The following is a 130,000-nucleotide window of genomic DNA, read 5'->3' as shown; positions in this document are numbered from 1 at the left end:
TAATATAACACGATTAAGTATATAAAAAATATTTATTTTATAAATTTGAGAAATAATCAAGAATCTTTTCTCAAAATAATTATAAAAAAGAACGAACATTGAAATTATGTTTAAGAGATGCATACTTAATAGCAAAAACTAACTTTACCTCACTTATTTCTATGGCAGAATTTTTATTTTCATAATAGCTATACTTATTTAACGCAGTTTACATTCGTTAATATGTGATACATAATAACGCAAATAAAAAAACAAATTTAAAGTTTGATATTTTGTCCCTTAATTTTAGAGCTTCAGTTTGTTCGACTCTTTTCGAAATTTTAAAAAAAAATTTCAGTTAAAGTTTTAACTATATCTAAAAATTGTAACTTTATAGCTAATAAAGAATTAATTCTTAAAGACCATCTTGTTGGGTTTAATTTTTTTAATTTTTTAATGTTTAATTTTTTTAATGTTTAATTTTTTTAATGTTTAATTTTTTTAATGTGTTCCGGCTCCCCGCTAAAATTTGATAACAAATCCCATCTTTTAATACTGTTGCCAAAAAAAGAGAAAATTTCTTGTAAAAAAATTGTTTACTTCTCTACAACCAGAAACAGCGTCATTTATAACCAGGTTTAAATTGGGACTCGCACAATGAACATATTGTGCAGATGGCTGAATATTATTTATTTTTTTCTGAATAAATGCCGATCATCACATTGGCTCCGTCATATCCTTGACCACGGCACTTTTTTAAATCTACTCCTTTATTTTTGAGCAATAATAACAATTGATTGGTCAAAATTACTGCCGAGTGATCTTTTATTTCATAAAATCCAAAAATGTTTCTTTAATCTCTATTTGACAAGGTTGAGTGTCCTGTTTGCGAATTATGTGAACGTATCGAAAAATTAAACTTAGTTGTTCTTTTCTAGATACGTCTTAAGTTGTGTCAACTATAATTGAAAAAAGCCAAATTCATTTATTTCCAATAAATAAAGTTTTTTCTAAATTTTGGCTTAAATATTGAATCACTTCATTTTGGATAGCTGGACTAAGATTTTTTATAGTGAGCCAAAATCGCTGTGTTCGACCAAATTTATATGCACAATAATAATAAATTGTGGGAAAATGTCTACAATTTTATGAAGGATCTTTTTTAAATGGTCCTTGTGGTTTACATCTTTCAGAGGAAATAATAAATCTTTTTGTCATCAAGAAATTTTCCTTTAAATATCCTATATCTGTTGTTAATGTATTTAATTACTGAAATATATTCGGTTCTGGATCTGTTTCTTCAACTTGCATTACAGTAGTAAGATTGTTAGGATTTGCAAAAATATCTGCATTACTTTTATAACGAGATTCATTATGATCTTTCGAAATTTCATTGAGTTCTAAGTTAATTGAAACAGATAACATTTTTTCTTGTTGGGTAACGACATATTTGATATTGAGTATTCGACATATCATGATATTTTTTATCTACAACTACTTCACTAGGTTTCTGTTCTACTGATGAAAAAAATAAGGATATCTTTTTATTGTTTTACGTAATCTATCATTAGTCTCCTTTTTTAATTTCCTTTTTACTGGCTCTACTCATAAAAGTTCTTTTTGAGTCCATGCTATTGTAAGAAAAATATTTTATTAGAACAATTATATCTATGTTTTAACCCTATAGATATAAATATATATCGCTAAATATTTTTGAATAAATAATAGACTTAATTTGTATTTATTCTTTAATTTGTATTTTGACTCCGCCCTTTTAATTTTATATCAGATATGTACACATAATTTGTGTTTCTTTGTTAATTCGTACTATCCTCGTATTATAACAAAACCTAGTGCGTACTCAACACAAAAACATTGTTCTACCTGTATCGCGTTTATATACATTTTTTAATTTAAAAATTTTAAAATGTAATTTTAAATCAAATATTAAATCGCTAGAATAAAATTGCAAGTTTTTTTTAACAAGCAGTTAAAAAATATTACCATATTATAAATATAACTAGTTTATTACCTATTAGCTAGACATTTTGATAACTTAACTTATTGTAATGAAAATTATAATTCTATGATTTTTACTGCTTTGCATGAATGCATATAAAAAGAAAAGCACTTACCTTCTAAATATAATAATATTTAATAATTTATACTTAATTTTCCACTTCAAAATCACCTAACTTTATCGACAAATACGAAAGTACTAAATTATATCAGAGGTATTTTTATAATAGACAACGTTAATATTCACTAATGTTCGCTAATATTCAATAGAAATACTATAATGGATTTGCTATTGAAATTAAATTATGTAACAGAATCTCTATTGAAATTTAATTCTCCAATAGTACTTCTGTTGAAACTAAATCTTTAATAGAATTTCTATTGAAATTAAATTCTAAAATAGAATTTCTATTGAAATTAAATTCTAAAATAGAGTTCCTATTATAGAAAAATAATCTGTTTTTCATTTAAGAATACGTGAAAAATCTCCGCGGGGCCCTCTAAGCTCCGGGGCCCTCCCGCCTTGCGTGGTTGTGCTCCTCCTAGTAACGCCACTAATATATATATATATATATATATATATATATATATATATATATATATATATATATGCATATATCCTGATGATCCAGCAATGGTGAAACTTAAAGTTGAAAAAAAAATTAGATGAGTGTTTTTTTACTAATTTATATATATATATATATATATATAATGTATATATATATATATATATATATATATATATATATATAATATATATATATATATATATATATATATATATATATATAATGTGTATATATATATATATATATATATATATATATATATATATATATATATATATATATATATATATATATATATATATATATATATATATATATATATATGTATAATATATAATATATATGTAATATATAATTTATATGTAATATATAAAACTTATATAATACATAACGTCTGTTCACAAAAAATCCGGAATGAAAAATTGTTCTTAATTGAATTCAAAATTAATCGATTTTTGACAAAAATTTTAACTAAAATGAGTGACTGGACATTGTTAACTATTTTATAACCGAAAGTGGTCCTAAATCAGCGGCTTTTCGAACTTTAGTTTTGACTCAATCCATTAGGTTGAAAAAGTAGTCTGGATCAAACTCTTTCAACTTTAATCGAATTCTATTCTTAAGGTGGTCAAGATTTTTCGCAGTAAATCCATTTCCATAAACTTTTGCTTTTAAATGTACCCAAAAATTTTCAATTGGCCTTAACTGCGGTACATTTGGGGGGTTATCTTTAGCGTCGACAAAGTTAATACCTAAAGTGTTGTAAGTTTCTAATGTGTGTTTTGCATAATGACACCTCGCTCCGTCAGGCCAAAATAAAATTTTCATGTTTTGATGCTTGGAATTTATAAATGGAAGAAGTCTTTTTGTAACACATTCTTTAGAATAAGTTTTTGCATCCAGTGCACAGTTTTTTACAGCAAAATAAGGCGATGAATGACCAAAACGACTGATTGCAATCCAAACGAGAACTTTCTCGTCAAACTTTTTTTTGAAGTTGAATTTAATGTTAGGATCAGTTTGAGAACTATCCTTTGTATAGTAGCCAGAGTTTTGTGAACAATTTGCACCATTTACACAGAAATAAGATTCATCGTCCATGATGATTTCAAACTCATTTGATGGCTTGAAAAAAGTTTTTGAAAGTTTTAATAAGTTTTTCTTTTGTTTAATTTCTTGCTTTTCTGTTGTTTTCGGTGCATTTTTTCTTTTGGTATACTTTAGTCCATGCATACTTAATAATCTATTTACGTATGAAACGCTTATCTTATATTTTAGTGCCAATTTTCTTTGCGAAATCCCGATTCTCTCTTCTGCTCTTTCAATCATGGACTCTCTCTTTTCTGGTGTAATTTTAAAAGGTTTTCTGCCGCAACCGATTTTTCTATTCATTGGCAAATTATTTTCAGACCTTTTAATTATGTCATAAATTGTAGATTTAGCGATTCCCATTTTCTTAAAATGATCCACTGTAAATTTCTTTCTACTGTTTATGTTTTGTTTATAAAAATTTCCAATCACATTTCTAACATCGTTCTTTTTTAGATGCTCCATGTTTATTTGAATTAATTATTTAAACTCAATTTTGCCACAAAATGAAACTGTTGTTGTTGACCGATTAAATTTAAAAATTTCGAATCGAAAATACGAAATTTAGAACAATTTGTGTACATTTGAAATCAGTCCGGATTTTTTGTGAACAGACGTTATATATATATATATATATATATAAATATATATATATATATATATATATATATATATATATATATATATATATATATATATATATATATATATATATATATATATATATACACAGGGTGACCAGAAAGTTCTGGCACATAGTAAAATTGCCATAAAAACGACTAAATTTAAAAAAGGCGAATAAGATTAAAAATAAACTTTATTCTAACAACTAACAATCACATTACAAAATTTGATTTCGAAATAACCGCCTTTAGCTTTGATACAGGCCCTAAGTCTCTTGGGGAAATCATTGACTGCGGCGCGCAGGTATTCTGGAGAAAGATTATTCCATTCCTTCTAAAGTGCTCGGCACAAAGAGTCCAAACTCCTATGAGGGATAGAACATGCCTTGGTCTTCAAAACTGACCAGAAAAATAATCCAACGGTTTGAGATCTGGCAAGTAGGGAGGCCGTTCCTGGGCGCAGATAAAATCTGTAAAATTGTTTTTGCAACACCCTAGAACGATTTTTGCCTTGTGGGCAGGAGCTAAATCCTGTTGAAATGTCCAGGGCTTTGTACCAAAGTGTGATTGGGACTATGGAAGTACTTCTTTTATAAGGACATCATTTAAATAGTTTTGACTGTTAATTTTAACTTCAGAATCCACAAAAACTAACGGAGTTTTGCCATCCAAAGTTATCCCTCGAAAAACCATAACGGATTGCGGATGTCCTAAACAAGAAGCGATTCTACCCTTCATGTTTGCATCACTGATACTTCTGGACAATATCCGATCATTTTGATGGTTTAAGAAAGCTTCAACATTGAATAAACATTCGTCAGTGAAAACAATTTCTGAGTAGCGCGTCGAAGAAAAAAGTTTGAGCAAAAGCTTGCATCTTTCCATTCTTACTTTCTTCATATTAGATGTAAGAAGATGAGCTTTTCGGATCTTGTATGGGATAAGTTTTAGCTTACCCTTGCATATTTTTCTCAGGGATTCACGAGCTATTTGCAAATCATTTACCATTTTTCTCATCGACCTCCTTGGATTTCGACAAATTCTATCACGCACTTTTTTGATAATAATTTTGCAAGAACTGTCTATAACAAATTGTTATAGACAGTTCTTCGAGGAATTTTAAGTCTTTTTGCTATCTCTGCTCCAGTGCATATAAAAACTCGATGGTCTTTTGTGACTTTCATACTAAAAATAAAATAGATTTAAATTAAAATGCCTGAATACGATTAAGAATTGACATAGGAATGAAATGGAAACAAAAATATTGACAAATAATACATTTTCTTAAGTCTAATGAACTAATAAAAATGAGTGCCAGAATTTTCTAGTCACCCTGTATATATACATACATCATATATTTATATATATATATATATATATATATATATATATATATATACATATATATATATATATATATATATATATATATATATATATATATATATATATATATATATATATATATATATATATATATATGTATATACATACATCATATATATATATATATATATATATGCATATATATATATATATATATATATATATATATATATATATATATATATACTCAGTAAACACGCTTTAAGTTTCACCATTGCTGGATCATCAGGAAGAGTTCTGCTGTTATAAAAAGGAAGACCCTGATCCAGCAATGGTGAAACTTCAAGTTGAAGAAAAAAGTTAGATAAGTGTTTTTTACTAATTTATTATTGCTCTGTTCTTTAAGAACATTGAGCACTCTATTTGTAAAATACACTAACATAATTTACTTAGGCAGTTCTCCAGATTTATCAACAAATGGTTGTTTTAATATTAACATACAATTCCAACATCAATCTTAATTTTACATCAACACACAAACCAAACATTAACCATATTACAATTAGTTTAGTAATTTACTTGTTCCTAAAATACTCGTTGCTTTTTCTTGTATCCCGAAACTCTTTTATACTTTAAGTGCTACAGCTTTTATGAGCGTTTGTGCAAGAATTTCTTTGTGCAAATTGTTCAAATGGAATTACTTTTATATCAATCATTAATAATATCTAGAGTGAAATATACCTATCTTTCATCATGAAATGATGAATTTTACCAACATTATTTAAAAAAAAAACTAAACAACCACTTTTTTTTAAAGTAGCAATGATGTACACAATGACGTACACTTTACTAATTTTAACGCTTTTTATACTTTTTGTTATTTTCGGATAATTTCTGCTTAAGTTTTTGTTTTTAAACAGGTTTTATAACAGTTTTTATAACTGAAAGTGTATATCTGGTATAAATATCAATTTAATAAATATATATATATATATATATATATATATATATATATATATATATATATATATATATATATATATATATATATATATATCTTATAGCCTGTTGCTACAAGGAAGTGTTGCTACATCGACTAAGGGTTTGGCATGGGGCAGCAATCTTTTTCCTTTTATTATTTCACTTAATATTCCTAATGTATAAGAAGCCTCCTCAGACGAGTGCGCAACTAGCGAAAAAATAAAATTATTTTAGGCCGCTTAACTGTAGAATTACCATATATATATATATATATATATATATATATATATATATATATATATATATATATATATATATATATATATATATATATATATATATATATATGTTTTTTACTAATTTATTATTTCTCTGTTCTTTAAGAACATTGAGCACTCTATTTGTAAAATACACTAACATAATTTACTTAAGCAGTATATATATATATATATATATATATATATATATATATATATATATATATATATATATATATATATATATATATATATATATATATATATATAATATATATATATATACTCAGTAAACACCCTTTAGTTGGTCCAACTGACGGGCCAGTATTGGTTTTAGCTGGCTAACTGTTGGCATTTCGTGCCAACCATTAACCGACTGTATACCGCGTGTTTTTGAATCGTAAAAGTTTCCCGTAAGTTTTAGAATAAAGGCGGGTCAAACCGATCATAATATTTTTTCGATAACTGATCGAAAAATTTAAATAAAACCGGAACTGATAGGAATATTTAAAAAATAAAAACACCAGAAGAAAGAGAATCATCTCCTCTATGCAAATATGTCAAAATAAAATCCAAGTCATTTTTCAGTCCTTTTATTTTTATAAAAGTTTAAAAAATTTTTTCTTTTATTTTCTATCGCAATAATTCGGGAACCATAATTCGTTTAAACATAATTTTACCTCTATCTTGTAGAAAATTTAATTTTAATACCGATTACATAATTTTTTTCGTTTTATAGTTAAAAATTAGACAAAAAAGTAAGAAAAATTAATATTAAATTTTTTCTGGTAAAACCGATCATTCACATATTTACTTTAAATTCCTTTATTAAGTAATATGTGAATTTTTAAATTAGATACCTAGGTGAATTAAATTATTGGATTTTCTCATGTGTTAGTTCCGGGTTCTTTCTATATAAAGTTATTTTACAAAAATGACTCAATGATATTTATTAATTATTCACTTTCAAGATGACAACAAGTAAAAAGTCATACAATGAAAAAGATATAGAAGCTGCGTTAAATGATATAAAAGAAAAAAATACTTCAATCAGAAAAGCTGCATTCAAATATGGCATTCCATTCTCAACTCTAATAGGTCGCAAAAACAACAACAAAGAAAGCTTCAAGGGATCAGGATCAACAACCGTACTCTCACAGCAAACAGAGTCAATTATGGTGCATGCGTTTAAGTTCCTATGTGATTGGAGTTATGGTTTAACACGAAATGATTTCATGGACTTCGTATGCTGTTACTTTCTTCGTACAAATCAATCAGGCCTATTTAAAAACGGCAGGTCTGACAAAGACTGTTTCTATGCACTTATAAACCAATGATCTAAAGAAATTTCAACAAAAAAAACTCGCACTTCAGTACCTGCCAGACCCGCTTCTTGTACGAAAGAAATAATCGATAATTATTTTGAAGTTGTCACTAAACAATATCAATTGTCTGGGATAACCTCTGGTTGTCACATTTGGAATTGCGATGAAACGGGTTTCTGTGGTGATCAAGGCAAAGCAACTGTAGTATGTCAAAAAGGTGCAAAGCGTGTTTTGAAATTCATTGGTAACAATGAAAAAATCCATTATACAGTGAACAATTGCTGTAATGCTGATGGATACTTTACACCGCCATTCGTGGTATACAAAGCAAAACGAAATTTTAGAGCTGAGTGGGCTTTAGGTAGCCGACTGGCACCAAATATAAAATATCTAAATCTGGTTGGATGGAGCATGACACATTTATTAAATGGTTGAAGGAAGTGTATATACCAGAATCTCAAGCTATTAGTGGTACTCATATTTTTTATCTTGATGGACATACGTCTCACGTCAGTTTAGCAGCTGTATTGCTATGTCGGGAAAACAATATAATTTTGATTTGTCTACCAGCCCACTCATTTCATATTCTTCAGAACGTTTCGGAGATAGCTAATTCCTGTTGATTGATTTTGTTTTTGTTAAGTGGAAATAAACCAGTATATTCAAAACCAGCAATAGCATGCAAACGTGTAAAACACTTACCACTCTCATACACCTGTTTGAGCAACATAGGAAAATTTTCTTTATCTAAGTTTTTGCTCTTTGTGTCTTTGTAATATTTGGTAAGAACTGCCTATTGGCAGTTTGGTAAGAACTGCCTATTGGCACTTTGTAATATTTGGTAAGAACTGCCTATTGGCAGTTCTTACCAAATATTACAAAGACACAAAATGCAAAAACTTAGATAAAGAAAATTTTGCAAAATGCAAAAACTTAGATAAAGAAAATTTTCCTATGTTGCTTAAACAGGTGTATGAGAGTGGTAAGTGTTTTACACGTTTGCTCGCTATGTGCTGGTTTTGAATATACTAGGTTATTTCCACTTAACAAAAACAAAATCAATCAACAGGCATTAGCTATCTCCGAAACGTTTAATCAACCGACGTCTTCAACGCCATTGCGAACAATAAAGTCTTTAGCATTATCTTCTGAACCAGCAACAGCAGCTTCGAGGTTCGACAAGTACAGAGCACTACATGAGAGAATGAAAATCGAAATGGAAAAAGAGTTTTTTTCAAGAAAAAAATCAGTCTCATGTAAAAAAAACGAAGCAACCTAATATTACAAAATTTGCTGGCCAATGTATTACAGAACACGGTGTTGCAGATCATCTCAAAAAAAGAGAAGAAGTTAAGCAACTCAGATTAGCTGAAAAGCAAGCTAAAAAGCGTAAAACCATCTGCAAACTCATAATGCCATTGCCGAACCCTGCAGAAAAAGAAGTAACTCAAAATATAGAACTGATTACAACACCTTCAGTCAAAAGAAGAAAAGTTATTAAATGTAGAAAGTGTAAAAAAGAATTACATTCGGACATAATGTCATGCGAGATTTTTTGCGAGAGACAAATTGCAATACTTGGCTCTGCAACAAAACATGTTTGCCAAAAAATTTTGTAATGGGTTCAGATTTTTTTTGTTGTAAAAATGTAAACCTTAAATCTTTTATCATTTCTGTATGCTATAACTAGTAAATCAAAACAAAACTCTTTTTTCAAATCCATGCTTTATGCAAGCAGAATTCTATTGGGCCTAGAAATTCTTTTTTTGTTATCTTTTGTAGAAGGAAAAATTACTGTTACGTTTTTAAATTTTTTTTTTATTAATTCAGTGTTCTTATGGGGAAATACAAATTAAATTTTTGTTAACTTAATTAACTTTTTTTGGTCAAATTTTTCCATTTCCTTGTATTGTCATCGAAAATGATTAAGTGTGCAAAATTTGAGCAAAATTGGTTGAGAAAAAAGCTTTCAAAAATTGATTTCAAATTTTGTGGCACACAAACATATATAGAAAGTAACCTTATATAAAGCATGGAAAAAAACTATACAAATAAGTTAATTTTAAAGCACGAAATAATTTTTATTTCAAATTTTTTCGTGCAAATGAAAGTTTGTTTTACAATGATTATGTCAAAAAATAATACGCAGTAAAACTCAATTGAAATTTAAATCAATTGCGTTTGATTTTTGATTTTGTACGCTTGATCATTAGTAAAAGTAAATATACCTTCCTTACAAATATAGGTAAACTAGATAATTTTTAATTTCATCTACCTCATCGTGACATAAAAATTCCTTACGGAATTATTTCAAAGTGAGTGATGAGAATGTTGGCAAGGCAATCTGCATACTTTGCAAGAAGATTCTGTCTTGAGGAAGTAAAGACGCACACAACATGTCAACAACAAATTTACAAAACTATCTGAAAAAAATGCATTACAATATTCATAGCATGATGCATTCTCAGACGAAGACTGTTAACCACAAATCTTCACCAGATCCAAATCAAAAGTCTGTAAAACAATTTTGCACTACTCAAACAATATGCTCAGATAAAACAAGCTCTGTTGAATCAGTGCAAATCATTACCAGCACAGCCACAGATGAAACGCAGGAATGCTCACATGTGTCTAATAACTCAAAACCTTCTTTTCAAAGAGCATCGATACAGGCAACTCAGATAACTGTAACTAAATTCATTTACTATTCCGAATTCAAGATGTTGTGACGGGATGGGGGCAAGTCTTGTCAAAATGAGGGGGGAATGATACATACTTCTATCACTTAGATCCGTCACTGGTCATTGTTAGTTGCTATATAATATTTTTCATTCGTTGAATTTGTTTCAGGTCTCTCTGCGGGTGATTTTGCAATGAAATGAATTGTGGCAACTTGACAATCCAAAGGCTCAAGTTATTACCAAGCTTATTAGAGAAATGATATGTTTAGACTTGCAACCATACTGCATTGTTGAAGATAAAGGTTTTGCCAGACTTTTAAAGAATTTAGCTCCAAAATATACAATACCTAGTCGAAAGCATTTCTCCACGAAAGTCATTCCGCTGATGTATGAAACCATAAACGCCAAAGTAAAATATGAGCTGGATCAAGCAGATTTTTTAAGTTTAACTAGTGATGGTTTGACCTGTCAGCACGCAATTCAATCGTATTACAGTTTAACTGCTTTTTTATATTACATCGTATTACAGTTTAACTGCTGATTTGTAACCCACGAATTTATAGTTAACCATGTCATCTAATAAGTAACACACTTCCCTGAGTCGCACACAGGGCACAATATAAGCAAATTCATAAATGAAGCGCTACAAACATGGGAAATTCCCCATGAAAAGATTTATGCAGTTTTAACTGATAATGCAGCCAATGTAATGGCTGCCATTAAAGAGTCAAATTTGGGCGATAAACATCTGCCGTGTCTGATACATACTTTACAACTTTGTATTCAGAAAAAGATCTTTAGAGAACAAGGAACAACAAGTGATGCAATTGCTGTTTTTCGAGCATTAGCAGGACATTTCCACCACTCATCCAGTGCTGTGACTAAACTAAAGGAAATTCAAAGTCAATTAAAATTGCCGATTACAAAATATTTCAAGATGTTTCCACAAAATGGAATTTAACATACTATATGCTTGAGAGGTTCATTGAGCAGAAAAAAGCTATTGCATTGATTTGCATTACCAGAACTCAAACAAATGCAAAGAATCCTACGGAAAATCAATGGCAACTTGCTGAAATGCTTGTATGCATATTAAAACACTTCGAAAGTGCTACAAAAGGAAATGAGTGAAGAAACTGCATGTGTAGCAAGAGGTAGTGGATCAGACTCAGAAGATCATTAAACTCATTTTCAGATTCTAAACTTCATGAGTCCGACTCAGATTTTGATGACCATGGTTCTCCATTAGAAAAAAAAAATTATGGGCATGGACATATATAGCTTCTTCCACCAATTTGGTGCAAATGAGTATGCCCTACAAAATTCAGAAAGTTCTGACGGACGGGGGAAAAGAAAAAGAAGCACTAGTTCAATGGGAAAAACTCAAACAGTCAAAGAAAAATGGTAAGAAAATCTGTTTATGATTTACGTGTTGTCTATACATTAAATATATAAGTTAAATGGAATTATATTTTAATTTTTATATTTCATGTTACTTTTTTTAATTTTTTGAAATATTTTTGATTGCCTATGTCCAAAATCACCCGATCCTAAGTAAAATTTGTCGATCTCATCGAAATAAAACGTCTCTGTGTATTCCGATCTCATCAACCATGTATTTGCAACACCGTCACATGTGTGCCAATATTTTTCGATGTCATCGAGTTATATATTAAATAACTAATAATAAATTACGTATTAAGTTATTTTTTACTTTTTTTAATCACCGAACTTGATACTAACATTACCATTGATTTTATGGTGTTCAGTTAGTGAAGTGATATAAAGCATAGTGAAGTGTGTTCAGTTTGTTAAGTGAAGCATATAAAGCATAGTGCTTTCTATATGTGGTTGGAAAGAGGTTGAGTAGCACTAATTGATGCAAAAAACCTTAATATTATTGCCTAACCATACAAAAAGGTATAAAAGAGTAAAGTTCATGAAAACTAATTTTTTTTTCAAACTTCAAATGATTTTCGTTAAGCCCTGGAATCTGTATATATATATATATATATATATATATATATATATATATATATATATATGTATATATATATATATATATATATATATATATATATATATATATATACATATGTATATCCAGATGAACCTGTCAACCATCATGTCTTCCTGATAAACCTGTCAAAGGAGAAGCAGCTTGTTGAAGATAGATTAGTGTTTTTTACTAATTTATTACTGCTCTCTTCTTTAAGAACATCGAGCACTCTATTCGTAAAAAAACTAACATAATTTACATGAATATATATATATATATATATATATATATATATATATAAAATATATATATATATTTATGATTACATATTATTTATGATTATATATATTACATATATATTATATATATAATATATATATATATATATATATATATATATATATATATATATATATATATATATATATATATATATACATATATAAAATATATATATATATATATTTATATATATAATCATAAATGTAAATAAACAACGAAAAATGTTAAAAATATAATAGTATTAAATATTAACATAATATGTTGATATACTGCCGCAGAATATTAAACGTCATTATGAGAAATATTTTTAATATTAAATTGTTCTGAACTCATAACTCGATGACATCGAAAAATCTTGGCACACGTGTGACGGTGTTGCGAATACATGGTTGATGAGATCGGAATACACAGAGACGTTTTATTTCGACGAGATCGACAAATTTTACTTAGGATCGGGTGCCAAAATTATTTATAATTTATCAATAAGCAATTTTTTTATCTCCGTTCTTTATACTTTATAGTTGAAAAGACAGATAAGAGTCTTCTTTTAATTTGTTTGGTTGTTTAAAGATTAATACTTTTAAAATATAAACCTAACATTATCACTTATATTTTATGTATCAGCACCCATGAAGTCAACTTCTACTTTAGCCTTCCAATACTGCCAAAGAATGAATGCCCTTATAAGTGGTTGGGTGCATACCGTAACACTTGCTCTGATAAAGATACTTACAGGTTGGATTTGTCAAAGTTTTCAAAGAAAGTTTTGTGCGCGCCTCCTTCATCCGTAAAAAGTGAACGCCTATTTAGCACAACTGGAAACATATTTGAAGCAAAAAGAAACAGACTATTACCAGAGCATGGAGAACAGATTGCATTTTTAAACTATAATATGCCTACTTCGATTGAATAAATTATTATTAAGTAAATAATAGACTTCGTAGTTCAACGGATTCATCTTTTTTTAACAAAATTTAAACACTCCACTATTTTTTATTTTTAAAATTAAGTAAAATAGCCTACATAAATAAGCAAAAGTTTGTTAAAAATAAACAGGAAAACAAACCTTAAAAATTTATGATTACTTTTTTCCCAGTGCGCTTCTTTACTTTACTTAAAAGCGTACAAAATATCGCTTAAGTTTAATGCAATTTAAAATTTAAAACAATTACTTTCTTCAATTACTAAGATATTTTACTTAAAAGCGTGCAAAATTTTTCTTAAAATAAACGTTAAATAAATGTTAAATAAAATTGTTGAGTTGATTGTTCGTTAAAGTTATTATTTATACTAATGAACAAGCGAGTCGGCAAGTTTTAAAAAACGAGTACCTTTTTTCTTTTAAAGTTGGCAAAATCGTATTGACACAACCCCTCCCCCCACGTGATACTTACTCGCGCTGGCCCTGTCTGTGTACTTAGGGGCTGTTCAAATAATACTTTTTTTGTCGTTTTTCTAACACCCCCCTCTATTTTTTTTGTCGTTTTTCTAACACCCTCCCCTATGTGACATTTTGTGGCATTTTGAAGAACCCCCACCCCCCCCACCCTGTGTGACGTGACAAAAAAATTTTTTTATAAGTTTATATTTTAATTGTAATAGTTTATTTTTATAAAAAATACAATTGGTAAATATCTGTCTAAAACCTAAATTTGTTCCCAAATCGGACTTTGACCTACAAGCATTGGAGTTCCATGTTCTTCAATAATTTTTGAAGGCCAGTTGAGGTCAGAGGTATCAACATCATAATGATCATACCACTCAATTGTTTCTTTGTCCGAATTTAAAAAGACACACATGAGGTCAGATAGACGTTGAGCAATAAAGGGTTGAGGTCTAACTTTTTGAATTTCATTCGAATATCCAATACTTGAGCAAACTGTTTTGTGTTGTTTCATTGATTTGATAGTTGCAAAATATAAACTGCAATTGGTACAAAATCTTTTTGGTAAGGAATTTTGAATGCTTGGACATGAGTAGTCGTATGGCAATCCATTGGGATACTTTTTTGTAACTGTCGTGGGCAAAATTATTTTGCAAAGTGATAAGTTTAAAAAGAGAGATGCAAAGTTGTTCTTTGTATTATATCATTCAAGACCATCTTCTCCTAAGAACAAAGAAATTAGTGGTGGAAGAAAACCAGTTGGAATAAGATGAAACAGTGAGCTGCGACGATGACCACAGCATTTTTGATCATTACATTTTACAATTTGAAGGAAGTATTGACTTTCTCTGACATGTTTAGCATCCCACTCTGCTCCAAAATGTTTTAACTGTACACATTTTTCACTGTTTGGTTTTATGTACTCGGCTTTAGTTTCAAATCCATCAATGACTGTGCTAGACCAAATTTGTGCAAGAACTTCACCTGCTTTGGTAAAGTTTGCCTTCTCCATAACTTTGTCTGTTGTTTCTCCTCTTGAATTAAGATGGCTTCCAAAATGATAAAATGGAAGTATAATTCCTGCTAGGTCATGGCTTAGGGGAGCCATTCTTCTCTCAACCCTGTTAAAGGCACTTCTTCAAGGAGCATTAGTGACCACAAACATTGCATCAAGATCATGCTCTTTGAAATAAGTCTTGGCACAATGAATTGTTTTTTCGTATCTTGGATTTTCATCTGGCCCACCATCAACAGTTATAATCATGATTGGTTTGCTAACTCCATCTTCAGTAAATAAGCTGCTTTTAAATGCAGGAAGATGGTTTATTCTGTTCATGTCTTCTAAGTGACTAACTGCTGTTGATGAATCATGTTTTGCACTTCTGATTGCTATGTATGTTGGGCCAGAGTATGTGACTGCTTGTTTTTTTCATGCAATCCTTTTAATTTCTATGACTGCAATTACTGAAGGAATAAGTTTGTGTTGAGGGGCAATTACAAAATCATGATCAGCTAAAGTTACCTTGTACTTAATAAGCATCATCATTGGTGCTTGTTTGCTTGCAGCTGTCAATCCAATTGGCACCCTAGCTTTATCATCCTGGGAGTGAAACGTCACTTTTTTAGGACCCAAGACTGCCGCAAGTTCTTCAAGGGCACTAATGGATGATTTGGCAAATTTTGTGTCTGCATGATATTTATGCTCAGAATTTTGTGCTCTTATTAACCGGACAGGTGCAGTTTTAACATGTCTTTTTCCTTCTGTGCTCAATGATCTGCTTGGAAGTAATCTTAAGTAAACTCCTGATCTCGAGAGTTTGTAACCATGATTTTTCAATTCTTTAACCAAGTCATTTAATGTTTTTACAGTTCGAACCATTTCAGTTCTTCTCCTATCATCAGAAGCAGACCCTTTTATGGCAATATCTACAATTGCTTTTATTAAACTGTCCTGATCACAGGCTAGCGGTCGACCTTTTGATACTGAATTTTTAATTCCCACAACTTTTTTCTAATATCTGGATCTAATGCTTCTATAGCTTTTTTTCTTTTTAGTCTGGTTGCTGTTTGGCGTTCAGTGGCTTTTTGACGAAGTACAAGATCTCGGTTTTTTTCTACCAAAAGTTTTTGCTTTTGCCCTAGTATTTGGTAGTCTTCTTGTGACAACAAGTTGCAATTTCTTTTTTCAGTGAGATATGCAATATCTTTTTGTAAAATAAAAATTTTATTTTTTAACTGATCTTGTTTCGGGGCTTGTTTTGTTACAACTTTTGAGAAATTGGAACTTTCTTTTTCACACTCTTCACTTGTTGTAATTGATGGGGTCGCGTCAGTCACGCCATCAAAAGTGATTTTAGATTCGACCGCACGCTTTTTTGGTGTATTCGGTACTTGGTTCGGTAATTTTGTCCAGTAAGATAAAATACCAACTTTATTTCGGAGTTCAATTTGTTTTAGCTCTTTTAACTTTTTTTCAACTTCTACATTTAATTCGGATAATGTTTTGCTCTTTGTTTTTCAATTTTTCAAAAATGAACGAAACATTTTTGAAAATTTAAAAAATTTTCAAAAATGTTTCGTTCACTCGGAATCTGGGCTTAAATTTTTGAGATTTTTTTAAAAATTTTTAGAAATTTAGTTTTTGCCACCTTTGAACCCATTTTTTTGGCAAGGCAAAAAGTTGCACATAGCTTTTGTAGTTAATATCAGACGTAACCCAAAAGCTCTCTCCAAAAAATATAAAAAAGTTGCGTGACACTGTGCGGTTGGCTAATTATCATAGTTCAAAAGTACAAAATCAATCACTTTTGTCAACTTTTAATCGGAGTTAATTCTAGCGGCGAAGTGTTGCACACAATTTTTCTTTTAGGATTTGAAATTATCAAAGGTATTGAGTCTAAAAATGCAAAGAAAGTTATGTGATACCTAAGGCCTATTAATATATTAAGGCTTGAAATTGGAAAAAAATGTTTTAGTATACTTACAAAATGAACCATTACGGCAGAGGCGCTTAGTTTTGTAAAAATGTAAACATATCCAACTGTCAATACAAAAAGGTCCTAACATAATAATAAAAAAAATTCGTGTGATCTTTAGATATTAAGTTAAAAATAAAGGTACAAATTGTTAAAAATGATTAAGTACGAAGAGATATTTTTTTGGACACACAGATGAGGTTTTCGCTCACAATAAAATTTCTATCATCCAAAATTAGCATTTAGCATTACACAAAACATTGCACGTAATGTTAAGAAAAAATTTAAGCGTTTCTGACTATGATATAGAAATCATAACAATTGAAATAAATAATAATAAAAAACAATACATGATCAGAAGTGAATTATTTAAATTTACGTCATAACCAAATAACTTGTGGTGATCGAATGGAAGAAGAATCGCTGATATCACGATTGTGGAGAAACAAGTTAGTGGGCGGTTGTTTACTTTACCATAAAAATGTCTTAACTTTATTTTAACGATCTTTAAAATTTGCATAAATAGAGTAGATATTTTATCATTGCTATTGAGAAATAGGTACTGCATAAATAGAACTTGTTTTTAGTTGAGTATGAAACAAAACAAATATTTTTATGAAAACTGTTGTTGCTTTTCAAAAGGAAATTGTGGATCATTCAAAAAACATAAAATTATAAACAAAATGTTCTACATTCATCAGCTGGGAGATGTTGATGTTAAGAAACACCTCATCAACTTAAAGGTAATTATGTATTTTAAATTTACGCAGACTGTAATATAATTTTTATAATTACATACTTTATAACTTCTCTGCAATAAGATTTTGAGACAAAGTTCTTTAAACAAAAAAAAATAGCTCTTTTAATTAATTCCTCACTCTTTTAATAAATAATCACTAAATTAATCACACTCTTGCAATGTTGTATTTTAATAATAACAACAATGTATTTCAAACTTGTAAACATTTTTCGTGAAGAGTCAGATTATAAACAATGCTTTAAATGACACACTTAATAATTGTTTAAAAAATTGTTTTTAGGTCATGCGATTAAACGATAATAATATTTGGGAAGAAAATGGACTTATTGCAAATAGACTTAAAAGAAATCTTGAAAAGGATGAACAAATATGTGCTTTTCACCGGTACACGTTTGGTATTGCATGGAGTCCTCCAAAAACATGCTTTCATCCTCACCATCTAAATATAAAAGGAAAAAAATCTTCCGCTTTAAGGGCGTCACCAATACATGTCGTCATATCAATGTCAAAGCGATACAATGAAGTATTTTCAGTTGGTGCAATGCTGTGTTTTACCCATTTAAAGCAAGAAACTGCTTTATCTAGAGTCAACGAAAACACCAATTTATGTACAGAAACACAAACACAACAAGAACAAACATATATGACACCTGCTACTCCAGATGAAGAATTTGATCCCGGTGAAAATAATGTTTCACAGGAGATTTTGGACGAATCTCTAAGAAGCCGTGAGAGTGTAACTGAGGTTCTTAATGCAAGTCCAATAAAATTTAGATTAAAAAGGAAGTTCGAATATCTGGAAGATACTACTAAAGATAAGTTAAAACGCAAGTATGTTCGCCTAGAAAACTTATTAAAGAAAAAATTTGCGGAAGCTGTTGCTCCTGGACAAGAGGAAAAACTTATAGATTTACTTAACAGTAAAAATGTTGATGAAATAAATAGCCCTCTCCCAATTGAAATTATTCGTGCTCAGAAAGTATATAAGCAAAGTGATTCCATGGGAAAGTTAGTTATCCTCTCATTATTAGACCATACCAAGTATACCAAAAAGTTTATAATGAACACATTTGAGTGTACCAAACATCGTATAGAAACAGCAAGAAAATGGCATGCATCTCATAAAGGGTTGGCATTTCCAGAGAAGAAAGTATTCGTCCGATCTAGTCTTGATCAAACAAAGTGTGAACATTTCTTAGACTTTATATTTACAAGCGGTATTTTGCATGATGTTGCTTATGGAATAACCAAATTAAAATACGACAGCGGTGAAGAACAAAAGATAGTGCATGCAATACTGACGACAAAATATAGCCACGCTATCATGTTCTATCGAAAAAGTTGTAGTGAAAACAATTATATACCATTATCTGATTCAAGTTTGTGGAAAGTATTGCATGCAATAAAACCTTCAAGTCGAAAAAGCTTAGCTGGATTAGATGATATTACTGCTTCAGGCATGAATGGTTTTCAAACATTACAAAAATTGGCACAAAGATTTAGTTCTAAATCTCTCGAAGCTGCCCTTGAAAAAGGAAAAAGGTATTTGAAAACAAGTTATCAAACCAATTGTAATGTCAATGACTAAAACATTTCTTCTCATAGCTCAAAACATGCCTTATCAGATCCATCTGAAAAAAATCTTCAATCCAACACAGAGATATCAGAAGTGGTATGTGCCGATTGCTATGATTTGTGCAAAGCTATCGAGATGATCAAAGAACTAACAATTCAAAATTCTGACGATGCTGATTCTATTTATGATTTGGAAATTGATGTAAAGGATGTATTCAACTACATAAAACACCTGATGAGAGATTCTCAACAGAAAAAGGCAAAAATCGAAGCTTTTAAGCAATTAAACGATGAAACTGCTTTCTGGCTTAAAGATTTTTGTCAAAAAATTCTTCCGGTTCGATACAGAGAGGGCCAAAAAGAGTATTTTGGCAAGAAAGGAATGAGTTTACATGTGGATATATTCTTCATAAAAATAGCAGGAAAGTTATTCAAACGTGTTTACTTTACTTCAATGTATAGGTGTGATCAGGGAATAGGTGATGTTGTTTCGTTAGCCACTGAAGTTTTAGACCAATTCAGAATTGATCAACCGCATATCAAGAAAATGTTTACCAAATCTGATAATGCCGGCTGCTATCAGGGAAATCTTTCAGCTGAAGCAATCTACAATGTATGCAAAGAGAGAGATATAAAGTTGCTGAGATATGATTATAATGAACCCTGTTGTGGAAAAGATCAATGTGACAGGGAGAGTGCAGTTGTAAAGACAATTTTAAGGAGTTACGTTGACTCTGGTAATAATCTTTTGACTGCTGAAGATATACACAAGGCTATGCATTATAGTTTTGGCGCTAAAGATGCAAAAGTAGCAGTTGCTCAAACTAGCAATGATAAAACTGTAATTACTGGACCAAAGATTATGAACATTAGCAACTATCACTCATTTGAGTTTGGTGAGAAAAGTATGAAGATGTGGCGTTATTTCAATATCGGTGAGGGAATTGAACAAGAGTATGGAAATCTTAAAATTCAACCCTCGATTAAGTTGTTGTTGCCATATAGCAAAACAGATAATTCAATTAAGCGTAACAAGTCACTTAAGGAAAAACAGAAAAGAAGTGACAGGCAATTATATTCATTAAGATTTTGCACTGAAATGAATTGTACTTTATCATTTGAAAGCGATGCTGAGTTAGAAGAACACATGCTATCCGGTCTTCATACAGTTCCGAAATCATTAACATCATTGGATAAAGTTCGCAACTCGTTTGTTCATAAGATGAAAATTACTTCACAACTAAATATGCCAATTTCTTCATCCTCTAACAGTGCTTCCGTAAAAGACAAACCACATTGCATGAACATTTTTCTATTGCAAGGTTGGGCATTACCAGTTCGAAGTTCTTTTAGATTTTCAAATCAGCAGAAAGAACTGTTGTATAAATACTTTATTCGTGGAGAAGAATCAGGTAATAAAATGAGCCCTGAGCAGGTTCACATGCAGCTGAGGAGAGAACTTCCGCCTGATCAATATGTAACTAGCCAACAGATAAGATCTTTATTTTCAAGGTAGGCATTGTTGCTATCAAAACTTTTGCAAATTAGATTATGTTTCTGACTGTTAAATAGTTCTTTTACAAATATGAAATTAAAATTTAGGTGAAAGTTATAATTTTGTGTGTTTGTTTACATATGTTTAAAAATATGTACAATTGATATAGATTTAAAAATATGTACAATTGATATAGATTTAGTAACCTGAAAAGAAAAGGTAAGCTGGTAGAACCGACAACAGAAAATAATGAAAATAGTCAGGTTAACGATAACAAAGAAGTTTATGGCGAAAATGATGACTTTAATCTGGCAGGAGACAATGAAGATGATAATAAATATGAGGAAGACATCGCCAATCTTGCAAAAGAAATTTGTCTTGTATGGAAAGTGAATGATTGGGTTGCTGTCGCATATGAAAAACAATGGAATATTGGATATATTGTGGAGGTAATATTATTCAAAGTATATATTAGTTTCAAGTTTTTATTTTGTTTTACAAAACAGTGCTCTAAAATAAAAGGAATATAAATAAAATGTAAAAATAATTTCAGAATGACATTATATAAGACTTTACAAGTTTTATTGAATGTAAGCAAAATTAAACAAATCATAAACTCTTTATTATATTATTTTAAATGTTGCGCTAATACTTTTAGGTATCTATAATTGGGATCAGAGTTAATTGTATGATTAACGGGCAAGAGAAGAATACTTTTCGCTGGCCAGTTACTACCGAGGAGATAAATAACCAAACTGATAAAATTATCTGTTTAGTAAATGCTCCTTTTCTAATCAGTGGTTGTGGCGATTATTCATTATCCGAAGAAGACTATAATACAGTCATATCATTATTCTTAGAGAAACTTACTGCAGCAGAGTAGAAATTATGTGTGATGTGGTGGATAATGTGTGTAAATGACTCTATTAATAAATGAAAAACTAATTTTTAAATGGAAAAACATTTAAATGTTTGATTTATGTTTTATTTAATTAGCAATATAGTTATCTTGATGTTAGATTTTTGTTCAGTTTTTAATTCATGTTATATCATGCGTGTGACAAAATCACACGAATTTTTTTTATTATTATGTTAGGACCTTTTTGTATTGACAGTTGAATATGTTTACATTTTTACAAAACTAAGCGCCTCTGCCGTAATGGTTCATTTTGTAAGTATACTAAAACATTTTTTTCCAATTTCAAGCCTTAATATATTAATAGGCCTTAGGTATCACATAACTTTCTTTGCATTTTTAGACTCAATACCTTTGATAATTTCAAATCCTAAAAGAAAAATTGTGTGCAACACTTCGCCGCTAGAATTAACTCCGATTAAAAGTTGACAAAAGTGATTGATTTTGTACTTTTGAACTATGATAATTAGCCAACCGCACAGTGTCACGCAACTTTTTTATATTTTTTGGAGAGAGCTTTTGGGTTACGTCTGATATTAACTACAAAAGCTATGTGCAACTTTTTGCCTTGCCAAAAAAATGGGTTCAAAGGTAGCAAAAACTAAATTTCTAAAAATTTTTTAAAAAATCTCAAAAATTTAAGCCCAGATTCCGAGTGAACGAAACATTTTTGAAATTTTTTTTTTTCCCCAACAGGTTTTTTCTATATTCTGATCAATATATAAAAAATTCAAGCAATTTGGAGGAGGTCACTTCCACAGTTTCAGGAATTTGCCTGATTCTTAGAAAAAAGGGCTCTTAAACAATAAACGCTAGCTTGTGAAGTCGTTGCATAGCATTTTTCTTGAAAATTTTCGTATTGTATATAATTATCTCGGAGTTCGCAATTTTAAAAAATTACGCAGTGATAAAAAATTTGATTTAAAAAGGTATTTATCACGTCACACTGTAGCAACCCCCCCTCCCCCATGTGATATTTTGTGACACTTTCCAATACCCGCTCCCCCCTCCCCCCTAAGACTGTCACGTATTATTTGAACAGCCCCTTAAAGCAAAAACAACAGAAATAAGTATTTTCAGATCATTTAAATTTTGGAAACTTAATTAGTAGATAATTTTGGCTTGATGAGGAAATATTACTTTAGCAGAAGCAATAATTTGACAGAACCAAATAATTTAAAAACAACAGTTCTAACGGGTGACAACTAAAAAACGAGGCTGGATTTAAAGACACATATCTCTTTAAAGGAATAAGATTTTAAAAATAAGAAAACTGTTTTAGAAAATTTTTTTCTTTCTAGTTTTTAAATATTTAATGTGTTTTTATTTTTTATAGAAAAATGAATAAAAAAATAAATTCAAAACAAGAAGAGATTAGAAAACGTGTGGATGAATTTTATTTAAATTTCAAAAATGCTGGTAAAAAGTTCACTTATGACCACTTTAAAGTTGAGAATATACCTAAAAGTACTATCTACAAGATAATTAAACGTACTGAAAGTGAATCTGGGTACCAAAGAGTTCAAGGAAGTGGAGTAAAAGCTAAAAAAATGACCAGGACAAACATTGAAGGGCTTAAACTCGTGTTTGACCATAAAGACGGAGTTTCTCAATGACAAGCAGCTAAAAAGTTCAACTGTACTCAGCAAAACATTAGTAGAACATTAAAAAAAAAAAGAACAAATATTAAATCAAGAAAAAAAATGACGATTCCAAAACGATCTGACCAGCAAAAAGCAGCAGCTAGAACTAAGTGCAGTCGATTGTGTCAGAAATTCAAAAATCGTAAACAAATCATTTTTGATGAGTCTTATTTCACGTTAAATTACTCCAGTATCAATGAAAATGATATATTTTATACTAGTGGTGTAAAATCTACTCCATCTACAGTTAAAAACCAAACAAAACAAAAGTTTCAAAAGAAATTACTTCTATGGATTGCTTTTTCAGAAAATGGAATTTCTCAACCTTATTTCGTACCAAGTGAACTGGCTGTAAATCAAAAAATCTATTTAAACAAATGTATTAAGAAGAGACTTATTCCATTCATCAATAAATATCATTCAGATGGTGCATATGTATTCTGGCCAGATTTAGCATCATCTCACTATGCAAAAACAGTAACCATGTACCTAAACACGGAAAACGTGCATTATGTTGAGAAAGCGGATAACCCTGCAAACTTGCCAGAATATCGTCCTATCAAAAATTTTTGGAGTATTTTAAAAGGCCTTGTCTACAAGAATAATTGGCACGCAAAAATTCTTAAAAAATAACGTTCTAGAATCAAGTATTGCCTTAATAAAATTGATATTGAGCTCATACGGAGCCTAGCTCAGTCTATACGAGGCCTAGTTGATAAAGTCAGAAGAAATGGTTTAATTGAGAACAACTGATTATATATTTAAAAACTAGAATAAAAATACTTTCTAGAACATTTTTCCCTTTTGTTTTATCTTACTTCTTTAAAGAAATATGTGTCTTTAAATCCAGTCTCGTTTTTTAGTTGTCACCCGTTATTGTATACATTTAAATCAATATATATGACTATATTGGCAAAGATATAAGTGGGAATAGCTCGTCATTTTGTCGGTAAAAGTTGCTGCTGATCCATAAAAATAAATATTTGTTTGTATTTAATTACTTACATAAGGTGGATCATAATGGGCATTGTACGCTTATAGAAGCAAAGGAAAAAAATAGATCTATTGAAACGGCAGTTGTTAAGGAAGCTAAAGTTACATTTGACAATTTTAAAACAATATCTTTGTGATAATATGGAGGGAATTATAAATTGGTAATGGGACTATTGCGACCCTTAAAAATATTTAAAAAAAGACAATTTCTTGAGCTTGAAGTAATTTTATTGCATAGAACATACATAGGGTGTGTGAGGTGACATCTTTTTAAAATGTAGTTTTAACCCGATATTTAGACGTGACAGCACTTAACATTTTTGAACTCACCAAATACATTAATTAAATTTTGATTTATAAAGACAATTTTCTAATTTATATTATTCATAATATCTACTTTTCAAAGCACGGTACTTCCTTAACATAAACAATGCTTCAAGTTCTTTTATAACATACTCTGCACGTTGAATTAATTTCTCTAGTTCAACTTGATTTGTGACATGCTTATTCTTCATAAATGCATTTTTAAGTTTTGGTTTGAAATAATCAAAACCCAAGGGATAGTCTTTTCCATAGTAAAGCAACTAAAAAAATAATAATAATAAATATATTATTATTATTATTTTTATGTATGTTTATATGTATGTATATATATATGTATATATATGTATATATATATATATATATATATATATATATATATATATATATATATATATATATATGTATATGTATATGTAAATGTATATATATATATATATATATATATATATATATATATATATATATATATATATATATATATATATATATATATATATATATATATAATAATAATAATAATAATAATAATAATAACAATAATAATATAATACTCTATAAAAACATCTAATTAGATAATAATATTATTTATTTAGATGTTTTTACAGACTATATGAGAGTATTATTTGGAACTTATACAAGTCGATAAAATGAAAGCAATTGTAGGTATATGTCTGTTTTGCCATAATAACATCTGTGTTTTTGTAAGAAAATATTATTTTATTTGCTGAAACCAATTCAAATAAAATAAGAAAAAAATAGTTAGCATGATTTAAATCGAACCTGATTGCCAAAATTGAATAAAAAAACGTTTAACATTTTGTTTTGTCACAAACTTCCAAAACTGGCTTCCAAAAAAAACACATGATACCATTTTTATTATTAAACATACTTGATATTAAGGTTATAATAAATAAGATATAACCTCTTCGCAAAATCTTGTTACGAGTAAACAGAAAAATATCAAATCAAATCACTTACATAATCGAGCTTTAAAAGATTATGTTGTAGTGGTATAATCGAGCTTTAAAAGATTATGTTGTATTTAAAAGATTATGCGGTAGTGGTGTAGTGGTAGAGCACTCTCTTTATATGCGAGAGATTCCGAGTTCGATCCCACCACGTCCCTGGTAGTACCGCGCTCAACTTGTTTCTCCGCGCAGCGGCCTTGTTTGTCAAGTTTCATGTTTCAGAGTTATAGAGTTGAGAGAGAGAGTTATAACCACAATTAAGTAGCCTCCTCGTCTGTAGTGGCCTTCTCGGCCTTGGGGAGGTGAATTAACAAAACAAAAAAATTGTTGTAATATAAAAAATTTGGTGTTTTATACTATCTATCTTGGACTAAACGAGGATAGGTTGAGTGGTGGTGTATAAATACATACATACATACACACATACATATTTTTTTTTTCATGATTGGACCACTCCATAACTTCCCTTGGCATTTTTTTTTTAATCTTTGTTGTTGTTTGAAACCGAACGAAAGAAACATAAATACAATAAGTATAATTTGTTACATTATTTGAGCAGTAAAAATCAAAAGAATAATTTAAAAAAAAAATTTAGTTTTTTTGTACTATAATTGTATTCAATTTAGTAAAACACTTATGCTAAAAAATTAAAAAAACCATATAATTAATTTCTGAAAATATTAGTTAAGTTTAAAAATTATTATTTTGTAAAAAAGGAGTTCTTTACCTAATCAGATTTTTTTTCTAAATTATCCGTTCTTTTATTTGTTCAATACGAGAAAGAAAATAACTTAGTCTTTATATTTGTTCTATACTTTGACTTTTTCTCCTTATTGCGTGATTTATTGATCAATTCCTATTAAGAAACATTTATTTAAATGTAGTAACCTTGTGAAATAAATTGAGATTTGTAACAAAATACAGCATTACGAACATTGAAAACGTATACTTAAACTAGTTTTATAGCCCTCCTACTGCAATTGTTTACTTCTTGAAGTTTATTCACAAACTGCAACAAATGGTTAGTGAGATTTCATTTAACCTTTTCTATAAGATATAGGTCCGCTTTATCTCAAGAAAAAGATAAGCTTCATCTAATCTTTTGATGGCATTTTAATACATTATAACTTTTTTTTTAGTTAATTAGTTACTGAAAAAATATTAAAATAAAAATTTAAAAATCAAACTTTATCACATTTATATAGAAAGTAAAATAATAAAAGTTTTCGTATACAATTAAAAAAATTAATAATTATTTATAAAAATGAACTGCATGTACATGCATGTCTCTTTATATATTTTTATCTTTAAACATGTGTATATACTTTTATGTATGTGTATGTAAGACATGACATAAAATACATAAAATATGACAAATGTTACAACGATAGGAATGTGGTTTAAAATCTGCTTTTTTTTTTTTTTTTGAATTTTTTTATCTTCATCACTTAATAATGAAAAAAAAATAATGAAAAAAATTACGCTTAACATTATATTTATATTTAAATAAATTTAATGTTAAGCATAACATTATATTTATATTTAAATAAATTTAATGTTAAGCATAACATTATATTTATATTTAACATTATATTTATATTTAAATAAATTTAATGTTAAGCATAACATTATATTTATATTTAACATTATATTTATATTTAAATAAATTTAATGTTAAGCATAACCTCTACTAGATCAAACAACAAAAATTAAACAAAAAAAAATTGCATAATGGATGCTGCCTTCAATTTATTCTAAAAAAGGCAAAAAAATGAGGTTTGAACTCATTGAGCGAAGTCATGGAATGGTTTAAACAAATATAAGTCCGTTCATTTAAAATCATCAACTTATAAAAACCTTTAATGTTGAACTTCCTATAAAAGTTTAAAAAAAAAGTAATAAAAATTTTTACAAAAAAAAAAACTATTATAAACAATCATATGGTAGAACTTGATTCTTATGGAAAACAAAAAAGTGAAATGAGAAAATAATTGTTCTTTATGTTCATCGTGTCACGCCCCTATTATAACAAGTGAGCTTCATATATAATAAATAATTTCTTATCAGATTTAATATAAAAATAACTTGAAAAATTCATTTTTATGGCATTTGTAGGTATGTGAAAATTAGTTTTAAATCTTAGATTAATAATTCTTCCAATGAACTATAAATAGGAGTAAACTATAAACAATGAAGCTGTTGTTTTTTCATCACATACATTAGATAATAGAAAACAAACATTATTAAAATTACACAACATCGATGTTTTAATGTTCCGTATTTTTCCGGATGATGTGGTAAATTGGTCGACAAACTGAAGAAACATAGCGCATAACTTTAAAACCTTACATTCATCATTTAAGGTTTTAAAACATTTTAAAACCTTACATTCATCATTTATGAAAGCTGGTTCTCTATTAAAACTTGATGTACTAATGGTTCTCAAAATATTTTAGGTCGGCTCAGTGATAAAACATAAAGGTGTTTTCAAAAACTGATTTAAAACTATTGTCGAAAATAATTTCATAATCCAGTTAAACTACTTATCAAATTGAAAAAAAAATATTTGGAAATTTTTTAATTACATTTTGTAATTAAAAAATAGGAATAATTAAAAACAAAAAAAATAGGGCACTTTACTAAAGTAAAAAGTATATTATCCTTAAGTTAGCTTAAGTTTTCAAATTTTTAAACTCACACGGCTATTTATAAACAGACACACATTAGTAAATTGTGTAAACAAATATTAAGAATAAAACCTTCATACCTGCCTGTATAGCTGCAAAACTTTTGCTTTAGTAGGATTGATCATTTTCCTTAATCGAACATCACATATATTGTATTCATTTTATATATGAACTGAAAAAAATGAAAACCCACATATCATTTGCTAACGTAAAGAAAGTCAAGCAACTGCAAAAATTGAGATTTATCATAATTTGATTCACAATTTATTGAGTATTTTTATATTTATTTAGCATATTATTACAATTAAAAAATTTCTTGAGTATTTATTAAAGTTAAAAAAACTATTGAGTATATTATTACAATTAAAAAATTTCTTGAGTATATTATTAAAATTAAAATACTGCAAAAAAAAAATTAAATACCTTAATTAAAAATATGAAATTCAAAATAGAAAAAAATATACAATTAAAATATCAAAATAAAAAATAGAAAAAATATACAATCAAAATATCAAAATAAAAATAGAAAAATATATACAACTAAAACATCAAAATAAAAATAGAAAAAAATTTACAGTTAAAGCATCAAAATAAAAAATTAAAATAATAATAAAAACCTAGGAATTCAAGAAAAAAAAAAGAATGAAATATTTTTTAGATAATACTTTCTATATTTACTTTTCTAAAGTAACATGGAAAAGTGTTTAAAAGTATAGTAACATGGAAAAGTGTTTAAAAGTATAGTAACATGGAAAAGTTTTTAGAACAATAAGCAAAATAAAATATTAAATATTTTATTTAGTTTGTTGTTTTTTACAAAACAATATTTTAAAACAAAATATTGCACTTTTAGGCAAATCTTTTTAAAATTCAGTTTATCTGACATTAAAAATTTTTTTTTTTTAAATATCTGATTTTGTGCTGCAAAATGTTTTATTTTTAATCAATCTCTTTAATTTTTGATCTATAAATGTTGCGACAGATTTTAACAAAACATAAAATACAAAAGTACAGTCTCATTCATTTTTTTATAAAAACGTGATAGATTATTGAGAGCTAGATTAGGATCTGTTGACTTTATTTTGCATATGTACATTTTCATTTCTTTTTTTTTTGAACATTAAATTAAATAAGTTTCTTTTTGAAGTAAAATATTGTTTTAAAATACAATTATCATTTTTAGAAAAATGCCATATATATATATATATATATATATATATATATATATATATATATATATATATATATACACATACAACTATAAATGCGCACTTAGATAACATTCCTGACCTCACAATAGCCTGCTGTCTGTTTTAAAATTCCTAAAAAAATATTTACAATTAAAAATTTTTTTTTTTTATCAAATCAATCATTATTATTTTGTTTAAATAAAAAAATATTTATAGACTAAAATAAAAACTTAGTAAACAAAATTAAAATAAAATGTACTAGAGAAACAAACAATAAATATTTAGAACTTAAAACCTATCCACTGATTAGCAAACAAATAAAAATTTTCAACATAATAACATCGAAACAGTATTAAACCAATAAAATTTGAGATTGATAGCAAACATAAACGAAGAGCCTATAAAAAAAGAACCTTTATAACTTATAAGTCACCGTAATGGTGTTAAGAAAAGATAATCAATATAATCAGGTTTAAATATCATTTTAATCTATTTTTTTCTAAGAAAGGTAATTTTTAGCAAGAGCTAAATCTCATTTTAATCACCAGTAGTTTTGCTTAACCAACTTTTATGCAGATGAAGTCAAGCAATTCTTTAGCATCACAACATTGTATACTAGCAACAGTAATGTAGAAAATCACCAACATATTGATATTGTAATTTAACGCTCTTTTATGTAGTAAAATAAAATCATTTATTACTAATCACTATGACAACTTACCAAATACTAGGATTTAATTACTACCCTAACAAACACATAGCATTATAAATCTAAATTATTGGTTTTGTCTAGAACAAATCAATTTAGTTCATAGCTAAGATTTTAGACACCTAGGAGTACTGAAAATTTTTGAAAAATTTTTAGAAACCTTAGTGTACTAAAAGACTTATAAATCTGCATAAAACGTTTTTAAAAAATCTATCAGTATTTTCATATTCAAGAAAAGGGCAAGGGATTTTTACCTTGGCCCAGATGTAGATACTAATATCCACAAACAATAAAAAGCTAATCAACTGTAAAAAACCACAGCATAGCAATTGCAAACTTAAAAAAAGAAGAAGAGAATAACATAATTTTTTGATTAAAAAACATATAACTATATACAACTTAAATAAATTAAGACACATTTCCATTAGTTTTAAGGACCATCTGAGAATAGTTTGAAGGTCTTTCTGACATTAGTTATAAAGAAAGAAATATTAACTTTCCGAACTGACTTGAATAATCTTTTCTAAGATTTCTTCAATAATTTTATCATCAATATCTTTGAGATCATTCGGAACTTTAAAATCATTCAATAAAGCTTTAAAACAGTTATAAACTTTTTTTTTAAGATTACGAAGTCTTTGGCTTCTTGTGGCTAATGTTACTCCAAGACTTTCGATACTTTGAGATTTCATATCTTCAATGATGTCTTCATCAATGCCTTCAAGCAATTTTTCAGGTATTTGAAATAATCTTTTTTTTAGTTGTTCATCTACAGAATTTTTGCATACAATCTTTGTGGGGTGGGGAGCGGTATCATCGTCACTATCTGAAAGTGCTATCGGCATTCTTTTTGTTCCTATACTGTAATAGAAAATAAAATCGAATAAATAACTTGAATAAATTAATGATTTAGAATTTAAAAAAAAATTGCATTAATAAATTACAGCTCACCTTTCAAATAGATTTTCAAATAAAGGAGAATATTTGAAGAAATATTAAAAAAACCTTCTGAATTAATAAAAATTCATATTAAAGTAAAGTTTTATGTAAATTTTTTAATTTGAAAAAAAAAAATGTTTTAAAATTTATCTTAAAAACATTTTTTTTTCATAAATAAATTTTTATTTATATAATAATAAAATTATGTTTCAGTCAATATCAATTTAACGTAGAAGTGATAATAGCAGATAACTAGATTGAATATTCCAATAACACAAAATGTTTTTATATATTTATAAATCACCTAAGTATCATGTATGGTTAGCAGTTTTAATTTAAACTTTTTTCAAAAAGTATTTCAGAGACATAAAATCTTTTTGTTTTTTTTATTCTTCAGCAATTTTCAACTAACCTGTTTTAAAAGTAACTCACAGCTAGTACAGAAGAAATGTTGCATACGTATACTGCAATATATCAAGATACACAAAAATGCCTGTATTTGATATGTCAAGAGCAATAGTCTTTGGCTTAGCACATTCATATAATGCACAATAGAACCTTTCTATTATTATGGTTAAAAAATTAGAAGAAGAATGAGAAGATCAAAATCAATCTTATTGATTGTCAGAAAGTAAATTTTTCAACTCAAGATAAAATATTTATACTATTATGTTAATTGAAAAAAGTGCTTGCTAATCATACTAGAATCTAATTCAGAAGATTAGATGGGTCAGAGCTTCAAAGTTTGGATTAAAAATTATAACGTTTATAAATACTCTGTGGTATAACAAACACCTTCAGCATTTTTGCATGCACCTTTGCGAAAATTAACAAAATATCTCAACCTTAGTTAAAATCACCTTAGAAATGATTCTTGTTTAACTTCTAAACCTTTCTCTTCTCGTTTGACATCATGCTATAAAATTGTTTAAAAATATTAAAAACCCTATACTTTAAATTTAAACTACTTTAAAATACTCAAGTAATAAAATTATTTCATTAAAATACTTAAGTATAAAATTTTAAACTAAAATGTACTATAAATATATTTAACTACATAATAATTTTTAAGTAATAAAAATATTAAATATTTAACTTTTAAACAAAATTCTTCATTTATTTAAGGAAAAAAAAAGACATACAGCTATAGATAAACCTTTTTGATTGGGTGAACCAACTAGAGAAGCTATAGAACAGATAATTGGAAGGTCATTTTTTAAAGAAGGATAAACCAAAGTTGTGTTCACCTTGGGAGGCTGCTGATTTATGTTAAAAGATGAAACAGTTGAACTTGGTAAATTTGATAAAGGTTTGCTCAATAAAGGTGCATAATTTTGAAGAATTTCATTTTGGGTACTTTGTTTTTTTCTTAGCAATTCATGGTCTTGATTTTTTTTTTGAAAATCTTCTTCACCTCCAACTCGTTCTTGAAATCGTTTTACTGTATCAGTTGTACTATATCTAAAATTAAATTATTTTAATTTAAAGACTAATACTAAAATGAAATAAGTGTAAAATTCAATACTAAAATTTTTGTTAAAACAAAACATTTGCTTGCATTAAAAAAAGAATCTGAAACTTTAAAAATAAGTTATATTAAAAATAAAAATAACAGAAACTCAATAGAGGTCTTTTTCTAAAAAAAATTTTTTGCATCTGCACTCAGCTTATTCTCATTCATCACAAGGCAGCTCTGACCTTGATTTAATTTTTCTTAAAATTATTTATCTATCTAGCACTTTTTAATCAAACCCATAATATTTCTTTTGACAATTAAAAGATATATTAGTCTTGTCATTTTACCAGTTTATTTTTAAGCTGCAATAACAAAAAAAAAAAAAAAAAAAAAAATTATATGTAGCAATATTAAAATTTAAAAAAAACAAATGAAAAAATTCTGGTCTCTTTTATGAGCTTATTTATACAATAAAGCAAAAATGAAAAAAATTCGGTCTCTTCTATGAGCTATATTCATATGATGTAGCAAGAATGAAAAAATTCTGTTCTCCTCTATGAGCTATATTCATACGGTGTACCAATAACAGTTTTTAAAAAATTAATAAATTACTTATTATCAATCAACCATTCATAATTTCTCCTTTGCAACGTCTTAACATCTACTTGCTGATAAGTTTTCAAAAACTAATAAATTTCAACTGTTATCAAAATAAAATTTTATACTCATATTCATAGTAATATACTTGTTAATTCCATTTCAAAATATCTGCTGTAAAAGTATACTTTATTTATATATATATATATATATTTATATATATATATATATATATATATATATATATATATATATATATATATATATGCATATATAAATTTGAATTTGTTCATAAATCAAAATTTAACAAGCAAAACTATCATGTAAAAATAAAGTTTTAGCTGTAAACTTTGATGAAGTGGTGCAGCACTAGGAATACCCATGCAGATAATGCTCTGATAGCGATACTTGCGCATATACTTGCAGAACTACAAGTCGACTTTTTCTATTCTGTTTGTAATTTTCCACTGCTGAATCAGGTCGCTCCTTTTTCATTGCTCTTCTAGAGTGGCAAGATTGAGTATCGCTCACTATCATTTGTGTAGATCTTTATATGATGCATCATGTTGTCTGGAAGGTCATTTATATTTATCAGAAACAGAAGTAGACCTAACACTGAACCTTGTGGAACTCAGCTAGTAACATTAACCCATTTAGACTTGCTATTGCTGATAACCACCCTCTGTTTTTGTTTTTTTTAAGCGAATTACCTTTATTTAGATCATCTATGCAGTCAGGTTCATTGGTGATTAAAAAACCTAGTGTGCTTGATGGTCTTTCTCTGTTTCCGCAGTGAGTGATGAAAGTAACCATTTGCATGAGAAAACTTTTGCTTAAACATTGCTGAAATTTAATGCTAGCTGGATGTTTGTTTTGTATAAGTGCAACCATTGCTGTGCCTCCATCAGTCTCAAGTACCTCTTATGTTGTATGGCTGAAGTTGAAATCACGGTAGATTAGAACAGAAGAGCAGCCTAGTGTTAATAAGCTTTGCTGAACCAACGGATTTAATGATTTGTTCTAGAACTCCCACGTTATTATCATATAATCGGTATATGCAGCCTTATAAGATAGATTCATTGCCTACCCTTATCACTTGCCATACTAGTTCGATATCTGTTGAGTTGATTCAATCACTGGGATATCATTTTTTACGTAGATGGCTACACCACCTCCTATGCTTCCACAGTTTTTGTTATGGAGTTGGTAGCCGGGAAGTAAAGCGTCTGAAAATAGATCAAACCAGGTCTCAGTGAAAAAAACCAAATGAGGTTTCTTGTTTGGCTTCATTTAGCGAACAAGAATTATTTGCACAAAAGTCAAGTTCTCTATGTGGATTATTGATTTTTAATTTTATTCGATTGCAAATGATTGAGTTAGCTTATGCTTAGGTAGTTTGATTTACAGACAGCCAGCAATGGTCTTCGTCAAAGTGATGGTAGTGATGTAGATAATGGTTTTGACAAGGAGTTAAGAATTATTTTTATTGATTCTTGTTGCTGCTGATTTAATTTGATTGTTCTTTGCTAATCCAAAACACTTCTTTTTATTGTCAGATTGGGCTGTGTCAATGCAGCACACAGATTGAGTCCATCTGCGGATGATCCATTGAAAGGGTTTGTTCAGGTTAGCTTTCATAAGGTCTTCATTCTTTCACTTCTTTTCATTATATAGTTTATTAAAAGCTTCTTGCTCAGCAGCTGTTTGGTCTTCTTGAGTGTATACTCTACTGAAATGCTTCCTCCTCGTGGAAGTTGCATTTTGCCAGAGCGCCTTGTTTTACATCTGTTGATTTTAACACAATTTGTATTATAACAATTGGGTTTTGGTTGCCCTGGTTCATGTTCTGGTGATTGCTAGGCAGATTGTTTCTTTTTTTGTAACAACAAACGTGAACAATTTCATTGTGGTTACTTCGATTGCTTCAAAAATCTTTTACAAGATCTTCATCACTTCTATTTTCAGACTTTTTAAAATCTATAACTACTATATTTGACTCTCTCTTTTCTAACTTTTATTTCAGCAGCTGCCAGGTTAACAAAAATGTTTTGTTTTGCTATATCGAGATAAGAATGATTGGCTGTTATCGGTTTAATGGTTACCCCATTGATTTGGTCTCTAAGATTATTGATCTCTTTGTAATGCTGCTGTTTAATTTGGATCATGACTGGCATTAATATAATTTTGATCACTTCAACGTTCTTTGTTTGTAATTTTTGGCTCACGCAACTTTATTAATAGTTACTCCTACTTTTGCCTGCTCTAGGGCCTCATTAATTATAACTTCTATAGATTTTTTTTCTATAGATTTATTTCACTCATATTTATGGGTTCTTGTAGATTTTTTAGTTAATTTGCAACTGTATACACCAATTCAAATTCTTTCATAGAAGTGCTACCACTCTACAGCAGTGGATATGCATATAATACATATATGCATATGTTATAAATTTATTATGGCCAGACATTTTCCAATGTATATAACAAGCAATCTAGTCAATTCTGCACCTATTAAAAGGTGCAAAGTTTATTCCAAACAAATAAACAGAAAAAACATTGCAAACAATACTGTACAGTGGTCCAGTGGTAAAAATAGACAAAAAAATGCTTTTTTGAAAAAGTCTAAAAAATTATTTATTCTGAAAACCAGATAAATTTGTGGATAAATTAAAAATACATTATATTTCTAGCTACTTTTTAAGTGATGACACTTAATTTGTAAGTTAGATTGTAAGAATGTTTATGTCAGAACTGCCTTTAAAATTTTTAAATTAATAATGAATTTATCACCATGAAAATCGCTACACAGCTTATATAAAAGTTGTTTTTAATTTCATTTTAAATATACTTTTGAATAAGTTATTTAAGTCAGTAAACTTAAAAAAAAAAATTTTTGAATTGTAGAACTAACTGGACACTTATGCGGAAAGTTGAGAAGTTGAATTTAAAGTTTGAATTAAAGTTGATGTTGGTTGAAGTTAAGGTTGAAGATAGACATGAGGCTGGTGTTGCAGAGTGGATTTGAGGCTGGTGTTTGTTGAGCATTGAGAATTAAGGCTGGTGTAGTGTGGAATGCAAGAAGCGAACTTATGTCAAGTTTGCTTCTTGCATTCCACCCTAAAACTATTTTTGGAATTAGCAGAAATTTTTAAACAAAACGGTCTTAATTATTGTTGAATTGCCTCTTTAAACCTTTTGTGCCGAAAAACTTATTTCCAAAAAAAGTTAAATTTTTAGGGTTTGCTTGAACTTAAGTTTCTTGTTAACTCTTTGACTGTTAAATCAAATTTAAAGATGTTTAGAAAAATTTGAATAAAAATAAAATTGAAAGATGTTTAGAAAAATTCAATTAAAAAACAGCAAAGGCAATCACTCATTTTCACAGCAAAACAAATATAAACAATATAAACAATATATCAAAAGAAAGAAAAAATTATGCACTTTTCAGTGAATAATTTTACCATATTACCATATATAAATTTCTAAAACCATTTATGTTTTATTAATTACTAAAACTATTTATATTTTATTAATTTCTAAAACCATTTATATTTTATTAATTTCTAAAACCATTTATATTTTATTAATTTCTAAAACCACTTATTTTTTGAGCTAAAGACAATAGTTTTGAAGATCACTATAAAAGCCACAATCATGACTCGCCACATTTAAAGGGTTAAAGCAATCATTATAAATCAATTTGTTTTGATATTTTATAACTTTCCACACACTTAAACACAATTAAAAACACTATTTTGAAATTAGCAAACATTTTTATTTTTAGTGAAGTTATTTATTTTTTAGATTAGTACCCAAACTTTGTTGTGAATTTTAACTTTTTATTATTAACAAAAAAGCCAGTTTTTGTCAAAAGTGCTCACTTGTTTTTACTGTGTCATACAATTTTAAAAATATTAAAATATATATAATATATTAATAATACTATATATATATATACTCAATAATATATAAATATATACATTATTGGACAAAAAGAAACGACAAAATTAAATTTATTAAATCAACTCTTTAAACTAATTGTTAAATAAGGATTAAAAATTAATAAACAAATATCTATTTCAATTGATTTTTATATAATGAATATAATTTTAAACATATGAATAAAAATAATATAAAACTAAAAGATATATTCATTATGTAGAGTGACAAAAAGAAGCAACTAAATATATTTTTTTAATTCTCTTACCCAAGCAAAATAAAACATTAAAAAACTTAATATTTTGTCCAATGCCCTTTAGTTTCAATAACCTTTGCATCTTTTCAGCATAGATGATATGAGAGTCAATTACTGTAATTGACTCTCATATCATAGATGATATGAGAATCAATTACAGTGACATCTATTGATTTCCACATATTCTCAATTTCTTCAATCAACTCTGCCGTATTTGTTTTGGATCCTATTTTCTTCTTAACTATTTATTCAGATTATGGGTTTGAAGTCTGGAGATTGGGCTGGCCATTTTAATACATTATTTTTTGGGTCGCAAACCAGTTCTTTAGAAGCTTTGAGGTGTGCTTGGGATCATTGTCTTGGTGAAAAATAAATCACAACGCCATGTTCCATTTCGCATATCGTAGTGCATAAGAATGTTGCTTCCTTTATGTATGATACTGTATATATAAAATAATAGAAAAAAAAATTTTTTTTTTGCCCTCATTTTGTATTTCAGCCAAAGTAAACTAAAAAAGTTATTATAATGGAAGGAGATGAATTTTCCTTATTTTTAACTGAATTTAATTTTTTCATACAATTTATTAAAGCTGACAAAGCTGTTAAGTCATTCTCAATAACGAATTCAGCTATCAAATATATACTTTTAAAGAACTTTGTTAAGGATCATTCCAGCTCAATTCAATTTATGGTCGGCACCATACCAATCAGATTTTATTAATTTTTGGTATACAAACTTAAATTAATGGAAAAAAACTTCACTCCAAATTTTAGTTTGACTCCTTCCGGTTTCAGAGATATTGATACTCAGCCCCAATCTCTTTTTTGATTATTTTTTCAGCGCCCTTTATTTTTTAAGCTAATTACATAACACAATTAGTTTTAACTTATGAAATACTTGCTCAATAGTGTTGAAAATTTATACCTAACCATTTTTTAGGAAGAGGAACTCAAAAATGATACCTAAAACACTAAAAAACAAAAGCTTCTGTATGAAAACTCAATTTCAAAATGGTGTAACACTTTTTATAAGTTTTTTGATGCCCCATACAAAAAGGAGTATATCTTAAGATGCCTAAAAGATATTGTTAGGAAAATTTTTCCTATGATTATATTTATAACAAACTCTTTATTACAAAAAAACAGCGGGGTTTTTTTTATGCGTACCTACCATCAAAATGGTAAGTTGATGATTAGTACAGTTGAATTATCAAAAGTTTATCATGAACTTATATGCTTGTTTGTAGTAGGAGTAACAAGATTTGCTTGATACATTGTTGCCCTTTGTGTCCAGAAGATTCTTTATTAAGACATTGTCTTGAAAATGAGTTGTACTCTCAAGAGGATATTGATGAAGATGATGGTTATTGTATAAATTACAAACAATAGAAGACGACAGACCAATCTAAGCTAGTAAGTCTAACAGAAATCACAAGTAGCTTCATTAATACTCTAATACATAAGTTACGAAAACTTACTGTTCATTCTTACATTGCAAAATATTCATACCTTGCTGATATTTTATAGAAATTAAATAATAATGTGGGGTTTAGAATTATAAAACTTTAAATGCAAATCAATTTGATTTAAAAAAGATTACCCTTGCAGTTTTTTGTTTTATGGCATTTGTTACAACATTAGGAAAAAATTTCATAATCTTTTCTTTCAGGCATCTCAAGACTAACATTTTTTGTGAAAGGCATCAAAAAGTATTACATTTTTTTGAAATTAAATTTTCATATAGAAGCTTTAATTTTTTTTAGTGTTTTAGCCATCATTTTTAAGTTCCTCTCTCTAAAATAATGTTGTAAATAGAAAATCCTTTATTGAATTTGTATAAACTGAAGATCTTCAATGTGAAATGCAAACAAGTTTATATATTAGAACTGTACTTAAGATTCTAAAATCTTTTCAAAAAAATACAAAAAAAATATAAATATAATTTTTTTTTTTCATTATTAAATAACAATTTTTATTAATTTTTTTATAAAACTTTCAATGCAAATAAATCAGATTCAAAAAAGAAAACCCCTGCAGTTTTTTTGTAATAAGGAGTTTGTTATATATAGAAAAAACTTATATAAAATGTTACGCTATTTTAAAATTGAATTTTCATAGAGAAGTTTTAATTTTTTAGTGTTTCAGGTACCACTTTGGAGTTCCTCTTCCTAAAAAAATTTTTTTAGCAAGGAACTCAAACGCAACTTTACAAATTTTCAACACTATTGAGCAAGTATTTCATAAGTTGAAGCTAATTGTGTTACGTAATTAGCTTAAAAAATAAATGGGGCTGAAAAAAAATCAAAAAAGAGCTTGGGACTGAGTATTGATATCTCTGAAACCGTAAGGAGTCAGACACTAAAATTTGGAGAGAAGTATTTTTCATTAATATAAACTTGTATTTTAAAAATCATCAAAATTTGAGATAGCATGGCGCCAAAAATTTTTTTTTGGATTGATTTGACATGGAATGACCCTTAAGTCAATCTCAGTAACAAATTCAGCTATCAAATATATACTTTTAAAGAACTTTGTTAAGTCAATCTCAGTAACAAATTCAGCTCTCAAATACTTTTAAAGAACTTTGACTATTATTGATTAAGAGTTTAAGAATGTGTATTTAAAAGCAGGGAAACGTTATAAATGCCCAAAAGAAAAATATTTCATAGAAAAATGTACTTATTTGTACTATATTATGGTTTGTTGGTATATTTGTAGTATATTTATAGATTATTCATAGGTATCTTAAATCTCAAACCCGTCCTTGTATGGAACACTGTTGCTATATCTGGAGCAGACCTTTGAATGATGCCCTTTCTCTTTTAGACAAGGTGCAAAAACGAATTGTAAACATAGTTAGACCTACTCTTGCAGCAAACCTTCAACCATTGTCACATTGTTGCAATGTTGCCTCTCTTTCTCTTTTCTATACATACTATAACAGACGCTGCTCTAAAGAGCTAGCATCTCTATGCCACCTACTAAAATTCATTCTTGTGTTACTCACCTTTCAATTAAGTCTCATCCTTTTATTGTGACTGTTCCTAAGTGCTTCAAAAATTCTTAATTATTTAATTTTTTTCTCCAACACCAATTCTTTGGAATTTGCTCTCTTTATCTTGTTTTCCTGATACATATAATTTGCAATCTTTTAAGTCGTCTGTTAATGGTTATCTTGCATTTTAAACTTCATCTTTTCTCTTCCAATAACTTCAAACTCTAATAGTAGTTGCTACATTCTAAACATTCTATTGGTGGTTTGTCAACAATAATGTTTTTAATACATCATAGATATAATTTGAATCAAATCCTCTGAAAATAAAATACCATCTAAATAGTAAAAATATGACATTATGACAAAATAACTCTCCAAATGCATCAGGATTGTTACCATGTTTTAATCTTTTTAAAAACTAATCAAGATTTAATAGACCTTAATGTCCCAATTGAACTAAATGTTGTCTATATAGCAAAAACTGTATTAGTGTTAAAATTTTGATTCAAGAGTTAGGTTTATGTAGAAGTTCTGTTGAGAAAGAAGGAACGTCTACAACAGAGTTACAAGGTCATAAATCTTTTTCTAAAAAATCAATTTTTACCATAAAAAATCTATGTACTACTCCTATTTACCAAGATAGCATTTACTATTATATTCTTAAATCAATGTAATATTTCACGTGGTTTTTAGTCAACATAAAATTGAAATTGACAAATTCAAAGAGTTGTGTTATTGTGGTAAATCGTGTTATTATGATTTATATCTTTACAAATATGCCATAAGACACAAAATAACAAATATTCTATAGGCACAAAATAACAAATATGTCATAAATAACATTAACCATTTTTAATAATGGTAACGGCCTTGGAAAACTATCTGAAGAAGGCCTTCAAATAAACAACAAAGATATAAGAAACTATTTTATCATATCAAGATTATTTAAATTTAAAATTTGACCAAATACAAACTTTTGAATACTAAACTAATACAACCCTCGGAATTAGGAAAAATGAGGTTGGCAATAATTTGCCACAATTTGGCATGCCCTAAGCTTGTAGCAGTTATAAAACCAAAATTTTTTATTCAATAAGCAACTTTTTTAACAAATAAACACAAAAATCAAAAGCTCTCCTAAGAAGCTGTTAAGAGGAGCAGCTTGCATGGCTCGCCATGTTTATTTTAGGAGAACTTTTCATCGCTTTCGCACTCCTGCCGAGGCCTGTATATATATATATATTTTTTATAGCTTAATTATTCATAAAAACTTCATTATTATTTCCTTTATTTAACTAAAAAATATTGTGCATATTAAGGAAACAAAATATCAACTACAACATTAATAAAAATGTTTTGAAAATAAAATGTACAAAACAAATTTTTTTTTCCCCAATAAAAATGTTTAACTAATAAAAACAATATTTTGAGTTCTATTGCACTATAGAAAAATGTTATATAGTGCAATAGAACTTAAATTAACATACATCCTTATCAATTGTTTTACATCACTCTTTTTGTATTATAAATTACATGCATATCCCTACATCTAATTTTATCAAAATTTAATACATATTATAACCTTTTGTGAAGCTTTTGATATGGTTTCACTGTTTCTTCAGAATTTTCTTCTTCTTCGGGTATAGAACATTTATTCCATTCTGGTGATGGGTGCATACTACAATACCACTTTTCTGGAAGATCTTCACTTTTGACATAGTCAGGAAGTTTTCTCCATTTTAAGCAATCTGGTTTCTCACATTGCACCCAAAGTTCATCAGGTAAGCTATAAAAAAAGAACCATGTAAAATAATCAGGTAAGTTATAAAAGAAAAACCATGCATAATAATCAAGGTTCAACAGGTATGCTATAAAAAAAGAACCATGCATAATAATCAAGGTTCATCAGGTAAACTATAAAAATAAAAGAGCCATGTATAATAATTAAAGTTCATCAGGTAAACTATGAAAAAAAAAGAGCCATGTATAATGACTAAGGTTTATCTGGTAAGCTATAAAAAAAAGAGCCATTATATTAATTAAGGTTCATCAGGTTAGCTATAAAAAAAGAATGCATAACAGTTAAAGTTTGCTTTTTTTTATCATTTAATTTTAAAAATTAATATCAATTTATTTTTATTTTTTTTAAATTTTAATTTAACAAAAAAAAAACTTAAATGTGCTTAAGTATAATATTTTATTATTTATCATATAATAATGGCATAATATTTTAGTATGTGTTTAGTATATATAAAGACCGCAGTAAAAAAACCAGTGTAGTTACATTTAAAAAGTTTTAGTAAAGTGTTACTCCACATTAATAAAAGCCTATATATATATATAACAAATTAAAAAACATATTTAAATAAAAATTATACAAATTTTATTTTATATTAAACTTGAAACAAATTAGTCAAAAAAAAATTTATTTTTTATTTACTTGTATTTATATTATATATATATACAGAGGTGGAAAAAGTAACAAAATTTTGTACTTAAGTAAAAGTACTTTTGCTTGTATACAATTTTACTTAAGTGCAAGTAAACATTACCGGTCGAAAAGTTTACTCAAGTACAAGTAAAAAGTAGCTCATTAAAAATGTACTCAGAGTAAACGTTACCATGTTACTTTTTTAACAGCCATTCTTAGGTAACAGACCTGTAGAATAAAAAACATAAACAACGTGGTCTATTCTTTTCAGTATATATTTCAATTATTATATTTAAGTAATATTTTTAGGTTTAATATAAACATGATATTAAAATTTATCATTATTTAACACTCACTTTATCAATTAAAACACGTTTTTTCTTTGTGTTAGCAAAAACACATAATTGTAAAATTTCTCATTATACTTTACGAAGGTGAGAGTGCTATGAATATGTGTAAAAAATGCTTTGAATAAATATCTTTTTTTATATATACTTTTTCAAGGAACATCTAAAAAGAAAAATTTTCAAAAAAAAAGCCAATAATTGTGTAACTAGGATATATAATTGATTAAAAACAACACATGTGTATTCATGTTTTTTCATAGTAATTCGTATAAAATGTAAACATTTTCATTTTAAATTTTCTTTTAAAATTCTATTTAAAATTTTCTTTTAAAATTCTAAAAGAAAGATTAAAATTCGAAACGTAAGCGAGGCATATTTTTGATGTCTTCGTAACTTCACTTAAACATTACTGAAAAATATATGAAAACAATTTTATAAAACTGACGATAATTTTTATCAACTAAAAAAATTAATTCTTTCTGTGAAATTAATTACTAATACACAATAAATTTTTTAATTTAGTAACGTATATGATTTAAAATGAAGTACAATACTTTAAAAAATATATACTTTAGCAAAAGTACGCATTTAAAATAATACTTAAAAAGTAAAAGCTAACAAAAAAAACTACTCAATTGCAGTAATGCAAGAAAATGTAATTCATTACTTTCCACCTCTGTATGTATGTATGCATGTATTTACAGGTCTTCCCAGGAGAGGCGTGCGGTCGGTCGCTTTGAGTGACCATGCATACATATATATATATATTTTTTTGAGAATTTGGCCATGATTCTTTAGCATATATTAAAAATGGCACATTTTTAAAAAGGCGCTGAAAAAACCTAACTAATTTGTCGTATTATTTTATTATTTTTATTCATAATTTATTCTTATTATTAATATAAAAATATGAACATAAAAATGATATATATATATTTATATTTATTTAAAATTTTTTTTTTCTTATTACAATTTTTTTTTTATGTCTAGTAAACATAAAAAAAAAAAGTATATTTATTTATATTTATTTTTTATTTATTTATATTATAATTATTTATAACATATTTTTAGGTGTTGATTTTTTCAGCAACAATATTTGAGACAAGTCGAAAAACGAAACAGAAAATGTGACCGAAAACTTTTTTAATCTATTTTCAAAATATATTTATATTATTGCAAATGTTACAAGTTATCAAAGTATTATATAGTTATTATTTTAACAAAGAAATTTAAAGTATTTTGCTGCATTTACTGTCAGTAGAACAACTTTCATCATCACTGCATTCTTCATCTGTTCCCGAGACGTCAGTGGAGCTACTTTCAGTTTCGCTAGATTTTGCATCTCGTTCATCTGGACACGATAGTTCATTGTCGGATGAACTTGTGTCACTTATCGGATGTGCAGTTATCGGTTTTTCATTTACATTTTCAGGATTTGGGGCAAAGTTAATACTTTTTTCGAGTGGAAATTTTTTTGTTCTGCGCTTTTGTAAATATTTACTTACGGGATCTTGCAATATCTCGTTTTTTTCTTCTACAGTCCATACATGGCTGTTTCCAAGGTGTTATGCTGCAGACCAAGTCTTTTATATGACAATATTGTTGTTAGTGTGCTGAAACATCTTTCGACGGCACTATTCGATGCTGAAAAACACAAACACAAATCAGCTATTAGCAAGATATTTGGAAAATCCAATTTATTGAGTGTAAATAATTTTTACCATATTTCATAACATGTTAATTTTAAATAACTTCTGTTTACTATTATTTGTAGTGCTTGCCATTCTTCGAGAATCTTAGCTTCTTGAATGTTTGCTGCTAAAAGTGATTCCCTAAAATATTGCACAATGTATAGTATACTTTGGTAGCCATTGTCCTGGTCGTTTCTCCAATTTTGTGGATCAAGCCACGCCATGGAGGTGAAAACTTCATTTTCCTTAAAGGACGAGAATCGACTTTGGATTAAAGGTATCAACAGGTTAATGCATTTTTTACATAGCACCAAAGCTCTTTCAACATCCGACTGTGTTGGGTGTAACATACCTTCAAGCTTGATGTAAAGGTATCCCTTGTTTTTCAATTTCTTCTTTTTGTGCCCTGCCATTAAGTACCCTGACTCAAGTGTAACAACACCTTCTTGTTCTCTTATAATAAATTTTTGCGTCCCGCTACAAATGGCATCATCAACTTCCTCTAATTTAAGTGCAGTCAAATTATTTATTGTCAGAACAACATTGGGGTAAACTTCGTGTGCCAACAAAATATTCTGTTCAAAAAAAAGTGACAAAGGACCCATTGCATCAAGCAAATCAAGGTATGCACCAATTTTGCAAAGAAAAGCATAGTTAGTTAATGTTTTAAGTATTCCTTGGATTTTAGCTCTTGTTTCATTCTGATAACCATGTTGGCTTGCAAGAGCATTAGGTAGTGCAACTAAATATAAGGGCCAGTTATGTAGAAGCTTCGTAAAACCTTTTTGTCTATGCGAGGCAAATCTAGTTCCAGTAATTTTACCAAGTGCATAATATTGTATTGATTGGCGGCTGCTGCTTCTCTGCAGGACTCCTTTAGCTTACCTGAGTTTCTTAAAAGATAAAAAAGAGTTGTATAAAAGTTGTCACATTTTGTAAATTCTTTAAACTGCTTCATAGCATCTTTAATGGCAAGTTCCAGCCGGTGATTAACGCAATGAATATTTACCAACCAAGGGTGTGTTTCTTTCAATTGAGTTAATGCCCCAGTATAAATGCCCATATTTACATTAGCTCTGTCTGCGGTGGCAGAAACCAACTTTGTACGATATTCGGTAATGGACAGAGGAATTTTACATTGCGTAATGTTATTTTTTAGAAATACACTGTCTAATGCTAATTTTAAAGAATCAGCATTACCTCCTCCGAAATCAGCCATGTTGCATAGCGCAACAAAGAAATAACATGGCACACCGGAATGCTGCACCCTAACTAACACTGCCTCTGTCACTGCCAGTTTTTCTAGCCTGGCTACCATCTGAAAGCAAAGCCATGAATGGCTTTTTCTCAATAATGGCCGCAATCTTCTCCGTAATTGTTTCAGCGATGCAATGTATAAATTTCCTGGCTAAAATAAAATATGGCTATTTTAAAATAAAAATAGTTTTTCTATTAGTCTATTGTTACATCATAGCCGCCGACACAGCTTTAAAGTTTGTGGGGGGAGGGGGAGCTCCCTAATTTTTTGAAAAAATCATCCATTTCTAAAAATAATTTCCATGTTTGTAAAAATAATCCTTCATTATATTATAATAATATAATTTTTGTGTACAGACTCAAAATATCGCAAATTTTTTACAATCTCCAGCACTAAAAAAAGTTGTCTACGGCCTTGTATATATATATATATATAGAATACCTGCGTTTTTGTTACTTTTGCCTTGCAATAATTTGACACCGTTGTCACGTTGAACTTTTATGAGCACTTCAAAATTGCTATGCGGCATAGCCGGATGCATAGCCAATTCGTAAGCGGTCCGCATTAACTTTAAATAAGCTTCATTGACATCTCGGCTTATTGATGAGATGTCGTTTGTTTGTTTTCGCTTCAAAGGAGATTTATCAAAATTTTCTAATCGTACTGCCTCTATATGCGATGCTGTTGACGAATGTCTCTTTACGTTGGATAGAAATTAAAAAAATAACACAACTTTTTATAGCATCCTAGTTCTAACATTCTTGTTACATCCTAGATTTCTACAATATAGACACCATGACTATTTTTTAAAGTAAACATATAAATCAATAAATTATACCTGATGATGTGTCACAACATTAGTTCCTTTTGAAAAAGCATTTAAAGAATTTTTGGCACACCCAAATGTGTCAGAGATATTCTCACGCTTAGAACATAGCTTACACCATACTTTGACGACTGTGTAAACACTATTGACAGTTATGACATCATAACCAAGGAAATCGTATTTCCAGGATAAAACAGTTTGTAAAGATTTTGTGATAGCTTTTGTACTCATTTCTCTCACCTGAAACCCTGATCTGTTTTTTTTCAATGATCGTCTTTTATTGCATTGCAAAAAAGTACTTAGGAAATGTTGTGGTATTTTCTATCAACTATTTCTTTTGTATTGTTTATTTTGTGATGAGAAAAAAATTTGTAATAAAAAAAAAATTTTTAAATTAGAAAAAAAAATATGTAAAATGAAAAAAAAAAAAATTTTGTTATAAGAAAAAAAAAAATTCAAAAAAAAAATAAAAAATATATATATACATATAATTTTTATGTTATTATTTCCTTATTAATGATAAGAACAAATTATTAATAAAAATAATAAAATAATACAACGAATTAGTTTGATTTTCTCAGCGCCTTTTTAAAAATGCGCCATTTTTAATATATGCTAAAAAAGCGTGGCCCAGTTATCCAAAAAAAAAATTATATCCATGTTCACTCAAGGCGTGCGACCGCATGCCTCTCCTGGGAAGGCTTGTATGTATGTATGTATATCAACCCTAAGGTGTATGTATATCAACCCTAATTGCCAACCTAACCCTAAGATGTATGTATATCAACCCTAATTGCCAACCTCAAACTATTACAATTCGGCATCAGGCCGACAAAAAAAATTTGACACAAAGAGGTTACCATAAAACATTGAAATGAGGTCTTAAACACTTTTAGGTTGGCAGTTAGATAGGCATTGCCAAATGCCAACCCTAATTCCGAGGGCTGATACATATATATACACACACACACATGCATCAAAACGAAGGCGAACTTATTACTGCAACTTAACTTATGTTACACAGAAAACAAAGTAAAAAAAATTGCTTTAACTTTTAGGTCAGATTTCTGATCAGTAAAGCGGTTTGTATTGGAAACTTTCACAAGATGTTGAGAATTCTATACCAATTTTAAAATATATAAAAATTTATCAGAGGTGACCGGCTAAGGAAAATAAATTTGTTTTTTTGATACTATACATTTAATTTACATTACATCACTTACGTTGCCGAGCAATTATTATTGAGGATTTTTTATATCTATTATTAAGAGTTAGATTCTTTAGAGTTATGTAACAAAAAATTACAAAAGTACTAAACTCATTCATCAAAAGTAATTAACAAAGGCAATTTATAACACTGGTGGCACTCTTCCTAAGTGATTTTTCATAATATTTATCAAAGTTGTCAAATCCAAAACAAGAGCAACTTTAAGAAATTACTTTAGTATGAGAAATTTATTAATACTTGTTAAGTCATTTAAATAAGAAAATCTTTTACTTAGTCGAAAGTTTTGCTTACACTTCTTATGTTTATGTGCATTGTCTTATTTTCATTAAGTTGAATTTTTTATATGTTGCAAAGTATTTACATTAAAATATTTTAAAATATTTTTGACATAAAAACTGCTATCACAGTTTAGGAGGGAGAAGGATTGCAGATATACGTGACAGTTAGTTACAGAAAGGAAGGGGTTAAAAATTGAAAAATATAGGGTGACATTTATGGACGATTCTCTTAACTGCATTTATAAATGATTTGTTTACTAAAACAAAAATATTAACCAAATACGAATTGGGTAAAAACCTGTTCATTTTGTAAACAACAAAACCTTTACGAAAAAGCACCAGAAAATATGTAGTTTTAATTTACGTTACACAAATTTAAAATTAACTAATTAAAACTAAAATGTGCTTTAACTAAGCATCATTATTCAAAACTTTAAATATAAAAAACCTAACACTTAATATTCTTTCACATATATTATTAAAAAAAAAAAGTTAAGTAATTAAATTTTAGAAAAAACAAAATTTTATCATGTTTTTGTTAACTTTTGTGAAATGAAAATAGCTAAACTTCTTTCGTAATTTTTTTGAAATATATATATTTCATAAAATATAAAATCTGATCAACAACAATTTGAACATGAAAAACCATAACTTTCGAAAGCATAAAAATGATTTTAATAAATTAATTTTAGAACTAAAGATATATTTTAAATAAACTTTCTTGTGCCCATCTCAATATTAATTTGCTAGAAGTTGACGAAAAAGAGAATAAAATTTGACTACTTTTTCATATCCTACTGTGGCATTGTCCATGTATGTATATACATATATATATATACATATATATATATATATATATATATATATATATATATATAATATATATATATATATATATATATATATATGTATATATATATATATATGATAAAGTTTGGCGTGCTGGTCTTCTCCATAAGCTTACTTCTTATGGTGTATCTGTAACATCTTTATGATTATTGAATCCTTCCTTTCCAATCGTAGTATAAAAGTTGTCCTTGATGGAAAGCACTCTTCTTCTTATTCTGTAACTTCAGGGGTTTTTTAAGGTTCAATCCTTGGCCCTATTCTTTTTTTAATTTACATTTATGATCTTCCAGATATTCTCACCTCTAAGGTGGCATTGTTCACTGATGATACTACCCTTTATTCTTGTCATGATAAGAAACCAGCACTCTCTAATTGCTTAGAGCTTACTTCTGCTACAGCATGGGGCTCACAGTGGCTGGTGAACTTTGATTCAGATAAAACTCAATTTTTTACAGCCAATCGTTACTGCAATAATTTAGATCTTCCTATATTTATGAACTGTAATGTACTTGATTAATCATTTACCCTTCATCTTCTAGGATTAACTCTTACTTCCGATCTTTCTTGGAAACCATATATCAAGTCCATTGCAAGATTAGTATCTGTCAAGGCTGCACCTCTTTATAGAGCTCTACACTTTCTTAATCGCGATTCTATTCACTATCACTATAAATCTCAAATCTGGCCTTGTATGGAATGTTGTTGCCATATTTGGGGTGGATCTTCTGATGATGTCCTTTCTCTTTTAGGCAAGGTGCAAAAACGTATTGTGAACATAGTTGGACCTGCTCTTGCAGCCAATCTCCAACCATTATCACATCATCGTAATGTTGCTTCTCTTTCTCTTTTCTACAAATACTACAATACTACTATTTTAAGTCGCCTGTCAATCGTTATCTTGCTCTACAATCTTCATCTTTTATCTTTCAGTAACTTCCAACTCTAATTAGTGGTTGTTTGCAGCATTGTTGGGAGCGAATATGTTGAAAAAACCCAAAAAAGATATATATATATACATGTATATGTATATATATATATATATATATATATATATATATATATATATATATATATATATATATATATATATATATATATATATATGTATACATGTATATATATATATATATATATATATATATATATATATATATATATATATATATATATATATATATATATATACATATACATATATATACATGCTTTTACTCAGTAATTGCTTAGCTTTACATTAATTAAAATTCAGAAATTTTAATGAAACTTTTATTTACATAAAGCTTAGCAATTACTTAGCATTTTTGGAGTTAAGTGCTCAGCTTTACTTGAATAAAAATTTAAGTGGCTTTGCTCTAAGTTATACTTATGTAAAGTTGAGCAATAACACCAAAAACCCTGAGTAAAAGCAATTTCTTTTTTTTTATTAACCCGGTGTTTGTGAATTTTAAATTTCTTTTGTTTTTTTAATTTTATAATTAATTTATATTTTAGAATGGATAATTAATTTTATATGTGATATTTAAATTTTATATTTGAAATTTATAATTAATATTTGTTTTGTAGTTTTATTTTAATTGTTTTATCAGAAATTTTTTTTAAAAAAAAGTTCCCAAAAAACAATTTTTTTTTCATAAAAAAGAAGCTTTTCAATAAATCAAGTTTCAATAGACAAATTTTAATAAAACAACTTTTTTTTTTTATTGTAATTTTAAAAGTTAAAAAAAAAAGTTTGTTTTGCTTTTTTATTGCAATTATTTTTTTTAGAATTTAAATAAAATATTCTTTTAGAATTTAAATAAAATATTCTTTTTCTGTTTTTATTTTAACAAGTTTATTTAGATTTTAAATAAAACATTTTTTAGTCTTTATATTAATTACTTTTTTTAGAATTTAAATAAAACTTTCGTTTTGCAAATATTAGGAGGTCAGCAAAAAGTTGCCAACAATGTCAGACACTGTCACCGACATCAGACACTGATGACAGTGAAGTCGGCAATGCTGAATGCCGATCCTAACTCTGAGGGTTTATATATATATATATATATATATATATATATATATATATATATATATATATATATATATATATATATATATATATATATATATATATATACATATATACATATATACATATATACATATATATATATATATATATATATATATATATATATATATATATATATATATATATATATATATATACCATACTTTTAAAAATTGATCTGTCCTTATTCTTAAAACTTTCTCTTGGTTCTCACAAGACACTTTATTAAATTTTTTCAAAATTGAATCAGATTTAGGGGGGCCACCTTAAGTCTGAAACTTGCAACAAGACCCTAAACAGAAGAAAAAAAAGTTTTTTAAATGTAAACTGCTGCTCACAGAAGTTAGGACAGTGGAGATTTTTTCGAAAAAGCAAAATTAATATATAATTACGTTATAAAATTTTTAATTTATAGTAATAAAAATTATATTTTTTATACATTTTCAATATAAAATATATTATTAGTCAGTTTTATGTAATAAAAATGTACAAAAACCATTGTAATAATTAAATTTTTTTCTTCGTCAAAAAAACCACACTTTGATTTAATAACTGCTTTAACTATTCTCGGCATTCTTTCAATTAATTTTCTAATTGTTTCTTTTTGAATATTATTCCATTCCTGCTCTATAATGTTCCATAAATGAGATTTTGATGTTGGACATACAGTTCTAATTTTTCTATCCAGTTCATCCCATAGTAACTCAATAGGGTTGAGGTCTGGGCTTTGGGGAGGCCAGGTCATTACACGTAATACATTTTCAGCTTTTTTTGATTCTAAATAATTTCTACATAATAATGCAGTATGTTTAGGGTCATTATCATGCATCAGAATAAAATTATCTCCAATTAATCGAAGTCCTGAAGGGATTGCACTTGTTTCCTGGATATCTCTATAATGTTCTGCTCTCATTATACCATCGATTTTATGCAAATATCCCACTCCATCCAGAGAAAAACAACCCCAAACTATCACAGAGCCTTCACCATGTTTTACTGTTGGAACCAGACATTGAGTTAGCATTTTTTCTTCAGCAGATCTTCTAACTCTTCGCTTATTTCCAAAAACTTCAAATTTTGACTCATCGGTCCAGAGTACTTGTTTCCATTCATCCATCGTCCAATTTTTGTGGAGCTGTGCCCAACGGAATCTCTTCTGTCGATTAACTTTTCGTAGATATGATTTTCGGATAGCAACACGACCATGCAAATTAGCTTTTTGCAATCTTCGTTTGATTGTACTGAAAGAAACTTTTTTTTCTCGATCACAGTTGAAAACAGCTGTTATTTGTGGAGCAGTTAACATTTGATTACGCTTACTGATGAATTTTATACATCGGTCATCAGTTTTTGTTGTTATACGAGAAGGACCTGGACGATTTCTGTCTTCCAAACTTCCAGATTCTCGATATCGACGAATCGTATAGCTAACTGTTGATTTACTCAGATTTAATTTTTCAGCTATTTTTTTAACTGTATAGCCTTCTTGAAGCAAAGTGAGTATTGCTGTCCTTTTTTCAACACTTATTGGCTTACCTTTAGGCATATTTTTTCCAATATTTTGAATTTACACTAAAAAAATAATTTTAATTTTACCTTTGAACTTCTGCACTTGAAATTTTTAAAACACTAACACAAAATACACAAAATATCTGCAAAAACACAGTAAACAATAGAAATACTTGTTAAATGACAAACTTAGAAGATTTGAGTTGATAATGTAAAATACAGGTTCATACATGACCTTTAATATGTTTCTGCGTTCTCTGTTTATTTATTTAAAATGATAAGAGTTTTACTTGTGAGTACAATTTATGTTATTTTAAATGTTAGTTATTTTAATATATTTACATTAAAATAACTTAATTTTATAAAAATTATTCATTTTTCTTTAAAAATTTCTTGAAAAAAATTTCGACAAAAACCATGAAAGGGTTTTTTTTATTTTTTGGTAAAAAATAATAATAATAAAACTTAAAATAATAATTACTGTGTAAATATTATTTTTGAAATTTTCATTAAATTTCGCTTCTTTTGAGACCCAACATGACATACATTTGAAAAACTTTTTTTTCTTCTGTTTAGGGTCTTGTTGCAAGTTTCAGACTTTAGGTGGCCCCCTTAAATCTTATTCAATTTTATAAAAATTTAACAGAGTGTCTTGTGAGAACCAATAGAAAGTTTTAAGAATAGGGACAGATCAATTTTTAAAAGTATGGGGCGTTTGATGCACCCTAACACACATATGTTAATATATATATATTGATATATATATATTGATATATATATATATATATATATATATATATATATATATATATATATATATATATATATATATGTATATATATATATATATATATATATATATATATATAAATATATATATATATATATATATTAATATATATATATTAATATATATATATATATATTAATATATATATATATATATATATATATATATATATATATATATATATATATATATATATATCAATATATATATATCAATATATATATATATATATTAATATATATATATATATATATATATATATATATATATATATATATATATATTATATATATATATATATATATATATATATATATATATATATATATATATATATATATATATATTAATATATATATATATATATATAATAATATATATAAAGAGGGGAGGGAAGTTGTACAATGTGTCTGTAATATATACAAAATATATTATGCTATAGGGATATATTATTTAGTTTTGTAGTATATCAATAATGAACCAGAATAATACAAATGCTATTTTATTATTTAAATGTTGTTTTTTATTTACACCAAACATAAGTAAGTAAATAGCGGGCAACTTGTCTTGTTTTAAGTTTGCTTATCTTTGAGCCTAAGCAAAACTTACACAAAGTTTTTTCCAAAATTGGTATGTCATTTAAAAAAATTATTTTACATCATATTAGTATCAAACTCAAAGTTTATGACACCCTAAAACTTTTTCTACTTTTCCAAAATATAAAAATAGGAATTTGTTTTCATATCAACTTGTATTTGATTTCACTTTTTATATTTAGCAAAATGGTCTCCTTGTTTGAAATAATTTTGTACTTTAGCTGATAATTTAAAAATAAATTTTATCAGAAAGTTAACAGTGATACAGTGCAAAATAAAGTCTTAAACAAATAACTCATTTTAAGGACTCCCAATAGTAGATAATATTTATATGGTCAATATCTTAAAGAGTATGTAAAGTATGCAAAACAAATATTTAACAGATACTCATCAAGTGCATAATAGCTTAATGGAACCTTAAAATAAAATTATTAGTCTCAATAACTAAAATTACTTTTCTGTTATCAAACTCTCAAGTCCATTTGTATTATTAAAACACTTTTCGTTCCAATACTCATTCAATTTAACACCAAGTGCAGCCATAGTAGATCGGTAAAGTTGTGTGTAATCAAAATCTTGCTTATTATGCGTTGGCTGCAACCAGCTGCATTCAATGACACCAATTACACCAACACCGGCTTTGTTAGCCTAAATGAAATATTTTTTAAGCACTTTATAATTGTTCACAATTAAAACATAAAAACAATGACAATCATTAAAAGTGTATAAACATTTTTTTATACAAAAATAATATAATGTATAGCCTTTGACTGTGCACATCTAGAGCACTTAAGGCTTCATTTTTTCCCTTGTTGATGCATTGTACTGCAAGCATTAACTTTATTTAAGTCAACTGAGTAACTATGATGCAATTTTTTAATAAAAAATTTTTGTAAACATTTAAATATACAGTTTCATGTTTCGAAATTTAATCAACAATTTGGACCAACTAGAGACCAATAGGAGACAAAAAAGAAGATATAACAACTGATAACATCATCATGTAGACAAAAAAGAAGAAGATATAACAACTGATGACAATTACAATCTAACACTGGTTAAACCTCCTGAAACAAACTTAAAACACATCGTAATCAAAGATCAAAGTTCTCAAATAAATTCCCTAGATGATGGCAAAGCTGATAATAGTATGGACCACGCTAACCAAAACTATCCAACAAATTGTGAGACAGAGATACAGTCTGCTTGGTTCACTCGCTATGGGAGAAGAGTACTTCCTAACCATAAGTATAATGATTATGTATGAGCTCTTGTTGAGTTGGGGGAGATAAAAACAAAATGGCTTTTAAATGCGTTGAACAATACAAATGTCAAAAAAAGTTAATATCAAACCAAGCTAACAGAAAAAATTTGGAATAAAGTACATACATCAACTGATTTATTTTGGCACAGTGAATGTACATACATAGAATTAGGTTTACAGTTTATAAGGCATTCGGTTAACTTAAAGATCTAAAACTAACATGTATCATTTATGGTAAAAATTTAGGTACACAAAGCAAAAAAATGCATACTTACATAAATATATATATATATAAACTATAAATACATACATACATACATACATACATACATACATACATACATACATACAAACATACACACATACACACATATATACATACATATCCTCGTAATTAGGGTCAGCATTTGTCAATGCCAAACTGACAGTGACTAAGGTTTGCAACTTTTGTCGACCTTAGAATTTAAAAACTTGACTATATTTAATATTTTAATTAGATAAAACAACAAAATTAACGTTTTATTTTAATTCTCAATTAAATTATTCAACTAAAAAAGAAAGAACAAACATTTTTTTTAATTCTTAATAAAATAATTATAAAAAAAACCCAGTAAAACAAACATTTTATTTAAAACCTGAATAAATTAGTTAAAATAAAAACAGAAAAAAGTTCTGAACAAGTTAATAAAAAAATAAAATAATAAAAAAATAACGCTTTATTTATATTCAAAATATAAGAATTAAAATAAAAATGAAAATTTCTAACTTAAGTAATACAAAAAATAAAAAATAAAATGGCATAATGAACATTTTACTTAAATTCTAGATACAGACCTTTTATTTAAATTGTAAACAAAACAGTTAAAATAAAAATGAAAAAAAAGAACATTTTTTTAATTTCTAATAAGAAAATAATTAAATAAAAAACTTTTTATCTAAATTCTTAATAAAATAGTCACAATAAGTACGAAAAACAAAAATATTTTTTCAAAAAAAAATTTCTAGTAATAATAACAATTAAGGTCAAATGTACATTCCATTTAAATTCCAAAATTAACCATTAATTTGAATTGTAAACAAAACAATTAAAATAAAAATGGAAAAACAAACGCTTTATTAATAAGTAAATTGATAAAAATAAAATAAGCAAAACTTTCATTAATTTTTCAAATTTTTAGGCAAATATTGACATTTGAAAGCAAAAATTGACTCTGCATTTGTTTTTCTGCAAACATTATGATACCAATTTGCATGTTTGTCAATTTGTTGAACTCTGTGTTAAAATAATGTGCCGACCTAAAATGGTTTTAGATCAGCAATTTTTTGCCAACCTTATTTTTCCTAATTCCGAGGGCTGTGCATATTAGGGTGACAACTTTTATACAACCTTATTTCCCTGTATCATAATTTGATGAGCTTTCATTTAAGATTAAATAAAATATTACATTCAAGGCGATTTAATAAAAAAACCTCACACACAAAATGATTTTAAGAATTTTATTTTTTAGCTTTTTGGCTAAATTTTTGAAGTCACTGTAAGCAGATACAAAATTGAACACAAGCCGTAGAGTCACATGCATACAACATTATATAGGATCATCAAGCACACAAGGAAGTCAAATAGTCATGATAATGTCATTAGAGAGGATGAATCTCAGTGGGAGGTTGTCCTTGTTGCGGCAGGAGTCGTGCAATTCTTGCATATCTTTGATGGCACGCTTGCAGCACTGGTTGCTTCGGGCAATGTTGATTGGAGAGTCATCTGTTTTCTAGTGGGTTTTCAAGCAATTGAGAGCTTTTGGTTAGTCATTCAGAGCTTCAGATAGTTCTTCAAAATTTTCAACGCGGAACAATTGACTGCTGAACCAATGGTCAGCCCATGAGTAATATATGAATGAAAAGATTTTACGCAACCTAATCCAGGTTTCTGGCATCAGAATAAATGCAAGAAGGGTTAGAATGGCACGAGAATTTCAGCGTGCATTGCTGATGTTTGGGATCTGTTTGAAATTTACAAAGAGGATCTCATTCCTCTCAGTTAATTGACGGAAGACACAAGTGAAGTGGTAAAGAAACTTCATGTCATCTTCTCCAGCCGCATGTATCCTTAATCTCAGTTTTACCGTTTTCAATTTATTGTAATTGCTCATCAAGCCCTGCACAAAGAAATACTCGATGTTTGGCGATTTAGTCGACTCATGGAGCTCATCGTCCATGACAACGCCAAGAACGCGGTCTAGCACATGGTGCTGGCAACTGATGAACTTGGGTTTGGGGTGACCTTTCTCTTCAAACATTTGCTGCAGCCGAACAACAACGCCTGTCTTCTTACCAGTATTCATGTTTGTTAAGTCGGCAACAATCATCACAACTGATCCCCACAGGTTGAACTCCTCTAACACATCCTGGAGTCCTTCTGCGATGAGCTTTCCCATCTTTCAATTTTAGCGCAGTCAACTTAATTTCTTTAGATTCATTCTTGAGGACCACGGCCTGATATTAAAAGCCCGCAATGTGTTTGCCGTCAAAGTGTATGCTCCACTTCTCCAGATGAAGGGTGCTCTTCAAGTGTTTTTCACCTGAGCAGCTCTCCTGTAGATAGCCTTGTGGATTGCTGATTGACATGGGGTTGGGATTTCAATGCCCTCACCAGAAAGCTGGCGGCATACCACTGCTGCTTTGTGCAGCTTTGAGCATGTAACAAGACATCTTGCAATGCCTGTTGGGTTATGCTTCTTTTTGTTCATTGATGCTGCATTGTCATCCTCTTAAGGACTGTCTGTACTGTTCTCGGATGAGTCCGTGCTGCAATCAGGTAGCGCTAAGCTGGTAAGTGTGGACACAGTCACTTCCATTGCGCTTTTTTGCTTAGATGGGTGGATGGTATTGGCACAAGCAGGTTTGCCAGTCAAATAACCAACGTGACCTTTGCTCTCAATTTGCAGTTTGTAGAGGTTCTCATCCTCTTTACACAACCATTCACCTTTCATCTTGGTCATGTCAAACAGTTCATTCAATGAATCAAAGTTTTATTTTTTTCTGCAGCGCTTGTAGTCTTGCAGAAGTTTTGCTAGTTTTGCACAAATGGCTCGATCAGATACATGCAGGAAGTTCATCATTTTGCTCCATAGGTCTTTAAGCTCTACAGCAATTAAACTAATCCTCTTTCTCTGTTCTTTGGCAGTGGATTCAAGAAATTTGAAGCGTCCATGACGTGGTTTTTCAGGGACTTGCGACTCTATTCGCTCAAGGGTGCTTCATAAATTGCCACATTGCCTCTTCTTGATGAGGCTTGAAACTGGACTAAGTTTTTTGTCTAGGTTTCCTTGTTCTTCTCTGTTAGAAGAGCTCTTCTTGAACAACATGTTCTCTTCTACTCAGCAACTGAAATAGGAAAGGCTTTAACGTCAATATTAATTACATAACAAATTAAAGAAACTGTTATTAAGTTTTCAACTGAACTCTTATTGTTTATATATTTTATTTCAAAAGAAGCAAATAACGATTTTAGAAAATGAAAAAGGCAAACACTAATAAAATGTTTTATGCTCAATTATAATTTGCGAAGGAGTTTAATGTAACTTACCAAATAATACAAGGATCTCTTTACACTTAAACTATAGAGAATGCGAAATAATTAAAATAAGGCAATAATGTTGATATGAAATTAAGATAATTAAAACTCAACTACCCGCTTTGAACACCTCTCTTATATACCAGTTTAGAGCAGACTGCAAAACAGCTAAAGAAAATTTTAGAACTCTACAGAAGCTTCCCGAACAATTACATCACCGTGACGTCACTGTTATGGCTGACGGCGCACAGCATTAAATGATGTTCTAGAAAATTCCATACATTTCTCTGCTACATAAATTATCGCACAAGTCGGTTTTATGACTTATGTTATATACATAGTATATATATATATATATATATATATACAGTGTGTATATATATATATATATATATATATATATATATATATATATATATATATATATATATATATATATATATATATATACATATATATATATATATATATATATATATATATATATATATATATATATATATATATATATATATATATATATATATATATACAGTGTATATAACATATATAATATATATATGTATATATATATATATATATATATATATATATATATATATATATTATATATATATATAGTTAATACAATTACATAAAATGCTAAAATGCCTACATAAATAGCATTCCAAAGTGGTTTATGCATGACCTTTTTTAATATTTTAATGTAATAAACATCATTTTAGTCATTAATAGGCAAAAGTTCATTCATTCATGCTACAGGAAATAATGTTTAAAAAAAAAAAAAGTCATCACCCTAGTACATATACAAACCTCAGAATTAGGAAAAATGAGGTCGGTAATAAATTGCTGACCACACACTGTTAGAGGTTGGCATCAGGTTGCCAAAAAAAATTTCACACAAAGGGGTAACCATGCTGACCTCAAATACTTTTAGGTCGGCAGTAAGGTTGACATTGCTAAATGCCGACCCTAATTCCAAGGGCTGACATATGCATGCATGCATGCATGCATACATACATACATACATATACATATATATATATATAAAAAATATACATATATATATATATAAAATATATATATACTGTTATAATTATATACTTTTATTTAAATCTTACTTTAAGTTGGTAACCCACGCGCACATATGGTTTGATAAGTCGATTTCGATGATACATCATTATTCCATAATGGTTAATATTTTGTCCAAAACCAAAAACTATCTTTGCTTGTCTTTTATTTACTGGCTTGTATGTATCGATCTCTGTTTTGCTTAAACTCTTTTGTATAACTACAGTTTTAACTTTTTGACCTCGCAAAAAAATTTGCATTTTTGGTTTAAGGTAAAGAATTGCCAGGTAAGCCTACATAAATATAGATAAAATTTTTTTACAAAACAAGCAAATTTTGTAGTTTGTAAAAAAAAAATTAAAGATTTATTTAAATGAGGGATCATAAAACTCAGTGAGACATTCTTATGCTAAAATTGTAAAATTGTAAAGTATAGCATATAATAAAATGCAAAACAAAATAAAATTATTAGTTTAGAAATACAGTAAACTCCCAATAACTCTACCATGCAAGGGACAAAGAAAATGGGTTCATTTAGTGAATGTTCAAGTTATCAAGCAACTTTAATGAGAAATTGAGTTCAACAGGAATTTGAGTTATTGAGATTTTACTGCGTGTTGCAGAAAGTTACAGTAGAAAGCTGCTGAAAATTATCTCAAAAATAGTGAGTTAAGGCTAAGTGAAGGACAGTTGGATGCTATTTCCACCCAAAAATACAGCAACACAAACATTTGTTATTTATGTTAATACACTCTAAAAAAAAAAGTAGAAACTTCTAACTTAAGGGTAGAATACACGATACATCCTTAGTAAGGTTTGATTTTTTACCTTCTAGGGTAGAAAATTATACTAAAAATAATGAACAGTCATACAATTTTCTACCATAAAGGTATAAATTTCTACCTTAAAAGGTAGAAAATTAAACCTTACTAAGTGTATATCACATACCTACCTTTTTTTTTTTAGAGTGTACTCCTTGTAAAACATTTAAAAAAATGATTCTTAAGATGAGGTAAAAGACTAAAATTGTCAAAATAATTTACAGAAAAATCATTTACAAGCAGAGAAAATTTCATGTGAAGCTGTTTGCTCGAAATTTCATGCGTAGCTGTTTGATTGACAGTTTACAGGACTCTTCATAACTATTTCTTAAATATTATGGTTTGTGAGAGTCTGAGGTCAATCATAAATTAATTGTGAGGTCAATCATAAATTAATTGTGAGGTCAATCATAAATTAACTGTGTAGTCAATCATACATTAATTGTGAGGTCAATCATAATTAATAATAATATATGGTTTGTGAGAGTCTGAGGTCAATCATAAATTTCTTCCCATGTACAAAAAGTGAGTATCAACGACTTTTTTCGTTTACTCATTTTCTAATAATTCAATGATAATAAAAATTATAAAGTTTCTCCGTGCTAAATAATATTTCTAATTAAAATCACATTAGACAACTTTTAATACTTTCTTAATTATTGAACCTTACTAATTTAACTTGCCAATTTAAAATTTAAAAAAACAAAAATCACGAACATATAATAACGACTCATCATAATAATAAAATAACCATAATAACAAAGTTATTATGATAATAACATTGGAAATCCACCAATTTGGAGAACAAGCAAGTTCTATTGTTAAAATATGGTGATTAAGCAAAAAAAGAATTCCGGAATTTTCTATGTAGACACTTTTATAAGAAAATTGTTTAATAGTAACATTCCAAAAAGCATAAAGTACTAATGGTGCTATCATTTCCATAGTAACATTTTAAGAAGCATTTTGTACTAATAGTGCTATAATTTAAGCTAAAGCTAAACATTTTGTATAGCAAAAAGAGATAAAGTTTTAGATAATTTAAAACTAGGCTCTTTGAAATATTCTGTAAAGTGAATTAAATATGCATTTCCCATCCATTTTGTTTTTAAAATTTAATTATAATTTTTTGTTCTGTAAGTTTGAGTCTTGATGCCATAGTGCTACTGCTGGTTCTAAAGCTTTGACTAAATCTTTAAGAATATGTAGTTCTAAATCTAAATACAATTGCAATAATAGTATATATAGATTTATGCAACTTTGGAGACGGCAATATGTAAAGTGCAATTTAAAAGAACTCCTTCATTTGAAAAAAACATTTAACCAAATCATATAATGAGTTTCATCTGCTAAACATGTTTCTTGTTTATATATAATGTTGTTCAGTCCAAAAGAGTTTTATCCTGAATGTCCGAATTTCAAATTTTTCATACTTTTGTGAAATTCATTGCTTTTAACAGAGGATATTTTGAAAAATTTATTACTGTAAAAACTTTTCTTTAAAACAGAAAACTATTGTTTAGGTCTTCAACTTTTGTTGGTTTCACACAAAGTATATCAAGTTGAAATAAAAAAAACTTGGAATACAAAAAAAAATAAACTAAAATTTAATCTGCAACCAATACAGAGGCGTAACTTCAGTTTTAAGGCCCCAAGGCAAGCAGATACAATGAGGCCCCTGCCCCTGGCCCCTAAATCCTCTAACAAAGTACTTTAAAAAAAAAAGTAATGACTTATAAAAAATAGTTTAACTGAAAACTTATATTATATTATATTTTACATCAAAACACAAATATGCACATGAAAATAATTTTGTCATAAACAATATCATGTAATAATTTAAATTCATAATTTTCTGCAAGATTTTAAATGGGCAAAATTTTCTATAGCTCTATCTAAATTTAACGATTTTTTAAATTACATTTTTTTTAAATTGCAGTTTTAATTAGATAAATATTTAAATCTAAATAAATATTTAAATCTAAATAAATAAAACAGATTTAAATCTAAATAAATAAAACAGATAAATATTTAAATCTTGTTGCCATAGTATTTCTCAAATAGCTTTTAATTAAACACATTTTAGAAAAGCTTCTTTCGTTTGATGCTACTGATATTGGTAAAGTTAAATAGACCATTAAAGCCGCAATAATGTTTGAATAGTCCAATGTTAATCCCCATTTTAAAATTACTTCCAATAACTCTTTTATATAATGTTATATATATTAATTTTTTGCATTTTTCTTTGTCAATTTAGTTGTTGTTGCTTTTTCTATATCTTGCTATTTACTTTTGTTTAATTAATATATGTAACATAATATAGGGTTTTTTTTTTATGTGAGTTAGCAGTTATTTTGCTTATTTATATTTGTCTACGGAAATTGTTTTCTCTCACTCTATCCTTGTGAACTTATGTTATTTAATTTGTGATTTCATTTGTTCTCACTTATCTTATTTTACCTGTTCATTTTCTCTTTTTTTTTTTTCTTTCTTGTTAGCCTTACTCCTTTAATATTTTTGTTCTGATTTCGGATTTTTTAATATTGTTCTTGTAAATTTCTTTATATTATTACTTTTTATTTTATTTGTTTATTTTATTAAGATGTCGATTGATTTACTTTTAACTATATGAGTGACACCCAACCTAATTTTGTAAATCATTTTATTTTAATTAAATTTGTAATTCCTAATTTTATGCTTGAATAAATGAATAAAAAAAAAAAATATCATAAACTGCTAAATGCATTGTATGTGCAAAGCAGATGTGATATAGTTGGCTCACATAGCTTAATTCAATATTTACTAACTTAAACTATTTGAAGAAAATAAAATGACAACCTCATTTTATATTTAATCATTAAATACTTTTGCATCACACTTACATGCAGTCTCTTGTGATTTTCACAATAAAGTTGCAGGTTTTGCATTTAGTAGATTTACTTACTTTGCACTTTAAGAAATACTCCTAAACAGGAGTATTGCCTTGAAATTGATGTGAAAGTTGCATTATGCGGTAGTGGTGTAGTGGTAAAGCGCTCGCTTCATAAGCGAGAGGTTCCGAGTTCGATCCCCACCACGTCCCTGGTAGTACCGCGCTCAAATTGTTTCTCCGCCCAGCGGCCTTGTTCCTCAAGGTTCGTGTTTCGGAGTTATAGAGTTGAGAGAGGGTTATAACCACTATTAAGTAGCCTCCTCATCTGTAGTGGCCTTCTTGGCCTTGAGGAGGTGAATAACAAAAAAACAAAAAAAAAAAAAATTTTAAAATGATTTTTAAAATATATAATGCTGCAAAGTGTAACAATTAAACAAACTAGGCCATAATGGCACCTGGATTTGTTATCAATGCAAGGAAAAGTAAAAAATGTAAAAGGAACTTAATACATAAACAAAAAAGATCTGGAATCTAAAACAAAAGTATGATTAGTAAGCGACCGGGGTTGAATGCTGCATAAATATTCATACATCCTAAAAATATATTAATTTTATTTGAAATTCATGTTTTTATTTATTCTATTTTATATATATATACATAAAAATCATCATGATCATGATAATGATCATATCATCATGAAAATCATCATGATTATCATCATCGTTTCAGCCTTCCCAATTTATGCTGTTTATCTAATATAAACAACCTTAAGCATCTTCTTTCTTTAACTAAAGTTTGTTTACATCATATGCACACTCTCTAAGTTTTCATACTTAAACCTCTACCTTTTTCTCTTGAATCTGCTACCTCTCTACATGCTGACACCTAAATCATCTGCATCCTCATTACTCAACATCCTTATTATTCAACACAACCCTTGTTCAATACAATCATTATTCCTAAGATCTGTCTACGATTATGGCTTCCTTTCTTGTCTTGTTAGTCACACTACATATCCGTCTGATCTTCATCTTCTCTCTCGGCAAATACTAAACCATATAAATAGAAGAGAATTTCTGAAATTAAAGCAGCCCCTTAATTGGAAAACTCGGATTTATTTTAAAAATAAAATTTCCATCGGCTATATTATGCATTTTTTTAGCAAAAATGTTTTTGAAAAATTTAAAATGCAAGTAACAACTTAAACTTATCTTATAAACTGCTGCAAGTATGATATCATAGTGAATTAGTGATATCATAGTGATTTAAAATAGTATAAAAATTCTTTTATCAGAACTAAAAAGTTTTTCTTACTTAATCAGTGAGAAAACCAAAGGGTTAAAGAAATAGTTTAGGCGCAGTTTGAAAATAAATAGCTACAATCATAAACCTCAAAAACAATATTTAGTGATGTTTAATTAATAATATAAAAGAATTTAGTGATTTCTATTTAATAGAATAAAAGAATGTCATAATAGTTAAAGCTTTTGTACAATTTAATATTTGTAGATTTTCATTTTGCATAGGCAATTTTAATCCTATTATAAGTTTTGAATGAATTATTTAAATTGCCCCTGTAAAGTGATGAAAATTTTAAAGTAATTGATTTCTGTTGATTTTAATGGGCATTTTTTTAAAAAGAAGCAAGCTGTTGCAATTAAGAAATTAAAGTGTTACAATTTAGGAAATTGGTTGCCTTAATTGGAACAAAATGATGCCTTGACAAATTAATTTTCAATAACAGAGCAATCAGTTAAGTCAAATTATTGTTAAAAATATAGTAAGGTTGTCTGTTTGTATTATCAAATCATAAATTTTTTTTATAGTTAAATCATTGCCTAAAAAAAATTTATTCCTTAGGTGCTCCATATTAAGTAAGAGTAAAATTTTATTTTTTAAAAATCAAAAAATTAAAAAAACTGTACTCTAAGTGAATAATCTGAAGCAGGGATATGATCTTGTCTCTCTTCTCTTTTGTAACGACCTTCAGCAGAGTTACTATCGTCATCTGGAATTAAAACATCTGTAGGATCAGAAAGGTCAAATTCAGTATTAGAATTTTTACCTTTACGTAAATTAGATATTATGATTCTTGTTCCAGTTGAGGTAATTGAGGTAAACTCATTTTCAATAGCTGAAAGTGAGTTAAGCAGAGAATATTTGAGGATGGCAGGCAGTGAACAAATTTCTGCATTCTTTTCAGAGATGCCTAAACAAAAATTTACAATACTTTTAAAACAGAAAAAGAATTACACAACAAGTTTATATATAATCAAAAATAACTTAAAAAAGAAAAGAAAAAAGAGTAAGTTGAAAAGTAAATAAATAATTTCGAGAAACTAAGTATAATTTACATAGTGAGGACCTAAGTTAAACTATATATATAAATATTAAAACATATAAAAAGCTACATTCTGATCCATTCTCCCACGAAACAATAGGCACCATAATAGTATCTGCTTTAACTTTTTCTAAATAGGTTTGTGATAGAAAAGCAATAGATCGTGATGATTTACACTTTGTTAAAACTAAAGCATCTTTCCCTAGTCTCATTGAACCAGATTTAAAGCCATTTCCATAATGTCCAACAGGCATATGACCTTTGATTGTCACCTAACTCAAGAAATGATAAACTAAATTTAAAACTTTTAAAATGATAAATTAAATTTAAGTATTTAAGTATTAAAACTTAGTTAAAAAAATATCCCCATAAATAGAGGAAAGAAAAATAATGAATATAGCTTTTAAATTAAAGATATACTATATAATAAAGAATAATGTATGTTATGGAATTATCAAAGAAATCTAAACTAGAAATATGAGATCTTAAAATAAACTCGAAGTATTTACTCCTTATTTCTACCCAGAATATGAAATCTTGAAGCTCCTGTTTTGAAACATCTAAACTTCATTAAGTCAACTTTATTTTCTTTAAATTTTTAAAAAATTCTTATAACAAAATAACCAATGTATGATATTTTAGATTGGGGATTAGAGACTTTAAATCTCTGATTTAACTTTATTATCTTCCGCTACATTCTACAATATTCAATTATAAAAAGGTATTTGACTTATTTAAAAAAATATACTCTGAAAAATTTTAAATACAAGTAAACATTTTTATCAAACTAAAGTCTTTCTCCATTTGAAATTTAATGCCTAATAATGCTAGATAGCAATTGTGCAATTTTAAAAATTTATTTTTATTTGTTATTTAAATTTTTTTAAAAAAGTGACAAAAAATGCTTGAGATATACTCTAAAAAACTAAAAATAAAAACGGCAAAATAAACATGTTTAAGTTCTAAACAAAAAAAATTTAATAAATACAGCAAAAAGGAATATTTTATTAAAATTCATAAAATAATTAAAATAAAAATGGCACCCCTGTCTTGGGCTCTCTGTTGAGTAAAGGCTAGAGATGGTCTTGATAAAAATATTTATCTTGGGCAGACATTAAATGCATCTGACTACTGTCTTGTAGAAGGCCTCCTAGGCAAAGACTTAATGGATCAACAGATTCTATAAGTTGACCAGCTTCGCACCCTTTCTTCATCTATTAGGCTGGCATAGATATATACATAATACATTGTTTACGGTTTAGGATGTTCAATGCTGGATCTTCTTGACTCAATGCATAGGCTTTGCTAATCTCCTATTAAGGGTACAGCTCTAAAACTCAGTTTAATGGTTCTGAGGCAGGTTGGTAGTTAAATTTCTCAAACTCTGTTGTAGCTTTCAGAGAGGCTGATTCCATCAACAGCTGTAAAGTATCAGAGTACTAACAGTACCATGATGTGCATGAATGGTGTCCCAGTATGTTATCTTGATATCCTTTTTGGAGCACTTTGTAAAGACTCCATGCTTGGCCTGGGCATTTACATTTGCAAGAATTCACCTATTTGTTGGGAAACTAGGTTTTCATCCACAGACTATTCTTTTATGTGCTTTTGTTTAGCTCAACTTCACTTTATCAACTTTCACTATGTTCTATATCGCTCTCCTTCATCTAAAGACTGCACTTTTTTCAATGTTATTTCTGATCAAATTTAATTTGCCCTTTCTCTTTATTCTTCAGCAAATAACATTGTTGTTGGTAACTTTAATGCTCATCACACTGAATGGCTTGGCTCTAGTGTCAGCGACTCTGCAGATGTTAAGGCCCCTAAATTTTGCTTTTCTCTATCTCTAACACAAATAGTCACTTTCCAACTCGCTTTCCAGACAATCTGAATCATTCACCTTCTCTACTTATCTTATGTCTAGTTTTTGATCCTAGTCAGTGCTCAGTTTCTCCACATTCACCCTCAGGTTCTTCTGATCACGGTTTTTTTTCTCTAAAACTATTATCTCGTTCTACTTCACCATCAGAATCCCCCTATCACCATACCTCTTACAACTACCATGAACCTTACTGGGACTGTTTTCGTAATTTTCTTTGTGGTGGCCCTTGGGTAGAAATCTTTCATCTTCCTGCAGACAAATGTGCTTCTTTCTTTCTGTAACTTTTTGGATTCAGGCTGTCATAGAATCTTTTACGCCCTCTCTACAATTTCAAGTCAAGCCTTGCTCTTCTCTATGGTTTTTCTTTAGTTGTACTGCTGCAATTTCTAATTGTAACCATTACTTCCATATCTAACACCAAAACAATTTTTCTTCAATTTTCTTAGGTTACAAAATCTAGTATTTCATCACAAAAAATTTAGGCTTCCAAGACTTATGGAGAATCTTTAACAACATGTCTATAATAAGAGCAAATCAGTTAATCTAGCTATCTTGCATGATTCAGATATTGTTGCCACACCTAAAGACAATGTTGAATTGTTTTCAAGAACTTTCATTCGTATCACTCAAACTTCTGTACCTGAAGTGATTTCCTGCTTAGATTCTTCTACAATTTGTGATCCAGACAACATACCTGTTATAGTCTTGCAGAAGTGCAAGAATATAACAGGTATGTTATACCTGTACTTATTTTAATTTACATTAATGATCTCCCAATATTTCTCACATCTAGGGTGGCATTGTTTGCTAATGATACTAGCATTTATTATTGTTTTAATAAAAAACCAACATTCTCTGATTGCTTGGAGGAGGCATTTGAGCTTGGAAAGATAGATTAGAGTCAGGCCAAAGTCAGAAATTTTAAAACAAAAATGATAAATAAAAATAAAAAGTCAGAAATATTACAACAATATAAAATGAAAAAAAAAATAAATCATGAAATTAACACATGGAACAAAATAAAAACAAAATGCTTAAAACAAACTGCACCAAACAAAACACTAGACAACAAAAAAAATTAAAATATTGCAACAACAATCATCATAAGTCTAAAATTTAAAAACAAACAAAGTTTAACCTTTTCACAAAAGCCAAAACTAAAAATAAGTTGAAAAATGGTATAAGCACAACTTTAAAAATTGTATGCATATTTATATATAAATAAAATAAATATTAACATATCATATTAGGGGTGTTCAAATTGTATGCATATTTATATATAAATAAAATAAATATTAACATATCATATTAGGGGTGTTCAAATTGTATGCATATTTATATATAAATAAAATAAATATTAACATATCATATTAGGGGTGTTCAAATTGTATGCATATTTATATATAAATAAAATAAATATTAACATATCATATTAGGGGTGTTCAAATTGTATGCATATTTATATATAAATAAAATAAATATTACCATATCATATAAGGGGTGTTCAAAAAAATAAAATTTCGAAAACACAAATTCACAACAAGCTAAATTTGGGGCAAATATAAAAAAAAAACGATTACAAAAAAAAAAAAAATCAAAAATATTGAGATTTACCTTAGCGTCAAAATCCCCCTAAAAATGCCCCAAATAGTACCCTCGTAGCAAGGCTTTGAGCACAAGGTAAATCTTAATATTTTTAATTATTTTTTTTTTAATGTGCTCATAATAATCTAAACTTTTTTTTTAAATTGATGTGTATCCGTGATTTTTCTAAATAGTTCTTTAAATTGAAAACGATTTTATGCAAAAAAACGAAAATATGCGCATTTAACAAAAGAATGGACAATAATTCATAGTTATTTGTTTATATTCACATTGTTTGGTTCTCATTTTATTTGTGTTTAGCTTTTTAGAAAAACATTTTTTTATAGGTAGATTGAATGATACTAACTTAAATTACGTGCAACTTGTATCTTTAAAAAATATTTTTTTAATATAAATACTAAAGTTCAAGCTATCTTCTGAATTTTGGGGCGTAAGCTAAGTAGTCTCTTTGCGATTCTTTTCTTGCTTATAACTTTGTTATTTTGTTTCTTGGTTAATAAAGATTCACTGTCTGATGCCTTAAAAATTGAGCGACTTTGTCCACAGCAATAAGCCTCTTTTGTTTTTCTTCCTCGTCTTTGTAGCGGTGAACAAATTGTTGCATCATTCCAATTGCCCTTTCAGCGTGGTCGTTTACACAAACAATACTTTTTGCAAAATTTAAAAATAATTTTTATATTGATTGCGTGTGCCAATACTGAGGTGGCAAGATCAGCCAATCATCAATTCGTTGACCTTTTATTCCGATCATATCAAAGATTAACCAGGAGAACTCATCAACCAAAGAAGCTAAGCTAGGAATTTACTGATGAATGTTAAGTTCAATTTTCAACAATTTTTCTATATCTTTTTTTTGCTTATTTTCAGTTTTAAAGTAACATGACTTAGGTTTGGGAAATGATAATATTGCAGCAGCAATTTTTTTCTTTTCTTTGAGTGCAACACCATCATCCAGCAAGGCTAAAGGAATCAGAGTTGAGTCAAGATACCATGTATATTCAAATAAAGAATTCAACACAGCATCAACAGCAAATGGTTCTGCACATACTGCTTTATACTGATGCATTTGATGAATAGCAGTTACATCCATAAAAGGAGCTTTGATTGTATCATTTGAATGCAGGTACCACTTTGCATAAAAACAAGCTATAAATTCAGTTATTACCTAATATGTTCCCTATTTTTTTGAATAAAATCAATTTAAGTTGAAAGAATTTGCATTTTTAAATAATATATAGATTTCCCGAGAAATCTTGCATGAAGAACCACTTCAGTTTTTCGAATTTTAATGATAGAAAGAGAAAGATAGCTAGCTCTGCAAGTTCTTTTCTATCTTCCCTTACAATATTATTTCTCAACAAGTAAGATCTACAATACTCAAGAGATTCTGTAGCAGCTTTTTCAACAACAGCTCCTTTGATTTCTTCCCAACCAAATTTTACTAACATAGATGGGTTGTACTCAAAATTAGGTTGCTCAAACAAGTTTTTGAAATGTTTAAACAAAGGTTTATCGGGGGCCGTAGTTTTTTTATTTGTTATAGCCTCACAAAAGTGTGTGATTCTCAACTCAGAAACATGATGTCTGCAAGCTAAAAGAATTAGATATTTATTTAACTCCGTAGATATTCTTATTAAAGATCTTTTATGTATTTCTGTATTGCTTGATGTGGTATCAAAACAAAGTCATTTTAGAAGACGGATTTCACACATTAGCATATGGGCACTAAAAATTAAAAGAAATCAATAGCAAACATGTCAATTAGGCAGCGGGAATGGAAAATAAATTTTTTACAAGAAAAAAAATTATTAAAATTGATCTAAATAAACTATTTATATAAAATGGCAATTGAAAGTAATACTAATAACAAACAAAAGTTGAAATTAAAAACTTAATTAATTAGAAAAGATGGTATAATAAGGATAATAAAAATACTGATAAATAAAACAAATCCAATCTTTGATTCAAGATTGTACTCTTTTAGGACTTTTATTACACCATTGTACTGATCTTCTCCAGATGAAGAGGGTAATGGCATAACTCCGGGAAGATGGGACTCATTATCAATAGTTGCCAGAACAGCAAGTTTATCATGCTTTAATTTTTTTCCATTATTAATTTCAAAAAGTGTCTTTCCGTCAAAATGTATAATGCATGGATAGGGAGAAGTTTGGACGCTAAGTTCGACATCTTCTTTAGCAATAACTGCCATTTCATGAGCTGTTTGTTTTATCTTTCTAGATGCTGTTGACCTAATGCAATTTACATTTGTAAGATCAACCACAGAACTATCAAGGATTGCAGCAGTAACTTTTGTCAAAAAGTTTAGAGAAATATCAGTAATTGTGGCAATTAGAGCAACATTACCAGAAATAATATCTTTTGGGATCTCAGCTTTTATAAGACTACTTGACTCTATAGAAAGCCAATATCCTGGTTCAAAATCGGAATCAAAGGATGAATCTTCGCTGGTGTCCGTACCAAATTCTAACTCTGAACTTATTTCTTCTGATTTAGCAGCATTTTTTATAGATGGATTTCTCTTTCTTGTATTCTCCGAAATCTAAACAGCATAAATTATAAAATAAAAAATTAATGTACCCAAAATAAAAACCAATGAAAAATTGGAGAAAAATGAGCAATGAGAGGAGAGTTTTTAAATTCAGAAAAAAGGCTCTTGTATTTTCTTTTTTTACCGAGCATGCAATTATCATTAACTTTTTTGATGTTTAGAAAGCATCGACTAATTAAAAGCTATGTGTTGTAAAATATCTAATCCAGTTGGCAGTTGATCAACTAAAGTTAATAACAAAAATATTCAGGTTGAGTTTGCTCTTGTAAAACGTGAAATCTTATAGTCATAAGATTTCACATTATAAACTATAATCTTATATCCTAAACTAGATATTTAAAATTAAAAAAAGCTCAAAACAAATTCGTTACTTGGTATTGTTGGTTTCACTGTCTATTATAACTTTTAAAACTATTTTAAAAGTAATGGCATTCATTAATTTCAAAATATGAGATGAAACTAAAATGTTTACTGCAGAATTTTGCAATATAAATTATTGTTAATTTACAACTGTCAGTTTTTTCTTTTTACAACTTTTAGACAGGTAATAAACATGTTTATTAAGTGAGAACAAAAAAAAATGAAAACTAAGTACACAAATCAAATAACAAAAGAAACATTAATAATTAATAAACCAAAGAATGTGAATATAAATAACTTACAAATTATTTTTTGCATAAAATCGTTTTCAATTTAAAGAACTATTAAGAAAAATCACGGATACACATCAATTTAAAAAAAAAGTTCAGATTATTATGAGCACATTAAAAGAAAAAAATTAAAAATATTAGGATTTACCTTGTGCTCAAAGCCTTGCTACGAGGGTACTATTTGGGGCATTTTTAGGGGGTTTTGACGCTTGAGCACAAGGTAAATCTCAATATTTTTGATTTTTTTTTATATTTGCCCCAAATTTAGCTTGTTGTGTATTCGTGCTTTAGAAATTTAATTTTTTTGAACACCACTAATATCATATATATATATATATATATATATATATATATATATATATATATATATATATATATATATATATATATATATATATATATATATATATATATATATATATATATATATATATATATACACATATACAGTGTGTATATATATATATATATATATATATATATATATATATATATATATATATATATATATATATATATATATATATATATATATATATATATATACATATATGTTGAACATATATATATATATGTTCAACGTATATATATATATATATATATATATATATATATATATATATATATATATATATATATACATATATGTTGAACATATATATATATATGTTCAACGCTGTCGAAGAGGATCTAGAATAGCCCTTGATATATGTCGTTTAATTAAAAATATATATTGGTCTCAAGTGCTTGCACGCTATCATGGCAACAAAAAATACCAATAACTATTTTTTCATTCATAGTCATAAAATGTTATGACTATGGTTCATTCAAACATTTAAATTTGCTTTTACATTTTAAATTCAAGCAAGCAGTGAATCCAGTTTTCTTGTTTTTTAAATTTCTAGTACCAGTTTGTTGTAATAAAAAAAACATTCTTGTTATTAAAGGAATTTAAATTATGTTTTAATATACATATTTAATTTACTTTTTAAATAAAAGCAAGCAGTAATGTAAAGAAATCTATTTTCCTTGTTAAATAAATTTCTAGTACCAGTTTGTTATATTCATATATATAAAACATATTTGTATTTAACTTATATCTCGGAGGTGGTCTTTTCGATCGCATTGACTAAAAATGATTTTAGTCAATGCGATCACGTAATTCAGTTGATATAAAATACCAAAAAAAAAAAAGATAAACAATAACTTAAAGACTTACCGTAATATTTGTAATTGATAGAATTTTCGAAAGTATCTAACATGGGCGACTTCTCAATATCTTTGTTGACTAACCACATGTACTACTTGAAGTAGAGTTTGCAGTAAGACTTAATAAGTTATTTAACTTTTCAGCCAACTTTTTAAGGGCAAGATTTTTAAAGAAATAGTATTTGTGGGTGTTAACCAATCAATTTTGTTATTTTTTTATATTCTACTCTATTTCTTGCTATTTTTTTATATAATATTTGCTGTTGTTGGAATGCATTGCAAAAATATATTTACAAAATTTGAGAAATGAATTTTACAAGCAAGTTGTAGAGTAAATCCTTAAAATTGCTAAGAAAATTCCGATTCTCAAGAAGATTTTTCTAAGAAACATTTTTGCAGTTATGTAATCATGTTGTTATACCTATAACGGCGATTTTATTTCAAGTTTTACGCAATTAATAAATTAGAGTTTTTTACATTATTTTTGTATTAGTTTTTAAAAAAAACTAATTTTCAGCAATTTTTAGAATTATTAAACTTTAATTTGGTAAACTTTATTTGGAGAATGGGATTTTTTTTACTTTAAATTGGGAATTAAAATTTTTTGAGCATTTGGGAATACTGCATTTATCGGGGACCCACAGGGCTAGTTTACACCCTGATAGGAATGATCTCTAATTGAAAATGAAATAATCAGGCTTTTAAATCTTTCTAATTAATGAACTAGATAATAAAAGAGCTGCAAAACTATCCAGTTTTTATTTTTTTCAACATACAAAGGGCAATTAATAATTAAAAAGGCGTTTTAAGGCAATTAATAATTAAAAAAATCATGAAGCATAGAGCATATCATCAGACCATTTGTTGCCTCCAGTTTTATCATAGCAATAAAAATATATTTTTTAATTAAAAAGTGATGTTGAAAAAGTAAAGTATTCGTTGCAATCTTGAATTGAAATGTTTGGGCATTTCAGATCACAGTCAAAAGTGTGCTAAGCTTGTAGACATGTAGCTTTTTTCCTCTGATAAAAAATTTCAGCTTTTGTCTGATTGAATGATGCAAATTATTAGCAGCTTCAGAATCACAAGGTATTTAAATCTTAAAAATCTATTGCGTTTATTTTCTAGTTTTTATAATCACAGAATGAGCAAGCGTTCTTTTTAGGATATCCAAATAAAAAGTTAAATTTTGAATTTCAAATTTTATGATATCTTTTATACATAAACATCTTTTAAAGGATACTTTTCTTTAAACATGCAGTACATTTTATAAATAATTTAATCTTCTGAAAAGTAAAGACTGTTGAACTTTGTTTTAGCATAATGAGCAGATCATCCACGAAATGACTTAATATGCTGCTCTATCATCCTTAGACTTTCAACAACAACAAAAAGCATGCTTTTTGTTTTTATGACATCCTTTCATGTCTTTACAATTTAGAACTTATAATTGTAACAAAATAACTGAACTCATTATATATAAAGATTTATAATGTAATACTTATAAATATAAAGATTTATATATATATATATATATATATATACATACATACATACATACATACATACATACATACATACATACATACATACATACATACATACATACATATACATATACATATATATATATATATATTCATTCATACAATTTATATGTTTAGGCATTTATACAAAGGCAGGGCAAGACATTTTGCTATACCACATTACTTCTTGCATATTACTCAGCTAAATATACAACTTTGTATGTATATGTATGTATGTATATATATATATATATATATATATATATATATATATATATACATATATATATATATATACATATATATATATATATATATATATATATATATATATATATATATATATATATATATATATATATATATATATATATATATATATATATATATATAACCCCTATCTAATACTTGATAGACTGCCTGCCATAACTAAACCCTCAGTTGATGTAGCAGCACTCCATTGCAAGTCAAGCTATAAGATAGTCAATGTAGCAACACTCCGTTGCGAGTCAGGCTATTTGTCAGTTGATGTAGCAGCACTTTGTTGCGAGTCAGGCTATAAGATAGTCGATGTAGCAACACTCCTTGCATGATTTACAGTAAAAAAAATAAAAATAAAAACATTTTATTTAAAAAAAATAAAAATAAAAACATTGTTTATATTATTAAAAACATTCAGAATGTTTTAAAAATATTCAGAATGTTTTTAAAAACATTCTGGTCAATTAAATTTGCGTTTTTTCAATTTTTTAAAAAACAATTAATTTGTAATTAAATTAATGGTTTTAACTTTCTGACAACACGAAAATGTTGGACAAAAGTCAAAAGTAATTAAAAGTGACGTATTTGTTGACAAAAAAACCATTTTTTACCTTCCATACTCCCAAATGCTACAATTTATAGAACTATATATATATATATATATATATATATATATATATATATATATATATATATATATATATATATATATATATATATATATATATATATATATATATAATACTGTCGATAATTATTCAAATGATATGATATAAGACATCAAAGATTTACTTACTATTGGGAGAAAAACTGAAAACAAAACTTATATAAACTGTATGTATCTTCCTATTTATTAGGTTTACAAAAAAATTATTATAAAGTCCCATTAAATTAGTTTATTATTTACTTACCTATTAATCACCCTTGGAGACAATAACTGATATATATATCCTTGTCATTCTACATAATGACTTAACCAACTTGTCAAAGTCAATTTTATGCCATTCACTAATAAGTTTTTTTCACATCTTTTACATAAAAAAGGATAAGTTTTTTAGATTATTTTTAATTCAACTAATTAATGTCTGATAGAAAAAAGATCTGCTGATTAGGGAGACCTAATCATTCTATTCAATATTTAATCATTCATTAACTCAGTTAAATAACTTATACAATATTTTAAAGAATATATTTTGCTTCCTATTAACCCAACTTTTTAAACATGACTTTTTAAAAATACTAATACAAACTTCTTGTCACTATTTCCTCTATTTTTACAATTACACATGTGGCATTTAGACCAAAACCTTAACACTTCATCCATCATATTTCACAGACAATAATACACTCTGTTTTATCATATGTTCAACAACAATATATATATATATAAATATAAATATAAATATATATATATATATATATATATATATATATATATATATATATATATATATATATATATATATATATATATATATATATATATATATATATATATATATGCACATACAGACCTTATCAAACCGTTAGAAATACTGTTAAAAACTGCTAAAAGTGTTTATTATTAGATTTCAATGCTCTACTCTATTTACATCTATGTCTTTTAAACTGTTTGTGTTTAATGATTATAGGTGAACGTTATTTGACTGAAGTATAAGTATTTTATTCGAAAAAAATTGATTTTATAGCCTAAAATTGGTGAAGTAAAAGACTTAACTTCAAATACTGATTAAGGAGCAGCACTACAGTCAGAGGGAGATCGCTGAGAAATGTGACATTTCTAGGTTCAGTTAATAGAGTTAAGAAAGAATTGAATCTTGGAAAACAATGTATCATTTCCTTTTGATTGGTAGTCATTACTTGCAATAGAATGTATATGTATGCATTGAAATATTTATTTTGGATCTTATTATGCTAAGTTTTTTTTTTTTTTTTTTTAACTTCAACTCCTCAAGGCTATAAAGGCCACTATAGTCAAGGAGCCTACTTTAGTTGTGGTTACAACCCTCTCTCAATTTATAACTCCAAAACACAAACCTTGACGAACAAGGCCGCTGCGCGGAGAAACAAGTTGGGCGCAGTACTGCTAAGGATATTGGTCCCTGGTAAATACATGCATGTAGAGTGCAGTACTTCTTTTATGCAGATTCTTGGCAATACATTCCTTACATTGTTTTATGATTACAGGTATGCTTCAGTGATGATATCATTGATATCATTCAGATATTTTTTATATATTTTAAGCAAAATTGATATCATTCAGGAGACCTCACTATTTGTTAGATGACTTAGCAAAGAAGCTCTTATTCTGGGATGCAATTCCGTAAACTGTTAAGTATCACACCAATAAATGTTCCTTGAAAAAATTAACTAAGTTTTATTACATAAAACTTTATCTTGGACACAGTTTCATATAGGTAGATTTCATGTATTTTGATTCAAAGCCCATAAAAATATAAAAAACTTAATCACAAAAAAAAAACTGCAAACAAAGATTGTTTTATCCGTAAACAAATTGGTATTGGAATTTTTGAGCATCCTGACTAAAGAAACACAGCTGAATTAGCTTGAATTAAACTTAGTGTTTTTTTATGATTTTTTTTAAGCGTTTCTTATGCATATATATATATATATATATATATATATATATATATATATATATATATATATATATATATATATATATATATATATATATTAGTGGGAGTCATAAAAAGTAAATTTTGAAAAAAAAAAACCATAACCCCTAAACTTGGGGCAAATATATAAAAAATGAGCCTCAAAAAGTTTGAATGCTGTTGGATCACTTTTGACCCCCCTCCCCTCCTAAAACCATTAATTTAGAGAAAAAATTACCGAAAAATGATCATTATCGGAACTCTTGAGGAAGGGGTTAAATATATTTTTTTTCAATTTTTTTTTTTTACTTACTATATATAGGACTATATTTTAGTTTAAAACTGTATGGTTTTTTTATTACCCCTTAAAAATTTATGCTTCATGGTGTTGAAAATCAGGAAAATTTGTATATATATACATATATATATATATATATATATATATATATATATATATATATATATATATATATATATATATATATATATATATATATATATATATATTTATATATACATATATATATATATATATATATATATATATATATATATATATATATATATATATATATATATATATATATTAACTCTAACTAATTAAACAATATAATAACCCTAATTAAATAAATAAGCCCTGTATATATAAACACAAAAGAACCCCTCTATTCTGTTCCAAAACATGGACGAGGGGCAACCATTTACATATATTGAAAAAACGGCTATTTATTTTTATTGAAAAGAATAAACATAAAGATAAATGTATATTCAAAATATTATAAATGATAGAAACACATTCAACTAACATTAATAATGTTTATCTCTTTATCTTTTTGTGCATCACACCAAGCCTATTATTTAAATTAATCTTTGAAAATTTACTTGATTTTTTTCCTAGTGATTTGAATACAGATCGAACTTTGTCTACAGCGAGCAATCTATTTTTTTTTTTTTTTTTTTTTTGTTTTTTTCTTTTTTTTTTTTTTTAAACATCTTCGCTTCCAACAAGGCTGCAAGCAGCCACTAATTAAAGTTGGAAGTTACTGTAATAGAAAAGATGAAGGTTGTAGAGCAAGATAACGATTGACAGATGATTTAAAAGATTGCAAATTATATGAATCAGGAAAGCAAGATGAAGGAAGCGAATTCCAAAGAACTGATGTTCGAGGAACAGTCACAGAAAAAGGATGACACTTAATTGAATGACGAGTAACACGAGAAAGAATTTTAGTAGATGGCACAAGAGACGCTAGCTCTTTAGAGCAGTGCCCATTATAGTATTTGTAGAAAAGAGAAAGAGAAGCAACATTACGACGATGTGATAATGGTTGGAGGTTGGCTGCAAGAGCAGGTCCAACTATGTTTACAATGCGTTTTTGCACCTTGTCTAAAAGAGAAAGGACATCATTAGAAGATCCGCCCCAGATATGGCAACAGTATTCCATACAAGGCCGGATTTGAGATTTATAGAGATAGAGAATAGAATCCAGAGTAAGAAAGTGGCGAGCTCGATAAAGAGATGCAACCTTAGCAGATGCTAATTTTGCAACTGATTTGATATATGGTTTCCAAGAAAGATTGGAAGTAAGAGTTAATCCTAGAAGATGAAGAGTAGGTGACTCATCGAGTTCATCACCGTTCATAAATATAGGAAGATCTGAATTATTGCGATAACGATTGGCTGAAAAAAATTGAGTTTTATCTGAATTAAAGTTCACTAGCCACTGTGAGCCCCATGCTGTAGCAGAAGTGAGATCCTTTTCAAGCTCAAATGCCCCATCCAGGCAATCAGAGGGTGTTGGTTTCTTATCACGACAAGAATAAATGGTAGTATCATCAGCAAACAATGCCACCTTAGATGTGAGAATATCTGGAAGATCGTTAATGTAAATTAAAAAGAGTATAGGGCCAAGGATAGAACCTTGAGGAAACCCTGAAGTTACAGAATAAGAAGAAGAGTGTTGTCCATCGAGGACAACTTTTATGTTACGATTGGAAAGGAAGGATTCAATGATCTTAAAGATGTTGCCGGATACACCATAAGAAGAAAGCTTATGGAGAAGACCAGCATGCCAAACTTTATCAAACGCTTTTGAAATGTCAAGAGCGATGGCCTTAACCTCTCCACCTTCATCTAATGCACGATAAAACCTGTCAGTTATTACTGTTAGCAAATCAGCTGTAGAACGAGAAGATCGAAATCCATATTGATGGTCAGAAAGTAAGTTATTAGATTCAAGATGAGAAATTAAGTGTTTGTTAATTAAAGATTCAAAAACCTTGCTTATGATAGGAAGAAGACTTATGGGACGGTAGTTAGACAAATCAGATCGCTCCCCAGAATTTTTGAAGATAGGGATAATAGATGCGGCTTTTCAGTTTCATTAGAATGTCTTTGAATATACTGCGCCATCATACACATACACCGTTCCGAATGGTCATTTACAAATATCAAAGTTTCACCATATTTTTGAAAACTTTTAAAGCATGATTGGGTATGCCAATAGTTTGGTGGAAGTGAGAGCTAGTCTTTAACTTGTTGCTTATTAAGACCAATCATGTCAAAAATCAGGTAAGAAAAGTCATCAACTAAGACAGACAGGGATGGTGGTTTTTTTCCAATACTTATATTTATTTTATAAATTTTCTTGATAACTTGTTTTACTTTGTTCTCAGGCTTATAATAGTCAGAGCTAGGCATGTCAAATGACAGATTTGCTGATGCAATTTTCAATCAAGAGTATTATTACTTCTCATAATAAAAAGATATTATTTAAATCTCATGAAAATGCCAATCAATTATGCAATTGTCGAAAAACCACCTTATGCCCACTCAACGGAAAATGCCTTACAAAAAATCTTATTTATATTTGTAACGTAAAAACTCACCAAGAAAAAGAAGGATATTATTACATTGGGCTTACTGAGAAAACCTTCAAAGACAGATGGTATAAACATAAAAACTCCTTTGTTTATGAAAGTAAGGCCAACTCCAATGAACTTTCAAAATTTGTGTGGGAATGCAAGAATAATACTTTCGAACCTATATTAAAATGGAATATTCTTGATCAAGCGGAGCCATTCAAACCTGGTGGTAAATTTTGCAATTTATGCTTGACAGAAAAATACCAAATTATTACATCACCATTAAATTTGCTTAACAAACGAACCGAGCTTGTGTCAAAATGCCGCCATGAAAACAAATTTCTAATTAAAAACTTTAATGTCATCAAAGCGGACACTCCATAGCATTTTTTGTCTATAATTTTTGTCGTTATTTTTTGTTGTTGTTACATCTGATGATCGCTATTGCGTGAAACTTTAAGTAATGTAATTGAAATATATATTAATAATTATTTAGTTTTCACTATATATATATATATATATATATATATATATATATATATATATATATATATATATATATATATATAAACTACAAGGGATTTAAGATTTCAAAGCAGTATTCATATATTCTGAAGACATTTATTTTCAAAATAAGTACCAAAATTTTAATTTAGAGATACCTGATCATTTTGTATAACTTATTTATATCCATCCCATTGCCATTATCAGTAAATGTTAAGGTAAGCTCATCTTTGAAATACTTAAAATCAATGTATAACTGACTTGCTTTTACATCAGGGTCATATGCATTGTCTAAAAAAAAATTAAATTAGCTTTTATTTTTATGTGTGCGTATATATAAATGTATATATATATATACATTTTTATACATATATACACTTTTAGTTTGATAAAAAGTTTAGCTTTAATATGGCAATATTTTTTCTGGATTAATTTATTATCTTTTAAGGGTGTCATAGATTTAACATGACAATATTTACACTCAACAGCAATGTTTATTAATATTATCTTACTATCATCAGCTCACTATTGAAAAAAAAAATGAAAAAATGCATATCAAACACTTTTTCTTTTTTTTTCACAGAAAAATCTTTGTGCCGATACTAGTACTACCATGGTGGAGCATATAATAGTTGTATCTTTATTTACCCTAAACTTTTTTCTGTTGAACTTTGTGAAATATTTTTGCAGCTTGTCTTCATTTTTTGGGTGGACACTTGATTTTTTGGAAAAGAGATCAAGGAACCACCCAAAAAAAGGAAAGCTACATGGCTAATCTTTCCAAGACATCCACATTCTTTAGAAGCTCCCAGCATTAAGAACAGCTTCAAATGCACTCTGGTTTGCCAAAGGTTTTGGGCTTGATAAAACTGGATGTGGAGAATTGTGCTTTACCAACTGAGGAAATTAAAAAGACACAAGCAAAATTTTTTATAACATTGGAGACTTTGATAGTTGAGAAATCAAAAAGCTTTGGCTGGGTTTGAAGATTTCTCTCTTCAAGTCTAAGGTTGGAACAGCTACAATCATAAAAGGGACACAGTGATCATTAAAAGTAACTAACTGTTTCAAAATTTGTTGAACTTATTTAATTATGATGCAAGCTAATAAAAGTCTGCTCTTGTAATTACACAAAAAGTAAACATTTGTTCTTTTGTTCATAAGCCAAATCATGAGGTTGAAGCTTTTCTAGAGTTTATCATATTACATGTATTGAAGCTATTTCTAGAGTTCATCATATTACAGGAATAACATAAAATAACAAGAAATACATTTTAGGAATGTATTTTATAAAACTTAAAAAATTTAAAAATTTTCTTTTTTAAAATGTAATCTTCACTTTACTCCTTCTAGCAATAATTATTGATTGGTTGAAAATAAAAGTGAGTAAACTAAAGTTTTATTTTAAACATTAGATTTAGATTAGATTTATAAACATTTAAGCTAAATATTCAGCAGCTGCTGGATATTTCATAATTTTGTAGCTAATTGCTACTATTAATTGAAAACTGGTGGCTACTGGATATTAAAATTACTGGTGCCAGCAAACTATTTTAACATCCAGTAGCCACCAAACTGTAGCACCATCATTCATCACAAATGTGGCAGCTAACCAAGGATGCCGAGTCCCAAAATAGAATTCCAAATTTAAAACTCACAAAAAAATTACTTCTTACTAGTTTTTGGTATTTAGGAGTTCTAAAAATACAGAAAACTTATGGACTAATAATGTGAACAAAAATTAAGACTTAGACTTAGGTTAGAGGAACAATCAATTTATGAACCCAGAGTCCTTAGGTATAATGGCAGAAAGGACTCCAGGTTTGAAAACAACAAAGTTTGTGAATTTTTTTCTTAATAAGTCAACCAACATGTTTGGAGCTGCTGGCAGAGTTGTTAGTCCTTGGCCTTGGCCTGGCCTTAAGGCCAAAAATTGAGGCCTTGGCCTTGAAACTGTTGGCCTTGGCCTTAATTGTTTTGCCCTTGGCCTTGAAAAAAAATACATATTTTCTTATTGATTTCGTTGAATTCTGAGCATAAACTTGGTCTATTTTTACAAAATGTGGTTTTAGCACAGCACTTGCTACTTACAGTTTTGTTAATAATTGGCATTAACTTAAGGCAAAAATTGAAGTCTTTGGTCTCAAAAATGTTTGCATAGGCCTTGGCCTTGAAACTCTTATTCTTGGCCTTGTCCTTAAAACTCTTGCCTTTGGCCTTGTTTTTGGCCTCGTAACATAGACCAGAAAAAAATTGAGATATAAAGCCAGAGTCCTTTTGGGACTCCACATATCTGCAGCTAACAAATCTAATTGTATATGTGCATAAATGAGTGAAGTGATTATATAAAAATCAAAATCAAATAATTTTTAAAAAATATACAAAAGTGACAATAAATAGAACATCAAAACTTAACTTAAGTAAAAATAAATTTGACTTGACTTATGATACCTTACCAACAAGTTCTGCTATAGCACTGAAGGGCCATGTATGACTGGTTGAATTTGTATGAAGATATTTTGGATTCAGCTATAAAAAAAATATAAAAAAAAGTTTAAATTTTTAAAATGCTAACTAGATATTTCAAACGCTAAAATAAGTTTATTCAGAAACTTGTTTATGTGCCTATTATAAAACTTGTATCAGTTTAAATTTTTTATGTAGTATCTGTATCCTGCGGTGCTCTGTGATAAGACCGTAAGGACTTCTGGGAGCACCTAAAATAACTACAAAATAAAATCTGTAAAAAGGATTTTTCATATAGAAATTTTTAGTAAAATATTGTCAATAGATATGTCACTTTGGTACTATATAAGGGGAGAGGGGGTACAAGGTCAATTAATATTTTTTCAAATGACTTAAATGAAAATGAAATAAAAAAATTAACATAAAGATCTAATAACTTCCTAGACACAACATCCTAATGAACACAACATTTTGGTTAATATAGATTTATTTGGTTACTATCTGTGCATTTTATTTACATCTGTGTATCAGTGACTACATATTTTTGAACTACATTACTTATTTTAGTAGAAAAATTTCTATTATCATAACTCACTAGTACCAATTCACCAAAAAACAAACATGAGTCCTCTTTTTTATATAACTATTGATAAATTTTTTGTCTTTATTACAGAAGTGTTGTGAGAAGTGGTCTAAGGGCAATTACCCTGGGTGCAAAAATTAATAATATGCAAAAAAATTTCCAGGAGGACTAGTCAAGTTAAAAGTTGTATTTGAGCTATCAAATAATCGTTTATTTTTTCAGTTAAAAAACCGCATATACGTGCATGTAAGAGCATGTACATGAATATGAATTTATATAAAATATTATTTGTTGTTCAAATTTTGAAGAAATATTACAAATTTTGCAGCTCTAGCTAGAGCGCACAGTAAGCCAGATATTAGACTTATGGTGGACAAAATTATTTATATAAATTTTTTTTTTTTTTTTTTACTAAAGATCTTTAAATGTCCAAATAATTACCTATAGTTAAGAAATTTTTACTTTTATTATAAATTTTAGTTAAATTATTTCACAAACAGAAAATAAATAAGAAAACTTTAATAACATGGATTTTAAAATTTGAATTTGATTTAAAATTTAACATGGATTTGAAATTTTTAGTTTTTTATACCAAAAATGATTATAATTTAAAAAACACGAAAAAAAGAAAAGAAAACAAAGTTTGTATTAATTTATATATATATATAATTATATATATATATATATATATATATATATATATATATATATATATATATATATATATATATATATATATATATATATATATATATATATATATATATAATATATAATATATATATAATTTATACAAATAATCTAATTCCGAAGCTGATTCTCTCACAAATTCTAGAACTTTACTGGGAAGAAATGTTCCCAAAAGTTCTTGAAATCTTTATTTCGCGCCTCTAGGGCATCTTCTGACATTATTCCAATTGGTAGAAATTGCCTTGCAATTATGGCATGACCATGAACCAAATTTGCGGATAGATTGTGACATTAAACCATGAATAATTTGATATATTTTTAGAGTGGTAATGAAAAAAAATTTAAACTCTATAGTATCTATTTCATATCCCAATAACAAAGTGACTAAAATAATATAAAAATAATATATAAGAGTTTCATCAACTTTTAATATCTCAGCAGTTGATTTATACACTAGATTAAACATGCGCAGAGATACAAAGAGCTAAATATAACTCAAACAAGAATTGAAGTGTGTCAACATATCTATTTTTCATATGGCAGTGTTCTAAACAAGCACTAAACAAGATCCACAAGAGTTAAAGAATTGGAGTACTTTAGTATCTTGACTTAGATTCGAAAATGGCAGTTGCAAGAAAGTGTACCTCATCATTTTTTGGCCATCAGAATTTTTTAACTGTGCTGAAGGCAAATTACGTAGGAAAAAAACAATGGGTAATGTTCCATATCATATTTAAATAAGAAATTATTTCAAAAACCATTATAAACCACACAAGTATGTAACCAGGGAAAAAAACTTTGAAAAATCAACACAGATTTCTAAAAAACTTTTTTACATCTTTTTGCATATGCAAAGCCTGTTTCGATTTGATCAGAGCTAGTTTTAATTAATCAAAAATTAAAAAAGGCATGAATAACTGTAAGTAATAAAAACTGTTTGATGCTCTTTTTATATACAGTTTGCTTTTGGTAATAGTTTACCCTAACTTGGTAATTTAAGATTTAAGTATTTTAAATCATAAAAGTTGAAAAAATAAATAAAACAATACTTTTTTTACATTTAAACACCTATAAACTCATTTTTGATCTTTAGTTTTGACAAAACTTTTGTGATCTGCATAAAATAACCTTTCTAACAATATGCTACTTATTTCTAACATAATGCTTCTTATTTCTAGCATTTCTTTTTTTATATATTGGTTAACCTTAACACAGTATTACCCTAAAAGTATTTATTAGAACTTATGTAAGACTTAAAACCAAACTTTTAATCAAGAATACAAATCAATAGAGTTTTAAAAAAAATTTAGATAAACATTTCGAAAACAAATTTGAAAAATACTGCATATTTTAATTAAATTACATTTATATTTTTAAATTATAAATTATATATAAACAAAATAAAAAGCAAAATAAATTATAATTAACATCTATATAACATAAACAAATTTTAACTGCATTTTTTAGGTGCTATTTAGTACCTTAGTATTATGGTTGCGATTTTTTCTGGTTACTTGATAAGCAAATTTCATCAAGTTTATCAAATTTGCTTCACAATTATTACCACAAAAAAAAAGACAAAATACAAACAACAATAAATCTCCCAAAATAAAGACTATTGAAAATCTTTTAAGTACCCTACCGCAGATAATCTCAATCCAGTGTTCGTTTGAATCGGAATTGTAGCAGGTAATATATCATCGTCATTTTGATTATCAAAATTGTTGTCACTCATGCTTCTCCAGACAAATTATGAAAACAATTCCTTATAATTTAATTTAATAAAAATAGAAATATGATGGCATCCTCACTTTACTTGTAAAAACTGAGGTATATCAAATTTCCGTTTGGTCAGTATCAGCTTTTAAACACTGTTTACCGTTTGGTCAGTACCGTGAATGGGGGTGACTATGAACGCTTTTTGAACATTTTTGCATCATGGAAGAAAACTGTTTGCCTAATCACTACTATTTTTTTTTGCAACAGAACATTATACTTTTCAGCTTTCTGTAAAAGTTGTAAGGCTGATCAACACTATGAAGTAAATGCCTTAGTTTTCTGGCTTTACACGAGTATATACGTATTTCCGAAACGGGGTGAAAATGAACAGCCGATTTGGGGTGACTTTGAACACTACACATCGTTTTCATATCCTAAATTAAGGCTAAATTACGATAATACAATGGGGGAAAGTACTGTTAAAGATCAAACAGATAACAGAAAGTTTATTGTAAATAGAACAATTTTTTTTTAAATTCAGTTCATGTTAAAACCTAGTTTTTTTAATATATTTACATGCATCACAATATTTACAAAGCTATCCTACATAAAATAGCACATCAACTGTCACTATCCTTCAATTTCTCAAATGATTCACACATGCTGCATACAAAGTTGATATTTTCAATATTGAGCTCATAAAAATAATCTTTATCATAAATGAGGCCACAACACTGGAGGTGACAGTGTTGTGGCCTCATTTATATTGTTTACTGCAATTATCGCAATGAATCCATACATCATTGCTTAACTCTACCCACTTTTTGTTACATAAAGCACAGTACCAATTACTATCTTTGTTGTTGTTAGGCTCTGTTGAACTTGATGGCATTGACTTTTCTAAACAATGAATTCTTTTACCTGGTTCCACCTTTGGACCACGTGGTTTGCGTTTTGCAGGAGGATTTGCGCCTTATCCTAAATTATTTTTTAAATATCTAAAATAGATTCATTAAGAATCATTACGGTGTCTTTATTACCAGGATCTTTATATTTTCCTGGAAGGCGTTTTATAACCTCTGTTTTGTCTATAGGGTAGATCCCCGTTGCTCTAAATCCGCTAATCAAAGCTTCTGGCCGCAAAGTGTTATTCAATTTATTTAAAAGCGTAGGTAGGTGTTCCTTTGGGATTGCTCCTTTGATACGACTTTCTACTCTCCACTTCAAAAGAATACTCCTCCACGACTGCTTTAATCCTCTAAATACAGCAACATCTGTGGTTGACAGAGATGAGTTGCATTTGGGGGCATTGTTATAAACTTGATGTTATGTTGAATCGTGGCTTCAATAACTTCAGGAGAAAAATGTGAACCAAGATTATCCCCAATTAACAATGTTGTTTTGGCTTTTGAAATAGCAACAGGTAAGTATATTTCCATAAACCATCTAGTAAATGTTCTACTATCAACCACCCATTAGGAGTGATATCATAAACAGTTCCAGGTGGTCCACCTTGAGTCCAACCCTGGTAAAGATTCTTTGCTTTATAAACAACCATGGGCGGCAAAAACTCTCCGACAGCATTGCCAGAAAACACTAAACTGGTAGACTGCTTTGAATATTCTTGTTTTTTTTCAACACGGTTTCCATGGCCACGACGAACAATAACGGATTTGGACCCTGGATTATCTGTTATATTGGTCTCATCATAGTTGTAAATATTTTCTGGAGGTATATCCTTTAACTCTAGGTACAAATTATCAAAATATTTGTTAAGGGTTTCTTCGTTTACCACGACTCTACTATGTTTCACATAGTCTGCAACCCTATTTGTTAAACAATGTCTCTTCATGAAAGACTGAACCCAATCTACCCCAGGCATATTATTTTCAAATTAAGCGTCCTTTATCTTCACTTTATCACAATAAGATTTGACTAAAAGTCTTATGTCCAACGAATCAAATGGTACTCTCCAGTCAGTCATATGAATAATTGTTTGGACAAATAAATTTTCATTTTTACTATCAAGTCTGGTTTGTCCGCCATGCTTTTTAGGAACTTGATCCCCAAGCTTTACTTTTTTATGTAATGTTCCTAATGGAATATTGTACATTTTTGAAGCCTTCCTTATGGTAAATCTGTGATTTTTTACTTTAATTACAGCTGTTTCTATGTCTTTTTTTGTGTAGCTTGTTTTATAACCACGACTGTTTTCCTTTCTTTTGTAATTTCGAAGCATAGTTCCTAAAATTTACAAAGAAAAGCCTAATTTCGTATTTAAAAAAATATCATTTTAAAATGAGCTTACAGGCAAGCTATACCTTAAATTATTATTTTATTAAAACATTATGTACCTGAACGTGATGCGAGCCAACTTTAATGACGTTTAGATGTGGGGTTCTTAAGATATTCCTTGATAAGTGAGTTAATTGCCCTAACCACGTAACTTGCAATGTTTACATGCGATGGAGAAAAGGCGGGAAAAGATAATTTTGAGGGCAGCCGAAAATTATCTTCAACAGATTATTTTTAAGGCAAGTGAGTAAAAAAATTTCAATTTTTTGGCTATATTTTATGTGCTACTGCATCATTTAGTAAAACTAGTACTGGTATTTATTTTCACCCCGCTGTTCATAGTCACCCCCGATCACAGTATCAGCTTTTAAACACTGTTTACCGTTTAGTACTCATTGTTCTTCTACAGTTAAGCTTGATTTTTCTGTTCACGTTTAATTGATTTTTCTAAGCGGGAACATTAAATTTGGTATCATTGGTTTATGAGGGTAGATACTTTATTAAAATAAAATTAAAAAAAATCAAAAAAACCGACGGAGCGTAGATCTACAAAAACAAAAAAGGAAAACCGTTTCAGTTTACTTTGTTTTTGTTGTTGTGTGTTATGTTATTTTTTTGTTTTTTGTTTTTGTTTATTTTGTTTGTTTTGTTATTTTGTTTTTTGTGTTTTTGTTTACTCCATTGTAACATTTTTACATGAAATTTGAAAAAGTAAAAAACACATGCAGGGCAGTCCCGAGGAGGGTGTCTAACCCCCTAACAATAATTATATTCAAAAATTAGTCGGAAACTGGAGTCGGCAAAATCGGATCTGTTGACGGAAAGCGGCAAATGTAAGCCCACAAGGACTTTTTCATTTTTATTATTATTTTTTTTTTTTCAAGATTAGGCTTAATATTTTAGGATTAATTCTTCTGAGCGAGATTAATATTTTGAATTTTATTCTCGCTCAGAAGAATCTGAAAAGCTGTTTTAGTCATTATTAGTCAGCTGGCGGAAGTGAAAACGGCACAACTCGAACTCGGAAAGATAAGTAATAATTGGTAAAGTGATAAGTGATGAACTTTCATTAAAGTTCAGTATTTTCCCTGATGCTCTTAAAATAGCTAAAATAATCCCAATTTACAAATGCAACGATCATTCGGACATTACAAACTATAGACCTATATCATTACTTTCTGTATTCTCAAAATTGTTTAAACGCGTAATTTATAATAGAATATTTGAGTATGTTACTATAAACAGTTTGTTTTACCCAAAACAATTCGGGTTCCAGAAAAATCACTCAACTGAACATGCAATTATTGAAATAGTCAACCATATAACTAATGGTTTTAACAATAACAAATATACTTTAGGAGTGTCTATAGATCCATCTAAAGCATTTGATAAAGTCGACCATTGCATTCTCTTAGAAAAAATTAAGCATTACGGTACAAATAATACAACATATTCCTGGATAAAAAGTTATCTTACAGATAGAAAGTAATATGTTCATAATGAACAATCCGGAACATTAAATGTCGTATGCGGAGTTCCGCAGGGATCAATCCTTGGTCCGCTCCTATTCCTTATTTATATTAATGACTTTTGTAATGCATCAGTTAAACTAAATTCAATAATGTTTGCAGATGATACAAATCTATTTCTTACCAATAATAATATTAAACATCTCTATTCAGATATGAATATGGAATTATATAAAGTTAAAATTTGGTTTAGGGCAAACAAACTATCACTCAATGTTGAGAAAACAAATTATACTCTATTTCATAAAATAAAAAAAACAAGAATTAAATATTCCACTAAAGTTGTCTGAGCTTTATTTAAATGATAAATTAATTAAAAAGCAAACAAGTATAAAGTTCCTAGGAATTATTGTCGATGAAAGTTTATCCTGGCTTCCCCAGATAAACTATATTCAATCAAAAATCATCAGAACTATTGGGGTAATGTATCGACAATGTATACATTGGTAATGTATAGATACTACAACAATCTTTTACCAGTAAATTTTAATGATAAGTTCGAAATAAAGCTAAATGATAAGTATACTCTAAGATCAAATAGAAACATTAACTATAAATTGCCTCGGAAATGTAACAAACTCTCAAATATTGTATATCTTATCGAGGACCTAAATTATGGAATGAATGTCAAAAGGATTTTAAGTTTACGGTGAAGTCCTTAATTTCATTTTAGTTTCAAGCAAAAAAAGAAATTTTTAAAATGTAATGATCTTAATAATTAAAAAATTATTTTTATTTTAACTAACTAATTTTTTGTTTGTTTGACTATTTTACCGTTAACTTTGCTACTTATTTGTTTCTTAATACGAGCTTTATATTATACGTGTTATATACTTCTTAATACGATCTCTTTAGTATATTTATTATGAGTTTTATATTTATGTTATACTCAATTTTAATGCTGTATATTTACAATTTATTAAAACGATTTATTACTCTTCTTATTTACTCTTAAGATTTATTATTCTTTTAAAAGGGACTCTATGAAAAGATTGCGATAACGTAATGTTATCGTAATCTTCTTTGAGTTTCTATTTGCTTTAACCTTATTTTATTGTAACACTAGTGTATACTCTTGTAACAGAATTTATTTTATTTATATTTAAACAAGCATTGTAAAAATTATAATACTATGTTAAACAGAAAAAAAATAAAAATAAAAAATAAACAGGGCCGACGACACGGATTTCAAAGTGAAGGGACATGACCATCAATTTTTAAAAAAAGTCCTCTATATCTAGAATTTTCTTTGAAAAAAAAAAAAAAAAATCGTTAAGAAAAAAAGTGGGGGGAGGGGGAGAGGGGGCATGAGTTGTCGGCTCTGATAAATGATTACACTGTCGAACTATAAATACGGAACTAAAAAAACCTTCGTAACTGCTTTCAAACAAAAAATACATAACATCATGCATAGTTAAATTTTCACAGTTTTCATAAATCAAAAAATCAAAAAGTTGAGATTTTTAAAAACTTTATTATACAACAAATCAAATATATTAACAGTTTATACTCAAATAATCTTTATAAATACAAGAAAATATATTTTACAGTTAAAATATATTAGTTATATTTTGAAGCTTAACACAACTAAATTTCATATTTCTACCTTTTGTTCTAATATCAATTACTTAATATACAGAAAGCAAGGTTATATCGAATATAACCTTGCTTTCTGTACACTAAGTACTAGATTTAAGTTATGAGAATCACGGTGAAAATATATATTAGTTTTTAAACTCCACTTGGAACGCAGCAGCATCTTCTTTTTTCACACTTTTGAATCCAACTGATTAAGAATGGGTGAAGAAAAAAGTAACACTCTCTTTGGTGCTCATTCAACTTCCAAGTAACAAAGGTTCGGATCATCAGAGTTGCTGCAAAAAAATAAAAGTCAATTTTGAAAAAAAATATATAGTTATTTTTGACAAAAATTTTAAAAATTTAAAATAAAAAAATTCTAATTTTATTTTTCAATATATTTTGCCAATTAAAAATATTACCAATAACCAGATTTTTATATTTTAAAATTTTTTTACATTAGCAATGGCAGGACTTCTAGACCATATCATGAAACCCTTTTATGGTGAAACTTTTATCATGAAACAATTTATGATCAATTTCTGATAGAAAATACAATGTATTGAAATAAAAATACACTTTTATGCAAAAGATAAAACTGTTAAGCAAAATAGTATACAATAAAACAGTTAAAAACAAATAAAAATATTTTCAATTAAAAGTATAATTTCTTTAAGTTTCTGTTTGAATAAAGAAAAAGTCGGTTTTGTAGAAAAATCAAAGTTTGGTAAGACAATTTTGTTTTGGAGATAAGGACCATGGTAAAAAACAAAAAACTGGTCTTTGCTTTTATGGCAAAAAAGGGCAAAAAGATTGTTATTAATACAAAGATTATATTTGCTTTTAGGTTTCAGACAATAAAAATTTTGTAATACATTTTCCGACAAATTTTCTCTGCATTTAAACTAGGGTTCATTATCGAAATTGCAAATTTCGAAAATTTTCGATTAAAACGGAACCGAAATACTTCTTTTTTTTCGAAATCTATAAAAACTTGTGAAAATAATCGAACTAGCCAAATTAATTTCGGAAATAAAAAAGGAATTTCAAAATGAAAAATTAATTTCGAAATAAAAAATTGGACTTCGAAAACTGAAATTAATTTCGAAAGAAAAAACAGAATTTCGAAAAGTGAAATTAACTTCGAAAGAAAAAAAAGAATTTCGAAATGTGAAACTTATTTTGAAAAAAAAAAGGATTTCGAAAAGCGAGCCTAATTTCTAAAGAAAAATAATAATTTCGAAACCTAATTTTGATAACCTAAATTAATTTCGAAAATAAAATTAGATTTCGAAAAGTTAAATTAATTTTTGGAAGAAAAAAAAAGAATTTTGGAAAGTTAAATTTTATTAGCATAATGATATTAAAATAACCGGGCGCCTAAATAATTTACCACATGTATATATATATATATATATATATATATATATATATATATATATATATATATATATATATATATATATACATATATATATATATATATATATATATATATATATATATATATATATATATATATATATATATATATATATATATATATATATATATATATACACACATATGTTGTATATAGAGATATATGTATATATGGCAAAATAATACCATTTTGGTAAATTTAATTTGGTGCCAGTATGTTTAGTATGTAATGAATCTGTTTTAGTGTGCAAATAATATAATTTAAGGAGGCACCATGATTCAAAACATCTAAAAATCTTAACCAATTTCTTGACGAATTAAGAAAAAAAAAAAAAAATTTATAATTAGTTCGTTGGACAACAAGATTTTTTAAAAAGAGGCACTATCTTAACAGTAAATGCTACTGTTGAAAGCTATGAAATTAGCCTCTTTAGTTACAAATTCTAAACCATTCAGTGACGGGGAAAGATTATCTAAAATTTAAAATTATTCACACCCCTTCCCTCCTCAATGCATTTTTTGTGCATTTAGTCGGAAAAATTTACCCTTTTAATTAAGCCGGCAAATGTAGACCTTTTATAACAGTCAGTCGTCAAATTTCAAAAAACAAGGACCTTATTTTTTACTTAGCAAAAATTTTAATCGCACCCCACCACGTGACACATACTAGCGCCTGCCCTGGTGGCAGCTTAATGGTTGAATACTGGTGTTTTTTCAGACAGGAAAAGAAAATAAAGACTGAAAAGAAAACAACTTGTCATTAATTAAGCTGTTTGTTAAAAAGCTCATCAGATAAACAAAAAAGAATACAAGTGTTTTAAGTTACTAAGAATTATAAGTGAAAACAAATTTTAGCTCAATTCAAACTCTTTTAACATTATTTGATTAAGTAATGTTTTTCATTATTTGTTTTCTTTAATAAAAACTAACTGCTTCAATGAGCTCGGCACCAGCCGGTTCCGTAGCTCCGTACCTATTAAACCGGTTGAACTAAATAAGCATTCTGATGGCACCGATGTCGCTGGAACTAAAAATATTACCCGTGCAATTTGTGGCAAAACCGGGAATAATTTTTGAATAACCTTGAAAAATTCGATGGCACTGTTTTCGTAGCTCTGAAAGTATTGCAGACTGCATTGGTTTATTTCTTTTTCAAGTTTATCATTGTTTTCAATTAAATGACAACATGATTTATCTGTTACAAATTCAATTAAGTTGATTTGCTTTTGCCTTTTGTTGTTAACGAAAGTAGTAGTATTTGCAAACGGTGGCGTTGACGATTGCTGAAATGTTTTTATGGTATTGTCAGTTGAGCTGTTTGATGAGTTTAAAGTGTTATTTAAACAATTTGTTTCAATTGTTATATCGATTTCTTCGGATTCTTTTAGATGCATTTCATAAAATGTTTTTATAAAAATTTTTGCCTTTGTAATGCATTCATATCTATCGATATCATTTTTGATAAACTCAAATTTACGAAATTTAAAATCAAGAAAAGTAGCTGCTAAGAAAAAATCATTAGCAAAAATGTATTTAAAACGTCCTTTTAGAGACCTCAATAATTCCTTTTGAAAAGTCTTAACTAGTTCTGTAAAAATGGGTTGCGATTCAAGTATTTCATTTAGTAGAGAATACAATGTTGGAAACAGAAATGTTACTGTAACATATTTCTTTCCGCTAAAAAGTTTTGTTAGCTCTTTAATTGGGTGTAACAAATCACATAAATCCTCCAGCACCTTAAATTCATTAGCAGTGGGAAGATAGTCTTTTATATTTTGGTATTTGATGCTTATCATATCCAACGCAATTTTATTAGTTAATATAGATTCAGTCATATTGAATTGGATATTCCAGCGAATAGCTATATCCTGTACTAACTTTATTTTAGTTTCATATCGAAGTGTTTCTTGAACTTCTCTTAACTTTTCTTGTAACATCTCCGAATGCTTAAATGAACCAACAATGTGCCTACAGGATGAAATTACCTTTGCGATTTCCAATTTGCCTTCGTTCATTTTTTCAATTTATTTAACTTCACTTTCTGTAATTTCTTTATTAATTAATTTTCCATTACCGTTGTAATCCTTTACTTTGTAACCATTTTTTAATTTTTTTACTTTTATACCTCTCGTGTTTAGAAGATCGTTAACCACACGATTCAAACGATGACCAGCACATGGAATCTTAAGAACATTATCATCAAATTTATTTACTGCAGAGAAAATGCTTGCACCTGAGTAGTAACTAGTGCAAAAATCTTATTACTGATTGGCCATTCACTGAAGATTTCGTTTAACGTATTAAATAAATATTCAGCTGTTTTCACTTCAGACTTAAACCTAAGATCCAGGTTTCGGTCAACCAGAATCATATTTTTGTCAATAAAATGACAAGTCACACCGAGGAAGCTGTTTTTACTCAATGATAACCAAACATCACAAGTTATTGTAATGAAATAACATCCCTTCAATTCTAGCATTAAAATTGATCTTAGATTGTCCGTAATTGATGCAATTAATTTTTTGCTCACCGTGTTTATGCATGGCATTTTGTAGCTTTTGTTTAACTCACTAACTAAATTTACAAAATCTGGGTGACGTACTATCGAAATCGGTTGATCAGTACCAACAATAAAGTTCATCAATAACTTGTTTAATTTTTTATGACCAGTCTCTTCAAAACTATTTTCATTACCGCTCTCAATATCGAATATATTGTCATCGTTGAGTAAAATTGTTGATTTTTTTCGATATTTTTGAATTAATGCAATGATCAATTGATAAATGGGATTGCATTGAACTGGTCGAACTTTTATAATGTACAGTCTTATAACATATGCTGCATTTTGTTTGATTCTTTTGGTCTTTCTTATTCCTTTCTTAATAACGGATTTATTTGTTTTTGACATGTTTATTCAAACTAAAAAGCAAGTAGTTTTTTTACTCGTACGCATACAACAAGTATAAATAAATAAGGATCTTATGTTATTAGTAAATGTGTAACACATGTTACTTCACTTAGATTACCGAGCGAATAAGGAGATTATTATAACTTTAGGTACATTTTAGAGTTATGTAACAAAAAGATTGTTTAGGAATAAATATAATTGTTTGAAATCGTTGTAAATCTCATCTAAATAACCACTAGAGAATGATTAGCCGTTTACGTTGCAACAATGATTTCTTATACTTGCGTTAGAGGCCCTTAGGGAATCGCACATTATAACTTTTAAACGTCATAATTATATCATTTAGGAAAAGCGCACGAACTTTTGTGGAAATTCTAAATCTAAGGTTTAAACTTACGTTACGCAAATTTAAAATTAAAAAGTTTTTAAACTAGTGTTGCTATCGACTTAGACTAAATGGACTAAAAGTCTACTAGTCAAAATTAGTCGACTTTGAAAAATCTAATAGTGTATCTAATCAACTTTGGATTATCTACTAATCGACTAAAAGTTGATTTAGTCGAATAATTTTAATTTAGTCGAATAGTACTTATACATGCATTTCTAATATCTTTTTATTTGATTGAACATTATAGATCTTTTTAATTTTATTTTGTTAACAAAAGCAAATGTTATATTTTGTTGAATAGAATGTCGTTTTTTCAGAGCCGGAATAAAATATTTGCCCCCTTTCCTTTCATATTAAATTAAAAAATTGAAATATAGTATCTCCCTCCATCCCAACAACCTCTCTCCTAATCCAGCACTAGGTTTTTTGTTTACTCTCTTGAAGCTCTATTAAGGATTTGAGGATTTCAGCAACTTCCAAAAAAATTACTTTTAGTTACCGGTACCGGTATCTGCGGTCACTTGAGAACAACTAAGTACTCAAGAGTAACTCATTTTACTCTGAAAGTAGCTTCACAACGTCTTCCAGTAATTATGTATGGTAACTAGAATTGAATTCCGCCTAAGTTAACAATTCGTAATGTTAACAGTAAGTAACTTGCCGAATCTTAGTACTAAAATAGTATCTAAAAAATAAAATACAAACAACCAGGCCTGAAAAGAGTTTGGGAAAAATTCATTGGGTGTGTGTTTGTAAAAATAATATTATTTTCATCTTACACTATTTTTGTATACTTTTTCTCTATTTTTACTGTATTAACATTTTATTTATATTATTTTTTCATTTCTTTAGTATTTTTATAAATAATAAATAATCAAAATTACAAATTTCTTTTTTCGATATCCCAATTAATTTAAATCCAAAATATTGTTAGTTAGCTTCTGTATTTCTGGGTTTACGACAGATCATTTAACGAGGGCTTGCCAAAAAAGGTTTTTCCGCATGCATTTTGGCATATGCCTTTTTATGGTCCAAAGATTTTTCCTGACGGCCCTGCATTATTAAACAACTTCATAACATATGACAATAATTATTATATTAAACAACTTTATAGTTATGTGTTTTTTTTTTTTTTTGTTTGTATTTTTTAGCAGTCTTTGCATGTGATTATTAAAAAGATTCTCATACAATATCGATCCGATATACAGTGTCGATCCGTTCCGTTCTTTAACTTGGGCTCTAAAGATAATTAAATTGTGAGACCCTTCATATCTAAATAGTTTATTTTAAAACTTATATTTACTTTTATTTTACTATTTTTGACTTATATTTGTTTTATATTTATCAAGATATCAAAAGGACTTTTTCACAATATTAAATCATTTGGACCTAGCAAAATTTATCCTGCGTGGCGTTCATATTGTTTTGTTTCATTAATATTTAAGTTATATAATTTAAAAATATATAAAACAACATAAATTACTTGATTTCTTTTATTACTTCCCCCCCCCCCCTCCCTCACATTTTGACTAAAACTAAAATTTGGTTTTGAATTTTATTTTGAATTAGTTTAACCAAATATAGTTTTGAATTTTATTTTGAATTAGAAATTCAAATTTTTTTTATTCAATATTGAATGAAGATGCTTTTAAGCATCTTTATTCAATAATTAATAAGTAAAAACTTGAATAAGTGAATAAGTAAAAATTTAAAAATTTATACGTTCAAAATTTACAATTTAAATTGTAAACAAAAACACTTAAGTAGCTTTTGCTATAGGTTTTATTCACTTTGAGAGAGCTAATATTTTATATGAAACATTTCACCGTGTAGATGTAAGGGGTCATTTGCAAATTATGTCACGCAAAAAACTTTTCAGATCCCCCTCCTCCCTTTTCCATTAAATTTTACAAAATATCAACCCCCTATCTTATCCTGAGGGTTCTAATCCCTACAAAAATATTTCGAAGCAAATTTTAGAATTTCGAAAGTAAAATATCGTTTCGGTATTATTTTCAGAATTTCGAAATCACAAAAATATTTCGAAGCAAATTTTAGAATTCAGAAAGTGAAAAATTGTTTCGGTAATATTTTCAGAATTTCGAAATCAAAATATTACTTCGAAGCAAATTTTACAATTTCGAAATGAAAAAATCGTTTCGATGCAAAATTAATTAGTTTGAAATTATTTCGAACTTACCGAAACAAAAATAGAGTTTCGAAAACTATTTTTTTTTATCGAAAATTCAACTTTTGCTTCCGTGAACAACCTTAATTTAAACATAAAGCATAAAATGTTAAAGACATTTAGTTGATATACATTTAAAACATTCATTTTTTAAAATAGTTGTTTTTTGTGAGAAAAACGGTTTTCAAAAACTTATTACGCGATCTGCGTGTTTCTGATAATCGTAGAGAGATCTTAGCTTTGTTCTATGAGAGCTTCCCCGTATAATATTTGCGTAGTTTATATGATAATGTATAAATGAATAATATAGTTGTGTTAAGTGGTGTTTACTTAATATATTTCTTGCTTTATAGAGAATTCCAATACATTTAGCAATTATATTGGAGCTATTATAATATGATTCTTCCAAGATATATTTTCGTTAATATATACTCCAGGAAACTTTGTAATATTTTCTCTTTTTATTATTTTATTATCAATTAAAGGTCTGGCATAAGATGGGGCAGTTTCTGTTTTTTTGAAGGTGGATTAAAGAGTGCCCATTTAGTTTTTTCTATATTTGGAGATAATATAGAAAAAACTAAATGGATTAATAATAATATTACTTATATTTGTCATATTAGTAAAAAGCGTATTAGCGTCTTTATAAGACCAAAAACAAATTTGTAACATTTGCAAAATGTATTGTTGTTAAGTTTGATGATTTATGAACATTATTAATGTATATTATAAAAATGAGTGGACCAAGTATGGGTCCTTGTGGAACACCACATGTTATATTCATTTATAAATGAGATATAGAATTTTTATTGTAAGCAAACTACTTACGGTAAGTAAGATAACTTTTGAACCATAACAGAATTTTATTTTTAATACCAAATGACATTAATACTTTTAACAGGATTTAATGAATGAAGGTATCAAATGCCTTGGACAAATCAATAAACACTTCTAGTGTAAAACAAGAGTCTTTAAACGAATCAGTTATATGGCACGTTGAAAACTGGCATGCTCACTTGAATTATTTTTTTTAAAACCAAATTAGCTTTTGTATAGTATTTTATTTGTAATAACATAAGAGTAGATTTGGTTATACATTATTCTTTCTAAAATTTTTGAAAAAAACTGGAAAAACTGAAATAAGGCGATAATTTTTTATTTTTGTACAATCCGTCAATTATCAAATGTATCTTATTTTGAACAACGGTATGGTTCCGGCGTCATAGCAACTATCATAACAAAGTATTATTTCTAATATCTCTTTAACCAAAATGCATTTAGGCTCAGAGCTATGAGAAAAGAGTTTAATAATAAAGAAAAATATGAAAAGGGAGAAGCATGTGGTAATGGTCAATATTTAAATTTTTGATATGATATAATTCAAATATTTTACTGAATTTTTGTACTGGTTTTACCATTTTAACAACTTTCTTTTTCTAGCTAAAATTCCATTTTTCAGAAAAGATAACTTTAGATTGGAAACAGATAATAGGCTAAAATTTTGCAAGATTAAAGGTAAAGATATTGGGAATGTGGTTTATTAGCCACAATTTGAACTTTTTTTAAAATAGCTCCTTTTTATTGCTGTTTCGGTCCCGAATTTTCATAAATTCATATATATTTAAGTGTGAATGTCAACCTAGTAAAATTGAAAAATTTTTAAAAAATTCAGTTTTTTAGACAACATTTTAAATACATTACGGAGTTTATGTTCAAGTTTTCAAACTGTTCAGACAATTTTTGAATTAGTTATTTTATCTGAAAGATTACAGAGTTTTTTTAAGGTAAAATAACGATAACTATTCGCACATATAATTGCATCATTACTGAAGAAAAAAAATTTGTGTGCTTTTTTTTATTCTTTAATTTTATAAATAGAAGTGTGCAAAAGTCTGTAGAGTGTTTTCGATATTTTGCTGAAAAAAGTCTTTTTTTTCCCCTGGTACTATATTAGGAATTAATAATTTTGCATTGTCTACCAAATCAATAGTTTTTCCGTAACAACGCCATAGCAACTGAAATATAAACAAAATATTTGTAAAAAGTTTGTAAAACAATTACTTTATAAATAGTCATGCAACAAAGCATGTGTTGTTATATATAAATGTTATTAGTTTTTTGTTAGAAATTTTAACATTCTGTTCTTCATAAAATTCATTTGAGAGAAGTTTAGTTTTTAATATTTTATTGTAACAATCTTATAAGACTCGCACAATTTTATTCTCATTTATTTTCTCTCAAATGAATTTTTGTATTATGTTTAAAACATGTTTAAATTATGTTTAAAATTTCACAAGATATCAAATAAGAAAATGTTTTTTTAAAAAAAAAAAGTTTCATGAATTTATTTAAATAAACTCGTCATGAAAATAGATTTCATTCTTATGAAATATTTCATAAGAATGAAATTCTATTAAAACTCCAATTAAATTTTTTTACATTTATTGGGGTACTACTTTAAAATGTAGCTGTTTAAGTAAGATCTCATGTTTAACCGTAAGGTGCAATTGTGAATTAGGTAGTACCAAAAGCTTTTTAGATTTATGCCTTTTTTTGACATTTGTTAATATAATATTATTAAGTATATGAGTGATATATTAATGAGCTATTAGAAATGGTTGCCGTCCAAATCAATCTATTTGCTTGTAAGAGAACTTTAAAAACATGTTTATTTTATCTTGCATCAATTTTTAGATGAGCAATAATAGTACGGAAGGAGGTTTTCACTATATATGATTACACACACATACAGCAACTGAGGATTTTTAAAAACTCATGAAGCTTAATTTGATGACAGTGACAGTGAAATGTCTACCTCTAATTCTGAATATCCTTTATCTGATATGCATTCGGTATGTATACTCATAAAATATACTGTAATTTTTAATTAAAGTTAAAGAAAACTAAACACTTCCTATTTATCACTTATTTTACCAATCTAAAAACTTAGGATCACTATCTTATAGTGTTTTAACAGTATAGCATTCCGTTATATCTAGAAAGCTCTTTTTTAATCAAAGATTTTAAGATCAAAAATGATCCAGGATACTAGAATTATAATAAGATTTAACAAAAATTAGTATATACATAGTATTAACTACAATTAAAAAAATGTTAATAGAAATATATACTTATTAAATGAATTCAATTTACGTAGCTGGACAAATAATATAAAGAAATTATTTTAGGAATAAGGAAATACGTTATGTTTTATGTGCTTTAGGCAAAGGCTTCTGGAAGCCCATCGCATTTTTTGTACTGAATAATCTAGCTGAAGAATAGCTGAAGGAGATGACGCTCAGTTTTAACACTTGTTGGTTTCACAATCAATAGAAACAAATAAGCTCTTTCGAAATAAAAATCTACATGGCTTAATATTGAGGTGGTGTACCCAAAGCATGGCCCCGATCTTAAAATGGGGCCCAACGATGGAGCCTTTTGCGGGCCCCCTCAATCCCTCCTCCCTCACCTTAATGGTTGTGCATATAAAAAAAACTATTTTTTTAGCAGATTCAAAAAAGGGAGAAAAATATAAAAAACATAAAGTTTGTTATTTAAAAAACCGTTTTTACTTTCAAAATCTAAACCATTTTTGTACTTATTTATAAATGTTTGATTTAAAAAAGATTATATTTTTAAATGTTTTAAAGTTAAAACTCAAATTATTTATTTTTTAAATTTGATTTTTCAACTTAATCAGACTGAAAGGTTTTAAAGATTTATTCACTTAAGAGCCATTTTCAGAAAAAATCTGGCAAAAGTACTGTCGGCTCAAAAATGATATCCATCATAAGGATGTATATGTAGAACTTTCAAATAAATAAAAATTTAAAAAGCTGAGGAAAACCTTTTCTTAGTCTAAATATCATTAGCTGAAACCACACACTATTGAATTTGGGGTCATCTTTAAACACATTTATTTCAAAACATAAAAGGTTCCTGCAGAGTATCTTTTTGTTTTTGGAAAGGGTATCTCATTGTAATTTTATTGCTTTAAAAAAATTGAGGAGGTATTGCTCACCAAAATACTTATGAGTCATCAAACTTTCAAATGTGCGTTCAAAAATCAGACATTATGAGAAATTGGAATATATACATTTTCTATTACTCCATAATACCATACTTTTAATTCAAAAAAAACAACGGGATAATATCGCATTGAAATAACACTACAACAAAAAGTTTAACTTTTTCTATATAAAAAAAACTCGGCGAAATTACTCAATACATTATTTGTCTTTATCTTAATTGTTTAAGTCAGTGGCGTAGACAAGATTTTTTATAATGCTTTAATATTAGGTGCTATTGAAATCTATTACAAATATTTGACAGTAAAGCCACTTAAAGCAGATATTAGACTGTAGGAGGATTCAAATAGATCACACTGCAATTGAACTAGAAAATAGTTTTGTTATATCCTTTGCTGCGTTCAAATATGATACTTTCTTTTTTTTCTACATGAAAGATAAATCTTGCAACATACATCATGTCAGGTTGGGATATCCTGCTACAGGTAACATGTAACCCAGTAAAACCTGTTTCATATCTTGCTGCCTTGTAGGATACGCTTTTTTAGGCAAAGGCTAGGAGATGCCAATTCCAACTTAAAACACCCCATGCCTTTAGGCTCTTGGCTGAGTAAAGCCTAGAGATGGTGTATCAATAAACATTTTCATCTCGGGCAGATGTTAAACGCATCCGGCTACTGTCTTGTAAAAGGCCTCCTAGGCAAAGACTTAAAGGGCAAACAGATTTTATCTGTTGACCAACCTTGCACCCCTTCTTTATCTATAAGGCTGTTGCAGATGGATTTTTAATACATTATTTCCAGTTTAGGATGTTGAACGCTGGGTCTTCTTGACTCAATGCATAGGTTTTGCTTGTGTTTTTGTTTTTATGACTAGGTAACTCATTCTACTATCTTCTAATGAGGGTACAGCTCTAAAACTCAGTTTTATGGTTCTGCGGCCGGTTGGTAGTTAAATTTTCCAAACTTTGTGGTAGCTCTCAGAGAGGCTGATTCCATTAACAGCTGAAAAATATCAGAGTAATATTAATGCAATGTTGGACGTGAATGGTGTCCCTGTTCGTAATTTTGATATGCATTGTCAAGGCCACATTTGGAGCTCTTTGATGCGGTTTAGAGTTTATTAATTGTGATGAGGCAATTGCTTGGGCTATTAAACAGTGTACTGAGTACGATCTATGCTTTGAGTCAAGGTATTTAACAAAATTTAAAATGAATTAAGTACCAAAAACTATAAAACACAAAAAAACTACTGTCATCACCAAGTTTTCTAAACCTATTATTCACTAATATTCGTGGACTTTAAAGTAGTTTTTCTTCTGTTGAGTCTTATCTATTGCAAAGTTCACCGGACCTACTTGCTCTTGTGAGGCTTATTTGAATTCAGTTGTCTCATCTTGTGATTTAAGTGTTGATGGTTATCTTCCTTTAATTCGTAAAGACTCCAATAGTCACATGCTTGACATGGACATTTACATTCATAAGAATTCCTTCATTTGTCGGGAGACTAGGTTTGAATCCACAGACTTGCTTTTATGTATTTCCTTTAGCACCACTTCACTCCATCGCCTTTCTCTTTGTTCTATATTGCTCTCCTTCATCTCAAGACTGCACTCTTTTTGTTGTTATTTCTGATCAAACTGACCAAGCCTTCTCTCTTTATCCATCAGTCGAGATCGTTGTTGTTGGTGACTTTAATGTTCATCACACAGAAAAGCTTGGCTGTAGTGTCAGTAACTCTGCAGACGTTAAGGTCCTAAACTTTTGTCTTTCTAAGTCTTTAACTCAAATAGTCACTTTCCAACTCTCTTTCCAGATATTCTAAATTATTTACCTTATTTACTTGATTTATGTCTGGCCATTTATCCTAGTCAGTACTCAGTTTCTCCACATTCACCCTAGGGTTCTTCCAGTCACGGTTTGATTTCTCTAAAGCTGTTATCTCATTCTTCCTCATCATTACAATTGCCCTATTATCGTACCTCTTACAACTACCTTAAAGCTGAATGAGACTCTTTCCGTGATTTTCTTCGTGATAGCCCTAGGGTAGAAATCTTTCGTCTTCCTGCTAACAAATGTACTTCTTACAAAAATTCGTGAATTCAGGCTGGCATGACATCTTTTATTCCCTCTCGACGATTCCAGGTCAAGCCTCAATCATCTCAATGGTTTTCCTCACATTGTGCTGCTGCAATTTCCAATCAAAACAGTTGTTTCCATATTTATCAGCAAAACAATTCTTCAGAAAACAGACGTCTGTTTACTATTGCTAGAAGCCATTGTAGAAAGGTTTTATTTAATGCCAAATTTCGCTATTCTCAGGTCATGAAATCTTGTATTTTATCACAAAAATTAGGCTCTACTGATTGACTACTGGAGAATTTTTAAAATTATCAATAATAAGGGCAAATCTGATATTCCACATCTCTCGTATGGTTCAGACTTTGTCACCTCACCTAATGATAAAGCTGAATTGTTTGCTAAGAACTTTTCATCAATATCATCTCTTGATTCCACTAGTTGCGTTCTACCTGATGTAGCCGTCAAACAAGCTGATCCATTGCTTGACACTCGTATCACTCCAGCTTCTGTATCAAAAGTGATTTCCTGCTTAGACTCTTCTACAGCTTGTGGTTCAGACAACATACCTGTTATAGTCTTGCAGAAGTGTTCTCCGTAGCTGTCATTCATACTTTCAAAACTGTTTACCATGTGCTTATCAGAGTCTTGTTTTTGTGCATGCTGGAAAGCGGCATCTGTTATCCCAATTTTCGAAAATTCTGGGGAACAATCTGACTCGTCTAACTATTGTCCCATTAGTCTTATTCCTATCATAAGCAAGGTTTTTGAATCTTTAATTAACAAACACACAATCTCTCATCTTGAATCTAATAACTTACTTTCTGATCATCAATGTGGATTTTGATCTTCTTGTTTAACAGCTGATTTGTTAACAGTAATAGCCGATAGGTTTTATTGTGCATTAGACAGAGGTGAAAAGGTTAAAGCTATTATTCTTGACATTTCTAAAGCTTTGGATAAAGTTTGGCATGCTGGCTTTCTCCATAAGCTTTCTTCTTACGGTGTATCCGGTATTCTCACATCTAAGGTGACATAGTTCGCTGATGATGGTACCATTTATTCTTGTCATGATAAGAAGACAGCACTCTCTAATTGCTTGGAGGGGGCATTTGAGCTTAAAATTGTTATCGCAATAATTTAGATCTTCCTATATTTATGAAAGGTAATGTACACAATGAGTCATCTTCCCTTTACCTTCTAGGATTAACTCTTACTTCCTATCTTTCTTGGAAACTATATATCAAATCCATTGCAAAATTAGCATCTACTAAGGTTGCATCTTTTTATCGTGCTCGACACCTTCTTACTCCAGATTCTGTTCTCCATCTCTATAAATCTCAAATCTGGCCTTGTATGGAATACTGTTACCATATCTGGGGTGGATCTTCTAATGATGCCCTTTCTCTTTTAGACTAGGTGCAAAAACGCATTGTAAACATAGTTGGACCTGCTCTTGCAGCTAACCTCCAACCATTATCACATCGTCGTAACGTTGCTTCTATTTCTCTTTTCCACAAATATCATAATGGGCACTGCTATACAGAGCTAGTGTCTCATGTGCCATCTACTAAAATTCATTCTCGTGTTACTTGTCATTCAATTAAGTGTCATTCTTTTTCTGTGACTGTTCTTTAGTGCTCCAAAAACTCTTATTCGTTTAGTTTTTTTCCTCGAACATCAGTTCTTTGGAATTCACTTCCTTCATCTTGCTTTCCTGATACACATAATTTGCAATCTTTTAAGTTGTCTGTCAATCGTTATCTTGCTCTATAAATTTCATCTTTTCTCTTCCAGTAACTTTCAACTCTTATAGTGTTATAGTATTTACAACTGCAGCAGTAATATCATAGATTCCTGCTAAACATTTTCGTTAAGATGTTTTAGTTGCATGAAGTATATGCGCCGAACTGCTAAACGATTATAGAGAGTTCTTGCATTTGCAAACTTTATTTTAAACTGCAATTGTATGACGCATTTTCGTAGTTAAAACTGAACGAGATATTTTCACTATTAAACAATTTAAAAAACTTTGCATCAAATTTAATACTTGTGACTCAATATGCAACATTTTGGAGAAGGCTTCTGTTAAATATGGAATCAAGGATATATTCTGCTTTTTTTTGATCTAGTTTATTTTGCCTAACTTCTTTTTCGACAGGAATAGTTATACCTACGTAAGAGTTTTTATTGCTCGTACTATCATAATCATGTTCAATTAAACACGGAACAATGTGTTTACTCATAGACTCACTGTCTTCATAAATTTCAACCAAGTTTTTCAGATCTTCAGATACCGCATCATGATCTAAAGTTTCCGAAAATTTATTTAAAACATTTGAGATAAAACCTTCACTCTAATCTGGGGATTACGGCTTTATCAATCCTTTTTGTAAGGTGTATCTTGCCTTTTTTTAATTTTTTTTTGCCGTTTCTGAAGTTAGATATCTTTTTATTCTTCATTTAAAACAGAAAAAGGATTCGGAGTACTTTTGTGAAGTTGTTACCAGTAGATATAGCTCCTTCAAACTTTTCTACAGAAAGTAAAATTTCTTACGACTTAAAATTAAAATCAGTTGTCTTCAACTAAGCTTTGATAGTGACAGTACTTGTATTCGTTTAAATTACATAGCATAATTAATTATGCTAACTAATTCAAACTAAAGATTATCACTCCAAATTACCATTTTTTTAATGCAAAAAAAAAAGAAAAAACTTAGAGAGTTGAAAATAACGATGAATACTCATTAGTATTTTTGTAAGCAATACCCCCTCATTTTTTTAAACCATTAAAATTATAATGGGATACCCTTTCCAAAAACAATAAGATACTTTGCGGGAACCTTATGTGTTTTGAGATAAATATTTTAAAGTAGGCCCCAAATTCAAAAGTGTGTGATTTCAGCTTATGATTTTTAGACTAAGAAAGGGTTTTCCTCAGTTTTTTTGAACTTTTTTTTTGAAAGTTTTACATATACTTTCTTAATATAAAAAAATACTTATGATAAAGTTCCCTCATTGCCTTTAAATCTAGTTTAAAAAATCACAAAATCCCAATAATGACTTCCCAAGTGTTGAAAGGTCAAAAGTTTAACCGAATATAATTCAGGAGCTACAAATATTTAGAAAAAAAAAACTTATCGGCTTCTTTCTTCTTTTAACCCTATCAGCATTACTATATAAAAGGTTGAGCATGATTGAAGAGTATTACTTTTATGCCTTGCCTGCATTTTAAGTATTGCCTGATTTTCTCAGAAAATGGCTTTTAAAGCATATAACTTTTTTATTTACTTTCACTTAGAACATTATGGCATTGAGTGAAAAAAACAACATGTTTTCGAGGAAATTTATTGACTTAAACAGTTTGTAAAAGTTCTTTTGATCGATAATCATATCCAAATTAAGGACTTTTTTAAATTTTATTTAAAACAATTTGAACCGACTGAACAAAAACCTTAAGATGTTCAAAAAGAGACTTTTTAAATGTCTTTATAAAAAAATCTCTAAGGAGTTTTTCTTAAATACAGGCAAAAGAAGTTGTATCAAACAAAAAACAAATTTACATTTATTTCACTCCATTTAAAACCTAAGTTATAGATGGTCTTGATTTAATTTACCCGCTGCTATTTAAATTATGCAAAGTTAATTGTAAAAGCGATCACAAAAATAAACTTAAATCTCTTTATCAACATCAGAAACATGCAGCTCGCTCAATTACAAATTTGTAATCACTTCTGACAGAAATCAAAACATTAAATGTATACGAACTAAATGTTTTTATTAATTTATGTTTATATTTAAATGTAAAAATCATTTATCCCTAATGTCATTATAGACCTTTATAATCAGTGACGGTCCCAAGAATTTTTTTTTTGGGGAGTGGCGGGGGGGGGGGAGTGATCTTGAAATATATACAAAAATGTATACTGTTTATAATAAAAAATCCATAAAAAATATATATATATATATATATATATATATATATATATATATATATATATCACGGCCTACTTAATAACTTAAAAATTATTAAGTAGGCCGTGATATATATATATATATATATATATATATATATATATATATATACATATATATATATATATATATATATATATATATATATATATATATATATATATATATATATATATATATATATATATATATATATATATATATATATATATATATATATACAGAGGCGATTTTACGAATAAAATGAGGGGGGTGAATCCTCAAAAAATATTAACTGGCTTCACAAAAAAAAAAAGTCCTCAAAACAAAAATTTAACCGACTGAATAATGTCAAGTACCCGACTAGCCGACTAAATTCGTAAAAAAACCCAACTATAACTGGAAAATTATCTCCTTCAGGGGGTTTAACACCCCTTCCCCTTAAAATCGCCTCTGTATATATATATATATATATATATATATATATATATATATATATATATATATATATATATATATATATATATATATATATATATATATATATATATATATGAACTGCTAACTGCAGAAAGTCCACAAACCCTGATTTTATAAGAAAGACAAAAAACTGTTTTGACCCTTCAACCTTGGAGTATTTTTTTAAAATAAATTCAATGGTTAATAAGGGTCTAAAAGATTTAGACATAAGTTTAAAATATTATTATGTTATAAGTGCAGAACATTTTTTTAAACATGGACATGGTTCCTTTTTTTGTAGTAAATGAGGTTTAAAAAAAAGAAAAGTACCTGCTAAAATATTGAATAGTGCTTTATTTATGCAATACTATTGAAAAAAAGCTGTTTTATTGTTTTAATATCATAAATAATGTACTTAAGAACTTAATTTATTATTTAAACTACTTAAGAACTTCATTTATTCTGTTGATTGATCTTTTTAAACGGGCTCACATGTTACGGGCATGACATAATGCGTACATAGAAGGAGAGCGGAGGTGTTGAAAGCATACAGGCGCATACAAAGGAGAGGGGGATTCAAAACTAGTGGTTTTACTGCGTACGTACTTCACGAATGTTCCCTAACTATATATAACTCTGTATAAAAGTATAAACTGTATATTAATTATAAGTTATACATTAACAGAACTTTTGAGAGGGAAACAATTGGGCCCCTCATATTATTTTTTGGTAATCGTTATTTGAAGTTTTTTATAAGTATTTTGCTTTTTCCTTTGAAATTTAATTCTTCCTTTGTAGTTTTTGTTCTTACTGTTGCATAGTAAATGTTTATTTCATTTTCTTCCAGATAATTAATTGATCTTCTTTTGCCAGAAACAAATTAAGCTACTTACATTTAAAAAATTTATAAGTAATACGGCATTTTAAACTATTATATTTTCAATAAAATAGCTAGCCAACTCTACATATATATACTCTATATATATATATATATATATATATATATATATATATATATATATATATATATATATATATATATATATATATATATATATATATATATATATATATATATATATATATATATATATATATATATATATATATATATATATATATATATATATATATATATATATATATATATATATATATGTATATATATATATTACTCGGGTGGTTTTCCTTTTTTTTAATTTTATTTTTGTTAATAATGATTGCATGCTATGAAAAAATACTTTTGTAAAAGTAGGTTAGAATTGTTTAAAATAAATTTCTGATGAAATACACATTTCTTTTTTATCAAGAAATAAATCTATTATTGAGCAACTTGAACTTTCATTATGAAAAACAAAGTGATCAATTAGTATAAATTATTTATCGAAACTATTTGCACTCTCAATATATTATAAAAAAAAAATTATCAAACAATTATAAATTGTTTAATTACATTTATGGAAAGTGTTATTTTAATTTTCATATAGATTAAAATAAAATATATATATATAAAATAAAATGTTTTATCTTTTTTATTAAACTAATTCATTACTTCATTATTTGAAACAAAGTTATCAATTAATATAAATTATTTATTGAAACTACGATTTATATAATACAACTTAATTTATTAAAAAACATTACATAATATAAGAGTTTCTTAAATTGTTCAAAAAGGCTACCTTCTTTTTTCTTTCCGAAATGTTCGTATTGTTTTTTGTTTATTTTGTTTTTTAATTCTTTTCGCATTATTTGTATCGTTTTAAACTTGCACTTTCATTATATTAAAAAAGAATATATCATACAATAAAATATTAAACAATAAAATATATAATTGCGTGAAATTTTTACGCAAATTATGTAATATAATGTAATTTTACGCAAACTATGTAAGATATGTATTTTAAAAACATTATCTTGTCGGCAAAAAAAGTAATATAAGGAGCTAATTGCCTCATGGAATTTCTCACAAAGTTTCTTGAAACAACAAGGTTGTCTCTTTCGTATTTTTTTTTTGCTTATTATATTGCCAGGATCCAATTCCGAGAATCATTTTATTATCTAAACATATGTTTGAAATTTGATCGTTTTGAAAGAGTGCTAATATATCAGTCTTAAAAGTCTCACTTAACTTTACGTCTTTTGGTAAGCAGGAATGTCAACAGGAATTGCATATATATTTTTTTCGGATACTTTAGGAAAATCTTGTAAAACTATTTTTAAAACAAAAAAATTTCATGATGACATAATTTCATACACTAAATTAAAATCGATATCATCCGTATCCTTAAATATAAATTCAAATGTTATCATAATATTTTACATAAATATACAAATATATTATCCAATAAATTTTTAGCAGCAAAATATTTAGTGGCCACCTCCGAATGAATTTTTGGAGGCAAAATGATTTGGAGGTCACCTTCAGTGGCTTCTGCCTCCCAGCTGGCTACGGCCTCTAAATTGGAGGCGGAAAAATTTGCCTCCCACCGGCGGATTGTAACCAAAAATAATTTCACTTTTGTTAACAAGCAATTTAAATATTAATTAGGAACAAATGATAAGAATTTGACATCAAAATTTTGTTTTATATGATTTATTGAAAACGTTTTAACTAATTAAAATACTAATTTTGATGTTTTGTTTATCGAATAAATGCGAATAAAATAAATAAAATAGAAAATTTTTTAATGAATAAATTAGTAGTTTAATATTTAAAACGATGATAAAAATTGGAAAATTCATTTCTTTGGACCAAAAAATCATTTAAAAATAAAAACGTTTTTATAAATAATTAAATTGTCAGTTATGATTAAAATTTGATATTTTGTCGCCGATTCATCACGCTAAAACTTTCATTTTACGACCAAAACATTCATCATGCTAAAACTTTTATTTTACGACCATAACATTCATCATGCCTAAACTTTCATTTTACGACTATAACATTCATCAGGCTGAAACTTTTATTTTAACGACCATCAACATTAAATTCTTAACTTTAATCATTAGACGCAAAAATAATTGAAAAATACAAGAATTTATAAAATTAATTTATTTTGATGTCGATTTAAATTCAATATTTCAAATACTAAAAACTTTTATGAAAAGTAAACTTGTTTTAAAAAAATTAAAATTGGCAACGTAATTGAAAATGAAAAACGCGAATTAGTCAAGCCAAATAATTTTCTCCGGAGATTTTTTACCTACATAAATTCTGGTGTAACATGAGATTTTTGCTACGACATTTTTAACTAATAATAAATTTTCTCTCCACAGTAAAAAAGTTTCGTATTAAATTTTTATTAACTTGTAAAAATCTTGTCATGAGATTTTTACTCTCCACGTAAAATTGCATTTTGCGACCGCGTTGCATTTTGTCATTACTATTGATTCATTAGTATAGACAAAATAGAAACTGATCACAAAATGATTTTTATAATCAGGTTGAAACAGTCCACAATCTTTAGAATGACGGATCCAGGGATTTTTGGTGGTGGGGAGTTGATGTTAAAAAAATTTTGTATTTTGTATCACTTTTGCGTCTCCTAAAAAAAAAAAAAGTCCTTCCTTTCTACGATATTTTAGGACTTTTAGAATCTAGGGGGAAAAGGTTACATAATCCCCCTATATGGGGGTTATGCACCTTCCCTCATAATCTCCATGGATGGGGATTATGAGGGAAGGGGGTTAGCTGTTTTTGGGAACATTACACAGTGTAATATTCACCACAACATCCAATTATAAGTGCGTAAGATTTTTAAATTAATCTTTATTGATAATTAATTGTATAGTGACTTTGTTATTCCTAGTGAGCATATATATATATTTATATAAATATATATAAATATATATATATATATATATAAATATATATATATATATATATATATATATATATATTTATATATATATATAAACTACACAGTATATTATTACAATATCTTTATCAATTACTGAAGACGCTATTCACAACAAGTAATGCTTTTTTTTTTTAAATAACCTCTTTTCTGAGAACTTTTTTACGAAAGTTTAAGCTTTATGTAAAATAAGATGCTGAATGAACCAGTTATAAAAAATTTATGTTGAAATGGCTTTTATATCAGCACTCTTTTATTTCTGATGAATATCTAGGCTTTTCAGTTCGAATTATAACGGATAATTTTATATTCTCACCAGCTAAATAAGCGATGAGATCTTAATAAACAGTATGGTCAGAAATATAGCTAAAAAATCTAATAGACATGAAAATCTTAATAAACGGGAGAGTCGGAATATTAAAATGTTAAAAAAAAAATAGTCTGCGGTATTTTTAAACAGATAAGACGGTATAAGATGACGGTCTAATTATTTAATTTGAAATATAATGAATAGATTAATACTCTCACCTGCAAAGTAAATGGAAGGTTCTTAAGAAATGAGAGAGTTCGAATAAAAAAAACAACAAACAAACAAATAAAACAACAAACCTTTGACGATAAAATTTTCTAAATATTTTAAATGGCTGCAGCAAATAAAATTAGCATTAAATAAAATTAATAAGAAGCCATTCTAAATTGAAGATGGTGTAGCTCCTTTGATGGCATTAACTTCACTTTATGAGGTAGCATTATCATTTTTTCCATAACTGTTGTTAATTGAAAATTATTAAACAAGCATAATAGTTAGATATTAAATAAGCATAACAGTTAATTTATAATCATAAATAAGTTATTTATTATTTTTATATTTTGAAGTTTCATATAATAATTGAATCAATGCATACTGATACATTTTCAAGATTTTATCATTTGAGAAATCTTTTTTATGGTCTTGTCACACTTTGACATACAGTGCGATGGCGAAAAAAACGCGTTATCCAAGACATACAACATATATAGCCGTATTCGAAGTGTATTGTACGTATATTGACTGACATAAATAGGGATAGATGCAGTGGAGTAAACATATATCGACTAAAGGTATATTATACAAATAATACCTCTTACAAATAAAAATATAGGTGTAATGCACCAATCATCAATTGGGTTTTAATGTACAGCCCAGCTTTTATTTTATAAGTACTGCATTTACTATATATAAATAAGTTGTTTAAATAATTTTGACAATTATATATAAATAAGTTATGCTTCTTAAAGCTTAATGAACTGATAGAAATCTTTATACTCTTTAACAAAATGTTGAAGCTCTTTGCTTTTTAAATCTTCACAAAGCTTAAAAGCAAAATAAACACCCATGGCTAGGCTCCCCCACACCCCTACCCCCAATCCAATCATTTGGATATTTAGAGAACCTTTTGCAAATTTGAGGTGTTTTTTTTATTTATTTTGTATTGGTAAAACCTAATGGAAAATTTTTTAAAGATTTTGGGGAACGGAGGGCTGTTTTTTTCCGACCACTAGCCACGACCCTGCTTTCACATAATAGACAAATATACACTTGTAAAAACTTGCTTTAATAATGGAATGCAACCTAAAAAAAAAAAGTCGATGTTGCACCAACGTTAGCACGTTATCGGTATATTATTCGACGTTTTCCACTTTTTTTCCCGTCATTTTTTTTATAAAGTATAAACAGCACTGCCTCCTTTTTATAAATCTCCTTATATAACAATGATTAAGGGAGATGGTATTTTAAATTTATAAATTAAAAATTTATTTTCTGTAATTACTGAAAACCATCCCGTTACTTTTATTCTCCTGCTTTACCCTATTTCCTATTTTTAAGTCACATGCTGTTCGGCTATTTTCGTATTTTTGGCGCATCATTTTTTATGAATTATGCGCGGGAAAATATTAATATATTTGGTCACTATTTTTTTAGAAATAAAATAAATAAAATGAAACTGTTCAAAAAATAACAATATTAACCTTAAACAAAGTAGTAGGTTTGCGTTTTATACCGGTATTTAAACAAAAAAATGAAATATAACTAGCATAATGATAATAACAACTTTAAAGCTAAACAATTTTTAAAGCATTGATTCTTCTATCCATGCTCTTTTCTTTGTAACAAGTGAGAAAAGAGTATGGATAAAAGAATCAATGGTGATGCAGATTACATTTTTCTGAATCTCGTGATAAAATAATTAAAAAAATTTTAATATTTAATGCAACAAAAACTTTTCTTTTCTGTAGTAATGCCACTTTACTGGAAGAAATATAGAAAATTCTATATTTCTTCCAGTTAAGTGTAAATTTTCAACTGAATTGCTTGGTGTTAAAGTGTTATTGGGAGTTTTAAAAATTTAGTTTCAAATTTGATAAATTTTATGCATTTTGAAATTAGGAACAAAACTAATACATATTATTTTACTTAGTTTGTTTAATTATTTTTCAGTTGTTGCTACAGAAAGGTAGACAGAATTTTGGTTTTTGCAAGTGTCCTAAAATTCTATTTTGTATCGTTAATTTTTAAAATGCATTGGCTACAAAAAAAAAAAAATTTTAATATGAAAACAAAGATTTTGAATGTCATTAAATTTAAATAATTTGACATGTCATAATATTAATTTGTTAATCTTTTTATTTATTTAATAGATATAAAGAAAAAAATGCCAGAAGATTTTGTTATGAATCCTCTTTCAGTTATTACAAAGCTTTATCGTAAGAATTTTTTTGTTTATATTGGTTTATATTATTATATAAGAGAGTAAAACTCAATTCAAGTTTTAGGTGTTTTTAAATCTTAGAGTTTGAGTATTGCTGGCAATACTCATAGCCATTAAAAGGTATATACTTTAAATAAAATGAAATATATAAAAAAAATTTGCAGAAAATTTATTAAATTTTCTTTTATTTTAACACAAAAACTACTTATTTATTTAATTCAACCTGATTTATAATATATTGTCAAATATTTTATTTTCAATTTTGACTTTTTCTTCATCTTCCAGCATTTCTGTCAATTTTTTTAAATTAGAATTGTTCTAGTCATATATATATATATATATATATATATATATATATATATATATATATATATATATATATATATATATATATATATATATATATATATATATATATATATATATATATATATATATATATATTATATATATATATATATATATATATATTGATATATTGATATATTGATATATTGATATATTGATATATTGATATATTGATATATTGATATATTGATATATATATATATATATATATATATATATATATATATATATATATATATATATATATTATATATATATATATATATATATATATATATATGTATATATATATATAAATATATATATATTATATTAAGTTATTTTATATTATATATACATTTTATATATATGTTATATTATATATCATTTATTTTATAAATATATGTTTCAACTATATCATAGCCATCATCAATGAAAATATATTAAAATGGTTAAATCAAATTAGTAAAATTTGTTTCTTGATAGGTGGTTTTTCCCACTCTATGTACATGCTTTCTTTGAGTTTTAATATAAATTTAGTAGAGGCCATATCCAAAATTAAAAAATTAGCATGATTAAAACTATTAACAAATAAATCATGTAAAAATGACAATTTCAATCTAGTTCCTTTTAACATTACCGGTTCTTTTATCTTTTTAAAACATTTTTTACATTATTTAATTGCATTTTTATTGTATTTTTATTATAAGGTCTCTATTACTTCAACTTAATTTTACTAATTTGATTTAACCATTTTAATATATTTTAACTGATGATGGCTATGATACAGTCAAAACATTTATTTATAAAATAAATGATTTTAACAAAAATTAAAAAAATTGTCTTATTTATTAGAATATTTACTTATTTTGTGCTGAAGAGAAACTTTTAAAATATTTATATATATATACATATATATTTATATATATATATATATATATATATATATTTATATATATGTGTGTGTGTGTATATATATATATATATATATATATATATATATATATATATATATACATACATATATATATATATATATATATATATATATATATATATATATATATATATATATATATATATATATATATATATATATATGACTGGTAATTAAGGAATATACTTCTAATCTATTTTCATTTACTCTTTTTACTAGTTTGCTCTCATTCCAAGTTGTTGTTTTTTTTCCGACCACATTTGCCTTGTCTCTAAACTGAATCAAATGAGAATTTATTTTTCAATTAGTCATTGATTGGATTCACAGTCTTGATGTTTCATATTTTCTTAATATTATATTTATCAGGCAAGAATAAGTTTTGGTTGAAGCATGATAGTATTTGTAAAAATCAGAAAGAGATGCAACTTTATGATGGTGAGAGCGAGGCTCAAGCTAAGCAGATAAAGCAGGTCCAACTGCATTTGCAATATATTTTTGGACCTTGTCTACAAAAGAAAGAGTATCATTAAAATAGCCAGCCCAAATATGGCAACAGTATTCCATACAGGGGCAAATTTTGTAGATTTGTAGAGGTAGAGAATGAAATCAGGAGTAAGATAATGATAAGTGCAATAAGTAGAAGCAACTTTAGCAGATGCTAACTTTGCAGTTGATTGTATATATAGTTTCCATGAGAGGTGAGTAGTTAACAATAATCCAACAAGATGTAAAGCAGAGGACTCAGTGAGATGGTTACCATTCATTAATATAGGAATTTCGACAATATTGCGATAGTTGTTTGCAGTAAGTAACTGAGTTTTTAGAATTAAAGTTCACAAGTCACTGCAAGCTTGAATCAGTTACAGAAGTGAGATCAGATTTAAGACTAGCTGCCTGTTCCAAAGGCTCAAAAAAAGAAGACTTTTTGTCAAGACAGGAGTATAAAGTTGAGTCATCAGCAAAAAGAGCTATTTTCCCAGATACACTATAACAAGCAAGCTTATGGAGAAGACCAGCATGCCAAACTTTGTCAAAAGCTTTAAATATGTCATGAGTAATAGCTCTTAGCAATTACTCATGGCATATAGTTAGCAAGTGAGTTGTAGAACTAGAAGCTCAAAAACTGTATGGATTGTCTGACTGGATTGCTTATTTGTTTAAAGACATTGAATAATTGTTTTTTATTTAAGAACTAATGTTTTTTTTTCTGTTTTGTAATTTAAAACTTTTGAAAAAAAATAAAAATATTTGATAACTACTATTTCTCATCGAAAATTTGAGTCGTAGAGATATAATATTTCCCTTCAAATACTTGCAAGCAATTTTACTAATATTTAAAATATTTAAAAAAAAAGTATAGTGCTGAAACTTATATTTTAGAGAAATTAAAGTTTATTTATGTAGTAGCTAAAATTTGCGTTTTTCTGTTCTGTGAGTGATTCCGCTTCAAACCTAATTTATACTTTAATAACATTACTAATGAATACCATTCTTTGTTTAAAAAATATTTATATAGGTTAGAATTAAATGAAATCAATTTGGAGATTGCCAATTTTATTATCTGATTTAAATTTAATTTCTAAAAACTATTAAGATTTTAAAAAACCCTTCACCTTGTAAACAGTCATATAGTTTCAAATTTTGGAAATGCAATGTATCTTTAGATGCAGTATCTTTGAAATCTATTTTGATAATTTATACTTTGATTTTTTTAACTTTTGAACTTTGATTTTTAGATTAGCAAACATTTTTAGAACAAGTAAAGCACCATTTAACTTCAGAAGTTTTTGATTATATTTAAGTCAGATTTATTTGTTATAATAGCCAGAGTTAGATTTTAAATTTACCTATAAAATTGTAGTAGATGTAAGTGTTATAAGTACTGTAACATTTACATACTAGACTACATACATAGAGTTTAAAATCATGATTAGAACATTCTATTTGCTGGCTGACAGTGGTAGCAATTGGCTGCAAACTGAGCAATTTGATCAGCCGATACTGATACCAACTTGTAACCAATTGAGACGTTATGTAACTAAATCTAGATTTGAAGCTAAAATGTGTCTCAAACATAGATTTTTTTTAATGTTATGTTAGGTCATAATTTGTTAGACTTTAAAAAATATATATATACGTAATGTATTGTTAAAAAGCTTTATATTTGTGACGTATTTTAATTGCGTTAACGTAATTAAAATACGTCAATTAAATACACTTATGAATTAAAACGTTTTAATTCTTAAATGTTTTACGTTACGTTACTTCTGATTGGTTATACTTTTAAAGGTAATAAGTACCTTAGATTGCTTAACCGCACCGTAAGTTATTTTAACTTTTAAAGGTACTTTTTTTTTTGTTTTTCGTTATGTAACTTTTAAAGCTTTAAAAGTTGTATTTACCTTTAAAAAGTATTTTTTTTAAAAAACCACAAGCGTGGGTTAATTTTTTAAAATACTTTTTTAATTACAATATTTTTGAGAAGCGTGTTATTGCGTTTTCAAAAATCAATACATAAATAATAAAATACTTAAATAATATTGTAGATAAAACAATTTTGTTAAATACCGTAACTCATGATCATGAGTTATGGTATTTAACAATACGTTTGTTGAGACATTTGAAACTAAAAAATTTTTTTTTTTAAACTGCTAAACATTATCATTTATTTTAATTGTAAAATAAATTCGCCTTAATTAGTTAATTTTTTTTTTGTAACTAATTTGTTTCAAAAAAAAAAGAAGTTTCAATTCGCAAAGTTACATTTCTTTTACTGAAACGTAACTTAACATGAAAGATAATTTATATTTTAGACATATTTTAACTGCGTATCATATCTAGATATTGTTACGTTACGTTACGTCTTGTAGAGGTAATAATACAAGCTTAACACTTCACAAGTTTTTATAAACCCATAAGCAAAAATGTATTTAAAATTTCAACCTTTGTTATAATTTTAATTAATATATTATGTACATTAATTAGCTTCAGCCAATTATGTGTATAATTTCTGTGCAATATCTGTCTACACTCTCTGACTTGACTTCACTTTTTTCTCTCTCTTTAAGTAGATCTCTGTATACACATAAATTTATGTACAAATGAAAAAAACAAAAGTTATGTGGATAGATACTATAGATTATAATGTTACGTATCATTAAGTCAAAATGTTACGTGTTGTTATGTAACACTTTTCATGTAGCGTTACGTCACAATGTTACATCTCCGTTACATAAAAATAATGGACATTTTGCACGTAACGTTACGCTACAGTGTTATGTATTGTTATGCAAAATATTACGTAAAAATAACAGACAATTTGCACGTAATGAACAAATCCGGTTTACGTTACAATACATAACATAGCTTTAAAATGTTATAGGGGTAAGTTACTATGGTACGTGTCTGGTTTTTACAGAATATCATAGATACCAACTTTTAGGAAGATTTTTTGCAATAAAATGTAATATTGAAAAAATGTGGCATGTGGTTTTTGCAGATTCAATTCAATATATAATTGTTGTTATTATTTACTTATTATACTATGTTTACTTCTCTTTTTAGATAGCGATCCTGGTATTCTTAACAGACTAGAGGATATTTCAAACCATTTTAGAAGTTTACTTAAAGATGATTATACAAAGGTCAATTTTATTATGTTTTAGATGTTTGCAAATAGTAATTTATATATTTCATGACCAATAATTTTTTTTTTTCTTTTTTTTTTTTTCATGAGCAATAATATAGTAGTTTATTTTATTAATTTCCATTTTAAAATTTAGGATAATACTATTTAATTTTTACAAATTTTGTTTGTTTGTAGAAATTTGGAATTTGTTTTTAATGACTCAAATCAAAATGCTAGAGTATTTAGTGATTATCTTGAGATTTGGTGTTTGTTTTTTTTATGTTTTTGAGACTTGGTCTTGTTTTATCATGGCAAGTCTTTGACAAAGATGTTTGTCTTGACAAATTTCAAAATAGATGTCTTTAAATGTTTTAAAAACTTTTTTAAGGGACAAGTCTTTAGGCATAGTATTACTTTATTGTCTTTATTATCTATACATGCTATATATGTTTTAATTTTAATGAAGAATAAAAAGGAATAAAGCCTTTTAGCTTTCATAAATGATTTTATGCCTCTCATAATATTTTCATTTTATAAGATTTAATTTATTCTGCAATAGTAATAAAAAAAGTTTTCAATAGTTGATAATAATAAAAGTTTGCAATAGTAATAAAAAAAGTTTGCAATAGTAATAAAAAAAGTTTTCAATTAAAAAAATAATAAAATTTATAATAGCATATTAAGATCAAAAGTTAACAATTTTTTTTCTCTTTTTTTTCACTTTTTTATTTTCCTACTAGTTTCTTATCAAATTAATTAATTCTTAGTTGATTTTGTCTGCCTCTATTTTATGTTATATCAATTAATAATTCAGTTATTATTAATAATGCAGTTGAGGAGGACACTCATTTTTTTTCCACTTAATTCTTGTATAATACTTTTAAATTTGCAATGCAGTATTATTTTATTCATAAAATAACACTGCATTGCAAATTTTTATTTTGCTCATTTTATAAAATAATAGATTTGTTCTTAATTGAAATATGCTGCCTCCCCCTTAATGTATTCTATATGATAAAAAAACACTGGATTTGAAAATTTTTTGACTTAAATATATTTTTAGGGTTCCTGAAGACCCTTAAACATTTAACGAATTCCTAATTGTATTAACAAGAAAATGAAGCGAAATTATATGAAAATTTTAGAAATGATAACTATATTATTATTTAAAAATAAATGTTATTTAACAGCATGAAAAATGAAGTTTATTACCTAAAAATGAAAAAAGTGTATTTTTATAAATTTTTTTGACAATAATTTTTATTCTATAAGTTTTTTATAATATAATAATCATTTTTTAAATTTCATATAATTTCCCTTAATTTACATATTTATAGGAAGTATATCAAATAATGAATAAAACAATTAAAATTTTTTTAACTTTTTCTTGCCTCTTAAATTAATTTAAAAAAAAAACAAACATAAAGTTGACATTTTATGAAAGAATTAAGGGTGACCAATAGGGTGTCCCAAAAAAAAAAAAAAAAAAGCTTTTCTGATTCCCATTCTATGTGACCTAAATAAGTACTAAAAAAATTTGACGGTTTTATTTTGACAGGAAGTGCTAGATGTAAAATCTGAGTTTTACTGTTTTAATGTTAAGCTAGCTTAACATTAATAGAAAACACATTTTAGAAAAATAAAACAAAACAATTAGAGGCGTATAAATCATTTCCAATTGTTTTCTACTATTTAACTTGATAGATTATATTTATAAATATGAAAATACAAAAAAAAAATACATGAAAACTAATATTTATTAGCAAATTTAAGATTTTATTGCGGTGAAACATTTCTCAAAAAATACAACTTTTTGAACAGTTCCCAAGCTCCTTTTTAGTCATAGTCTTAGTCAAGTTTTTTCTAGACTTTTTAACTACAAAAAATACATTTTGAAGGTGATCTTCATCTCTAGTAGCTGAAAGAAAATCTTTAATGAGCTTAATGTTTCTTTCTGCACCATCATTTACAACAGATATATTTTTGATCCATGCAATAAAATCTAGCAACTGAGGATGGTTAAAAACATCTATAGTATTAAGACTATTATTAAGCCATTCTTTTATACTTGCTCTTGATATTTTAAAATGTTTGAAGAGAAGGTAGCTTTGCTCGGAAATCAACTCAGGTAGCTCTGTGGTCTCTCCAATTTGTACATTTGATGGTTTACATCGCTGAAATTCATTTGGCTCTTCAAACTCAATCAGAGCTAATAGCATTCTTAGCTTTGTTTCAGAAGGAACTTCTTTATCCCCAAAGGACAAAACACAGAGTTGCGGAGTTAAGTACCACGTATGGCGTCCCATGCTGAGAAGCAAAGCATTTCCAATATTCTTACTAACTTTTCTCAATGCATAGGCTGTCTGGATAGCTTTCAAATCATTGTAGGGAGCCAGAAATCCTAAAAAACTTTTTAAAAACCATGGAACATAGCAAATTGCAATGAACAAACTTGCATCCTTCAACTGCAGCACTTCTTTTTCTGTCCAGATATTACTGATATCTTTAGTCATATAAAGAGTCAGGATGTAGATCGCATCTGCTAAAAACCTTGCCTCATGGCAGGCGTCAGGTTGATGGAACTTAAAATCTTGTACTTCCACTCCAAGGAAGAAAGACGCAAGCTTACAAACTATACCATAATCATTCCTTGAAAACACTATATCAGTAGTTGCATTAGTCAAAAATGTCTTAGTTTCCTCTGCAACAGTGCGAAGAACAGAGCCAATCTTCAGATCATCTCTTTGCCAGTCCAATTTACATAAATTTTTCACTTCATTCACTTTCTCACAGATTTCAGGCCACTTGTTCTTTAGCTTGACATAATGAGCTCTTCTTGGACTTTTAGTTTTCTCACCAGTAAGGGCAGCCATATAGTGAGATACATGTACTTCATATATGTGTCTCCTCCACATTATCAACAAAATTGGTAATTTCAAAATATCTGTAAGAATTTGGACTGCTCCATTTACTCCGCCTGTATTGCTTGCAGTTGTATCACAGCATATACCAATGATCTGCTCTGTACATCCGTAATATTCTAAAAGATTGTGCACTTGTTCTGCTTGGTCAACTTCCTTTGAAGAGGGACATTGAACAACACCTAAAAGATGGTCTTCCATGGTATTGTCATCCGGGGAACTCACTGAGACTGCAAGTCGCTCTTTTGGATAATGTTAAGCCCAGTGGTAATTTGTTCCAACAGTTTGGTATCAAAATGAAGAATAAGCCGTTGGCCTTTAAGATGATTAGATATTGAAATCCACTCCGAGTCTCCTTCAATTTCTACATATTTGAACTTTTTTCTATGAAGTGTGCTTCTTAAAAGCGGTATATCATTAATTTCTATACCTCCAGCTTTAAATACTTCACTTAAAATTGCCAGATGAGGTCGTACACCAACATTGAACCTTGTTGCTGGAACAGCAGTACATTCAATGAGCTTTTCAACATTCACTGCTAGATTTATCGTATCTCCAGAATTGTACCTAGGTATCATTTTATAATATTTTTCTACCTATTTATAATTATATACTTTTCAATAAAACAGCTTTAGCTTGTGAAAATTACAACTATGTTATTAAAATAATACTATACCTGCGTTTCCGACCGTTACCCAGGAAATCATCTTCCTCGCTGATTTCACAGTCCTTGTTTGACTTTTCTTCCTCACTGCTGAATTGAATCTCTTCTGTCATGGAGTCATGTGACAACAATACATCTTTGATATCTTTAAAGTTTTTCTGTCTCTCTAATTCTTTCTCTCTCAACTTATCTAGCTTGTTCTTTCTCCTGTTTGTATCCAGTACTCTTCTACTGTAGTCTCATCGACTTTTGTTTCCATATATCCTTTCCTATGTAACTTCTGGTCTTCATAAAAACTAAGAAATATTTAAATCTATTAAGCCATTTATAAATAAATTAATAATTGCTCTAGTTTTTCTTGGAAGATGACCAAACCATGTAAAGAGTTAAACGTAAATATTTTAAAGGAAATAATATGCTATTACTTAAGTTACTTTTAATTGGAAAAAAAATCTCACTACTAAAAAAAGTGTTATTTAATGAACTTACTTTATATCTTCCAGCTTGGCATCATCTGTTCTCAATCTATCAGCAAGAATATCTTTTTTAAAATTCTTAGTCGAGATGTCAAAAAGCTGATAGGATTCTGTGAGAAAATCTTTTTCTAACTTTGATTGCTTATCAAGACTGCTGTTCCAGTTTAGAGAAGACAATTTAATCAATTTCTTGTATTTTAAATTAAGTTTAATGATTTTAGTCTTTATATTGTACCCACAAATCACAAATTTCTTGCCAAACCCAGCATTATCCCAAATTTTTTTAATCCTAGATACCAAGCAAGAACTATCAAGATCTGTACAAACACCATTTTCACAAACAAGATTTTTGGATTTCGATTACAATTTGCAACCAACATTAGTAGAAGTGGGTTTGTATTTAACTTGTGACTCGCGAAGGATAAATTGATAGTATCTAAGAATATCACCATTAGATGGAAGCTGTCTCTGAGGTAACTCCCTCAGTGGGTACTTCAATAGGTAAATATACCTCAAACTTTCTGTATTTTTCCGTTTTATCTTATTCTGTCCTATCATCTTCCTTTTTTTTAGCTGTTCTACCCATTTTTATATGAATTTCGAAATAATCAGTTTTTTAACTAAATTTATACTAAATGTTACACTTGCATCAAAAATCTATGAAGTCGTTATTCCCTCTCATATAATATTTATCTAAGTTTACCGTTACGGCTTTTATAACCGTTTACACAAGAATTTCTTCGTGCACAAATTAGAATTCCTTCGTGCACAAATAATTCCGTTTCGAAATTTTTTCCTTCAAAGAAAATTTCTAAATGGAGTTATTTGTGAACCAATCCATGGAGAATTATACGAACTAATAATATTGTCCAGAGGGAAAAATATCAATCTCTAGCAATGTTCATAGGGAATGATCCTATTCTTTAATAATATCCTATGGGAATTATTTGTGTACTAATTATTACATCATATTAAAACATAATGAATTACTAGATAGCGCTGTTTTTTAGTAAATACACATAAGTGTACAAAACCGTAAAACTCAGAATTTACATCTATCACTTCTAGTTATTAAAAAATTAAAAAAAAGATTTTTGGTAGCCATTTAGGACCTATAGAATGGGGATCAGTTGAGAGCACATTAAAATTTTAAAAAAAGTGTGTTTTTGGGACACCCTAGTGACCAAACAAAAATATATATATACACACAGGCACACATATATATATTTTTTTATAATTCACCTCCCCAAGGCCAAGAAGTCCACTACAGATGAGGAAGTTACTTGTGGTTATAACCCTCTCTCCACTCGCTGCGCGGAGAAACAAGTTGAGCACGGTACTACCAGGGATGTGGTGGGAATCAAACTCGGAACCTCTCGCTTATGAAGCGAGCGGTCTACCACTACACCACTACCGCATATATTAGGGTGGTTCAAAAAACAACTTTTTTTTAAATAGTCTGCTGCACTTAACTAAATGTGTTCTATTTAATACAAAAGCACTAGGTTTAAAATTTTTTTAAATAAAAAATATTTTTAGGGGTGCCTCAAGACCCTTAAAAATTTGACAGGTCCCTAATATTTAAAAAAAAAAGTTTTTCTAAGATATGTCAACCTGGTACTCAAAAGAAGCGAAATTATATAAAAACTTTAAAAATAATAATCAATTTACATAAAAATATATTTTTTTTAGATATAATTGCCTAAAAACTATTGTTTTTAAGATAAAAATAAAAAAAGTTTTTATTTTTAAGTTTTTTTAAAATAATTTTTTTAAAGTCTTTATATAATTTCGCTTCTTTTGAGTACCTGGTCGACATACTTTAGAAAAACTTTTTTTATCAAAATATTAGGGACCTGTCAAATTTTTAAGGGTTTTGAGGCACCCCTAAAAATATTTTTTACCCAAAAAAATTTTAAATCTAGTGTTTTTGTATTATATAGAACACATTTAGTTAAGTGCAGCAGACTATTTTAAAAAAAGTTGTTTTTTGAACCACCCTAATATATATATATATATATATATATATATATATATATATATATATATATATATATATATATATATATATATATATATATATTCACTCTTACATGGTCGTTTTTACCATAAAATGTCAGTTTTAAGTTTAAAAAAAAAAAAATTATTTTAAAGACCGAAAAAAAGTTTAAAAACTTTTTTTTAAATGTTTTTTTCTTAATTATATGATAGACTGCCTGCCCAAACCAAACTCTAAGTCGATGTAGTACCACTCCGTTGCAAATCATATAAGATAGTCGATGTAGCAAAACTCTGCGAATGTTTCACAGTAAAAAAATAAAGATAAAAACATTCAAAATGTTTTTATTTTTAAAAATAAAATAAAAACATTCAGAATGTTTTTAAAAACATTCAGAATGTGTTTAAAAACATTCAGAATGTTTTTAAAAACATTGCAGTCTTTAAATTTGCGTTTTTTGAATTTACTTAGTTCTCGCAATTAAACTAATGCGTTTTGTTATAATCTAATCTTAATTTTGTCAGTTTAAAAACCACAGACAATCAAAGAGCTATTTTTTACCACAAACTATATATCTAAGCCTTTTACTTTAGATATATATATATTTAAAAAAATTACCAACCTCATTTCTATGTTTTATGGTAAGACCTTTGTATCAATTTTCTTTTTTGCTGTCCTGATGCCAACCTCTAAATGGTTGAGGTCACGAATTATTGCAGACCTCATTTTTTCTACTTTCAAGGGTTGATATTATATATATATATATATATATATATATATATATATATATATATATATATATATATATATATATATATATATATATATATACATACATACATACACTATACTCAATTCATACCTTAAGTCATAATTTCCTAATGTTATTTTTGCGCTTAAAGTAAAAAGCGCGCTTTAATTTTTTAGAAAAAACAAAAACAAAGAATAATGAAAGAAAAGATTGCTACCCCATGCTAAACCTTCAGTTGTTTGTGGGTCAGGGTATTTGATAGTTAATGTATGTACTGAAGCCCCCTATATATATACACTATACTCAAAATTGCCCCGCAACTTCCTGTTTTTTATGACTGCATTTATATATGTAAATATATATATATATATATATATATATATATATATATATATATATATATATATATATATATATATATATATATTTATATATGTATATATATAGAACCCTTAGATGTTGTCCGAAAGTTTTTTCCATATTTTGTTGACAAAAAGTAAAAATTAAAATGCAAGACCGGATTTTTTTTTTTAATAATGATAGACTGCCTGATCCAACCAAACCCTCAGTCGATGTAGCAGCACTCCGTTGCGGGTCAGGCTATTTGTCAGTCGATGTAGCAGCACTCCCTTGCGAGTCAGGCTATTTGTCAGTCGATGTAGCAGCACTCCCTTGCGAGTCAGGCTATTTGTCAGTCGATGTAGCAGCACTCCCTTGCGAGTCAGGCTATAAGATAGTCGATGTAGCAACACTCCGCGCATGATTTACAGTAAAAAAAATAAAAATAAAAACATTTTATTAAAAAAAATAAATATAAAAATATTTTATTAAAAAAAATAAAAATAAAAACATTGTTTATATTGTTAAAAACATTCAGAATGTTTTAAAAACATTTAGAATGTTTTTAAAAACATTCCGGTCAATTAAATTTGGGTTTTTGTGGTTTTTTTATATAACAATTAATTTGTAATTAAATTAATGGT

The 130,000-nt window shown here is 27.7% G+C and overlaps 3 protein-coding genes and 1 long non-coding RNA gene across 7 annotated transcripts in view; 1 reads left to right on the top strand and 3 right to left on the bottom strand.

Moving 5' to 3' along the window:
- Nucleotides 1-4,852: 4,852 nt before the first annotated feature.
- LOC136078700 (uncharacterized) lies at nucleotides 4,853-5,287 on the bottom strand. The gene has a single exon (XM_065794487.1). It carries the CDS (start codon nucleotides 5,285-5,287, stop codon nucleotides 4,853-4,855), a length of 435 nt encoding a protein of 144 aa, XP_065650559.1.
- Nucleotides 5,288-25,213: 19,926 nt separating this feature from the next.
- LOC136078179 (uncharacterized) lies at nucleotides 25,214-29,318 on the bottom strand. The gene is made up of 2 exons (XR_010637590.1): nucleotides 28,931-29,318; nucleotides 25,214-25,455 (listed from the first exon to the last, which is right to left on the bottom strand). It is a non-coding gene; the product is annotated as an uncharacterized LOC136078179 (long non-coding RNA).
- Nucleotides 29,319-31,106: 1,788 nt separating this feature from the next.
- LOC100198134 (MORC family CW-type zinc finger protein 3) lies at nucleotides 31,107-88,058 on the bottom strand. Its single transcript, XM_065793314.1, has 12 exons — nucleotides 87,801-88,058; nucleotides 84,876-84,948; nucleotides 82,578-82,710; nucleotides 69,748-69,766; nucleotides 66,798-66,999; nucleotides 66,312-66,595; nucleotides 60,744-60,986; nucleotides 55,239-55,432; nucleotides 42,514-42,717; nucleotides 32,831-33,149; nucleotides 32,549-32,604; nucleotides 31,107-31,610 (listed from the first exon to the last, which is right to left on the bottom strand). The coding sequence occupies exons 1-12, from the start codon at nucleotides 87,891-87,893 to the stop codon at nucleotides 31,241-31,243; spliced, it is 2,190 nt and encodes a 729-aa protein (XP_065649386.1). The 5' UTR covers nucleotides 87,894-88,058; the 3' UTR covers nucleotides 31,107-31,240.
- Nucleotides 88,059-117,225: 29,167 nt separating this feature from the next.
- Nucleotides 117,226-130,000, top strand: part of LOC101241796 (mini-chromosome maintenance complex-binding protein) — a 62,816-nt gene continuing 50,041 nt past the window's right edge. For 3 of the 4 annotated variants that reach the window (XM_065793309.1, XM_065793308.1, XM_065793307.1), the window contains exons 1-2: nucleotides 117,232-117,309; nucleotides 122,143-122,222. In XM_065793309.1, the coding sequence (XP_065649381.1) occupies nucleotides 117,258-117,309; nucleotides 122,143-122,222 (132 nt within the window). In that variant the 5' untranslated portion in view covers nucleotides 117,232-117,257. Of the gene's footprint in view, nucleotides 117,310-122,142; nucleotides 122,223-130,000 lie in introns of all 4 variants that reach the window. The other variant, XM_065793310.1, reaches the window with a different exon arrangement.

The sequence above is a fragment of the Hydra vulgaris genome, chromosome 03, assembly GCF_038396675.1.
Source record: "Hydra vulgaris chromosome 03, alternate assembly HydraT2T_AEP".
NCBI lineage: Eukaryota > Metazoa > Cnidaria > Hydrozoa > Anthoathecata > Hydridae > Hydra > Hydra vulgaris.
This window is presented reverse-complemented; position numbering and strand designations above follow the sequence as displayed.

Bases quoted from the DNA above. Each gene is read 5' to 3' on its own strand.
- LOC136078700 (XM_065794487.1), bottom strand. From the start codon at position 5,287: ATGGTAAATGATTTGCAAATAGCTCGTGAATCCCTGAGAAAAATATGC.
- LOC100198134 (XM_065793314.1), bottom strand. From the start codon at position 87,893: ATGAGTGACAACAATTTTGATAATCAAAATGACGATGATATATTACCT. The intron at 82,711-84,875 runs GTAAGGTATCAT...ATTTTTTTTTAG, and splicing joins TGCTATAGCAGAACTTGTTG to ACAATGCATATGACCCTGAT. The intron at 32,605-32,830 runs GTATGTCTTTTT...ACAATTTTATAG, and splicing joins AAAAAGGTTTATCTATAGCT to CATGATGTCAAACGAGAAGA.